Source organism: Ambystoma mexicanum, chromosome 10, assembly GCF_040938575.1.
Source record: "Ambystoma mexicanum isolate Mex_15411 chromosome 10, UKY_AmexF1_1, whole genome shotgun sequence".
Lineage (NCBI taxonomy): Eukaryota > Metazoa > Chordata > Amphibia > Caudata > Ambystomatidae > Ambystoma > Ambystoma mexicanum.
The window spans coordinates 1,309,736,206-1,309,880,384 of record NC_090932.1 but is presented as its reverse complement, the minus strand read 5'-3'; the positions used below and the strand labels follow the sequence as shown (position 1 = coordinate 1,309,880,384).

The 144,179-nt window shown below is 47.0% G+C and overlaps 1 protein-coding gene across 1 annotated transcript; it reads right to left on the bottom strand.

The window, feature by feature from the left end:
* Nucleotides 1-31,799: 31,799 nt before the first annotated feature.
* Nucleotides 31,800-110,060, bottom strand: PLA2G3 (phospholipase A2 group III). The gene is made up of 7 exons (XM_069619341.1): nt 108,646-110,060; nt 104,276-104,408; nt 98,400-98,534; nt 74,433-76,081; nt 69,010-69,139; nt 58,500-58,619; nt 31,800-36,497 (listed from the first exon to the last, which is right to left on the bottom strand). Exons 1-7 carry the CDS (start codon nt 109,388-109,390, stop codon nt 36,218-36,220), a joined length of 3,192 nt encoding a protein of 1,063 aa, XP_069475442.1. The 5' UTR covers nt 109,391-110,060; the 3' UTR covers nt 31,800-36,217.
* Nucleotides 110,061-144,179: the final 34,119 nt, after the last annotated feature.

Genomic DNA, 144,179 nt, shown 5'->3' with positions numbered 1-144,179 from the left:
ATGTCCATCATCAAACCAAGTTCAAAGAAACCCAATAAAGGGGGTGTTAAACATGTCATAGCTGATTGTTTGATATGCATTTTGTATATATGTAACTTATGTACGTAATTCACTCTCTTGCGTCCCTCGAGGTCTAGAGATACACGTCGCGGGGCGTGAGACCGAGTTGGTCAACTGAGACTTTTGCTTTGCAATAAACCCTAGCTTTGGGAATACAACCTCGTGTCTGGCGTATCTATCGTGTGTGGTGACTCGCCTTGTTTCCATAGACGTCAGGGTCCCCTAGGGGCCCCTTTCACATGGACCGGGGGAACAGTATACATGAAAGAACACAAGCGAAGGTCACATGGGTAAGTACAAAAATGATTCAAGTACTAATTGAATCGAATAAATGTGGAGCGGGAAGAGGCTCAGTCAGATAACCAATTTTAACTTCATATTTTAATATTAATCAAAAACATCATAATAGCATAAAAATATTTATGTACATTCACACAATAACATCCTAAAAATTCATTCAATTTTATAACAACGCAAGAATTTATCAAAAATATCAAAAGAGAAGAGTTAAATCTAAAAGCAAGCTATCCATTGCTACTTAATGTGATGCATATCCATATATTTTGTAAACACTGTCATTTAATCATGGTCGAGGTGATGACACAAAAAGTGCTAAGTGCCAAAAGTGCTACCTGCCTGGTTGGCCAGAAGAGGCCTGTTTCACCCTCCGTAGGAGGCGATTATCTGAAGAATTGAAATATGAGTTGGCACGAGTACCTAGACCTCCATCCTTTAAAGAGTTAGTGAGATTAATCATCTAGATAGAATACAGATTACAAGAGCGTAAAACAGAACACAAGGAAACACGCTATAGCACCAGTCAGCTTTCAATACCGACATCAGCTACGGAAGAGTCCATAGGAAGCAAACCCATGCAAATAGGGGCGACAAGAGGTCCACTTACAGACAAAGAAAGACAGCGTTGAAGAAGTAAAGGACTGTGCATTTATTGCGGTTCCTCTAATCACCTTGTTCGTGCATGCCCCTTGGCTCCTCCACGTAAGGCGGGAAACACCAGCTCCTGAACATATTAGGGACTAATGTTCGGGAGAGAATTGCTAATCCCTATCTGAAAAGATCATTGTCTTCCTTGTTGGTCATGCTTATCCGGTTTTTTCTACCCAATGGGTCTCAAGTTAAAATGATAGCCATGGTTGATTCTGGAGCTGCAGGAGTGTTCATGGATAGGTCATGGGCAATAAGGATAGGGATCCCATTCAGCCAAAAGACAAGGTTTGCCTGTCGAAGGAGTTGATGGCCTGCCACTCAGTTGTGGTCCTATCACGGAACACACTAACCAATTGATAATGTCCATACACCATCATGCAGAAAAGATCTCTTTTGACCTGATAACTGCTGCCCACTATCCCATCATTCTGGGCATTCCATGGCTAGAGTAGCATAACCTGTTCAATAACTGGAAAGCTAGGTCCCTGTTTTTGGGTTCAGAACAATGTATGGCTACATGCCTGGAGAAGAATGCATCCAGGAGATCCCTTTTCTTTACAGTGCCCACCATGACAACTCCTTTTGTCATATCAAATTTGGTGCCAGAAAAATACTATCAGTATCAAGATGCCTTTACGGAAGAACAGGAAAAAACCTTGCCTCCTCACAGAATGGACGACTGTGCCATTGGCTTGATTGATACCCAAAGCCACAGTGCCTTTCATTAGGATGTTCATCTTGTCCCAACGTGAAAAGCTCACCTTACGGTCATAGATGAAAATCTAAAAAATTGACTTATCACTGAGTGCAAGCCCTCAGGAGGTACTCTCTTTTTTTTATACCTAAAAAGGGCACGTCAGAATTAAGGCCGTGCATTGATTACCAGGGATTGAACTGAGTAACTTTACCTGATAAATATCGTCTTCCACTCATCCCAGACATCATGGAGGCTGTGCAGTCTGCGTGGATATTTACCAAACTGGATTTAAGAGGAGCTTAGCACCTGTTGCCGATCAAATCAGGGGATGAGCGGAAGACTGCATTTAGAACACCTTTTGGCCATTTCCAGTACCAGGTCATGCCCTTTGGTGTGGAAAATGCACCCGCTATATTCCAACGGTTTATGAAACATAGCTTTGCAGACCTATTATGACATAGGACTGTGATTGGGTAGTTTGATTCGAGGTGAACCTCTTAGGCCTTGCGCCCCTGGTAATATCAAAATTGATCGTGTCATGTCTGTGTGAAAGAGTTTTTCGGAGGAACCACTACCTCTCCTCCGAGGCTTTAGACAAGTTGCAGAAAATTTCACACTGTGACTGCGCCACACATATTATAGGAATGTTGAAAAGTTTGAACCACTGAAATAATGTGCTAACACCAATTGCATGTCATATGTCTCCTGTAGAAGGCCCTTTTTATTTTGACATGTGTTTCTCAAAACAGGGCATATATTTTGGTCATTGAATTACTATTTTTACCACAATGTAATTACAATTCATAAATTTGACAGAGATTTAGGGAGGGGTGAGGGTGGGATTAATGGGAGAAAAATTAAAGAAAAAGAAAACCAGAACCTTGAGTTAGTTGCATGTTCAATCTCACATGCTAATAACATCGCAAGTACATACATTCATGTATTGTTTGATGTATTATGCAGTAATCAGCTGCCCAAAAACATGTCTACCCTTATTACATAGCGTGGTGGTCTACCTGGACAACATTCTCATCTTGTCCAAGACACCCAAGGAACATGACCACCATGTGTGCCAAGTACTTTTTCACGTCACCAACAAAATAGTTTGAAATACAAACCAGAGAAATGTATGCTTGATGCAACATCAGTTCCATATCTGGGTTATATAATTTCTGATCAAGGAGTAACTATGGATCGAAGAAAAGTAAAGGCTATTGTCATGCTTCATCCCTGGAAGCGTTGGCATCAGTGGAGACTGGGGGGTATTGTTCGTTCTAACCGGTTGCAGCCGTCTAGTTTACCCCTAAAATGGACGCCGCAAGGATATAGCCGGTTACTTCCGGATACGCTTTGCGTTGTATCCGTCTAGGACCCTCGCTGCTTGTGCTTCTGCTGCATACTATTTCTCTGTTCCAGTTTTCCCTGTATTACTTTTTGCTTACTCTCTCTTCGTTCTGCTTTCTGTTTGCATTCTGATTGCGTCCTTTCGGATCTATTTCTGCCTACTTCCTCCTTGTTGCTATCTTTCGTTTTGAACTCTTTTGGTTTGCATTGTTTACCGGCTCTGCGGTACTGTTTCTGTCTTATGCTTTATTTGACACAGATACTCTGAAAGGGGCCCCTAGGGGTCCCTAACGTCTATGGAAACAAGGCGAGTCACCACACGCGATAGATACGCCAGACACGAGGTTGTATTCCCAAAGCTATGGTTTATTGCAAAGCAAAAGTCTCAGTTGGCCAACTCGGTCTCACGCCCCGCGACGTGTATCTCTAGACCTCGAGGGGCGCAAGAGAGTGAATTACGTACATCAGTTACATATATACAAAATGCATATCAAACAATCAGCTGTGACATGTTTAACACCCCCCTTTATTGGGTTTCTTTGAACTTGGTGTAATGATGGACATCTCCGACAACTATGACACCTTCAAACATCTATTCTAGTAACAATTTGTAATTTGTGAGTGCGGAGGCATCTTTCAGTTGTTGAACAGAACACAGCGCTTCTGTTCTTGGAAGCAAGCTACATACGGTGGGGAGAGTTGCATTCCAGACCTTGCTATCTATGAGGTGCTATTCGTGTGCTGGGAGCCGACACGCTCTAACGGGGCTCAGTAAAGGGGGGCCATAAGAAAAGCATAATTCAAGCCTTTAGCTGTATTATTCTAACATATTCTAACATATAACGAGACTGGCTGGCAGCTACGAAATGATTAAATGCCCTGCAGCTCTGCTTCAAGGCTACATTCGGGAGGGAGCCGGGCATTCTTCCTGGCGCTGCCTACGTTGTGTTTCAACGAACTTTTGTTATCCTCACGGCCCTGCGGCCTTGTCCTTTTTACGTGCAGACAACAATGTTTTACAGTCGAGCAGTGTAAGCAGAAAATATACTGCGAAGCAATAGGAACAGAAAGCAGTGAGCAATGGTTAGAAAACAAAATGGCGATTCTTGTTACATCAAAATGGCCGTTCATTGGCAAACTCGAAAACCTATATTCTGTCATATCGTGCATGAGACGGTTGGCACACGGCCATCAGAATACCTTTGCGGTCACAAAGTAGAGGTATCCATTTTTCTAGACTGACAAACCCTCCTTTGGCCGTATGCCAAACGTCTCATCTATTTATTGAAACCTCATTTGGTGATGATGAGTCTGAAGTACTTATGTCTGAATTTTTCATGCGATCGTAAACCTCATTGTCTTCATCAATATCTATTGCCATCAACTCTTTTACTTTTTTCATCTCATTTGGTTCTTGGTCAGCTCGACCATGAGGTTGTTTTTTCTTTGTCATCATATGCATACATCCTTCCGTACATCCCTCAGTTACCTCAGCGCAAACTATTGGTAGGCAATGTATGCAACAACAGCACGTTAGGAATATTCCAAACACCACTACTAATATTGAAATCAACTTCCATCCCCAAGAACGTAGTATTCCCCAAAACTAAGATCCTATTCCCCAGCCTCCTTCTTTAGTAGGCAGTTCAGAGCTTAGGACATGCATTTTCTTTATCGCTTCAAAGATCGTAGGGGAATAGTCATCGACATAAACGCAACACGCTGATCCCACTATTTTGCAAATTCCCCCACGATCAACCAGGATTACATCGAGAGCCATTCTATTTTGCAGCGTCATTAACCTGATTCCTGTTTCTTCCAACGTCATGTTAAATAGTATATCTGTTGTTGTGTTTATGGTATTTTTTAGTATTCTGGACAGCTGCCTTATATTATAGGAGTTCACTATCTGCCCTAAGAATGGAATGAATGATTTTGCTACATCAGTTGCTATTAAAACACCCTTGTCAGTCCTTTTGATCCTAGTTCTGGATATTCTGGCCATGTCTGCTGTTTCTAAGAGGAATACTCCTGGGAACAGTAGACCTAGGTAACATGTACCTCCCCAGTTTCTGGGCAACCACGGATATGCTTTCTCTCCACATATAAAATATACTGGATCACCTACATATACTGGTTCTATTTCCCATTTTAATACCACTGTATTCATGCATCCAGTATATGTTCCGACTGAAAAAGAGCCTTTCTTTTTTAGACAAAAAGGGACAGTTCTTGGGCTATAATTTACTGTGTAAGATAGGGGGATTGCATCTTTGTCCCCTTCTGTTCTTACATGAAACGTCATTACAGATGTCTTTTCTGGTGGGGACAATCTATCTCGTCTATTTTGTCGTGTTATCTTTCGTGTACTTTTCCTCGTGGGCTCTGGGGCCATTACTTGTGCTTTATGGAAAATGGAACAACCCACAGGCTTCATTATTATCTCCTCAAACTCATTCATGTTGGTTCTGTCTAATTGACCCGTACTACTCTTATTCCATTTCCCATAAAACATTGCACCTAAAGATGCACTACATGCAGAACTTAATGGTAATGGCTGTACATACCACCCTATTCCTTTCCCAGCATGCTGTGGTAAATGGGCACTTACCCAGCAATTTGTTTTCTTCAGAATTGCATGTGTCATGTTCTTGATTAATACCAACGTATTATTCCCAAACCCTTCCCTGTGTCTTTCTTCCATTGGGGGCAGGGTATAAGTAATCAACTGGACCAGGCTTTCAGTAGTGGATATATTAAATATTGGTAAAAACATTTCTAATGGGTGTATCGCTTCCACATACCATAATATTAGGGCTGTCGATATTGGTGCTACCACGCTCATAAAGCACATTATTATTGTCAGTGCCAGCATACAATTTGTTTTACCATGCGTTTTTCTTAAGCTTACAGTCTTTATAATTGACTCATTCTCAGCAGTGGTGGTGCAGGAGGAGGATGAAGCCGGTCCCAGCATGTTTCTCGTCGTCCTTCTTCTTCCTTATCACAGTTCGTCGTGGATATCTCTCTTCCTCGCGCTTGCTCTGATGTCAATAAGTTCAACAGAATTGTCACAGTTCAGTTCTGCCAGTCCTTAATAGCCTGGATTTGTTTATTCGTTTTTAGGCAAGATCACTTGTCCTTTCTCATACTGCTCTGAGGACCTTTGATCAGTTATCTTATTGCCTTAGTACCATGTGCGCCCAGCTTGTCTGCTCTGGTTCCTGACACACGTACTTTTTATGATCGCACCGAGGAGCCGCGAGTCTTGAATTGTCCGACTTGCACAATTCTCATGCTTCTCTCCTCTATACCTCTAGTTCCTTCTCCATCCGTGAGCTGAACCAGAGGTTGGCATAAACACCAAAAAAGAACTGCGGATCACTTTGTTTTTTGAGGCCACAAGTTGTATCGCCTCACTCCTGGTATCGTGTGATCCGTGAACAGTGCCGGTGCACCTCCAGATTCAGGCTCAAAGTCAGCCTGTGGCGCTACTGCAGTTGCTGGTGTGCGCCGCGCCAATGATGCAGATCCGTTCTTTGGCGTGCTGGCAAGTGCTGGTGGGCGCCAAAGGGGTACACGATTTGTTTCTGCTGGTATTTGCCAGGCAGATTTCGTGTCGGTCAGCAGTGATGTTGATTCTGCTGGGCAACGTTGGGGCACTCCTTGCCCTTCCCCCTCTTCGGCAATCGTCTCTGGCTTTGTTTCGAGTTTCACTTCTCGTTTTGGCAGATTTGGTGGCTGCTTACTGGCAATAGTTTTTTCCGTTTCTGGGACCGCTGTCTCTTTCCGGTCATCTGAGTCAGGCAAGTCTTTCAGTGAAGTTGGAATCTTTTTGGCATGGGTGGCATGGATCCATGACTTCCTTCCATCCACCCGTATTGCCATCTGCGTTGCCAAGAGTACTTGATAGGGCCCGCGCCACCTGGATGCTAACGATGACTTTCTTTCAAAATTCTTTAGCAGCACCCAGTCCCCTGGCTCCAGCGCGTGCCCCGGACCGGTGTATCTCACTGGTAATGCCTCCTGCACCTGCTGATGAATCAAACGCAATTTCTGCATTAAAAGGCCACAATAAGTACTTAGCACAGGATGTTCTACCTCACTAAGTCGTTTTGGCTGTGGTGCGCACCATACATTTGCCGGCCTCCCCATTACGATCTCGTACGGGGAGAGCCCAGTTTTAGCCTGTACAGACGTACGCATGCATAATAGTGCTATTGGTAATGCATCCACCCAACTCAATTTGCTTCCCGCACAAATCTTACTAATCTTTGATTTGAGAATCCCGTTGTGCCTGTCCAAAAGACCGGCTGAACTCGGATGCCTTGAACTATGGAATCTCTTATCAATCTGAAGACCCTCACATATCTGTAACACCACTGCGCCCACAAAATGTGGTCCATTATTGGACCATAGGACACGGGGCAAGCCAAATCTGGAAAAGTATTCCTTAAGCATTACTTTTGCCGTACTCATTGCTGTGCAGTCCTTCAAGGGATATGCCTCCACCCACTTACTGAATGCACAGATCACCACTAAGACGTATTTTAAGTTTTGGCATCCCTCCATCTCTATGAAATCAAAATGGATCACCTCAAATGGCATAAAGGGCGTGCCAAAACTTCCTATTGGAGTCACTGTTCCCTTTCCTACATTGTGTTGCAAACACGTGATACAGTTCTGCACCAACCTCTCTGCATTCTTTTTTTATGTTTACATTCTGCCATACTGTAGAAAGGTGCTGTATTATCTTTTTCGCACAGATGTGAGTAGGGCTGTGGGCCATTGTGACCATTGCAGTCACATAAGAATTTGGCAACATCCAGTTTCTAGTTCCCTTGTCAACCCAACAACCTTCCAGATCTAACTCAGCAGAGCCCTCTGCCCACCCTTGTATTTCATCGGCCGTAGCTTCGGCCTGCATTTCTTTGACAGTGGCAACTCCATTTTCTTTCATACAGGGTACTTCCTCAGTCTGAACCGTCATCGTTTTGGTATTTAAATCAGTGGCAGTTTGTTTTTCGCAATTCTGTCTGCAAACGCGTTCCCCTCTCCTACTTTGCATGTTATCTTTTTGTGTGCCTCGCATTTCACTATTGCTAGGCGCTTTGGAAGCGTGAGTGCAGACAGCAATCGTACAATCAAAGGGCCATGTTGAATTCTGGCGCCATGTGATGTCAAAAACCCTCTCTCAGCCCAGAGTCGACCAAAGTTATGAACCACCCCAAAAGCATACTGGCTATCAGTATATATATTCAGATTCAAATTTTCAGAAATCTCGCAGGTTCTGGTTAATGCTATTATCTCTGCGGCTTGTGCCGAATTGTAGGGAATTCTTTTGCTTTCTACAATGCTCTGTAGGGTAGTGATAGCATATGCAGCAGTTGTCGTGCCATCTGGTAATTTAATACATGAGCCGTCACAAAATAACTCTCCATCTGGCTCTTTCTGTGGGGTATCACTTAAATCAACTCTCCCTTTGGTTTCTTCCTCAGTGACCATTAAGCAATCGTGGGGGGGGGGGTGATTCATCCTCCCCAATTTCTTTTATGGGTAGTGGCATTAATTCTGCAGGATTCAAAGCGCTACACCTCATAATTTGGATATGGGGCGCAAACAAGATAATCTCATATCTTGTCAATCTAGCAGAGGTGAGGTGTTGCATCTGTGTCCTATTTAATAGAACGTCTATGGCATGTGGCACCATCAGAATGAAAGTGTGCCCCAATACCATCCTTTCCGTTTGTTTCACTGACGCAGCAGCCGTCGCGACAGATCGCAAACATCGGGGTAGTGCGCGCATGCTACAGGGTCCAGTGAAGAAAAAAAATAGCCGCATGGCCTATTTCTTCCACCTTGTTCCTGTGTCAAAACCGCCAATGCAAATCCTTCACTTTCACAAACAAACAGTCTAAAAACCTTCTCATAATTCGGCATACCCAAAACTGGAGCCGAGCATAATGCAGTTTTCAATTCATCAAATGCTTTCTGACATTCCTCATCCCACTGTAACGGCATAACCGCATCTTTTCTAGTCAAATTCACCATCGGTTTCACAATTAACGCAAAATTACCAATCCATTGTCGGCAATATGAAGCCATGCCTATTATGGCTCTGACTCCTTTTTGTGTCTTTGAAATAGGCATACAAGAAATACTTTCAATGCGTTCTGGTGTTAGCCTTCTCCCTTCTTTCGAAAGAAGGTAGCCTAAATAGGCCACCTCCTTTCGATTACATTGACATTTCTTCAAACTAGCTTTATAGCCATGTGCCGCTAGGTGTGACAGTAGTAATACAGTGCTTTCTTTACAAATCTCCTCTGTGTCTGCAGCTAACAATAGATCGTCTATGTATTGCAAGAGTACACAACCCACCGGTAATTCTAGCATGTCTAGCTGCTCTTTTAATGCTCTACTGTAAATACTTGGACTTTCCGTGTAACCTTGTGGAATCCGCATGAATGTAAATGATCGTCCTCCTAATGTGAACGCGAACAAATATATGCTGTCCTTGTCCACTGGAATGCTGAAGAACACGTTTTTCAAATCCACTACACTAAAATATTCCGCTGAAATAGGTATCATTGTCAATATTGTTGTGACATCTGGGACTAAAAGGAATTGTGGATCTACTACCTTGTTTAAAGCGCGCAAATCAATTATAAAACGGTATGGTACTTCATTGCCTCCTTTTTTATAAACTGGAAGAATCAGGCTGTTGCATGTACTGCCTGTAATTTCCTCGATTACCCCTAATTTCACCAAATCTGTAGCAATACTCTTCTATCCTTTCTCACCTTCAGCTGAAATTCTGTATTGGGGAATTCGCGGTAGGGTAACACTTCTTTCAAAATGATTTTTACTGGCTCTATCTTTAAGCATCCTACATCATTGTCATGCATTGCCCATATACAGGTTGGCACTTTACTTAGTTCTCCTGGTAAAGTTTCGGACATGAATTCTGACACAGGGGCATCGTGTGGCCAAATTGTTAGGAACACCCTGTCTGCCGTGCAATGTATAACGGAACCTAATTTTTTCAACAAATGTAATCCCAACAAGTTCTCCCCACAATTTTCTGTTAAAAGGAAAGGACAATGTTCAGTAAATGGTCCTATTGTAACTGGCACTGGTTTGGACACTGGGTTTATGACTGGTGTACCTGCGAACCCTACGGAAACATTCTTTTACCCTGACAGTGGTATATCCGGAACCAAGTGGTGGTCTATTGAACACTTCTTCGCTTCTGTATCTACAAGAATGTGGTGCTCCTCATTCCCGACTCTCATTTCTACGTAGGGTCCTCTCTGATTCACGGGAATAGACACTGGCTCCGACCCCTGTCCTGGGCTGTCCTTTTGGGGAAATAACACATCGTCCGATGTGTAATCATTGCTGTTACTGTAATACGTGTTTGGCTGTGTATCGAAAACGTTCCCACTCTTTCCTCTATTTCCCCCACTCTGGTTTCCATACTGTTGGTTTTGCTGTCCCTGACTCTGGTTTGGGGCATTTTGGTTTTGGCCTTGGTTTTGATTACCTCCGTTATTGTGATGCTGCTGCATACTATTCCTATTTGGTCCATTCGCTCTTTGGTGTCCTCTATGCTGTCTCCTCTGACCAGACCCATTTCTATTCTGTAGATGCGGACATTGCGCTCGCCAATGTCCTTCCTCCTTACAATACGCACACTGATTTGGTCCCACTGTACCCCCATGCATATTCAAATTACTCCTTCCTTGTGCATTCCCTCTTCCTACATTATGTCCTACTACTTGCTGTAGTAGTACCTGTGTTCTCAATAGGCATTCTTTCAAGTCTGCCCCCATCTGTTTTAGCAACGATAATTCGTCCACCTTCTTCTTCTGCCCCGGTGATGGTAACTGCTGCGTTTATTATGTGACCCCTTTTTTCCCTTCCGATGTCTCCCGATAAATCCCTACTCCTGTACCCAGGTGTAGTAAACATTTCGGCATAATCATTATCTAATTCATCTTTAAGTTCAAAAAGTCCATATACATGTTCTCTCACTTCTTCTTCCCTCTCCCTACAGCGTGCTAATGCATTCAAATCTAACAATCGCTGCAGTGGAAATTTCCCAATTAACTGTTTCCATTTCTCCACCAAATATTCACCCATGCATTCCAACACTACCTGTCTTTCGTTGCTTCTTCGGAAGTCATATATCGAAGCCAATGTTGTCGTCCCATCATTCCCGTCTATATACATCTCTGCCTGTTGCTGCAATTCCACCTGCCTTTCTTTGCTGATCGCGCTGCGAGTTACCCTCAAGCATCCCCGTTGATCAGTCCCGCCTCTTGCCCCCGCGGTTTCAACTCAACCCCAGGAGGAACGGACGGTACCGAGTCTGTGTCTGAGGCGGGAGGTGCAAATGGGGCAATGGGAACAGGGAGTGTCTGTTGTGGGCCTGGTTGGCTAATAGGAAGTGCTACGTGCACCGTCTGTGGCTGCGGGAGGGCTTGAGCTACCGGAGGGAGAGCTTGGGCTACGGGCAGGATTTGGGCAATAGCTACTGACATGTCTGGCCTCACTTCTGATCTTGGCCTTGTTTTGTATGGGTCAATGGGCCTCATTACAACCTTGGCGGAGGACCATGGTGCTATTAGCACCATGGTCCATGCCACTAAGGTTGCAATTCCCCAATGGTGGATGGCGGAATTACCACCCCATTCCAAGGTGAGTGGGGCGGTAATTCCCCATTCACCAATGGCCCCTTCCCCATTCCCATTTTTGCCCCATAGGGCATAATGGGAATAGGGAAAGGCGATAATTACGGCACCGTAAATTACGGTGCCGTAATTATCGCCAAGGTCCCTTTGCGGCATGGCTTTTAACGCCTGCAAAAAGCAGGCGTTAAACAGCCATCCCGCAAAGGGAACCTTGTAATCAGGCGTTAAGGGTCGCCGCCGTTTACGGCGCCGTAAACCCCTTAACGCCTGAGTCGGAATGAGGCCCAATATGTTTTCTATCAATTCATCTGCTATGTGTAATTCTTTTTGTGGATATATTTTTTCTATATTCAACTGGTCACGCCTACCTGCCCTTCTTAGACTCTCAGTCCACTCCTCCTCTTCTTTTTCTTCCGCTACTTCACCTTTCGATTTATACGTATCTCTCCAGGACTGAAATCCCTTCACTGGCTCCCAGTGGCTGCGAGGATTAAGTTCAAAACCCTCTGCATTGTCCACAAGGCCTTCTGGGGCCAGGGACCTAAATACCTTCAACTCTCTCTTCCTAAATATCTTCCTTCACGAGCCCTTCGCTCATCCGTCTCCAACTCCCTCATGGTCAGCCGCTTCTCGAAGCAACGAGCTGGGGGTAGATCTCTCTCCGCAGCAGGGGCCTCCCTCTGGAACAGCCTTCCTGCCTCCCTGAAACTTGAGGAGAACCATCTCCGGTTCCGGAAGCACCTCAAAACCTTCCTCTTCGCTTCTGCCTTCTCTCTCCCTCTCCCCTGCTAAACCTGCTTAACCCCCCACTGAATTCAGCACTAAACCTGCATCTGGGCCACTCTCAGCAACCTCGGTCCAGGGCCCAGCCACTCTCCACTTGCACTGCCTCCCTGGCTCCCCGTGCACTGTGGGACTGTCACTGTACCCTACAGCCCCCTTCCCAGCACTTGCTCTGCACTTACCTCGCACTTGCCACCAGCTGGCCCTTTTTATTTATTATTTATTAATTATTATTTCTTACGCTACTTACCCTGTACTGCACTTTCCCCCCCACCTCCTCCCCCTGCACTTCCTCCTTTTCCCCTTACCTCTGCACTTGCGCGATCTGAATGACACCTGGCCTAGTAGGATCGTTTGTCTGTCTTCCCCTTGTTTCCCTCCCTCCCTGCCTCGTCGCGCCTTGAAACACTTGTGTATAGGCGCGTTACAAATACCATATCATATCATATCATATCATGCCTGCGCGCATGCTTCGCTCTGCTTTTAAATCGGAGCATTGCTTCCCTTCTCCAGTCTTTAATAGTCTCAAATGCTGCAGGACGCGCTTTCTTTCTTATCAACACCCTTTCCAGGTTATCTATTCTCGCTATCTCAAAACTACCATTAATCGGCCACTGATGGTCTTGTTGCTTTTGGTTTGCCTATGCCAAGTCTCACAGAATATTATCGCACCCACTCCATACTTCACATACATCTCATACGCCGGAGTTCCCCCAGGTGGTACAATTTGGCCATCTTCCAAAGATTGTCTACCACAGCGGAAAAAACCTGCTAGGGTGGACAATACCCCAGGCATGTTTCAACCTTCCCCCTGGTTAATCAACCTTACCTAGGGCGTTTGATTTTGCAAAGTCAACTCTCAACCAATATCAGGATTACTTTGAATCGGGGAATGACTCACCTGATAGATCAAGTCGTCTGTATATGTAACGCTCACCTGACTCCCACGGGGGCGCTGGCCTGGTTCACGCTGCTGTGACCTCGTCTAAGGTGATGCGCAGGGTTCGGAAGACGGACTGGACCGGGCCCCAGATCTGGCTTGTCTGACTCGCAGAAGTATCCTTCTGTAGGTGGGAATAGGGGGTTAACTGTCTGCGGGGTAATGCAATCGGACTCCCACTTACCCCTCTCACCCTCCTCAAAACCCTTCTGTGCTTCCCCGTAGCGTCTCACCTTAGGGTCTGGAAGGACGAGCTCTCCATCCTGCTTCTGCTGCAGGGGCGCGTTGGTATCCAGTTACGTCACTGGATTTTCGGATGGGTGAGAACCAAACTTGCTTGGCTTCCAGGTAAGTTTTTCTATAAGTGGTTCCCCTTGTGTCCATGCATTAATGTTCTAATGCTAGTGTCTTTTCCCCATAGGGGCCGGGGTACCGAATGCCGGGGAACAGGCACCGACCCGAGGTGAGCGGTGAAATCCTTGTGGAAATCAGGTAAGTCTTTAATGAGTGTTTTGGTAATGTCTTTTCATTCACTCATTAACGCTGATGACTTTTTCCCCTTAGGGGCCGGGGTCCAAAAATGCCTGGATGCGGCGCGGACCCGAAGTGAAAAGGGAATGACCCAACAGGTAAGTCTTGACATGGAGTTTTAGCTTCCCTTTTCCCTTCTTTCTCTCACCTTTGTTCTTGTCTTTTTCTCCCTAGGCACGGGGGCGCGACTGCGAATCCGGATGGTCGCTGCTGAACATGGAGGCGCCCTGTAAAGGTGAGTAGAATGCGGCGCTGCAGCGATCAATGCGATATGCTTTTAAAAATAAATGTCTTCCTTTTCAGGATTGTCAGCAAAATGTCTCTGGGATGCAGATTTAGCAGGTGAGGCCTTTTCCTTCTTCTGTTCTCTTGTTCCCTTCCTTTGCAGGTGATTCAGGATGCTGGCAGGTGTGGCAGAAGTCAAGATGCAGGAGCAGACACGGTGAGCGTCCAGCTGCTAGATGCAGAACAACGCGAAGCACGTGTGGCTGATCGGGTGTGGTTTAAATAGCCTTGGAAGAAGTTCCTAGAATGTGTCCTTCCTCCAATCAGGTATGTATCCTTCCCCGACCACGCCCGGGTGGTAAATGAGTCCCACAGGTAAAGTAGTTCCTTTCAGGCCTCAAGGAGGCCGGGGTTCTGCAGCATGGTCTGCATCAGGTAAGTGCACCCAAACACTTTCATAATGAGCCTGGCGCCTATGGTGCCAGGACTGACGTTTTCTATGAGCCTGGTGCCATAGGCGCCAGGACGCTGTCCAAAGGGCGCCAATAAGGGGTTGCTGGGACCTTCCCCGGGGACTTGATGTCTGCTTTCGGGGACGCAGGGCCTGAGCCGGCTCCCCGGGAGCGGGCATCGTGACAGCACTCTCCCCCAAGGCCCCTCCCAAGGTTGTTCCCTCCGGGGGTTTTGGTTTGTTTGGGAAGAGTCGGTGGAATTTCCTGACTAATCTAGGTGCATGTACATGGTCACTGGGTTCCCACGACCTCTCCTGAGGTCCGTACCCCTTCCAAACAATTAGGTAGAAAAGCCTTGACCTAAACATTTTTGAATCTAAAATGTTCTTCACTTCGAATTCGGGTTCCCCAACTATTTGAATAGGTTCTGGAGGTTTGAGTAGTCGGGTTCCGGGTACCACTGGTTTCAGAAGTGACACATGAAAAACAGGGTGAATTCGCATATTAGCTGGTAAATCAAGTTTAACCGCTACTGGGTTAATTATTGCCGTAATAGACTAAGGTCCCAGATATTTTGGGTTAAAAGTTCGAGGCCCCTTGAGCGGTAAATGTCTGGTAGCTAACCACACTTGATCCCCAATCTGATACGGTCAGAGATTAGTATAGATGGGAATCCATGTAGCCGAACAATATTTTCGAGGAATTCTTTGGCTCGGACAGAAGCTGAAGGTAAACCTTTCAAAGGAATGAAGTGGGCCATTTTGGAAAACAAATCCACAATTACCAGAATGGTATTGTATCCCGAACAAGGAGGCAAGTCCGTAATAAAATCAATTGATAGGGTGTGCCAGGGTGCTGGCGGTATGTCTAGGGGTTGAAGGAGACCGGCTGGTCTTTTCTTTTGACCTTTATTTTGGGCGCAAACACCACAGGACACCACAGGACATCACAAAAGATTTAACATCTTTTCGCCAAGAGGGCCACCAGAATTGTCGTTTCACCTTTTCCATTGTCTTGGCAATACCGGGGTGTCCCTCTATTAATGTATCATGATAACATGAAATAACTAGTTCATGTAAATCCTTGTGCGGCAGGAATAAGCGTCCTTGGTAATAAGGTAAACCATTATCTATGGTAAAGTCTGATCCCTTTTGTATCCAATCCTGTAGGACTGTAGGGTCCAGTAGTTGTTTCACTCTGACTTGAATGTCTTCAAGCGTCTGTAACGAAGTCATGCCTAGAATTCTCTGTTCGGGAATTATTGGTACTGGTTCTGAGTTTGTATCAGATTCTCCCATTCCAATTCGGGATAAGGCGTCTGCTTTGCCGTTCTTGCAGCCAGGTCGATAGGTAATCACGAAATCAAATTCAGCGAAAAACAAAGCCCATCGGAGCTGCCGTGATGACTAAGCCTTGGCGGTTTTCAAATACTGTAAATTCCGGTGATCAGTGATCACCGTGATGGTATGTCGAGCGCCAAGCAGGTAATGCCGCCAGGCTTTAAAAGCAGACTTTATGGCTAACAGTTCTTTGTCAGTGATTGCGTAATTAATCTCTGGTGCCGAGAATTTTCTGGACCAAAATGCTACGGGATGCAGTTGGTTGGTTTCAGGATCTCTTTGAGACAGAACTGCTCCCATGGCTAGGCTGGATGCGTCAGTTTCGATGACATACGGGAGATCTGGACGTGGGTGTTTCAATATAGGTGTGGAGGTAAACTTAGCTTTTAAATCCTGGAAGGCCTGCTCGGCTTCTTCAGACCATTCAAAACGTTTATTTTTCCTCAAGAGTGCAGTAATGGGTTGTACTATGCGTGAAAATTCCGGGATAAACCTGCGATAGAAATTGGCAAAGCCGAGCATGCTTTGAACCCCTTTTACAGAGCTAGGTGATGGCCATTTGAGGATGGCATCCACTTTTCTTGAGTCCATTCGGACTCCTTTGGGTGTCAGGATGAAACCGAGAAACTCAACTTCTGTGGTATGGAAAACACATTTCTCCAGTTTAGCAAATAGTTTGTGTTGGCGCAGTTTTTCCAGAACTGCCCTAACGTGTTTTCTGTGATCAGATTCCGAAGAGGAGTACACTAGAATGTCATCGATATAGACGACAACACAAACATCGATGAGTTCCCGAAGGACATCATTCATGAAGAATTGGAAGGCAGCAGGCGCATTGCACAACCCGAAAGGCATTACCTGGTATTTGAATAATCCATATTTTGTACGGAAGGCTGTTTTCCATTCGTCGCCTTCTTTTACTCGCACCAGATGATATGCCCCCCGGAGATCTAACTTGGTGTATATGCAAGCGTCCTTCACCAGGTCAAGGAGTTCAGGAATCAGAGGCAGAGGATAACGGTTTTTAACCGTTATCTGGTTCAATGCGCGGTAATCGATACAAGTTCTAAGGTCGCCTTCTTTTTTAGGCACGAAGAACAAAGCCGAGGATGCCGGGGACTTTGATGGGCGAATAAAACCATTGGCGGGGTATTGATCCAAATATTGTCTCAAATGCAGGTTCTCAGGTTCGGTAAGGGCATAAATCCTGCTACAAGGGGGTTGTGCACCGGGCACCAGATCGATTTGGCAATCGTACGATCGGTGAGGAGGTAACGTGTTGGCCTGTTCCTTTTGGAAGACGTCCTGAAAGTCCTGGTATTCCGGAGGTAATTGCATGGAGGCAGAAGTTACAGATGCTAGATTAATCTTCAGGTTTTCTGGGTAGCATGTTTGTGCACAATCCGGGAAGGTTATTCTCTTAGCTCGCCAATCAATTCGAGGATTATGTGTCTCTAACCAAGGAATTCCAAGAATAACCTGAAACTGTGGAGCCTTGATTACATCAAACACAACTGCCTCCTGATGGCCGTCAGGACCAATAAGAGTCACCCCAGTAGTGGAATGTGTTACCGGTCCATAGGCAATTTCAGTTCCATCGACTGTGGTGATGACATCTTTGGTGGTTTTAGGACGGAGAGGGAGGTTAATCCTAGAGGCCAATTCACGATCCACATAGTTTCCAATAGCCCCACTATCGATGTATGCCTTTATTGCATGCAACCGCTTAGGCTTTTCTGGATCTACGAGAACCATTGGCACAATGAAATGCGAGGTCTGAGAGTTAGTTTTCAAGCTCGGCAAGCGGACCCCTACGCTTGTCGGGCTGAGTCGTTTCCCGAAACAGAGTCTTCATGGTTTTTATCAGCGGCTCCTACCGCTTTTCGGGGCGGTTTTGCCGGGCAATCTCGTAGAAAGTGTCCAGAGTTCCCACAATAAAGACATAATTTTAACTGCCGCCTCCTTTCACGTTCCTTTTGAGTTAAGGGTTCTTTAACCCCTCAAATTTGCATAGGCTCAGAGACATCAACTCCCTTGGGGTTAGCGTGGGTCTTGACCAACACCCGGGTCTCAAACCTGGACCGATCTGTTTTTCTGTCTTGAAGTCTGTGATCCAATTGGACCACTAAGTCTATATATTCTGTGCATTCTTGGGGCGGATTTACAACTTGGGCCAAGACATCTTTAAGTTCTCCGCGTAGACCTCGATAAAATAACGTGACTCTTTTTCCTCTGGACATCCCGTTTCCACAATTAGTCTATTAAAGGTTGCAATATAGGATAGGAGGTCCTGATTTCCCTGTCGCAGGGATAGAAGTTCGTCATCCCGAGCCTGCCCCTGAGAGTGTCGAGCAAATAACCTTTCCATGCTTGCTTGAAATCCTTGGAAATCCATGGAGAATCGGGTCATCTTGAGTAACCAGTGGAACTGACCAATCGGCAGCGCAGCCGCTGAGATATGACAATACAAAGGCTACTTTGGTCTGATCATTAGGGAAGGCCCCAGGTCTGCATAGGAAGTGCAAACGACACTGATTCATGAATACGGCGAATCGTTTGGGGTCCCCAGCAAAGCGTTCAGGTGGGGCCAGCGGCATGTTTCCAGGTAGATTAATCTGCACAGGGTTACTGGGAACCACAGGAGCGGGGTTCCCTCCGGAACAGGGTAGAGGAGTTTGTCCAGCTTGACCTTGCAAAAGCTGTCTGGCCAGGTCATCAGTTCTTTCCTTTGATATTATTAATTCCCTCTTGAGGGCATTAGTCTCTTGACGAGCGGCATGTACTTCGGCCCGTAATTCCCCCAGTAATTGGGCCAACTGATCGGTCTCAGAAGTTTCCATAGCGCCTGGGTGGGAATTTGTAGGACGGCTTCGCGTTCTGTAACGCTCACCTGACTCCCACGGGGGCGCTGGCCTGGTTCACGCTGCTGTGACCTCGTCTAAGGTGATGCGCAGGGTTCGGAAGACGGACTGGACCGGGCCCCAGATCTGGCTTGTCTGACTCGCAGAAGTATCCTTCTGTAGGTGGGAATAGGGGGTTAACTGTCTGTGGGGTAATGCAATCGGCCTCCCACTTACCCCTCTCACCCTCCTCAAAACCCTTCTGTGCTTCCCCGTAGCGTCTCACCTTAGGGTCTGGAAGGACGAGCTCTCCATCCTGCTTCTGATGCAGGGGCGCGTTGGTATCCAGTTACGTCACTGGATTTTCGGATGGGTGAGAACCAAACTTGCTTGGCTTCCAGGTAAGTTTTTCTATAAGTGGTTCCCCTTGTGTCCATGCATTAATGTTCTAATGCTAGTGTCTTTTCCCCATAGGGGCCGGGGTACGGAATGCCGGGGAACAGGCACCGACCCGAGGTGAGCGGTGAAATCCTTGTGGAAATCAGGTAAGTCTTTAATGAGTGTTTTGGTAATGTCTTTTCATTCACTCATTAACGCTGATGTCTTTTTCCCCTTAGGGGCCGGGGTCCGAAAATGCCTGGATGCGGCGCGGACCCGAAATGAAAAGGGAATGACCCAACAGGTAAGTCTTGACATGGAGTTTTAGCTTCCCTTTTCCCTTCTTTCTCTCACCTTTGTTCTTGTCTTTTTCTCCCTAGGCGCGGGGGCGCGACTGCGAAGCCGGATGGTCGCTGCTGAACATGGAGGCGCCCTGTAAAGGTGAGTAGAATGCGGCGCTGCAGCGATCGATGCGATATGCTTTTAAAAATAAATGTCTTCCTTTTCAGGATTGTCGGCGAAATGTCTCTGGGATGCAGATTTAGCAGGTGAGGCCTTTTCCTTCTTCTGTTCTCTTGTTCCCTTCCTTTGCAGGTGATTCAGGATGCTGGCAGGTGTGGCAGAAGTCAAGATGCAGGAGCAGACACGGTGAGCGTCCAGCTGCTAGATGCAGAACAACGCGAAGCACGTGTGGCTGATCGGGTGTGGTTTAAATAGCCTTGGAAGAAGTTCCTAGAATGTGTCCTTCCTCCAATCAGGTATGTATCCTTCCCCGACCACGCCCGGGTGGTAAATGAGTCCCACAGGTAAAGTAGTTCCTTTCAGGCCTCAAGGAGGCCGGGGTTCTGCAGCATGGTCTGCATCAGGTAAGTGCACCCAAACACTTTCATAATGGGCCTGGCGCCTATGGCACCAGGACTGACGTTTTCTATGAGCCTGGCGCCATAGGCGCCAGGACGCTGTCCAAAGGGCCCCTATAAGGGGTTGCTGGGACCTTCCCCGGGGACTTGATGTCCGCTTTCGGGGACGCAGGGCCTGAGCCGGCTCCCCGGGAGCGGGCATCGTGACAGTATACTGATGCACCAAATGACGCCGTGTCTGCGTTTCTTGGCTTCCGCCTCGTTTCGGAACCCTCGCCTCCTTGTTCTCTAGCCAGGCACGTCGATCAGGGATCTGATGTGTGCAGATCTGCAAAGGAGTCTCTCATCACTTCTACAGGGCGCCCCGAACACCTCTTGATCCCGGCTCGATCGTCCCGTCCTCGCCGTTCTCCGCCTTACTCAATTACAACGTTATGCGATGGAACAAATGGGGGAGGGTCCCTATTCGGGTGCCATCTTGAAAGGGGCCCCTCGGGGTCCCTAACGTCTATAGAAACAAGGCGAGTCACCACACACGATAGATACGCCAGACACGAGGTTGTATTCCCAAAGCTAGGGTTTATTGCAAAGCAAAAGTCTCAGTTGGCCAACTCGGTCTCACGCCCCGCGACGTGTATCTCTAGACCTCGAGGGACGCAAGAGAGTGAATTACGTACATCAGTTACATATATACAAAATGCATATCAAACAATCAGCTGTGACATGTTTAACACGCCCCTTTATTGGGTTTCTTTGAACTTGGTGTGATGATGGACATCTCCGACAACTATAATACCTTCAAACATCTATTCTAGTAACAATTTGCAATTTGTGAGTGCGGAGGCATCTTTCAGTTGTTGAACAGAATACAGCGCTTCTGTTCTTGGAAGCGAGCTACATACAGGGGGGAGAGTTGCATTCCAGACCTTGCTATCTATGAGGTGCTATTCGTGTGCTGGGAGCCGACACGCTCTAACGGGGCTCAGTAAAGGGGGGCTGTAAGAAAAGCATAATTCAAGCCTTTAGCTGTATTATTCTAACATATTCTACCATATACCGAGACTGGCTGGCAGCTGCGAAATGATTAAATGCCCTGCAGCTCTGCTTCAAGGCTACATTCAGGAGGGAGCCGGGCATTCTTCCTGGCGCTGCCTACGTTGTGTTTCAACGAACTCTTGTTATCCTCACGGCCCTGCAGCCTTGTCCTTTTTACGTGCAGACAACAATGTTTTACAGTCGAGCAGTGTAAGCAGAAAATATACTGCAAAGCAATAGGAACAGAAAGCAATGAGCAATGGTTAGAAAACAAAATGGCGATTCTTGTTACATCAAAATGGCCGTTCATTGGCAAACTCGAAAACCTATATTCTGTCATATCGTGCATGAGACGGTTGGCCCACGGCCACCAAAATACGTTTGCGGTCACAAAGTAGAGGTATCCATTTTTCTAGACTGACAACTCCTCACTTTCCTTCCTGTATCTGGCTGTATCTGTAGTTCTTATTCTGTTCTTTTGTCATGGTGCCTTACTTGATTCTTAATGTTTTTATTTTACTCTTACCGGGTTTAATTTTTCTTCGGTTTTCTCTTTTTTCTGTCTTTTCCTCTGCTTTAGTTTTGGAGCACATACTTTCGGTTTCCGCTTCTGATCTGTCTGTTCTGGCTTTCGTCTCTCCCTTTCTCTGTAAGACACTCTGCATGCACACCTTGGTGCTCCCGGTCTCATTTTCCAGGTGTCCGTTGATTGTCCATTCCGTGTCAATACTTCCTGTCAGCATTCTCTTGCCATATTCCCTATTTACGGCAGGATCCAGTAAAGGAAGTTCTGGCACCGCTGTGCCCACTTCTGTTAGGAAGCAGGAGGACAATACCTATGCTACCGAGTGCCGGTAGCAGTATCTTTTGGTTGATTCACAGCTGTGGTTGGTTATTGAAGGAAGATTAACCTACCATTTCCATTACCAGAAGGATTACTTCAAGACATCATCTTTTCCAACAACCCAGAACTGTCATCACACACAGGGTTTTTTCTGCCACATCCGGATTTTTCCCTGGATATATTTGGGAGCTTGCTCCTTGGGGTTCACCCTGATCCTGTTTCCTTGCAGGTCACGGTGGCCTCCGAGGGAGCTCGCCCTTGCTTGCACGAGAAAAAGGAAAGGAAACCAAAGAAAACTAAAAGGAACTGAAAGAAGAAGGTATTTGACAACTCCCTACAAGACTCAGGTGAGGAGAGGGAATGGGGAGGTACGACAGACTTTGACAGCTATCCTGCAGATGGTGCCACGTCGTAACATCAAAGAGCTTCAAAGAGTTCCTGGTATGACCAATTTTTACCACAAGTTCATCAACAATTTCTCGAGGCTGGTCCTTCCTTTAACAGCTTTTTTGAAAAGGAACCCCCCTTTTAGATGGTCACCAGAAACCCAGGCAGCCTTTGACAATCTTAAGCATTCCTTCACCTCAGCTTCTCTCTTCTCCTGCCTCAAACACAATATGATCATGAATTCATCTTGGAAGCAGATTCTTCAGATTTTGCTTTTGGGGCAGTCCTCAAGCAGCTTCATGACAGACAGGAACATCCTTTGGTGTATTTCTCTAAAAACGCTTTCCCATGCAGAAAGAAACCATTCTGTTTTAGAGAAGGAGTTATTGTCGATTAAAATATCCTGCCAGGAGTTGGAGACACCTACTTATTGGGGCCAAGAAGCCGAGAGAAATCTGAACAGACCATAAAAATCTCCAGTTGCTACAGAATTATGACTGTGAAAACAGCAGACAGGCACGGTGGGTCCATTTGTTTTCACATTATCGGTTTTGCATCACCTATATTCCAGGAACAAAAAACCATGGCAGCGGACCTATTATCCAGCAATTTACTTTTTCAGGAAAAAGAACTCCCTCCCTATGGGGAGGTGTTTCCACAGGCTACTTTCCTGTGTACCATAGAGTTTTGGGTGAAGCACTTAAAGAAAATGATGCAAGAAAATCCATCTACAGCACCTTTGTTAAACTGACTGGAACACAGAGATGGATTGTATTTCTACAAAAGATCAGTTTACCCTAACCCCAGGGGATCTACGGGCCTCCACAATGTCTTTGTCACATGATTTGGTGGTGGGTGACCATTGAGGACTAAACAACACATTGGAGCTTCTTTCACACCCTTTTTGGTGGCCAGGAATGCGACAAGACGTACAAGAGCATGTAACGTCTGCACCCAGAACAAGACTCCACATAGACTACCAGTAAAGAAACTGCAATAAGCCCAAGTACCAGCAAGACCTTGGCAGTATATTTCTACAGACTTTCACACAGATCTGCCTTCTTCCCAAGGTAACACCGCCATTATGGTAACCATTGATTCATTCACAAAACTCGCTCACTTTTCACCCCTTCCCAAGATACCCACAGCATTGAAAACGAGCATGGTTTTCATTAAAAACATTTTTCGGTAACATGGTTCACCAGAATCCATTACCTCGGACAGGAGAATGCAGTACACTTCATGTTTCTGGTCAGCAGTTTGCAAGCATTTAGGCATCAAAAGAGCACTGTCATCTGGTTACCATCCTGAAACCAACGAGCAAAAGGAGCGCTTAAATCGAACTAAAGAGGAATCGTTGTTTCTCGCATCAAGCCCAGGACAATTGGTCATCTCTTTTACCAGTGGCAGAATTCTCTTATAACAATGCAATACACCCTACCATTAGACACAGTCCCTTCTATCGTACCTATGGGTACCATCCACTATGGTTGCATGAACTCCCATCATGTGTTACTCCTGTTCCCGTGGCAGAAGAGATGGTTCAGGCCCTATGCCAGATACATCAACAGACGTCAGTGGCATTACAGAACTCTTTAAGAAACATCAAGAAATGTGCAGACAAACGCTGATCAGAAACACCAATGTACCAAAAAGGGATTGAGTGTGGCTTTCTGCCAAATACCTACCATGCAGATTGAGCACAGGGAAGTTTGCCCCTATGCATTTTGGCCCTTTTTTCATCTGAAAGACCATTAATCCTGTGGCTTATACATCACGGCTTCCCCCCTCTTGCCATCGCATCCATCCGGTGTTTCATGTGTCATTATTGAAGCCTTTTCTGGGATTGTTACAGAAACCTCCTATAACACCGGTTCTACAGGATGATGTGTATGAAATAGAGAAAATATGTGACATTTTTGGGGCGTTGCAGTATCTGATTCATTGGAAAGGGTATCCTGTGACAGAGAGGTCGTGGGAACCACCTTCTTGATTCAAGCCCCTACTTTTTTGAAGCAGTTCCATCGGAGGTACCGGTGGAAGCCGGGTGAATTGAGCCTTGGAAGAGGGCCTGATGTCATGTTCCGTCACCACCGCTCTCGGGAATGGCAATTACAGGTGTATACATTGCGAGCTATGGCAACGATACACTGGACGTCAGCCCTTCCCAAGATGGCGCCAATGTTCCGCCTAACTCTTCGTGATGATGCAGACTTCCAAGATGGCACGTCTCACCGGCAGGATAAAGACGCCAGTCTCCAGGTAACAGTGTATCGCAATCAGCCTTTCCTCCAAATTGCTATGACACTCATTTCCCTGCCCCGGTTACTGTTTAATTCCCTTGCTTCCTTTTGCCTTCTTGATCCTTTACTCTTTCTCGGCTCTATCCTCTCCTGATCTCCTGCTGGTTCCGTCTTCGCTGGAACTCTTGTCCTCCTTGTCTTCCTCCTTTCCTCAGCTGGAGATTTTCTCCCCTCCCTGAAGGTTTTTTTTCCCTCCATTTAGGCTGCCTTTTCAGGTGACCTCTAGGCTGTTCTGTTTATTTCAGACAGACAGAAGCGTGGCTAGCGGGGCGACAGGCCTTACCTCTTCGAACACAGGCCACGCAAGACCTCAAAGGTAAGCACTGCTTCTGATACGTATATTCCCAATATGATGAAAATGATTTGTAAGGTAGAGGAACAAGCGGCCACCTCACTCCACAATGGTAATAGGGAGAATTTCCTAGTCCAGAGGTTTTGATTCCATCTCCCTATCAGAAAATTATTTTAAAAGGAGCTCTTTGTCTTTTACTGTGTTGATGTCTATATTTCGTATTTTATAACAATGTTTTGCCTCTCTCGCTCTCTCTTTTTTTCTCTTTTTTCTATTTTCTTTTTCTCAAGAACAGTTGTATGTAGCTAAAAGGCTTGATTTTGCAAATCAAATGCTAATAAAAAAATTAAAAATTAAAAGGAGCTCTGTTTCTACAGGTTCTTATATCTGCAACATCTCTTTGTTCTTGATTTGTTTTCATGAAAGTTCACATTCATAAATAGTACATTTTGTAGAACAATCGATTATTTAATAATGCCTTTTGCAAATTGAAAGTTGATCATAGATTTTTCTGTAGGTGATAGTGGAGTAAGTGATCCAAACCCCCTTGAGTTAACAATTTGGGGGAACTGTGATAAAAGATAACCTGATGATCCTAAATACACAACCAAAGAATAACAATTGTAGAACAAATATAAAATAGCCCTTTTACGGTTTTACGAGACAGTATTAGCGTGTCTTGATGAACATCTGGGCATCTTTAATAAAAGCCCTAGGCTTTCCTTTCTTGGAAAAGGTGGGGACAAAAGAGATTAAGACCAATTGTTGTCCTGGCTAGAGCCAGATTATAAAACCATGAAATAAGAGCATTTAAAAGCACTAAAGGAGAATCCTTCAGATAGAACCAAGAATAGGCAGAGCTGCAGAACCTACAAGATAGGCCTTAGAAATAGGAAGCAGTTATGTAACTGCGAGATATGGGATACTTGCCGTTTGGATTGAACATTTCAAGGATTTGCATAAACATACGGAAAAAGACAAAGTTGGATCTCATCGAAGACCTAGCAGATGATGATCGTTTAAAGAAAATTGACTTGTAGGTAACAAAGGCACTGGACAGCACCAACCTCTTACCGACCAATCTAACTGATGTGTAGTACCGCTAAACTGTTTGGGAGGATATTCTACATCAGATTAATATAGTGGATGACAGGAAACAGGATACTACATCATTCTCTGTGAGGATTTCTGTCCGCTTTTAGATCTCCCCAGTGGTGTTTCTTCTTTTAATTCACACACAATTGGGGATTACTTTTATTGGGGGCATGATTGCTGCACAATCTCTGCTCCTAATCAGGTTTTACATTTTTATGTTGTGGATAGAAGCAAAACCAAGAACTATTGTATACTTTCCTTTAAGTACCAGCCGAGGAATGCCAGATTATTTGCTCATGATCCTTAAAGGCAGTAATAGAAATGTATTAATTCACATGAGAATGGGCACTCCCATTGTTGTTCATAGTTGGGAGTTGGTCTGATTTAGAGGAGGTAGACATGTAATGCATGGCTACTTCGAGAGAGGTAGAACGTGTAATGCACTTCAGTTTGTTCTGTCCTTTGCATAATCCTTTTAGGCATTATTTAAGGGGTCTTTTAAATAATAATGGTTTTAGGACTCCTAGGGCTTCATTATGAGTTTGGAGGCAGCCATGCCCTTAATAAGGGCATGGCTGCCTAAAAACTCGGGTCCGGGTCTGGGTTGCCTGAATGGGGAAATACCGGGCCTTTCCAACCTTGGAGGGCCCGGTATTTCCCCATTCAGGGAACCCGGACCGGATACATCCCCATTCCCAATCAAGCCCCCATAGGGCTCGATGGGAATGGGGAGCATGCTAACAACGGGCCCGTTAATGACGGGCATGTTGTAAGCATGCTGGCCCGCTCGCGGGACCCGCTAAGGACGTCTGGTAAAACCAGGCGTCCAGAGCGGCTCCCGCGAGCGGACCTCGTAATGAGGCGGTATGGGGTTAACGGCGCCGGCAGCTTTACCGGCGCTGTTAACCCCATACCGCCAGGGTCGTAATGAGGCCCCTAGACTTGTATTTTTTGTATTTGCTTTTACTAGAGGACTATCGAACACGTTTCTGTTTGGCTAAGTATATATTTGTACTTTTTCATACTATTTATTACTTTTAAATACTATTTATTGTTTACATATGTGGCATTTGATTTATTTAAACGTATTTTTTGTTGTTGAAATTAATAGTGATTATTGTTGTTCTACTTTCATGGAAATTTGAATTCCAACATAAAGTATTGTTTTCTTTCTTTTGGGCAGGGGTACCTGGTTTGTGTTGCTTCATGAATTCATCAAGGTGAAGCATTTGATGATTTCTGTGCACGTTATTAAAGGGTTGAGCGTGAAAGGGCCCCTGTGTATTCCATGTTCCAACATGTGTTGTGTCTCTTCTTCTACAATTCATTATTGGGTTACCTTTTTTACTACCCTCAAATTGGAATTGCATTGCTGGTTTCTTACTAGCATACCTATTGGGTAAGTCTGTGGCTGTTCCCAATATTTCCAGGAAATCCGATAGAACAAAGGCTACCATTGCCAGATCTTGGATTAACCAATTGTGTTAATTTGTGTGTGACAAGATGTTTTGCACAAGCTTTGCTCTTTTGCAGTGTGAGGATCACCTTGGGAACCGGAGGGTTAGTATCAATGTTCATCATGACTGCAATCTCCCGTTTGATCAGAAATGCATACGCTGGGAGACACAATTGCTTTGATATCCTAGTTGCAACCTCATATTATTGTACTTGGACATAAAAATATCCATTGAAGGAATCCTCCTAACTCTTAAAGGGAAGGCACGCCACCTGGGAGCATCAATCGTTTATAGCGCACTCAATAGCAGAGACCAGTCTCTAAGCACAGGACCATAATTCAAATATGTCTTGCTCTTGCTTCCAAGACGAGCGCATTGCTCCTGAGCTATCCTCCTGGCCCAGAGGCACGAGCTCTATGTGAGCAGAGTATGGGTCAGTGCACCCTAACTGGCTGCCTAAACATTCTGAACTCATGCCAAATGAGAATATAGCAACCAGATGTTTTGGGACGGCTCCTGTGCATGCCAGCACTGCCAGAGGGCATGGACCCGATTTGGGATTGTCATGGGTAGCAGCTGCTACCGCTGGCCCACTCCTTGCTACCCCTGCCATTGCCTCTGCTACATCTAGTCCCAGACGGGCCAGGGAGTTAAAAACATGTGCATCTCGGAGGCATGCAGACCCAAAACAGTATGCGCTAAAAAAACAGAATACCTTATGTGAAATGCGATTTGCAAGGATCTTCATATCCTCAAACTTCTTGGATATGGAGCAAAGTCAATCTCTGGACTGAATATCCCCGCTGCTTAGTTTTTGTTGTTCATATGATGGTGGATCAATATTTATTTTCATGGATTAAGTTAACAAAATACACCAAATAAATGACACCATTATTTATGTACTATTTTCTGGGGAAAAGGAAAATGCTTTTCAATGAAAGGGCAAATGAATCTCCTGTTGCCCCAGACATATTTTATTATTTGCTTTCTATTACTCGTTCTTGGGCATTTATAATCTAGAAAATGAAACCAGTGCCAGAATGCCAAAATAACCACAACAAAAAACAAGTACGGGATAAAGTATTCATACCTGACATGGGACAACATGATTGTATGATTTAGTATGGGGCGTATGTCCGAGAAAATAAACGTTTTTTTTTAAGAGTACAACAACTATTCAATAAACATTTTTAAACTTAATGAATTGTGCAAAATATAAAACAGTATTTTCGGGAAACGGTTAAGCTTCCCCTAAGAGTTGGTGAGAGATGGTTCAGAGAATTGAGCGCTCTTCTCAGAGATATGCGCTCATTCTGCAGTCACATGCTGGATGTCATGAAATTGGGTACTAGAGAGAGATTTAATGAGTCAATTATGCCTTGAAAAGAGTTAGTGTTGGCCTCAGGCATTTCGAACACGATGTCCCGGACCACGGGACCCAGGGAGTGAAGCAGGATGCCTCTCAAACGGCGTTCTTCTCTCACACCCGAGGCATCGATGTAAATGTGGAGTTCTTTTAGCCAGCGAGCCCATCTGGGTGCCAGGCTGTTGGTATCAGTCATGTCAAAGTGAGGGACTGCTTGTAGCTGCAGAGATTGAGAGGAATTGTCCTCTCCATTACTGGCTGCTCTCGGAGTGGAGCTGGCTTGGGGGCTCTGTAGGCCGCTGTCAGTATTGTCTGCCGACATGTTGGTGGATATGGCTGGGCTGCGCTGCTCGTGACTGTGTGCGGTGGAGCTGCGCTGCTGTGGCACTCTACTCACTGGAGTGGCGTGTGCTGAGGGTCCACCTCCACTTCCTTCATCAGCACGACCTCGCCGGCTGAACGTAGGGGCTAGCGGTGACCTGGTCTGCATGGGGCGTCATGAACAGCAGGTGGCCCTTAATTACTGGGCTGTGTAGCTTCCTTCCTGGTGCGTGTGTGAGTTGGCGGGAGCTTTCCCTCCACCGCCACTACTGCATGGCGTGGCGCCGACAAAACGAAATGAAAAGCCGCCGTGCCTGAGGCTGCGGCGTTGCTTCGCTGCCCACACGCGACGCTGGAGCTGCCTGCGGGTGGGCGTGGGCGGGTCGATGATGTGCTGCAGAGCCTGAAGCTGCGGCGTTGCTCCGCGGCCCACACGCGACACTGGAACTGCCGGCGGGTGGGTGTGAGTGCGTCGTCCTCGTCGCCAATGTTAAGTTCCGAGGAGGTTCGGAACTTCAAGTAATCTGAAGCATTCAAATAAATCAGATTCACGCAATGAGACGCGGGAGCCGGGGTAATACGATGTGCTTTCTTTTATTGTCGGCGCCGAACTGGCGTCGGAGACGGTAGCCCCGCCTCTTCCCTTTCTCGTGGCTGCGCCACAACCTTTTCCCAAACACAGAGAACGGACACAAACAGTAACGGTGAACAAACGTGTCCATAGAAATAGGACACAACAAATAGGACACAACAGGTTGCAGTACTTGTCATGAAGCACTATTTAAAAGTTTCACTGTGTGTAATATGACAGAAGGTTTGTGAAATGGGGTAAATTTGTAGAACCAGTATTGGCAGAGAAGCCATCCTGACAGTGTGGGGCCGTCTCTTAAAAAAGAGGGGCTTTGGGGTTCGGTCTGGCTGTAACTGTGCAAAGAAAATATGGATGGCATTGGTTACAGTTGAATATGATGTCTATTTAGCTGGCATGTGATGCTGTAATGAAATAAGATGGCAGCACCTCGCCATACGAGACTGCACTGAAATATGGAAGCAGTGGCGCTGGCCTGTGATGGTTCTAGTGGGCATGCCCCTGGCATATCATTACTGCAGTTATAGCATATCAAGGCAGTACCTTAGTCAACATATCTTTGGTGATTCAAATACAGTGTTATCCACTTTACAAATGATTCATTGTTTTATTAACGTATGCATATTTTAGGTAATTTACATTGGTGATGCCACTATCTGTGACGTCATGCAGAGGAGAGGTCGTGTGACTACACGCCCTACGATGAAGTAGATGTCACATGTCCTGTGATGTTATCAGGTGAGTGATATCACTTCCATTATCTCTGGTATTTTGATGAAATGACGTCCCTGCCGAAAGGATGGGAGTCTCTTTTTTTCTGACATAAAACACAGTGTACTAGTTGTGGTAACCCACAACCCTTTTTACCTATACTTGAAAAGTGGGGGCATCAGAGCTGTCAAGATTCATTTTTCAGCCTCTAGATGCAATGAGGTCGCTCTCCTCTTGCAAGCATTGTTTGTGCAACTCTTGGCTAGGTCTTATGATTCTTGCCTGAATATCTGTGTGCCAAGCGCTTGAATCCAGGCACTCAAGTCCAAGTATGCTTCACCACTGCCTCCATGACACACTGGCTGGCTTCAGCTCTTAATTAAAATAGTCCATTATCACAAGGCCATGCGTTATATAAAAGGTGGCCACTGTTGTTAACATGCACTGAAGGAGGAACGGTATGCATAGTGTCTTAGTGTGTTGGCCCATCTAAACTGTATGTACATCTAAACTATGGGTAAGGGTGTGTATGTGTGTATGTACAGCTCCACATTCAACAAGCAGAATCTGTGTACTTGATCGGAATGGGAAGTCAGTACTACGGGTAAGGGGGTGCGTGTGTGTGTGGGTGAGTGTGTGTGTGTGTACAGCTCAACATTCAACGAGCACAGTCAGAGTAATTGAATGGAATGGTAAATCATTACTATGGTAAGGATGTGGGTGTGTGTTCACAACTCAACATTCAACAAGCAGAGTCTGAGTACTTGAGTGGGATGGTAAGTCCGTATTACGGCTAAGGGTGTGCGTGTGGGTGTGGTGTCTGAGTACTTGATTGGAATGGCAAATCATTACTATGGTAAGGATGTGGGTGTGTGTGTACAACTCAACATTCAACACGCAGAGTCTGAGTACTTGAGTGGGATGATAAGTCAGTACTATGGGTAAGGGGTTGTGTGTGTACAGATCCATTTTCAACAGAGTCTGAGTACTTGAAAGGAATTGTACATCAGTAGTATAAGGATGGGTGTGCGCTTGTGTGTGTGCAGACACACCCCTCCTTTTCGACAGACCTGAGAGTTGCATGGTGAATTGGTAATTCTTACCAAGAACACTAAACACAGGGTAAAAAACCATTAAAGATGTTACCATAGAATTTAAAAACTATACGGCTACTTTCAAATCTGGTACGTTGCGTGGAGCAGTCGAGATCGCCGGCTGGGTGACTGTGAAGGTCCTGCTAGTCTCAGAGCAGAGCCAGCGATATCAGTAAAGGTTGATGCATTGACTGGGTTGCACAATGGCCCCTTGCATTGTCTACCACACCCTTACTCTCCATTACCGCATAATAAAACGTCCTGGGTGGGTTGGTGTTGGGAAAGGAAGTTGGGTGGCGGAGGAGAAGGCTGATAAAATCGAAGACATGAAGGGGAAGGAAGTGGGAGGCATGGCTTTTATCAGCTCCACTCCTGGATCCTTCCCCATTATACCGATCCTCAATCAAATGCAGTCCCAGATCCAATTGAAGCAGTACTCTTTGAACACCATTCTTGCATCATAACAAAATCTCTATTTATTTACTTGCAACAGAAAACCACTGACATCACCCCTGCTGGGTACGATCATTTTAACTTCGCCCATCACTTAAGGCCCACATTTACTCTAGCCAAAGAGAGGGAAGAGGCGGTGAAGGGAAGACAGTGAAAAAGATGAAAACACTGGCAGGAGATACCAGTGTTCAGTTTAGAGAAAGAGCGATAAGTAGGGGTACAGAGCAGAGGATGGGGAGTGGAGCACAGGACTGGGAATCATATTGAGATCATGGAGTTCACTCAACAGGGAAAATAACAACGAATCAGAGTCACTTTAGGAAAAGTCAAAAGACAAATATATTGGAGTGTAGATAACAAAGAGAAAAAAAGGTTCGGGGTGCAGGTCAGAGGAAGAAGACACTAGGGTATGGGTCACAGGAAGGAGAGGAAATAAGGATTCTGGCAAGAGACATAGGGGTGCAAGTGGAAGACAAATAACAGAAAGACACCCTTGAACATGCAAAGGAGAATGTGAGCTCTTAGGACCAGATAGAGGGAGACAATGAGGTTCAACTGAGGTGAGAGGGCGGGACAGACCCTGTCTATGGATGATGGAAGAGGCAGAGAGAAATACGAGTACAAGTGAGTCGATATGATGACACTGCGGTAATGGTGGACGAAGAGACAGAGAGAGACCCTAGGGTGCAGACGAGGACAAGGAAGAACGGGGCACTTGGGTAAAGATCAGAGGAAGAAGTACGCACTTGGGTACAGTGGAGGAAGAGGGCATAGATTATGGGGACAGCTGGCACCAGAGGCAAGTGACATGTGAGATACGGAGTCCATGCCTTGGAGGAGAGGGTGAGACCAAAGAAAATGAAGGGCACTGAGATATTGAGGTGGGTTGATGGTGAGAGTGACTCCCACGGCAAAGGACACATAGGTTAAGAACATGAAGTGAGAAACTGTGAAAGAGAAAACAAATCAACTCATGTGAGCGATGTGTAGGGACACGTGATACCAGTGACAGAAGAGGGCTCTGGAGATAAAGAGTCTTGGGGGAACATGGGGAAATACTTCTGGTGTGATGGGCAATTCAAAAGTTTCACATTCTTCTCATCTTCAGTATCTCTTTCTCAGACTTTTGGGCTCATTGTATGAAAGTCATGGACAATCTTGCTGAATCTCTGGATCAGAGAGTTTGCTAGTTAATATACAGGTTTCCCTCATGCTCTGAAAGACATGGACTGGCCATGATTAAGAACAAGGTGAAGAGTGGTATCAAGGATGCAGATGCCTCCATTGGGATAAGGAGCACCTGAAGTACATACAGTATAGGCCAAACAGCCATAGGGAAAGTATACATCTCATGGGTACCACCTGCATCTACACATGAGACATGTGGGGCAGGTGGGGGGCACCCAGTAGAAACATGGGCACTCACAGGAAAGAGACATATCTAGTGATGAGGCAGCTTTAGCTTTATGAGACAGTCACTAAAGACGTACATTAGAGGGATCATGAAGGGAGAAAAAGTACTAGGGTCCTATAAATCAGAGAGTGAGTTACTGAGAGAAGAGTGATGCTCCTTTTAACGATGTGTTGACAGGGGCGTAAAAAACCTTTCAAGGGTTGAAATGCTCAGAGGGAATGATATACACAGGCTGACATGCACAGAAGGAAAGAGATGAACAGGCTGACATGCTCAGAGGGAAAGATACAAACAGGTTGAAATGCTCAGAGGGAAAGATACACCCAGGTTGACATGCTCAGAGGGAAAGATACAAACAGGTTGACATGCTCAGAGGGAAAGATACAAACAGGTTGACATGCTCAGAGGGAAAGATACAAACAGGTTGAAATGATCAGAGGGAAAGATAAACAGAGGCTGACATGCTCAGAGGGAAAGATACACACAGGCTGACATGCTCGCAGGGAAAGATACACGCCGGTTGACATGCTCAGAGGGAATGATAAACACAGGTTGACATGTTCAGATGGAAAGATACAAAAGGTGGAAATGTTCAGAGGAAAAGATACACACAGGCTGACATGCTCACAGGGAAAGATACACACAGGTTGACATGCTCAGAGGGAAAGATACAAACAGGTGGAAATGTTCAAAGGAAAAGATGCACACAGGTTGGCATGCTGAGAGGGAAAGATAGACACAGGCTGACATGCTCAGAGGGAAAGATACACACTGGTTGACATGCTCAGATGGAAAGATACACACAGGTTGACATGCTGAGAGGGAAACATAGACACAGGCTGACATGCTCAGAGCGAATTATACACACATGTTGACATGCTCAGAGGGAAAGATACACACAGGCTGACATGCTGAGAGGGAAAGATACACACAGGGTAACATGCTCAGAGGGAATGATACACACAGGCTGACATGCTCAGAGGGAAAGATACACACAGGTTGACATGCTCAGAGGGAAAGATACGCACAGGTTGACATGCTCATAGGGAAAGATAGACACAGGCTGACATGCTGAGAGGGAAAGATACACACAGGCTGACATGCTCAGAGGGAAAGATAGACACAGGCTGACATGCTCAGAGGGAATGATACACACAGGTTGACATGCTCAGAGGGAAAGATGCACACGAGGAGAAATATAGATGGTTGAAGGGGGATGTATTAATTCAAGCAAAGAGACATACAGGATGGGGTCGCATCTAGGGGGTGCCTGGATCAGGGATAGTGGGAGAGGCTGGAATGGGTAAGGATCCCCATTACATGCACACTCACGTGGACAGAGACATCAACAGGAGAAATGCCCACAGGAACACGAGAGGCACCAACATGTTATTGGAGATGAGATTCGAAGGAGGCTTTTGAGTCATCTCAAGACACGAGAGGCCCAGAAGAGCACCAGATACATTGAGGAAAGATGAACATTGACAGACAAAGAAGAAACTTTTTCAGAGAATTTAAAGCCGCCCCTCAGAAGGGCAATTGACACTGTTAGAAGAGTAATGTCCAGAGGAGAAGGAGCAACCAAGCGGTGATGTGGATGCTCAAGAGAATACAGTTAGGCACGCAGAGAGGAGAGAGACACATCAAGACGTAGCTATTCAGGGGCAGAGTTGCCAGAAACAAAAAAAGAGATCTAGTGATTGGAGAGATCTCCCCAGAGGCACCTGCTGAAGACACTGCTCCATAAGGCTGCAGTGATGAACAACGGCTTTGCTACTTTATTCAATGAGATTTTAATGAGATAAACATCATTTGGAAACTCGCTTTGATTATACATCATCGCAAAAAAAAGGATGTCCTGAAGTGGCCCTTCCGAGGGGTGCCCACAATGGAAAAAAAACACTCACACTTTAAATACAAGCATCCTTTAAAATACATTCACGCGTGCAGTCACCCAATACAAAATAAGACACACATTCCTTGGCTGTCATTGAAGCCTCCTACATACACTAGCGCAGTGTAATGTGAACATGTGACCCCCCCACTTATATATCTGAACCTCTATCACGCTTGATAAATATATAAAATCAATCAATGACACATAATCACACAGACCAGAAAACACACAGACACACAGGTCTGGTCTGGGTGTAGATATGGACCTGATGTAGAAGCATAGAGAGAAAGAGAGAGAAAGAGGGAGAGAAGGAGAGAGAGAGAGAGAGAGAGAGAGAGGGAGAGAGAGAAGAGAGAGAGAGAGAGAGAGAGAGAGAGAGAGAGAGAGAGAGAGAAAGAGAGAAGAGTTTGTGCATTTATGTGATATAGTTAACATAACAGCTGATCAAGCACACACATGGACCTATAGTTTGTATATTGCACCCCGGCCGCTTCTGCTCAGCCCTTGTTTGTGTTTTCCTTGGTCTTATGTGGAAAGGAAATGCCTGAACGAACATAATGTACATGCAGTCCGGAAGGAAAATGCAACTGCCTTTTCCATACCAAGTGATTTAAAAAAGCTAACAAAACAAAACAACAAAAAACTAAAAGGGGGCAATGGGAAGTTTTGCGCCAATTCCAGCACAGTGAATCCAAACCCTCCCAATATATATCAGGTGTCCGTGTATCAGTCAATAAAAGTGGAGAAGTCTAGATCATAAATAAACATATAAATATTCCTATGTACAGCAGTCCATGGTCATTGCATGAGAAATGGGTAGAACTAGGTCTGCACCAGCTCGCAGGCAAAGTTGGCGGCTTCAGTTCGGTCATGTTTGAAGGTGCTCTTGGTGCCTCCAGGGGTTCCTGACTCTCTGTAAGCATTGTTCATAAAGCTTGACGGGTTCCGGTGTCACTCCAGCCTCCATTAGCTCCTGCCGCTTGACTTTCAGCGAGGCACCGGCTTTATCGAGTCTCGCGGACTCTTCAGCCCATGCCTTGTGTGTCGGATGCTGCATGCCCCACCGGTTGCTGCTCTTCTGCAGGAGTCTAAAAGTGCGCTTCAAGTGTCCCGAACCAGCAAGGACGGCTGCGAAGATGGTTTTACACCTGCAAGCAGAGAACATAATCAATGTAACCTCACCCAGAGCCAAACTGGAGCCAATCATTGGTTTAAAGTCGACATTTGGGGGGTGAGGGGTGCATTCAATATAGCTCTAATAGTGAACACCTCCAATTAATGCACTGCCCCATTTTCGAGCAGTGACAAGAGGTATAAAGTGGAGATGAGTTGTGATCTGTGCATTCCATCTCCACCTTGTCAGTGGGTTTAGTTTTATGCCTCCATTACCTTTTCATTCGGGTGTAAAACAAAGGGATTCTTATGTAATCCGCCTTGGTTTTTCACCTGCTAAAGACCATGAGGATTCCATAAGAATCTATTAGTAAATGCTGTCTGCAAAGCGTAATTTGCATTCAGCATTTCGTTTTCCACAAGATGGAACAGAAAATGTAAACAATTAAAGCGAAGCGAGGTTGCCTCTCTTTACTCTTTCCTTCTCTCCTCCGCCTTCTGAAAGTAAAACAATTGCATGCACCGCATTTAAGTACTAACACCGGAAGCCGCTGCATGCAATTTGCATTTGATATACAATGAGGCTAATCTGTCTTCACCAATGGCATCACCAATCTAGGTATTTTTAGATCATTCGAGCACTGCCAATTGATCTACTCTACGTCTTTGCAGTCTATTTTACATGCGAATTCCTTTTTAGACTGAGAAAACGTGGGTCCAGGAGGATTAAAGCCGTTACCTTAGAGACCACAGTCCTTTCTCCTTTTTTATTTATTGTGCTATGTGTGTTGCGTGTGAGTAAGAAAACCTAAAGCACCACCCCCTCCCAAAAAAAGAATAAACGAGCACAAGTGAGTTGTGTGAAGGCAGAGTGGTAGGCAAGGGTGACACAGGGCAAAGAATTCTAACCTTTATGTTCTATCCATTTCATAGATAGGCGGAGCACCACCCCTCCCTAGGAACAGAAGGGGGGGTCTTGCATGGGCAGTTAGAATTCTGCACTGTCCCTTTCTAGTGTGTTCAACTGCCATTCTACTCTTCCATATTGCTTTTGATGACCCATTAAAAGTTCATTGTGCGAGGATATTTATGGTCAACGACTAAGGGTTCAGTGTCTCCTACAATACGATCAATAATCTAGGCCACCATAGTGACATGGAACAGAATGGTGCCTTCACTTCATTACCTGTGGCCCATAAGAAATTCACCCACATCATGGACAGCGAAAAAGCAGAACTTCAAGCATACCTCCACATTAAAAAGCATTACAGTCTTTAAACTTTACTCACAATTGCCACTGACCACCAGTGGACTCCTTTTAAATGACACATGAAATAATACAGAGGATTAAAAAAAAGGCCATAGGCAAGCGCTCTGCCTGATTTTTTATCCTTTGTTCCATTTTCCTCCAAATGTTCCTGGTGAAGTAGAGAACAGAGCAGGAATTATATATATTCTGTGTGTTGTTCTGCTCTGTGGCGGAAACTGGCAGAGCCTCTGCAGGTATCTAATTTTGAGAAAATGAAGATAGAGTTCTCAGAAATAAGGGAACTCCCGTCCCCTGCACACTATCATAGGCCGAGATACGTTACGTGCGACAAACATCACGAAAAGCCAAAGAAAGATGGACAGAACACAAATCAAGTTTAAGGACTGCTAACATAAAATCAGTCGTTTATAGACACTTTCGCTACAACCGACACACCATAGCTCAATTGAGATGTGTCATTCTTGAAGTTGTACATCCCTTACCAAGAGGTGGAGACATGGCCAAGACGATATCTCACAGAGAACTTTATTAGATTCATCTGTTGGACACTATGACCCGTTGGGTATGAATGGACTTTTCTATTTAGGGCCTTACCTTCAATCATTACATAGTGCAATTTTTTGCCAATGATCCTCCTTACATGCTTCTCTCATCTAATACCTTGTTTCACCATACCTCTAGTATGTAGAGCCTACTCCCCTTTAATATTACTATCCATTGGAATTTGAACAAGATTCTGAACCAGTTTGATTGAATTGTATGAAGTCATTCTATCCTATCAGATTGTGCACTCTGAAGAGTCAGTCCATTTAACTGTATGGGGAGGGAGATTTACTATATGAGTACACCGTCCTGTTAGACTGTACACTCTGTGTAGTGAGTTTCCTCGTTGGTTTGAACATCAAGATTTTCCAGACTGCAAAATAAAATGATCAAATGTTCATCCTTTAACATCCAATGATTTTCATGATAGGACCTAAGATCACCTAAGTTATTGTAACGCTCTCCTGATTCCCACGGAGGCGCAGGTCTGGCTTCGAGTGCTGATGCTTCTTCAATGGTGAAGCGCAGGACTCTGAAGATGGACAGGAAGGGCCCTCAACTCTGGCTTCTCCGGCTCGCAGGAATATTCCCCTGTGCGTGAAAAGGGAGTATTACCTACTGACTGAGTTATGCTCAAGCCTCCCACTCTCTTCCAACCCTCCACGATACCCTTCCACGATTCCCCGTGAAGTCTCACCTTAGGGTCTGAAAGGATGAGCTCTCCATCCTGCTTCTGACGCAGGGGCGCGTTGAACCCAGTTACTTCACTGGATTGAGGTTGGATGGGAGTTCAGGTAAGCTTGATTATACTGGTAAGGCTCTGTAAAAGTTCTGTTGCAAGTTCAAAAGTCCAAGCTTAATAATAATGTTCATTGTCTTTTTGCAGCAAGCGCTAATGTTTATGTCCTTTTTTCCCCTTAGGGGCCGGGGTTCGGAATGCCGGAGATATGGCACCGACCCGAAGTGAAACGTGCAGTTCCAGTTCCAGTAAATGGCAGGTTAGTTCTGGATGAGCGCTCGGGAACTGACTTTGCATACGCTCATTCAATGTCTTTGGCCCTCATTAGGACCCAGGCGGTAAGGGGTTTACGCCGGCGTAAACCATGGCGCACCTTACCGCCTGAGTACGGGTTCCCCTAGCGCCATGGTGATTTTAACGCCTGCTTTTAGCAGGCGTTAAAATCCATGGCGCTAAGGGACCTTGTTGTTAATTACGCCACCGTAATTTACGGTGGCGTAATTAACGCCTTCCCCACTCCCATTATGCCCTATGGGGCCAGAAATGGGAATGGGGAAGGGTAAATGGGGATTGGGGACTTACCGCCCCGCCAACCTCGGAATGGGGCGGTAAGTCCGCCAACCCCCATGGCAGAGTTGGCAGCTTAGCGCCATGGACCATGGTGCAAATAGCGCCATGGTCCTCCGCCAAGGTCCTAATGAGGGCCTTTGTCTTTTTTCCCCATAGGGGCCGGGGTCTGGAAAATGCCTGGAAGTGGCAAGACCCGAAATGAAATGAGGTATGTCTTATTCCCTTCCTTCTCTCACCTCTTATTCTTGTCTTTTTCTCTAGGCTCTGGGAAGTGGCTGTGTATCCGGATGATCGCTGCTGAAGATGGAGGAACCCAGGAAAGGTGAGTGAAATGCAGCGCTGCAGCGATCGTAACGAAATGCTTTTAAAAATAATGTCTTCCCTTTCAGGATTGTCGGTGATGTCTCCCTGGTGCAGATTTAGCTGGTAAGGTCTCTTGTCTCCCTTTGCAGGTGACCCAGGATGCTGACAGGCGTGGCTGAAGTCCAGAAGCAGGAGCTGATACGGTGAGCGTCCAGCTGCGAGGAGCAGAACAACGCGAAGCGTGAGTTGCTGATCGGGTGTGGTTTAAATAGCTTCGGAAGAAGTCCCAAGTGTGTATCCTTCCTCCGATCAGTTATGTATCCTTCCCCGACCACACCCGGGTGGAAAGTAGTCCCACAGGTAAAGTAGTTCCATTCAGGCCTCAAGAGGGCCTGGATGTGGCAGCATGGTCTGCATCAGGTAAGTGCACATGAAAACACTTGCACACATGTATAGCTTTATGAGCCTGGCGCCTAAGGCGCCAGGACAGAGGTCCAACATGAGCCTGGCGCCTAAGGCACCAGGACTGCGTCCAAAGGGCCCCAGCTTGGGCCCGCTGGCACTCCCCTGGGGGAAATGATGCCTGCCTCTGGGGTCGCTGAGTCGGACCTGGCTCCTTGGAGGTAGGCTTCATGACAGTACCCCCCCTCAAGGCCCCTCCCAAGGTTCTTCCCTCCGGGGGTTTGGGCTTGTTCAGAAATCTCTGGTGAAACCTTTGTACTAATCGAGGTGCGTGGACATGGTTACTAGGCTCCCACGATCTCTCTTGAGGTCCATATCCCTTCCAGTCAACAAGATAGAAGAGTTTCAACTTTACCACCTTGGAGTCTAAAATGTCTTTAACTTCGAATTCTAATTCCCCTTCAACTTGAACTGGATCTAGAGGCTTGGACAATCGGGTTCCTGGTTGTACTGGCTTCAAAAGTGATGCATGAAAAACTGGATGAATACGCATGTTAGACGGTAGATCCAGTTTAAAGGCCACTGGGTTGATTATAGCTTTGATGGGATAAGGTCCTATGAATCTGGGATTGAAGGTTCGTGGGCCCTTGAGGGGTAAATGTTTTGTTGCTAGCCATACCTGGTCTCCTACTTGGTAAGGAGGAGTTTTACTTCGGTGCAAATCAGCGTTTTCTTTATACTTTTTCTTGGCTTGCTGTAAATGAGTTGCAGCTTCTTTGAAGGCTTGGGTTATTGTGGAATGCAGATGATTTACTGCGGGCATTCCCAGGGTCAGAGGTGGATTTAGGTCAGAGGTCCGAGGATGGTGACCATACAAAGTATAAAAGGGGGTTTGTCCGGTTCCAGAATGCACTGAATTGTTGTATGCATATTTTGCGATCCAAAGGATGTCTTTCCAATTTAACTCGGATTGGTGTAACATGCACCGAAGATATTGCTCGAGAGTCTGATTGGTTCTCTCGGTTTGTCCGTCTGTCTGGGGGTGGTGGCTGGTGGATAACCGCACATCTATTTGTGCTAGTTGGCAACACTTCTTCCAAAAATGTGAGATAAATTGACTTCCACGATCCGAGACTAATATGGGAGGGAAACCATTTATGCGAACTATATTCTCCAGGAATTCCTTGGCCAAGGTGGAAGCTGAAGGCAAACCCTTTAAAGGGATAAAGTGGGCCATTTTGGAGAATAGGTCCACAATTACAAGGATTGTGTTGTAACCAGCACAAGGAGGCAGATCTGTTATAAAGTCCATTGACAGGGTGTGCCATGGCGCCGGTGGAATATCCAAGGGTTGAAGTAGGCCGGCTGGCCTTTTCTTTTGAGCCTTGTTTTGAGCGCAAATTCCACAAGACAGTACAAAAGACTTTATGTCTTTTCTCCAAGAAGGCCACCAGAAGTGGCGTTTGATTTTTTCCTCCGTTTTAGCGATACCAGGATGTCCTTCCATTAATGATTCATGATGATGGGAAATAACAAGTTCTTGCAATTCTTTACTTGGCAGCAACAACCGCTCCTGGAAGTAGGGTAAGTCATCCTCAACGGTGTAATGAGGACCCTTTTGACTCCATTCCAGTAAGGTTGAAGAGTCTAGAAGTTGTTTTGCTTGCGTTTGGATGTCCTCAATAGTTTGCAATGAAGTTAAGCCTAAGATTCTTTGCTCAGGTATGATGGGCACAGGTTCTAAACTCGAATTAGGTTCTTCCATGCCAATCCGGGATAAGGCGTCCGCTTTTCCATTCTTGCAGCCAGGGCGATAGGTAATTACAAAATCAAATTCCGCAAAGAATAGAGCCCATCGGAGTTGTCGTGAAGATTGAGCTTTGGCCGTTTTTAAATACTGTAAGTTTCTGTGGTCCGTAATTACGGTGATGGTGTGTCTTGCCCCGAGAAGGTAGTGACACCAAGCCTTGAAAGCAGATTTGATGGCCAGTAACTCTTTATCGGTGATTGCGTAGTTGATTTCAGGAGGAGAACATTTTCTGGACCAAAAGGCTACTGGGTGTAGTTGGTTAGTTTTTGGGTCTCTTTGCGACAGGACAGCTCCCATGGCCGAACTGGATGCATCGGTTTCCACTATGTACGGGAGATCTGGGTGCGGGTGCTTCAATACAGGTGCAGAGGTGAATTTGGTTTTCAGGTCCTGGAAGGCTTGTTCGGCCTCAAGAGTCCATTCGAAGCGTTTGTTTTTCTTTAGGAGAGCGGTGATGGGTTGGAATGTTCGGGAAAATTCCGGGATGAATCTTCGATAGAAATTGGCAAAGCCGAGCATGCTCTGAATTCCCTTCACCGAGCTTGGAGATGACCATTTGAGGATGGCGTCCACCTTTCGCAAGTCCATTCGGACTCCTTGAGGTGTCAGGATGAATCCGAGAAACTCAACTTCTGTGGTATGAAAAACGCATTTTTTGAGTTTTGCAAATAATCTGTGCTGGCGCAGTTTCTCAAGAACTGCCCTAAAATGTTTTCTGTGCTCAGATTCTGAAGAAGAGTACACCAGGATGTCGTCAATGTAAACCATGACACAGACATCGATAAGTTCCCGAAGAACATCATTCATAAAGTACTGAAAGGCGGCAGGTGCATTGCACAAACCGAAGGGCATCACCTGATATTCGAAGAGCCCAAACTTGGTGCGGAATGCAGTCTTCCATTCGTCGCCTTCTTTTATGCGCACCAGGTGATAAGCTCCTCGGAGATCTAACTTGGTGTACACACAAGCGTCTTTCACCTGGTCGATAAGCTCAGGGATCAAGGGCAGAGGATAACGATTCTTAATCGTTATTTGATTTAGGGCGCAATAGTCTATACACGTTCTAAGGTCGCCTTCTTTTTTCGGCACGAAGAACAGAGCTGAAGAGACAGGAGACTTGGACGGGCGAATAAAACCATTGGCTAGGTACTGATCTAAATACTGACGCAAATGCAGGTTCTCAGGTTCCGTAAGAGCATAAATCCTACTACAAGGTAGTTGTGCATTGGGTACCAGATCGATTTGGCAATCATAAGACCGATGGGGAGGTAACGTGTTAGCCTGTTCTTTCAGAAAAACGTCTTGGAATTCTTGGTATTCTGACGGTAGCTGTACAGGGGTGGAAGTTGCTGAGGCTAGACCAATAGCTGGATTTCTTGGATAACAAGTTGGTTCACAATCAGGAAAACTTATCTTCTTTGCTCGCCAGTCAATTCTGGGATTATGTGTTTCTAACCAAGGAATTCCAAGAATTACTTGAAATTGTGGGGCCTTGATCACATCAAACACGATTGCTTCCCGATGTCCATCCTGACCCACCAGTGTCACTTCAACAGTGGAATGCGTTACAGGCCCTGAGGCTATTTCGGTTCCATCTACTGTAGTAATGACATCTTGGGCTACTTTCGGGCGGAGAGGAAGCTTAATCCTGGAAGCCAATTCACGGTCTATGTAATTTCCAATAGCTCCACTGTCGATGTATGCTTTTATAGCATGCAACTGCTGAGGCTGTTTTGGGTCCACGAGCACCATTGGCATGACAAAATGCGAAGTCAAAGAGTTAGTTTTCAAGCTTGGCAAGCGGACCCCTACGCTTGCCGGGCTAGGTCGTTTCCCGAATCAGGTGTCACTAATTCGTTATCAGTAGCTCCAACCACCTTCTTAAGCGGTTTAACTGGACAATTTCGAAGAAAGTGACCGGAAGTCCCGCAATACAGACAAAGTTGCATTTGCTGCCTTCTCTCTCATTCTTTCTGTGTTAATGGTCCTTTAACACCACCGATTTGCCTAGGTTCAGATACGTCGGTACTCTTGGAGTTAGCGTGGGTTTTGATCGGTGCTCGGTTTTCATACTTGAACCGATCTGCTTTTCTATTTTGAAGTCTGTGATCAAGTTGAACCACCAAGTCAATGTAGTCTGCGCAGACCTGGGGTGGGTTTACTATCTGAGCTAGAACATCCTTAAGCTCTCCGTGCAGGCCTCGATGAAACAATGTGATCCTTTTGCTTTCTGGCCATCCAGTTTCCACAATCAGTCTGTTAAAGGTGGCTATGTAGGACAGAAGATCCTGATTACCTTGTCGTAAGGATAGCAGTTCGTTATCAAGGGCCTGTCCTTGAGAGTGTCGAGCGAACAATCTTTCCATGCTGGCCTGGAAGCCCTGAAAATTCTGGAGAATGGGATCATCCTGATTTACCAATGGAATAGACCAATCGGCAGCACTACCACTGAGGTAAGATAGTATAAAGGCTACCTTAGTCTGGTCGTTAGGGAAGGCTCCGGGTCTGCATAGAAAGTGTAAACGACATTGGTTCATAAAGACGGCATATTTCTTGGGATCCCCGCAAAACGTTCAGGCGGGGCCAAAGGCATGTGTCCAGGTAGATTAATTTGTACCGGGTTACTCAAACCCATTGATGTGGAAATGTCTCCGGAATTAGGTAAAGGAGTGTGCCCTGCCTGGGCCTGTAATAACCTTTTGGCTAGGTCATCTGTTCTTTCCTTGGATAAGATCAGTTCTCTTTTGAGAGCGTTAGTCTCCTGGCGGGCTGAGTGCACCTCTGCCCGTAATTCCCCCAAAAGCTGGGCCAGCTGGTCAGTCTCGGAAGTCTCCATAGCGCCCGGGTGGGAAATTGTGGGTAGGCTTCGCGTTCTGTAACGCTCACCTGATTCCCACGGAGGCGCAGGTCTGGCTTCGAGTGCTGATGCTTCTTCAATGGTGAAGCGCAGGACTCTGAAGATGGACAGGAAGGGCCCTCAACTCTGGCTTCTCCGGCTCGCAGGAATATTCCCCTGTGCGTGAAAAGGGAGTATTACCTACTGACTGAGTTATGCTCAAGCCTCCCACTCTCTTCCAACCCTCCGCGATACCCTTCCACAATTCCCCGTGAAGTCTCACCTTAGGGTCTGAAAGGATGAGCTCTCCATCCTGCTTCTGACGCAGGGGCGCGTTGAACCCAGTTACTTCACTGGATTGAGGTTGGATGGGAGTTCAGGTAAGCTTGATTATACTGGTAAGGCTCTGTAAAAGTTCTGTTGCAAGTTCAAAAGTCCAAGCTTAATAATAATGTTCATTGTCTTTTTGCAGCAAGCGCTAATGTTTATGTCCTTTTTTCCCCTTAGGGGCCGGGGTTCGGAATGCCGGAGATATGGCACCGACCCGAAGTGAAACGTGCAGTTCCAGTTCCAGTAAATGGCAGGTTAGTTCTGGATGAGCGCTCGGGAACTGACTTTGCATACGCTCATTCAATGTCTTTGGCCCTCATTAGGACCCAGGCGGTAAGGGGTTTACGCTGGCGTAAACCATGGCGCACCTTACCGCCTGAGTACGAGTTCCCCTAGCGCCATGGTGATTTTAACGCCTGCTTTTAGCAGGCGTTAAAATCCATGGCGCTAAGGGACCTTGTTGTTAATTACGCCACCGTAATTTACGGTGGCGTAATTAACGCCTTCCCCACTCCCATTATGCCCTATGGGGCCAGAAATGGGAATGGGGAAGGGTAAATGGGGATTGGGGACTTAACGCCCCGCCAACCTCGGAATGGGGCGGTAAGTCCGCCAACCCCCATGGCGGAGTTGGCAGCTTAGCGCCATGGACCATGGTGCAAATAGCGCCATGGTCCTCCGCCAAGGTCCTAATGAGGGCCTTTGTCTTTTTTCCCCATAGGGGCCGGGGTCTGGAAAATGCCTGGAAGTGGCAAGACCCGAAATGAAATGAGGTATGTCTTATTCCCTTCCTTCTCTCACCTCTTATTCTTGTCTTTTTCTCTAGGCTCTGGGAAGTGGCTGTGTATCCGGATGATCGCTGCTGAAGATGGAGGAACCCAGGAAAGGTGAGTGAAATGCAGCGCTGCAGCGATCGTAACGAAATGCTTTTAAAAATAATGTCTTCCCTTTCAGGATTGTCGGTGATGTCTCCCTGGTGCAGATTTAGCTGGTAAGGTCTCTTGTCTCCCTTTGCAGGTGACCCAGGATGCTGACAGGCGTGGCTGAAGTCCAGAAGCAGGAGCTGATACGGTGAGCGTCCAGCTGCGAGGAGCAGAACAACGCGAAGCGTGAGTTGCTGATCGGGTGTGGTTTAAATAGCTTTGGAAGAAGTCCCAAGTGTGTATCCTTCCTCCGATCAGTTATGTATCCTTCCCCGACCACACCCGGGTGGAAAGTAGTCCCACAGGTAAAGTAGTTCCATTCAGGCCTCAAGAGGGCCTGGATGTGGCAGCATGGTCTGCATCAGGTAAGTGCACATGAAAACACTTGCACACATGTATAGCTTTATGAGCCTGGCGCCTAAGGCGCCAGGACAGAGGTCCAACATGAGCCTGGCGCCTAAGGCGCCAGGACTGCGTCCAAAGGGCCCCAGCTTGGGCCCGCTGGCACTCCCCTGGGGGAAATGATGCCTGCCTCTGGGGTCGCTGAGTCGGACCTGGCTCCTTGGAGGTAGGCTTCATGACAGTACCCCCCTCAAGGCCCCTCCCAAGGTTCTTCCCTCCGGGGGTTTGGGCTTGTTCAGAAATCTCTGGTGAAACCTTTGTACTAATCGAGGTGCGTGGACATGGTTACTAGGCTCCCACGATCTCTCTTGAGGTCCATATCCCTTCCAGTCAACAAGATAGAAGAGTTTCAACTTTACCACCTTGGAGTCTAAAATGTCTTTAACTTCGAATTCTAATTCCCCTTCAACTTGAACTGGATCTAGAGGCTTGGACAATCGGGTTCCTGGTTGTACTGGCTTCAAAAGTGATGCATGAAAAACTGGATGAATACGCATGTTGGACGGTAGATCCAGTTTAAAGGCCACTGGGTTGATTATAGCTTTGATGGGATAAGGTCCTATGAATCTGGGATTGAAGGTTCGTGGGCCCTTGAGGGGTAAATGTTTTGTTGCTAGCCATACCTGGTCTCCTACTTGGTAAGGAGGAGTTTTACTTCGGTGCAAATCAGCGTTTTCTTTATACTTTTTCTTGGCTTGCTGTAAATGAGTTGCAGCTTCTTTGAAGGCTTGGGTTATTGTGGAATGCAGATGATTTACTGCGGGCATTCCCAGGGTCAGAGGTGGATTTAGGTCAGAGGTCCGAGGATGGTGACCATACAAAGTATAAAAGGGGGTTTGTCCGGTTCCAGAATGCACTGAATTGTTGTATGCATATTTTGCGATCCAAAGGATGTCTTTCCAATTTAACTCGGATTGGTGTAACATGCACCGAAGATATTGCTCGAGAGTCTGATTGGTTCTCTCGGTTTGTCCGTCTGTCTGGGGGTGGTGGCTGGTGGATAACCGCACATCTATTTGTGCTAGTTGGCAACACTTCTTCCAAAAATGTGAGATAAATTGACTTCCACGATCCGAGACTAATATGGGAGGGAAACCATTTATGCGAACTATATTCTCCAGGAATTCCTTGGCCAAGGTGGAAGCTGAAGGCAAACCCTTTAAAGGGATAAAGTGGGCCATTTTGGAGAATAGGTCCACAATTACAAGGATTGTGTTGTAACCAGCACAAGGAGGCAGATCTGTTATAAAGTCCATTGACAGGGTGTGCCATGGCGCCGGTGGAATATCCAAGGGTTGAAGTAGGCCGGCTGGCCTTTTCTTTTGAGCCTTGTTTTGAGCGCAAATTCCACAAGACAGTACAAAAGACTTTATGTCTTTTCTCCAAGAAGGCCACCAGAAGTGGCGTTTGATTTTTTCCTCCGTTTTAGCGATACCAGGATGTCCTTCCATTAATGATTCATGATGATGGGAAATAACAAGTTCTTGCAATTCTTTACTTGGCAGCAACAACCGCTCCTGGAAGTAGGGTAAGTCATCCTCAACGGTGTAATGAGGACCCTTTTGACTCCATTCCAGTAAGGTTGAAGAGTCTAGAAGTTGTTTTGCTTGCGTTTGGATGTCCTCAATAGTTTGCAATGAAGTTAAGCCTAAGATTCTTTGCTCAGGTATGATGGGCACAGGTTCTAAACTCGAATTAGGTTCTTCCATGCCAATCCGGGATAAGGCGTCCGCTTTTCCATTCTTGCAGCCAGGGCGATAGGTAATTACAAAATCAAATTCCGCAAAGAATAGAGCCCATCGGAGTTGTCGTGAAGATTGAGCTTTGGCCGTTTTTAAATACTGTAAGTTTCTGTGGTCCGTAATTATGGTGATGGTGTGTCTTGCCCCGAGAAGGTAGTGACACCAAGCCTTGAAAGCAGATTTGATGGCCAGTAACTCTTTATCGGTGATTGCGTAGTTGATTTCAGGAGGAGAACATTTTCTGGACCAAAAGGCTACTGGGTGTAGTTGGTTAGTTTTTGGGTCTCTTTGCGACAGGACAGCTCCCATGGCCGAACTGGATGCATCGGTTTCCACTATGTACGGGAGATCTGGGTGCGGGTGCTTCAATACAGGTGCAGAGGTGAATTTGGTTTTCAGGTCCTGGAAGGCTTGTTCGGCCTCAAGAGTCCATTCGAAGCGTTTGTTTTTCTTTAGGAGAGCGGTGATGGGTTGGAATGTTCGGGAAAATTCCGGGATGAATCTTCGATAGAAATTGGCAAAGCCGAGCATGCTCTGAATTCCCTTCACCGAGCTTGGAGATGACCATTTGAGGATGGCGTCCACCTTTCGCAAGTCCATTCGGACTCCTTGAGGTGTCAGGATGAATCCGAGAAACTCAACTTCTGTGGTATGAAAAACGCATTTTTTGAGTTTTGCAAATAATCTGTGCTGGCGCAGTTTCTCAAGAACTGCCCTAAAATGTTTTCTGTGCTCAGATTCTGAAGAAGAGTACACCAGGATGTCGTCAATGTAAACAATGACACAGACATCGATAAGTTCCCGAAGAACATCATTCATAAAGTACTGAAAGGCGGCAGGTGCATTGCACAAACCGAAGGGCATCACCTGATATTCGAAGAGCCCAAACTTGGTGCGGAATGCAGTCTTCCATTCGTCGCCTTCTTTTATGCGCACCAGGTGATAAGCTCCTCGGAGATCTAACTTGGTGTACACACAAGCGTCTTTCACCTGGTCGATAAGCTCAGGGATCAAGGGCAGAGGATAACGATTCTTAATCGTTATTTGATTTAGGGCGCAATAGTTTATACACGTTCTAAGGTCGCCTTCTTTTTTCGGCACGAAGAACAGAGCTGAAGAGACAGGAGACTTGGACGGGCGAATAAAACCATTGGCTAGGTACTGATCTAAATACTGACGCAAATGCAGGTTCTCAGGTTCCGTAAGAGCATAAATCCTACTACAAGGTAGTTGTGCATTGGGTACCAGATCGATTTGGCAATCATAAGACCGATGGGGAGGTAACGTGTTAGCCTGTTCTTTCAGAAAAACGTCTTGGAATTCTTGGTATTCTGACGGTAGCTGTACAGGGGTGGAAGTTGCTGAGGCTAGACCAATAGCTGGATTTCTTGGATAACAAGTTGGTTCACAATCAGGAAAACTTATCTTCTTTGCTCGCCAGTCAATTCTGGGATTATGTGTTTCTAACCAAGGAATTCCAAGAATTACTTGAAATTGTGGGGCCTTGATCACATCAAACACGATTGCTTCCCGATGTCCATCCTGACCCACCAGTGTCACTTCAACAGTGGAATGCGTTACAGGCCCTGAGGCTATTTCGGTTCCATCTACTGTAGTAATGACATCTTGGGCTACTTTCGGGCGGAGAGGAAGCTTAATCCTGGAAGCCAATTCACGGTCTATGTAATTTCCAATAGCTCCACTGTCGATGTATGCTTTTATAGCATGCAACTGCTGAGGCTGTTTTGGGTCCACGAGCACCATTGGCATGACAAAATGCGAAGTCAAAGAGTTAGTTTTCAAGCTTGGCAAGCGGACCCCTACGCTTGCCGGGCTAGGTCGTTTCCCGAATCAGGTGTCACTAATTCGTTATCAGTAGCTCCAACCACCTTCTTAAGCGGTTTAACTGGACAATTTCGAAGAAAGTGACCGGAAGTCCCGCAATACAGACAAAGTTGCATTTGCTGCCTTCTCTCTCATTCTTTCTGTGTTAATGGTCCTTTAACACCACCGATTTGCCTAGGTTCAGATACGTCGGTACTCTTGGAGTTAGCGTGGGTTTTGATCGGTGCTCGGTTTTCATACTTGAACCGATCTGCTTTTCTATTTTGAAGTCTGTGATCAAGTTGAACCACCAAGTCAATGTAGTCTGCGCAGACCTGGGGTGGGTTTACTATCTGAGCTAGAACATCCTTAAGCTCTCCGTGCAGGCCTCGATGAAACAATGTGATCCTTTTGCTTTCTGGCCATCCAGTTTCCACAATCAGTCTGTTAAAGGTGGCTATGTAGGACAGAAGATCCTGATTACCTTGTCGTAAGGATAGCAGTTCGTTATCAAGGGCCTGTCCTTGAGAGTGTCGAGCGAACAATCTTTCCATGCTGGCCTGGAAGCCCTGAAAATTCTGGAGAATGGGATCATCCTGATTTACCAATGGAATAGACCAATCGGCAGCACTACCACTGAGGTAAGATAGTATAAAGGCTACCTTAGTCTGGTCGTTAGGGAAGGCTCCGGGTCTGCATAGAAAGTGTAAACGACATTGGTTCATAAAGACGGCATATTTCTTGGGATCCCCGCAAAACGTTCAGGCGGGGCCAAAGGCATGTGTCCAGGTAGATTAATTTGTACCGGGTTACTCAAACCCATTGATGTGGAAATGTCTCCGGAATTAGGTAAAGGAGTGTGCCCTGCCTGGGCCTGTAATAACCTTTTGGCTAGGTCATCTGTTCTTTCCTTGGATAAGATCAGTTCTCTTTTGAGAGCGTTAGTCTCCTGGCGGGCTGAGTGCACCTCTGCCCGTAATTCCCCCAAAAGCTGGGCCAGCTGGTCAGTCTCGGAAGTCTCCATAGCGCCCGGGTGGGAAATTGTGGGTAGGCTTCGCGTTCTGTAACGCTCACCTGATTCCCACGGAGGCGCAGGTCTGGCTTCGAGTGCTGATGCTTCTTCAATGGTGAAGCGCAGGACTCTGAAGATGGACAGGAAGGGCCCTCAACTCTGGCTTCTCCGGCTCGCAGGAATATTCCCCTGTGCGTGAAAAGGGAGTATTACCTACTGACTGAGTTATGCTCAAGCCTCCCACTCTCTTCCAACCCTCCGCGATACCCTTCCACAATTCCCCGTGAAGTCTCACCTTAGGGTCTGAAAGGATGAGCTCTCCATCCTGCTTCTGACGCAGGGGCGCGTTGAACCCAGTTACTTCACTGGATTGAGGTTGGATGGGAGTTCAGGTAAGCTTGATTATACTGGTAAGGCTCTGTAAAAGTTCTGTTGCAAGTTCAAAAGTCCAAGCTTAATAATAATGTTCATTGTCTTTTTGCAGCAAGCACTAATGTTTATGTCCTTTTTTCCCCTTAGGGGCCGGGGTTCGGAATGCCGGAGATATGGCACCGACCCGAAGTGAAACGTGCAGTTCCAGTTCCAGTAAATGGCAGGTTAGTTCTGGATGAGCGCTCGGGAACTGACTTTGCATACGCTCATTCAATGTCTTTGTCTTTTTTCCCCTTAGGGGCCGGGGTTCGGAATGCCGGAGATATGGCACCGACCCGAAGTGAAACGTGCAGTTCCAGTTCCAGTAAATGGCAGGTTAGTTCTGGATGAGCGCTCGGGAACTGACTTTGCATACGCTCATTCAATGTCTTTGTCTTTTTTCCCCATAGGGGCCGGGGTCCGGAAAATGCCTGGAAGCGGCAAGACCCGAAATGAAATGAGGTAAGTCTTATTCCCTTCCTTCTCTCACCTCTTATTCTTGTCTTTTTCTCTAGGCTCTGGGAAGTGGCTGTGTATCCGGATGATCGCTGCTGAAGATGGAGGAACCCAGGAAAGGTGAGTGAAATGCAGAGCTGCAGCGATCGTAACGAAATGCTTTTAAAAATAATGTCTTCCCTTTCAGGATCGTCGGTGATGTCTCCGTGGTGCAGATTTAGCTGGTAAGGTCTCTTGTCTCCCTTTGCAGGTGACCCAGGATGCTGACAGGCGTGGCTGAAGTCCAGAAGCAGGAGCTGACACAGTGAGCGTCCAGCTGCGAGGAGCAGAACAATGCGAAGCGTGAGTTGCTGATCGGGTGTGGTTTAAATAGCTTTGGAAGAAGTCCCAAGTGTGTATCCTTCCTCCGATCAGGTATGTATCCTTCCCCGACCACACCCGGGTGGAAAGTAGTCCCACAGGTAAAGTAGTTCCATTCAGGCCTCAAGAGGGCCTGGATGTGGCAGCATGGTCTGAATCAGGTAAGTGCACATGAAAACACTTGCACACATGTATAGCTTTATGAGCCTGGCGCCTAAGGCGCCAGGACAGAGGTCCAACATGAGCCTGGCGCCTAAGGCGCCAGGACTGCGTCCAAAGGGCCCCAGCTTGGGCCCGCTGGCACTCCCCTGGGGGAAATGATGCCTGCCTCTGGGGTCGCTGGGTCGGACCTGGCTCCTTGGAGGTAGGCATCATGACAGTTATGTCATGTATCATGAGGCATTAATTAGTTAATAGGTTGGATTAATATGCTTTCCTTATCTACCATATGTATCTATAAACACAGGACTTAAAGTTCCCCTCTTTATGACAGGACTATAGCAAACCTTTGTTTTGCTATGTTTCATCAAATATTATTGTCCAAATAGCAGGTTTTATCATCATGCTAGCCTGATCCTTAACATTCATTAAACCTGTTAGGTTACATGTGTACATATCAGTTCAGGAACCATTCGAATTGAATGGATAAAAAGAGGTGAGATTGCAATTTAGAGAGTTTTTAATTTTCACTAAACACTATCATTCGTGCTTGAATTTAGTGTTCTAAATATTCATGTGTTTAAGTTCTTCATTTCCAAACGGGCCATAAGAGAGCATAACATGATTACGAGTAGGTCCATCACGATCTACTGCATTATGTGTACAAAACAATTGGAATGGGAACAGTGAGCCTTTCAGATTTGCCATTTACACAGCCATTTTGCTATCTACATCAGATCTACATCACGCATCAGTAAACATATGAATCATGACGCAGCACCTACACTGGTGATGTCATGAACGTGACTGCGTGATGACATCACTGATGCTTGTCATGACATTGTGTGATGATGTCATCATGCCCCCAGTGACGTTCCCTACATTAGGCGGCCATTTTGGAGACTGTCCTGAGTAGTGTGCTATACTGACAGGAGGTAATACAAACATCTGTGTATCCAGGACTTTTTTAGGTAAGCCCCTAATTCAATCATCTGCTTGCCACTTATGAACTAGTACCAACATACTAGAGCTTTAATATAGGACCTTGCTGTTATCACTATAGGTAGATACCGGGTCCGCACTAACAAGATCAGGATCAGCAATCCATTTGGGAAACAGTTAAAATACAACTGAAATTGTCCCGGACAACAGAGGATACCTTTGGTAAGTTACTTATCACATAAAATATATCACACATTTCTCTCACTGGATAATGGAATAGAGTAATTTACTACTCTTATTCACAGATACTAAGGGATACCTACACCACATAGTAGAGAGGGCCATTGGTCTTGTCAACGTACTCAATTCAGCGTCACCTCCCAAAAGCAGTATATCTTGTCAATAGAAAATGTTACATAAGGATTTCTCTGTCTCCCAGTGACCTAGGAAGCGGTAAGCATGGATGACATTGATACATTCCCATAAAATACATTATGGAATTTTGAGGTATGAGTTTCTTGCTGTAGATTTGTTGGGATCTAAGAAATAGAGAATGTTTCCATAATTTACTAATACATCAAATGATTCATGTTATCTAGAGCGAAAATCGAATGGTCTAGCAATGACAGAACTTTATTTATACATTCAGTTGGCAGAATGATCTGCACATAACTCAATATAAGCATGTAGCAAAAGAGAAATAATGTTTCATGACAATCAAGTGATAAAATTATTCCAACGAAAGTAGTGATCCTACATCTAATCTCTGCACTGTAATTATCTTACATGGCCATCAAGTGATGAAACTATTAGTTTGAAAGTAATGAGTCTATACTTATGGAATTTTTTGTATGATTAGTTTGTCGAATGATTACCCCTGATGAAGAGAGATCATCCTCGAAACGCGTTGGGACACACTAATAAAGACATTTTTTTATACCTAATTACTACATTTCTACAATTTCCCTTATATGAAATTTGTCACAACATATTCAAAAACTGTTGAAGAATGTATCCATGAATAAGGCATTAAATATTTGGCTGAATTTTCTCGGCCTATGATAAGTGCAGGGGATGGGAGTTCCCTTATTTTCGTAACTCTATCTTCATTTTCTTGACATTTCCCACCCGTGAGTCATGGCCGGCTTTCTCTCCCTGCACCTAAAGATTAGAAACCTTAGCCCTAAGATCTACAGATCTACTTTACAATACATACATCTACCAGGAGTGCAATGTATACATTCTTATGTATCTAATTTTGAAGCAGGGAGAGATGTTTACATTCCATGGATTGGAGCGAGACTCCACAGCAAGTAAGATGGAGAAACCGCTGGGCACACAAGCCCCACCAGGAGGAAGAGAGCAAGCAACGCTGCGAGAGAGAGGGAGAGCTGAGGACCCGCAAGCAAAACTGACAGTTACCATAGAAAGTGCCCCATCCAAAGCACTTTGGCACTTACAACTAAGACCTACAGTTTAGAAGAAATGCTGCACCTGTGGAAAATAAGCCTTAAGGCCCATGATGAATATATTAAAATACATCTTGAAATGTTCCATGATGGGAAATTCAGCCAGAAGCTACGAAGTGAATAAAGTCATAAATCGCATAGTATAATTCACATTTGAATAATTCAAATTTATATAGCGCTACAAACCCTCGGGAATCTCAGTACAGCTTATTATTACCCAAAGTCGGTGGTCTTCATAGTGAATTGAAAACTAACCAGTCTAAAGAAACGCTGCCTGTCGGTAAACTAAGTGATAAGTCCAACGGTGAATCGATATAAGATTCAGTGTAATGAGGAATATATGTTGGGAACACTGAGCCATGAGGTCCACAGCAAACCGAAAGATATTGATACCATGGAACTGCTGGCCTTTGGGAAGGTGTGTTTTAAGCCTCACACTAAGCCTGCCCCTCTAATGAACTGCTGATTGATGGGAATACCATTACAGAGCCTTTGACCCTACTGAACTTCTGGCTGAAGTTTGGGAATCTGAGAGTCTGTAGTTCTAAAGAAATGTTGCCTGGTGGTAAAGTGAATCCTAAGTCCCACAATGCACTGGGAGACTTTTCCTTCTAACAAACTGTTGCATATTGGAACATCGACTCCTCATCCCAACGACAGCTGGCAGATTCCCTCTACTGAATTGACTCCTGAGCACACGTGCACCAAGAACATAAGGCCAGAGCCTAGCCTTTTCTATTGCCAAAGTAATTCCCATCTGATTATAGAACAGTGACAACCTGATCATTGCAACAAAGACCTGTCCTGACTCAAATGCTTTGCTGGTTACCGCTGGGAGAAGGATGGAGATATCCCACTGAAGTACCTGGTTAAAATTCAGAGAGACTTTCCTGTCCACCCTCAGTACCTTGAGCGAGGTTGTGCCAAGCCGTCTTGACTACTGATTGGTTCCAGAATGTGAATATTCCCTTGCCCACAATAAATTGTACCATATCAAGATCCAACTTTGACTTAATCCTCGGCGCCGTCTATGTGCTCCATCTCTCAACGACGGTTGACTTAGGACTTTGCAGCAAATAGCCCTACGCGAGTGTCTTCCTCCAAATCCGTGAAATTCGACGAGAAGAAATGAGTCAATCTAAGCACTTGGACAATTTGAGACTGACAATCTGAGCTTTGCTCACTGCCTCTACCAACCTAAACCCTGCTAGAATAGGAAAAGCAATGCCTATCACCAAAATTGGGATTGTTCAAACATCTGGCCAAGAAGCTGCCAACGTGACCGCTGCATTGTGCATGTTCTGAAAGAGTGCTGCTCTCTGCACGTGCCAACTGGAGAGGAGCTAAGAATGTGCTAGGCCCTGCCACACCTCACAGCCCAAGGAGGAGCAAATATGCGCTGCATGCGTCAGAGGTAACTTCTGGGTTATTTTCTGTATAACCCGCTCCGGTGCTGAGCCCTCCAACAGTGTGCAATTCCCTTCTCTGTCACTACACCAGTTAGTGGAGACCTTTGCATTTAACCCTCTTACCGCATAACATGATCCACACTTTAGAGTGTAGTTGATAGACCCAGAAGAAACATTGTTCCAGAAAGTAAGAATGAAGGAAACACAACTGTAGTGGTGCAAATCCAATTACTTTAGCCAGTGAAAATCCCTCAGCCAGCACAATGCTTATTCTCATGGAAGTTCCTATGTCCGTATGGTGACAGTTTCTGAGAACTTCGAGACACTCAATTTAACCCAAACCCTCACACTGTAGCAGCATCCCCCTTTTTGGGGGCTTGCTGGGGGTGGATTCCTGCACTGTGATAGAATCATTGCAGGCTATATGAATGTTAGGAACGCACCCCTCCCAACAATAGGTTTTATTCCAAACACAGAAATGATTAACAGGTCAATTTCACTTTCTCTGTTCTGTAGGTGCTGGTGCATGGCCGTTTTTAGTTGATGGAGGGGTTTGTCAGATTAATTCCGATAAAGAATGAGACTCCACCAAGCTAACTAGTTACACGTCCACTTCTAAAATATTGGATACTTTTTTCTGTATGAAATCAATAAAAAAAGTGAATAAGGAAAGTATTGACAATTGGATCATTAATGTATTTTAAAAACGTGTATTGGTATCAGGCAATACAAACACTAAGTTTGGAAAAAGTTTTTTTAATGACAGGGAAGAAATATGAATTGGATTGTCGAATTAATATTTAGCACAATAAACAAAGCATTTAAGTACATCAATTAGATGTAATTGTTTTTTGGAAGTGTGGTGCACATTGCACAGAAAACATTTCAAGACAACAGTTACCTTATATAAAATTATCTTCAATAATGATCCCTGTGCTTAGCCATTTCCTACTGTGCCTGCAGTTGTGAGCATTGTGCCGCAATGTGTGTTCTCCAGCCTACTTCCTCCTTCAGAGCACCAGGCTTGCGCTTGATCATGGCCCAATAATGAGCGAAGGGAGCATGGGGAGTCTTTTGTCTATTTCTCTCACTGAAAGCAGATCTGAGTATTCAGTCTGGCGTGTGGGGTTCGGACAGTGCCGGTCTACATGGTCAGGTCCCCCTAAACTTGATTTGTAAGACCCTAACACATAGAGGACTAGATTCTCCAAAGTAAGGAGATGAGCTTGTTCAGGTGATCTTTTTCCCCGCTTTGCGCATTTATGCAAATAAGGGGGCTTTTCTGTACATTTAAGTGCGCATCCTTAATTCACAAATGGGATGCTCTTTCAAATATTCAAAAATGAGGGTCCCAACAAGTGCATTACCAGGGTCATTTCTGGCCCTGTCATGATTTTCTTTTAAGTATGAACCGCGGCTGTCACACAAGCATTTCCAGCCCCCAAACGTGGATGGAGATGCTTTTTTTCTGGGTCATTTCACAGAGGCTGGATTTTAAAGGGCCCGTCTCTGGGAAATGCGCTCCCAGCATCCAGGTGGCTGCTGGGAGCCTATTATTTCACTGGGCGTCACAGTCCAGACAACTACCCACCCCATGAATGCAGAATATGTTTCCACCTAATTATTCATCATCACAATGCACTCACTGAGTGCTCCATCCAATCCACTCCTGAATTCACCAGTGTTCTCTCAGGTGTGCCCTCATTACTTTACCTCTAAGCCTCAATAATAGTAGGAGATGGCTGATTGGTAGAAAGGGGGTTTACGTTCTCCTGTGCCTTTCTCCAATACCTTGCTCTTTTGGCATACAGGACTCAGGGCAGTGATCCAAGTGAGTGGGAACGGTCGGGAGTGGTGTTCCACTACTTTTATTGTTTTCTGTTTACCATTCCTCTACTTTTTACGACTATATTCACCATTTTATAAAGAGGTTTTGTCCATTCGTGTTCCTGTGCAAGTGTAAAAAAGTTGTAATAGGGGCCTTAGCTACTAGTCACTTAGACTATTTCAGTGCCCCGGCCACAAAACCTTTTTACATTTTGCACTATGTTTCTGCCTACCCTCACAGTTCCAATATTTTTTTTTGGTACACTTCTACCACACCCTCAGGGTCTTTTGAACCTACCTCGTCCCATCGTTGCACACCACCCGGGGCTCGAGCACAAAGCAGGATGGTGATACGAAGTCGGACAAGACCTCCTGCACTTCGTTGGGTCGCTTCTTCCTCTGCAAGAATCGGGCCAACCTGAACAAATAGGACAGACACATGAATACAGCTTTAGGAAGAGCGCACCACCAGTCAAGTCCAGAGTAGAGAAATGAGGGCCAACACGGGTCTGTCAGCTAGGGCAGATGGCATGGACCACCAGCGCCCTCTGGTGGTCCAGCACTATGGCATAAAACCAGAAAAGACTGACAGCAAGAAAAGACAACATCTCACTGTATTGGAGGCATAAGGGCGTTGTCTGGTGGACCACGTGCACAATACATAATGCCAGGCAACAGAAAAGTGGCTTACATTCACGAAATACAATTCATGACATTTTGCAACAAACTTAGTAGTAGCTGGGGCTGGGGGTTAATTCTTCGGGAATTGGTGCCATTTAAAGCACACTAGGCTAATAACAACCGCTGTAACTAGAAGGCGCACATTCATTGGCTCAGAAAACTGTGCCCTGCTGATCTGTCATACCGGTTCTCCGGTTCTCCGGGCATTGCCCTATAGCCCCTTAGGCCAGTCCAAGCCTGGGTATGTGGTGCTTTCAGAAAAAAGAACAGGGCAAAGATTGCCAGGACAGGGAACATTCCAGAATATGACAGAGAGCAGTGGAGGTACAACTGGAACTATACAAAACAAAAAACTGCTCTTGGGCTGCAGGGCAGGGACACAGATTCTAACTCAGCAAAATGGTGGGTTCTGTAGCATTAGCAGACAAAAACAACGATAGCAAACAAACCCACTTCTTACGAATGGAACATTTAACCATCATTAGTCCGGATCTATCAGGTTTGCCAGAGCTTTTTTTTAGCGAAAACACAGTTTTGCAGAATTTCTGTGGACAATTTGTATCACTTTATTATCAGCAAAATGCAAGTGGATTCAGCCCCCCCACCCATCTATATACCTGAACCAAACTTACCATCTGTATTTGTGCAGAAAAACATGAGTCCAAATGTTTTGGGCACAAAGTTTATTTCGACCAAAGCGTGGAATGCCATTAGTTCTACTACTAGCCCACCTGTCCCCCCTGAAATGCAGTGCGCGCCAAAGCCTTCTGGTGCATGCCTTTAGGAAAGTCCACTGTGAGCCTGTCTCCACGGTAACACCAGGAAGCGCAGCGCCCATCCCTGCCAAATGAGACTGGCGTATGTGAAGACCAGCTGCCAGACTCGCCACGCTCCGCCCCGGAAACCGACACCACAGCAGTGTGTAACAATGATGGACCACCGGTACTCCAGGTAAGTTCTCAGGTTCTTTATTGTCCTTGTCCTGTACTCCTCCACAAGACACGGGGATGGTAGGGGACACAAGATGACAAGGGAAACACCGGGCTCACCCCCACACCCATCTCCTCTGCTCTCAGCTTCACTCTCTCTCACCAACCGTCACCAGCAGAACACTTCCACTGCAGATAACCTCACACTCACTGCTAATCTGTAAGCAAGATTACTACACTTCTCCTCCCCTAGGAAACACAAAAGTCAGTTACTACACTTCTCCTTCCCTGGGAAAACAAAAAGAATGATAAGGTAAAGTGACCAGCACTAGACTGCCATGGGTTTTCCCCCCAGTGCCAAGGCCTTTTTTGGTGATTTCAGTATTTCACCATGCAAAGCCTTCTAACATTTTCTCCTTCATTAACCCCATAAGTGCCAAGGACGAGCTATCTTGTCCTTGGCACTGGGGAGGTAATCCCAAGGACGAGATACCTCGTCCTTGGCACTTAAAGGGTTAACATCCCAACACAACACACTACCAGAAATTCCGCAACACAGTGGCCGCCTATGTACAGAACCCCTGGTAACTCAAATAATGGGAACCACACAAAAGGAAAGCATTTGCAGGACAACCACGGACCAAGTAGAAAATGCCAACAGCATGCAACCGCAAAAAAATACAACTCACCACTCCCTCGGTCTTCACTTCAAGGCCTCAAAAATAACAAACAGAGCACTTACGCCTGTCCCGAGCTGCCCCTCATGACCTAGGGCTGCCACCCCTAGCCGAACTATTGTTAGCTAACACTAACACAACTACTACCTAACCAGCTTACCCTCCATAGCACAAAACACCTTCCACTCCGGTCTGCCACCCCGAAGTCTCAGAGCTGCCCCTCTGAGCACTAACCAACTGCCCCCAAAGGAAGCAACAACAAATGCCCAACAATAACCGAGGAACCACACACACACCCTGACCACAGTATAAGGAAGAACCACAACCCAATACTGCTACACAACACAACCGTTGGCCATTTCATCTATCTAACATAACCCCAATTCAAAACACGCCAGTAAGACAACCTAAATCATCGAAACATGGAATTAGGAAACAAACTGGCAAAGCAAAATCCAAAACCATAGTAACCAATATCTCAGCTGAACAAAACCAAACACTATGGCGATCAGAAAACTTAACAGACGTAGCGACAGACTGAAGTCAAACACGCTATGACAATACAGCAGCAAACAACTGCCCTGGGGAACTACGCCTATGCCAAAAGAGACCAACCCTGACAAACCTCAGGCACTAATGACGGAACACCTACGCCAAAGGTGACCAACCCTGCAACCTTCGGCACCAAAAACCACAACACTCGGGCCAATAGCGACCTACCCTGACAACCTTAAAGCACTAAAGACCATAACACACAAAACACCATAGCCACCTAACCTGGGACCATACCAGGCAGAATGAAACTTAAGATCAAGAGATCAACACCCCCTGAAATACCAAAACATAGCGACCAACCCTGGCCTAAACCAGGCACTACATAAAAGACATAAGTTCAAAGAGGACAGGCACTCCTGACACTCTAAACACGATACATGGGCACAACAACTCAACCCATGACTACACACAGCGACCACAACGCCACACATACAAGGTGCAAAGATTCTAATGCTGTAACAACAATGTGACTACAGGTGCGCCAAACTGCTGCATGCACCCGTACACCGCACTCACACCCCAAACACTGACATCAAGCATGCACAAATGACATTTTGATAACATTGCATAATAGCATGAAATTTGAATGCAAACATCATGAAAAACACATCACATGTTCAAAGGTGAAAACATTACATCACATGTGAATAAATTGGATGAGGATGATCTCCAGCACAGCCTTCAAATGCCACAGGCAAGAACTCCTGGGCACGACCCAATGTCAAATGTACATGACAGTCAGTGTCCTGTGAGGAAAGTCATATTAATACAATTTGTTCCATAATAAGTTCACACCCCAATCCACACTCCTTGGGGTTAACATTTCCCTGGAACAAAGTTCCACCCCTAAGGTGAACACATCAATGTCACTAGTAATTTGCAGAATGAAACACATTACATTCCCGCAGAATGAATCACATTGCAACCCCTCCCCCCTCTCCTAACCAGGGAGTCGCAAATGGGAACAACACCAAACCCCTATACATAAGGTCCTACTCTCCCGCAAAGGCCACAACAATAGACACCACAGGAGACTAACAACGGCTTCGACACCAAGCTCAAGACCCCCCCCCCGAGACTTAATTAAAGGGCTCTTAACACCTCAAGAACAATTGGGCCACAACACGTAACATGCACTCATCCTCATGCACACGGCCCGATACACTAACCTGATACCTAAGTCCCATGTCCAACGCCGTACACAGGCAAATTGCTCGAATTCCTGCCCAATACGGAACCAGAGAACGCTGCAAATGTTGCTCTGACTGCTGCCTCCCAAGGACTCAGTGGAAGACTCTCAGGCGTGTTATGTTCCAGCGGTAGGCTCCATTCAGGAGAAACCATGCCCTCTCAAATCCGCTGGAAACAAGGATTGAAACACAGGAACAACTATTGCCACAACCCCATCTACTCCCCAACGATAGTCATTAGCCACATCCATCCCGCACTTATGATGTAGCGAATAATCAAACACAGCCCTTCTGGAATGCGACGTCCTAACTTCCCGTTCTCACTTCCTGGAACGTCAGCTGAGCGAAGCACAACAACGGCCACTGCTCACGTGATGGCCGTAAGGCTACGGCCCCAACCGTGACATCACCACAATTTCAGGAATCACTGACCAGCAACCACCTCGGGGCTCCGCCATCCCACTGAGTAGCCTGGGGCTGGCTGGCCGCGCAACATGAAAGTAGGCACTCCAGGGTCTCCGATAGAATGGCTGCACATGGCTGGAATAGGGAAGCTCCTCCTCCTCGGCTCCACCGTCAACACATCCCGCCTCCCTAAGGTGAAGGGCAGGCCCAGGATGAAACGAGCCGACACACTCTTGACAGGCCAGGTCCTCCTCCTCGGCCCCAGCGTCGGCACGCCTCGACTATGGATGCTGGCAGCAGACAACGGCAGGCACCTAGCGGAGAGACCGCAATGCTGGCCGGGTGACATCAAAGGACCGCGCTGGGTGTGCACCCCCAGCGCCGGTACAGCAACAGGACCCAACGTAGCCCATGGGGAGAACGATGCATGATCTCACATGGGACAAGATACGGGGATGGTAGGGGACACAAGGTGACAAGGGAAACACCGGGCTCACCCCCACACCCATCTCCTCTGCTCACAGCTTCACTCTCTCTCTCACCAACCGTCACCAGCAGAACACTTCCACTGCAGATGACCTCACACTCACTGCTAATCTGCAAACCAGATTACTACACAGTGCTCGCAGTGAAAATGGGGGGCCCGAAGGGGAATGTGAAGCGTTTCCCCCTGGGGTGTTTTCGGGCGCTGCAACCTGCGCATAGAGCGCCCTTTAGGAGTATAAAGGGGGGCAGGGAAGGTTCGGGAGCAAGTGACAGTTGGGACAAGCATTTATTCCGGATCGCTGCTCCCGAGCCTTCCATGCACTTGGGGCCTTGTCAGTTAGCAAACTTGAGGTAGGATTTAGATTACTGCTAGATATTGGGAGATGGTTGTGGGCAGACAGAGAATTTTACGCTATATCAAAATACTGTGCTAATATAGCCGGGGGTATTGTAAATAAAGTACTCCCCCATACCTTGGCAGTTTCCGCATTTCGTGCCCGGTATACGGGGCGCTCTTGTGAGGAGGCGGTGGGCTCAATTTGGCCGTCAGGTTGTCGAGCGTTGTTGGTTCCAGGAGAGGGAAGCTTTCTCCACGTGTTTCCTACTCGCAGCGGGGGGAGTGGGGTGTAATAGGGGAGAGTGAGCTTTGAAGAGGGATAGCTGCTTTAGCAGGCTACTCCTCTCGGTTTCTTTCCGACAAGCGCAAAGCAGTGCGGTTCCGTCGCCAAACCACCAGGGGGCAGGGCAGAGCCCTTAAACGGCCACACACGCTTTTCCTTTTATTTCATTCAGTCAGCAGATTAGGCTATTAATCAGCAAGAAATAAGCGTATGGGGTGCAGGAGCTACGTTTTTATAAAAACTATTTTATTTTCAGGACATTGGTTGGGATTTATACAGGTTTCACTTGAGAAGCCTCCCATTTTTACAATACATATACTCGGACAGGCCTCACAGGGGAGTAAATAATACTTTAGGGCTCGGGGGCCAGCTGAGCTTGGGTAGGTAGCAAGGGGCTGCGGCAGCTAACTGCATTATGAAGGGAAACAGGATGGCAGGACAAGGATCTGGTAGGTTGGGTTTGGTGGATGCTCAGGCATTAAGAAAGGCTTTGAATATTATTAGCAGGGCAACCAAAGCCCAGCTGGATCCGGCAGCGGGGGAAGTTACTAGGGAAAAGGGGGCTGGAGAAGGCAGGCCTCAGCACAGATTGGCAACGGATGGGTCCCTTGCCGCAGTGGTGGCTTGTAGCCCTTCAGCAGGCGGGGGGGTTTGGGACAAAGGGGCAAGAAGGAGCAGGATGGAGGTACCCAGGAGAGCGTCCGCGAGTGTGGGCGAGGTTGGCAAATGGTTGGGAGCCAAAGATACAGTGGAGGACTCTAGTGGAGTGGGTTATGCAGTGGGCACAAAGCAGGCAGGGGTGAGGTTAGGGTCGTCTCGGACCAGAGAGAGGTGGCATTGCGGAGGGGCAGAGGGGGGAAATACCTGCAAAATAGTGCAGGCGGGAGAAGGAGGGAGCATCCCCATTGAGTAGTGAGGAAAGGGGAAGGTGTGCAACGAGCTCCCGGCATAATAACATTTCAGGTGGAGGTCATAGTACGGCCCGCGTGGTTGCGGAGGAGGTGGTAGGTGAGGGCTTGAGAACAGCCTCTCCTGAGGAATGCAGAGGACATACTAGAGGTTGCAGCACAGCCCCTAGCATGGAAGAACAAAGGGCGGAGGAGCGAACACCTCGCCCGAGAAGAGAGGAGCAGGCAGAGGTTGGCACAGCCCCGCCGAGAAGACATCAATGGAGCGGTGGGAAGACTCCCCGGGATCATCCAAGGAGGAGCTGCCCGGCCCGAGCATGCGCTCGCAAAAACCATGCAGGAGCCCGGTGAGAAAGGAGAGGAGGAGTGTTGGAGTGGAGGCCAGGTTGCCATGGCTAGGCAACGGCGGGGCAGAAAGAGGTGAGTGGGAATGGGAGTGGTCTGCGGCTTGGCGCAGGTTAGACACGAGGTGGGTGATAGACAGGGAGGGGTTGGGGCATGGGAGACAGGGGGGAAAGGGGTTATGGACCACGGGGGCCGTGGAGAAGGAGAGGAGGGTATCCTCAGTGGAGGGACAAACGGACAAGGTGGTGGAGCCCGTGGCTCCAGAGGTAATACAGGTTCCTAAGGAGAAGGCTGCGGAAGGTACTGGGAAGGACAAAAGGATGCCGTATGTGGGCATTACAGAGCCAGTGGGCGCGCATTCGATGGGGCGACAAAAGATAAGATATGGGGAGGGGAATTTGTGAATGTTTTTAAAACCCTACACAGGGAGGTGAGAGCGAAAGAGGGGTCTAAGGAGGAGGAGAGTTTTGGGGGTTTCGCTTGGGTGAGATACAACGAGGAGTTTAGGGCGAGGATGGCAGAGGATAGTCAGGCTGTGTGGGGTGATATCAACATGGATCTCTGGCTGGAATGGATGGCGCCTATGAGGCCAGCACCAACGTTGCATACAGCGAGCGGTTTACCTGTGCCTTACCGGCTCTTTCATGGTCGCCCCGCCCCGGAGGGGGCAGGGGGAGAAGGCAGGGGTTAGCCCTCAGCAGCGTGTTGGGCCTTCAATAAAGAAGGCTGCATGAAGACGGAGAGCAGGTTTAAGCACGAGTGAGCAGATGCCCCGGACGGCACCCGATTATGCAATGTTTCCAATCAGGGGACCGATGGAGAGGGCAAGGAGCAGGGCAAAGAGTTGGGGGGGGGGCCCGAACACCAGTTAAAGTTGCGATCTGGATGTGTGGCTCAGTTTACTCGGAAGGGGAGGGGGGCCAAGAGTTTGGGGAAAGGTTTCACATAGGTTTTTAAGTAAATTATCAAGGTCCAGGGAAGAGGAGGATGCAGTTAATAGGCCAAGGTTATGTGGACAAAGCATTGTCTAAGGACTGGTCAATTTTTTCAGGTGCATGGTTGCGCATTTTAGCTTGGTGGGTGCAGCAGGGTTTTACTTGCAGTTGGGTTATGCAGGGAGCATTAGTGTGACGATCTCAAGGGAGCGGGCCAGAACAGGAATGCGGAAGATGTCGAGGTTTTCAGATGTCAATGCAGGAATGGGGAGTGCCGTGGCGGTAGGATATAATTGAAGAGCCGGTGAGGGGTGTTGACCTTTATAGGGATGGAGTTGAAGGCGGTGGTAGGGCCCTCACCCTTGCCGCATGACAAGGTGAGCAGACTTGTGGGGTGGCTTGAGAGGGTGATAGTGGAACGGCAAATAATACTGAGAGACATACAGAGGTTAAGGGGGTATCTCAATTTTGAGTGTCCGGTAGTGGCCACGGTTCCCATGTTGGTGGGAGTCAGGGCGCACGCTATGGCGGGAACTCAGTACCCACATCACAAGGTGAAGTCGGAAGGTGCGGTCAGGAAAAATTGTAAGTTTGGCTTAGACTATTGGAAGTATTTTTTGGGGCAAAAAAGGGGTTATATCGGAGTTTTGTGCTTGAGGAAGGAGCAGAAGAAGAGTGGCACTCAAGGAGATAAGAAGAGTGGCACTCAAAGAGATAAGTGCATCGAGAGGCTTTGTGAAGTCGCAGGTTATGTGGATTAGACTGCATGGACGGGGGTGCTCGTTTGGATCCTGGTGCAGAGGGGGGAACAGCAATGAGAAGGCGTGGGATGGACGTGGGGTGCAGGGTGGCCCCTAGTCCAATGGAGGGGGAACAGCAATGAGATGGGACTGCATGGACTGGGGCTGCACGAGGGCCCCTGGTGCAGTGGGGGAAACATGATGATATGGACGTAAGGGCTGGAGGGTTGGACAAGAGAGGACAGAAGGGGAACAAGATAGCAGAGGAAGGAGGTCTAAGGTGGGGAGATGTTCATTTATCAGAATTAGGTGGATAAAGATCTGCGGATCAAAGACAGACCAGAAAGGAAAGGGCTGTGGGGTGCTTCTGGAGGGGTAGCAAGGTTGTGCCCGGTGAGGATGGGATCATCTTGGGGGGAGACATATGGGGGGAAAAGAAGGGTGGGTATTTCAGCATGAGGACGGGTCGGCACAGTCAGCAGTACATATTTTTGGGAGTTAGGAGGAGGGCCTTGGTGGTCTTGGGGGAGAAAGCAGAGTTTTTGGGAACTCATTCTTTCAGGGTTGGGCAGACGCTTTTATTAGAATTTTGTTTTTCCCCCCATTTTCAGGATGGAGCCTTGTATAAGGGTTAGAAAGGACAGAGGGGCTTTCATGTGACAGGCTGGGGCATTACAAGGGGCGATGATATGTAAATTTAATTGTTGCTGATGTGGCAGGTCAGCCTGGCGGCAGGTCTTAGGAAGGAGGAGATTGGTGTGGAGGGGAGTTCACTGGGGTAAGAAGTTGCTGCATGCCGGGGACATGGCCCTTTGGAGGAGGGGTGGGTGAATCACAATGGGGTACTAGCGCGGTAAAGGAAGGGGGTGGTGCTGTTTGCACGAACGGGCTACCCCAGGCATGGGCGTAATTTTAGGGGGAACAGAGGTGTTTGTCCCCCCCCAACTTTCATGGCACACCATTGTGTCCCCATTCATTTGGCTGGGGCACCTTTTCTTCAGATGTAATGTCCCCCAAACATTTTCAGCAAAGTTACTCCACTGACCCCGGGGGTACAAAGAGGGGGAACAGGTATTGAAGAATGAGGGGTGTGGCCGCCCGGAGAAGATGGAAGAAAGCGGGAATGAAAATTGAGAGGGTTTTAAGGAGAGGGAAGTGAGCAAGGGATAGGAAGGGAGGAATTTGAAATGATTTAATTATTGTGGGGTAATGAAAATTGTTTATTTATTTAATTGTTTTGGCAAATTGTTAAAATGATTATGTTGGTCTGTAAGGCCAGGGGCCAGGTTAGTATTTCTTTGTGAGCTTGGGCCTATCACATTAAAGCAACCTTTTCCACTTCTAAGCGAGGGTATTTCTGTGCAGTAAGCCCAAACGGGAACTATTGCGCATGGCCACGTGAGCCAGATGAAAACCGTGCGCCATCCTCAAGATGCCCCACACATGACACGCAGGGAGCAGCAGCGTCACAACAATCAATAATGGCATTTGGATATGGATTTGTGTATTTCCAGACCGAAGCAACCTGGAACTGCGGTGTGAGCATTCAAGAGGTGCATTATTTGGGCTAGGGTCGATTATGTGGGAAAAATAATGCATCCTTCTGAGGGGTGTAGGAAGCAGATTCAGACTCTACACTGAGGGGTACTAGGTCGCTGTTGGCTATTGGCAATGGTTGCTCTGGTGACTTCGAAAGGGAGCACCAGGTGGCCTCAGCTTCGATCAACAAAGTACCACAAAAGCTATAGGGGAGGTTAGAGGTCGACGAGAGGCATAAGGAGCAGCAATAGGTAACTTGTGAAACTCCGGGAAAAGTACACAGGTAAGTCTGGGGCCATCAGTGGTGAGCAAAGCTCAATAGGAGGACTTGAGAGAGAGGGCAGTTCACAGACGGAAGAAGAGGGTGCTCTACTGACTGACAATAAGAACTCGGGTCAGTTCCTGGGCTCATAGAAATGACAGGTGCATATCTGGTGTATATCTGCGGTATATCAGGTGTATATCTGGTGTGTATATCTGGTGTATATATCTGGTGTATATATCTGGTGTATATATCTGGTGTATATATCTGTTGTATATCTGGTGTATATCTGGTGTATATCTGGCAGCACTTCTAGAGGTTGGGATCGAGACCAGTCTGTGGATAAATGTCTGTCTAAGAACCCAAATAGATAGGGAGGGGTCACTCACAGGGTTTACGAAATGGCCAAGGCCCACATGGCCGCCCAAGAAAAGATCAGATATGCGTCTGCAAACCCAAGGAGTAAGATATATCATAAATGAATCATGTGTGTGCTGTGCTGTAATAACCTGGGCGTGGAATGTGCCCCTTCTAACCTTCTTGTGCAGTTGCAGTGATATAGGGTCTTCACATCGAGGTTGTGGAGCAGGAATCTTTCTTCGTTTGGGGCAATCTTATATTCACATTGATCGAGGCGGCGATAACATCCACAGCTCTTGGACATATCTAGAGGAAACACATGAGAGAGAGGGGATATCACCAACACGTAGGGGATCGGGAGGTCACATGCAGCACAAAAAGAGGAGGCACCAGAGGCAGACAGGGGCAGTGTGAGAGAGTGCATTACTGGAAAGAGGCGTTCACAGAAAAGTAGGCTATGATGAGAAGATGCTGCTTGAGAGATGAAGATGGTGTGATGGAAGCCATGGCAGAAGGAAATCCTAGATGGGAGTGATGGTTAATGTGAAACATGAGATGGGCATCTTTACAGAGGGAGAAACATAGAGCACAGTCTGCCATGACACACTTTCAGGTGCCTTAAAAACTAATTTACAAAAGAAAACATGAGCTCAGGACACATAGTTTACATCGCTCACTGTACATAAGTCATTACTGCTCAACCTAGACCCTATCAGTCAGTCTGAGTTCTCATCACTCAACCAGTGTCTCAGTCATGCTTCTCACTCATCTTGATCCCACATCACTTACACTATATCGCCACCACTCAGTTTGAGACCAGCTGAGTCCACCCCTCTCTCTATCCTTCACGCCATGCCTGCATCCTTCATACTGAGCCCACAACAGTCAGGGCATCTTTCCATAACCCAATCTACACCTGCATCACTCATCTTCAGCCCACATCACTCAATCCATGCCGCCATACTTCAACCCAGGCCTCATTGACTCAGCCTTGGACCACTCCACTCATTTCTGGAGTGCTCATTCCATGCACCCACTGTGCTGCTTGTGTTTCACCTGACCGCAAAATATTGAACTTAGCTGTGCACTGTGCTGCATGTTTTTTTCACTTGTCCTGCCAAATATCGAATTTAGCTGTGCACTGTGCTGCTTGTTTTTCACCTGCCCTGCAAAATAGCGAACTTAGCTGTGCCCTGTGCTGCATGTGTTTCACCTTGCCCTGTTGTAATTGAATCTAGCTTTGCCTTGCAACTGCTTGGAGTCTTCATTAGCTAGTGTGCTACCCCCTGTTTTCCCTCTCTTATGTGCCCCCACCACACACCCCTTCTCCGAGTGCATTAGTACCTCAGACTGTTAAGTGTCCCCCCTCTCCGCTGCAGCCAACCATGTCGCTATCTATCTCTACTATCCTCTCCAACTGCTTCACTATCTCCTATCCTTCTCCCATCACTAAAACTGGCCAGAAGAAACTTAAAAAGGACATACTGGGCTCCAACGCAGGCCTTCCGATTGCAGACACCTATGTCACAGCTTCTGCCAGAGAGACTCTCACTGTCATCCTCTTCTTCGTTAACGCACCTGAACTTTGGACTCGCTACATGGTCGGCTTTCTCTCTCCTATCGCCTCTTCCCCATTAATGTTGGCACTCGCTGGGAGGTTCTCCTTGACCTCTTCGCCATTTCCAGAGTCATCATCCATTTTTATCTTAATGGAGCCATCATGGTTCAGGGTGCTCAACCCGACCTTATTCTCTTCGACAGGCTCCTAGCTCGCCTCTCTAACCTCACCTCTCCCTCCGCCAGGCTCCCTTGCCTTCTGTGCCCTCCTCCTCCTCTGCACAGGCCCCCGTGCCTTCTGTGCATTCATCCTCCTCTTTATTAGCACCCCTGCCTTGCCATACTGTCCTGTTTCCCTTGTCGGCCTTAGCTCCTTCACCACCCTCCACTATGCCCTGGCCCTTTTGCCACCCCGGGATGGGACCACTGTCCCCTGTGCCCCCCTGAGGAAGACCCTCAAAGAAATCAAGCTGCTCCACATTGCCACTCTCAACACTCACTCTGCTGTCAAACACTCGTCTGACATCTGCAACCTCCTCGAACTCATGGCTCTTGATGTGCTCGCCATCACTGAGACTTGGTTCAGGAATAGCTCTGTCACAAGCTTTGACACACTCCTCCCTGAAGGCTACAAAATCATCTCTGTGCCCAGGCCTAAGAAGACAGGTGGGGAGTGGCTCTCATCTTCCCAAAATGGATACCTGTGTCCATCATCCCTACTCAGGCCTACTCCTCGTTTGAGTGCCTAGGTTGGAGACTCTCACTCTCCCCAAAATCTTCTCTCATTATGGCCAACTTCTATTGGCCACGAGGTCAGTCCGCCCTTTTCCTCTCAGAATGGGCTGACCTGGCCTCCTCCCTACTATCCTCATCTTCTCACCTCCTCCTGATGGGTGATCTGACTGAGCATCCATCTGGACTCTCCAGACTCCTCATATCCTTTTCTGCAACCTTTGCGACTCTCTCACCCAATCTATCCTACCCTCTGGCTCCACACACACCGTGGGCCATGCCTTCAATGTTCTCATCTCTGCTGACATCCCTCTCTCTATCCCTCTCACTACCTCTTCTCCTGGACTGACCACTCTGTGTATGAGCATGATACAAATAAAATATCATATCATATCACTCTCTTCTCTCAACAGACCTGAAGCTCTCCTCTCCTCTTGCAGCAATCATTCCGGCACACCCACTTGGCTTCAAAGTCATCAGACCCATAAAAATATTGACAGTGGATGCCTTTTCCTCCTCCTACTCTCCTCCACCCACTCCTTCGGCTGACTCCCACCTAGACACAGGCCGTGCTAACTGCAATCTCTCTATCTCCATCACTCTCAACACTCTTGCTCCTGTCATGAAGGTTCAACTGAAGCCTTCCAAAAAGTGCAACTCTTAGTACGACTCCGACCTAGCTGCCCTTAAACGCAAGTGTAGGGCAGCTGAGCGGTAACGGAATGCGTCGGCTGAACCATCTGAGAAACGGGCCTGCTGCCTCCTTCAAAGGCATTAATGACTCTGCATCCGCACCAAGAAACGAGTCTTTCAAGCCTGCATCTCCGCGGCATCAAACAATACGGCCAAACTTTTCAAAGTCTGCAAGGAACTGGCCAATCCCGCAGCAGCCTCTTCTTATGGCACACCCACCCAGGACCTTTATTCGACCCTGGCTGCACGCTTCACCACAAAAACCCAATACATCCTTCCACCCTCTCTTCTGCACCACAGCATACACCAACACCAGAGCCTACCTTGCCCCCATCCACTCACCCTCTCCTCTCTTTCACCCAACACACCGGAGGAGGTCACCAGACAAGTCCGATCTATGAAGGCTTCATCTAAACAGGCAAGCACAACCATTAAAGACAACATTGACTCCCTCACCCCTGCCTTGGCCGATCTCTGCAATCTCTCCGTTTCCACTGGAGTTTTCCCAACTGCCCTTAACCACTCCCTTGTGCACCCTCTGCTCGAAAAACCCTCTGCCGACCCATCCATTCCGGGCAAACTATCGCCCCATCTCCATCACACCTTTCCTGGGTAAACTCCTGGAGATACTTGCTATCTCTCAGCTGACCCCCCACACTGAATCTATTGGTTGCTTCCGCAACTATCAATCTGGCTCTATAGCATCCAGAGGCACAGAAGCTGCTCTTCTGAACACCTGTCAAGACCTGCTCTCAAATCTTGACACTAACACTCCCTCTATCCTCATTCTCCTTGATGTCTCCTCTGCCTTCGACACGGTTAACCACAACATCCTGATTGCACGTCTCTGTGACACCCTGGGAATCAATGATCAGGCACTGGTGTGGTCATTCTCCTTCCTATCCAACTGCCCATCCCAGGTGGAACTCGGAGCCTTTCACTCGTCTATCACTCTCTCAACCTGTGGCGTTCCCCAAGGATCTAGCCTTTGCCTCTGGTTCTTCAATGTCTATATGGCTGCCCTGGCACGTGTGATTGTTTCAGGCTACCCTCAGCAACCTCCTCCTTGCTTATATCTGACTGTCTGTCCGCTATTCAGTCATGGTGTGCTGTAAAAAACCTCTGGCTCAATGCCAGTAATGCTGAGATTGTTTGCATTGGGACCCATGCTCCCACTTTCCCACTTTCACTCTGGCCGGCCTCCCTTGGCCCTGCTCCTGCACCCACCTGTGAGGCAAGAAACCTTGAGGTCCTCTTTGACTCCACTCTCTCCTTCTCCTCTCACATTTTGGATATCTCTAAAAAGTCTATCAGCTACACCTCCTCAAAGGTACTCTACCTTTTCTCACTTACCCCCAGCTGTCTCCAGAGCCATGGTTCTCTCTAGGCTGGACTATTGCAATAGCCACTTCCTCAACCTCCCTTCTTCTGCCCTGCGCCCTGTGCAACTCATCCAGAACAGAATAGGAAGACTTTCCTTGGCCTCAAGCCCAGGGACTGCATCTCTCTGGTGCTGAAATCCCTTCACTGGCTTCCTGTGGCTGCAAGGATCAAGTTCAAGACCCTCTGCATTGTTGACAAGGCTTACTGGGGCCTGGGACATACTGTCCCTCACGAGCCCTCTGCTCATCTACCTCCAACCTTCTGCGAGTGAGCTGGTTCTCCAAGCAGAGATTTGGAGGGAGATCCTTATCCTCACCAGGTGCCCCTCACTCTGGAATAGCTTCCCTGCCACCCTGACCCGGATCTCCTCAAATTCCTGAAACGCCTCAAGACCTTCCTCTTCTCTTCTTCCTTCTCTCTCCCTCTACCCTGCTAACTTAGTTGTCTGTTCTTTGCCTCTCTCCCTCCTACTCCTTACAGCTTGCTGACTTGCCGCCTGGTGTACCTCATAGTCTCACAGGTCCTGGCACCCCTGCCAGTCCTCTTTCGCATTTGCCTCAGGGCCCTACACCCCACCCCCACTCACTGCACTTGACAAATGACCAAGAGAGTGGCTCTCTCTCTACTTACCCAGTCTCAACCACACGGGTGCACTTAGTTCCCCCTTCCTGTGACCTTCTGTGCACTTGAATGTTCTGCATGTACCACGCCTCAAGATTGCCTGTCTGTTCTGCCTTGTCTTCATCCCTTAATTGCACTAGTAAAACTACAGAATCTCTGTCAGGCTTATTTGCTGTATCCAAACTGTTAAATGTATTTTTTACGCACTTACTCTGCCTGTGAGACTATTATCGTCTCATAAATTCAAAATCTTTGAGTGACTGTTGTTTTTTCCCCCATGTTCCCACCCTGTTTGAGCACTTTGAAACACTTGCCTGTGTATAGGCCCTATATAAATAAACAATACCATAACATACCATACCCACCATTCAACTGAAGGCCACGCCACTCATGATGGGCATCCATTACTTACCATAAACCCTACTACTGACCAGATGCACCTATCACTAGATCTGGGGCCGTCTTCCTTCAACCTATGTCCCTGGCACTCAACCTGAGTTCATTTTGCTCAAAGCAGACCCCGGTAGCTTCACACATGCTCATGCCCCTCAGTGTTTTCGCTAATACTTGACTCACTCCATAACAGTAACCTCATACATTCATTAGTACTTACAGTGTTGCTTTGCCTTGGCTTTGTCAGGATGATACTTGTTAGTGTTAGGCTCCTGCGCAGTGATGCGGGGAGGCGTGCCTGTTGATACCCCTTGGAGATGCCCATTCTTTTCACTCAAGGAAACACTGGTTCGGTCAGAACCTGGGAACTCCTGGGGAATCATAGAGGAAACTCCTGCCTCCACAGATCCAATATGCAATCCTTCTTCAGCTGTTGGCAAGCTGGACATCTGCTTTCCTAGAGTTGTTGTTGCAGGGCTAGAAGGCGGCATTATTGAAGTGTCCCCATAATTCTGCCTAGCATGATTTACAATCTGTCCTTGAACTGCATGCATTCCCAATCTGTTGTCTTCACTCGATGGTGATGAAATATCTTCTGCCACAGGAGTGCTCTCCTGGAGACGTTGATCTGTTTTGGCCATGGGCTGTACACTGCTGTACTGGATAACTCTTGGTGGAGTCACACGGTCATTGTAGACCTGTTCATAGTTCATTCTAGAAGTGCTCTGCCTTGGTTGCTCCATGGCCTGGGCTATGGATGTTTGATCAGTGCTGGGCTGTGAAGGGCCAGGTAGGTCTCTTACTGGGTGAACCATCTGGGTGAGCTGGTCTGTTCTCCGATTCCATGTCATTGTCTGAGCTCTGATGCTATTGCCAGTGCTTGTCTGGTCTGTGCTGGGTTGTTCAGTACTGAAAAGGGCAAGGATGCTCTTGGCAGTGTGCAACTGACCTGTAGTGGGTTGTCCAGTAGTGGGACGCATCATGCTGGTGCTGTCCTTATTGGGTTTGCTGCTGCTTGGCTGCCCTTTGTCACACTGGGTCACAGTGCTTTGGTCAGTGCATGGTTGGCCTGTGGTTGACTGACCCATGCCTGTGTGGTCAATGGCAGGATTGATGTTGATTTGAATCAGGTGGGATACAGAATAGTGTTTCTCACTATTGGAAGGTTCAGGTGTTGCATCTTCTACATAGTTCGGGAAGGCATCTGATTTTAGCTCCTCCTTCCCCTCATGAAGTGACATGTCTGTCATCACAGCCACTGAAGAGATATCCCTCTCAGAAGGTGGGGCCTCCATCACTGTATAAATGGACCCATTCAATGCTGTGGGATGTGGGGCAACATTCAACTCAGGCAGGGGGAAATTTACCCCACTGGATGGTGTGAGATCTTCCACCCTGTGCACAGACCCCTCCAATGCCTCAGACACCGGACGGGCATTCACCCCGTCCTCCATCGCTGCATGCACCGGACCCTCCTGCACCGGAGGCGGTGGGACAAAGCCATGACCAGTAACCTTCAGATCCTTCATTTCAATAGCATTACTCCCAGCCATAGAGATGCTTGACACTAGGCCATGCAAGGGCACTGCTGAGGGCACCCCGGCAGAGCTTGCTCTGTTTGCCTGCTCTGCTCGCCCCTGGTGCTTCAAACGCCTTTGCTTCTTCCTCTGCTTGGTGCCTGGCTGGAAAGCCCTATCTTTTGGGTGACCTGAGGGTAAGGCCACTTTACTGGATGGCGATATCCTCCCACTCTCCCTGGTATAGTTTAGTTTGTATATTTCATCCAGGGCATCAGTAAAGGGGTGCGTGTAGTTGTAGATGCCCTGCTTCTGGAGCACGGCGAAAGGGGTGATGCCATATTCTTTACACCTGTGAGTAGGGAAAAGAAGTAGATTTGGTGACTCTAACACTCAACATGTTCCATGTCTATGAAACTATACAAATGGTGAAATGCATAGGCAGAGCTTATTGTAGACTTATGCAAGCTGCAATATATCGCTGAAAGCCTAAGGGCAGTGTAGGGTGAACAAGGGGACTTCTAGGGGCTAACACAACTGGTTCCCAAGAATTTTAGCAGGGCACTGCTGAAGGAATCTCACACTGCTGCTGTCCTAGAAAAGTCTAGCCGGCTCACTTAAATCCCTGACTCCCCCTATGTAGCACACGGGCTGCCTGTGTCCACTGTACCTCCTGGGTATTTCTATTTTTTGTTATTGTGATTTGGCTTTGCATAATTAAACCTTACACAAACATATTGGGTATTTTGCCCATCAAGACAACGCCTGTCGGAACGGGCCTCATTATGAGTGTGTCGGTACGGTAATACCGTGCTCGTATTACCACATACTGGCACATTACTGCACTGCACACTCCAAGTTTGATGGTGGGGTGGCGGGATGTACCTGCAGCTCCGAGCTGCCCCCCCCACCACCAATAATGCTGGTATTACAGGCAATTCCCCCCATGGAGTCCTATGGGACTTGATGAATGGGAATTACCGCTGTTGCCTGCTCCTGTAATATCCCAGAAATTCCAGGATATCAGGCACCGGTAACGGTAGGTCAGTTTTCCGGTATCCCGCCGGAATTATCAGTGGGATACCGGTAAACCTGTAATGAGGGCCACACGCCTCTATCACAGCACACACAGCCACAGACCGAAAGGACAGCACCCCCTTTGTATCGTGACCGCATTCACCTGGCGTTGAGACAGTACCTGGATGCTCAACCTTTCATGGACTGGCCTTCTGTTTCCGTTAGAAAGTGGCATAAGCATGGACTGCTGTTCAGTGACTGGGAAAAAGGAGCGGAGGCATGGTTGCTGGTCAGTTTCTGCGAGATGGGAGTTGAAGCATAGGCTACTGTTCAGTTTGCGTGTCAGGGGAGCAGAAGCATGGGCTGGTGCAGGGCCATCTTAAGCACTTTTGGGGCCCAGGGCATGGGCACCCTTGGTGCCCCCTCCACCAAACCAAAGGGATTGAGGGATCCGAATATCTGGTTGCACGCCCCTATTGTCGCGATCACCACCCATACATATGATATATGATATGATAGGTTATTTATAACATGCTTAATACCCAAAGGTTTCTAAGCGCGGACCCGGGGATCGAACCTGTGTTGCTCCGTGTCGACATAGCTTGATATGCTTGCATCGATCAAATTAAGCATGGCTACTCCCTTTCAGTGCTGTTACCCTTCTCCTTCTTTCTGTAATAAGAATGATAACAAGTAGCATTTCAAGGACAACATTAGCAGTCCACAGCGAGGGGACTTGTTTTCTAGTATAGGTACAGAACACCTTTGTTCAATAGCAGCCATGAGGAAGGTACACTGGCCATAGTATAAATGCCAGACAGAGATCGTATGAAAAAGGTGCCCATAACACAGAAGAGACACAGGACCCAGGTTTTCTGCCTCAAAGAATGCAAAAGTGCTCAAGCATGCACACAGAAGCCCGATTGGAAGCACAGAGAAAGCTACATGTACCATAGAATAGAGAGTGGGTGAGGATTGGAAGGTCCTGAAAGGTGTCCATATTTAGAAAGGCTGAGATTAGAAAAGGGACATGGTTTTCAAGTAGTGTTTCCATTACAGAGCAAAGCAAGGCAAGTGGTCGTGGTGTGCAACATATAAATGCTCACTATTATTGTAGACTAAGTAAGACGATAGCCAGTGAAGCCATGAGTGGGCCTTTTTTGAAGGTCATACCCTGAGAATGAAATCATTCAGGGGGGGACACTTTGAGAGGTTTAGGGACTGGTAATTTTGATAGGTTAGGCAATATGAGATTAAATAGGATTGAGATCACCCATTGTTTGTTTAAAACGAGGTGCTGGGATTTGCACCCATTCCGCAATTTCTGCACTTCACAACTTTATTTTCCAGTTATTGTCCAATTCTTATCATGAAAAAAACAAATCCAATTTTATAGAACTTACTTGGAACGTACACAAATCACATAACTCAAAAGGACCATTTTTTAAAACAAAAGTTATAGAAGCATATTAGGCAAAATGGGGATGCTTCTAGCTTCACTGTCTCCATCATCAAGGGAAGTATACAAGTACAAGCGAACTAACTGATGTGATATTAAACGATTGTATCTGGTAATGTCTTTTTGTATTTTAAAGCTCTTTAAATATGCCCAAAACAAAGGCTTGTGAAATTGTTATTCATAAACGTGCAGATAAACCTATGAATTGTATAAAAAAACAAACTGTTTTGTGTCAAATGAGCAGACCTTAAAATATGTTTGCCAGGGGCCTGCTATATCTGATCCACTTCCTTCTGTCTAGAACCCCTTCCAATCAAATAGCATATATAAAAAATATATTAAAAAAAAGATCAGGTAATGGGTTAAACAATGCCGTCAGCATGTGAGAAGGTAAACCTTTTCACAGACCACAGCGCAATATGGTCAGTGATATAATATGATTTGTCGATGGATCACTATCGTCTGCTGACAAAGCCAGAATATGAGAAGGAACGCCTTAGTTGCACAGTCCGGAATTTAATTAGCTAATCGCATCACAAGACTAACACTTTATGCTCATCATTAGAGGTGGCTGCCTTGCGTTTACAACCACCCATCTGAAGAAACCAATTTCTAGACCTTCACCATATTGATGCTATGTTTGTCTTTATAGCGGCCGCTATTTGGTGCAGGTGCATTGCTGATAATAGCACCTGATGTGCTACAAAACAAAGTTCATATTCATGCAGGTTATCAACCTCAGACATATGAAAAGGCTGAATTTGCCTTGTTGGAACTTGGTTTTGTAATCTTGCATATGAACAAAGATCTCTGCAATGAGTGCTTAACACATTGAGCTATATTCTGAACCATCCCAGCAATCGAATGTATCAATATGCATTTCAACTTTGGCTATTGCACATGATCACTATGATCCCCACAGAAAGGTCAGAATGCTACAGGGGTTGTGCCATAGTGAATGCACAAACAATGTATACCACAGTGAACACAGAAAGCATTCAAGAATAAATTAATCATAGCAGAATGTTACTGTCAACACCAGGCAGGCAATAAGTTTGGCCTCAGCAGCATGCCATAAAATATCATGATGTGTGCCATTTATGTTTGGTGAACAATGGAAACTGACTTCTTTAGATCAGGCAGCCTTGAGGGGCCCCCCTCCAAGGTGGGGGCCCGGGGCAAGTGCCCCTTTTGCCCTCCCATAAAGACATCACTTCAGTTACTGCGAGATAGGAGTGTAAGCATGTACTGGTGTTCAGTTCCTGGGAGATGGTAGCAGACGCATGGACTGCAGTTCAATTCCTGGGAGATGGGAGCAAATCATGCACTCCAGAGAGACAGGGGCCAGGATTGGGGCCCTAATGCACTAGTAGGCTACTGCTGAGAGGACGTGCACACTTCTGAATTCAAGAGGGCACTGCTGAAGCAGCCCCATACTGATCGAGTTCCAAACCTCCTCCTCTCACTGTGCTGGGAAGGAACTCACATTGATCAAGTCCTGGGCCACTTCGGGGAGAAGACTAACACGGATTCCTAAACCACCGAAGGGCGCTGCTGAAAGGAGTCTCACACTGCTCGAGTGCTAGACCACCAAAGTGCACTGCTGAAAGAAGTTTCATACTGCTCGAGTGCTAGACCACCAAAGGGCGCTGCTGAAAGGAGTCTCACACTGGTCGTGTGCCAGACCACCAAAAGAGCACTGCTGGGGGGGGATTCTCACACTGCTCGAGTGTAAGATCACCAAAGGGCACTGCTGAAAATAGTCTCACACAGATTGAGTGCTAGACCACCGAAAGCAGCCCCATACTGATCGAGTTCCCGACCTCCTCCTCCCAGTGTGGTGGGAAGACACTCACATTGATCAAGTCCTGAGCCACTTCGGATAGAAGACTAACACTGATTCCTAAACCACCAAAGGGCGCTCCTGAAGGAGTCTCACACTGCTCGAGTGCTAGACCACCAAAGTGCGCTGCTGGGAGGAGCCTCACGCGGATCGAGTCCTAGATCTCTGATAGCACACTGCTTGGAGTTGCCTCACAGGGATCGAGTCTTAGAGAACTAACAGAGAATTGTTGGGAGCAGTCTGACACTGGTTGTATGCTAGATGCTAAACGGTCACGAATGGGAATGACTCACACTGATAAAATGTCGGGCCACTAACGTGCAGCTGATGGAAGGAGTCTCCCACTGATTGAGTCCTAAACTAGCAGCAGGGCGCTGATGAGAAGCGGCTCACACTGATAAAGTCCCACACATTAAGGCACACTGATGGAAGGAGTCTCACACTGATTGAGTCCTAAACCAGCAACGGGGCACTGCTGAAAAGAGACTCACACTGATAAAGCCCCACACCACTAATGTGCCACTGCTGGGAGAAATCTTACACTGATTGAGCCCTAAACAATCAACAGGTCACTGTTGGGAAGCGACTAACACTGATAAAGTCCTGTGCCACTAACATGCCACTACTGGGAGGAGACTCACGCTGATTGAGCCCCAGATGCTAAAAGGGCACTGCTGGGATGCGACTGAAACTGATACAGTCCCAGACCACAAACACACCTGAAGAGAGGGTCTCTGCAAGGCCCCTTGTGACCCTTATACGTATGACAGCCTGAAGACTAAGAAACGAGAGGTGCCAGTCACTGTTTAGTCAGCCCGCAGGAGGGCCAGTAAATTCTACATATGTGAGCAGATATTCTGTTAGACAACCATTTAAACCCATTTAGAGACACCACGACATAGTAATGTTAGCTGTGAAGCAAACTTGCATCCCTGCACGAAGTTACACAGACACACATGTGCACACACAAAGAACATGCAAACACAGCTCTATAGATAGAGGACAGATACATGGACATACTGGCCCTCATTACGACCCTGGCGGTAAGTGAAAAACGATGCCGGTAAAGGATTACCAGCATCGCTTACCGCTAGGTCCGATTATGACCTGAGAAAGTGCAATTAGCGGCAGCACCAAGCGTGAGGGCATGCGACCTCCCATGCCATAAATACCGGCATGGTGCAAAGTGGGGAATATCACGAGTCAAGCAGACATGCTCTTAACGCACTTGCGAAGGCCATAAAGTACCTTAACGCCATGGTGCTAATACCACCATCGCGGACCAACCGTAAATGGCCATGTCCAGTGTTCACAGCTGCCACAGTTGCACACAATCAGCACAGGTGGAGGCAATACAGACTGGCCAAGTACAAAAGGAGCACACCCCACCCCTTCCCACACCCAGTCACACTCCACAATGATTCCAATATGACTAGCAATGTTGGGGCTGGAGGACCTGATTGCAATGGAAGTGCTACAGCAACAACAACAACAACAACTACAACTACAACAACAGGCAGCACAGAGGAGACGCAGGAGGAGAAGGAAGGCAAGGCAGGGCCAGCAAGCCCCACCAGCACAGCCAGTGCCACCACGCAGGCAGCCCCCAATCCCACGCATCAGAGCCAGTCCATTCAACCTCACCGCTGAGCAGATCCACACCCTGTACCGTTTGGACCGGGACACCATCACCACCATCGTGGACATGATACGCAACGACATCGTCAGCATGATTGAAACACCCACCGCCATCCCCCCCCCTACTGAAGATAGTGTCCGTGCTCCACTTCCTGGCCACAGGCACCTACCAGCACACAGTGGGGCACTTGTATGGCATTTCACAACCATTATTCTCACGTACGCTGAACCAAGTGCTCAATGCCCTCCTCAAGCACACAGACGACCACATTTCCTTACCACGGTCTGCCCAGGAGATCGCAAACACCAAAGTGGGTTTCCATGCACTGGTCGGCATACCTGGTTGCATTGGTGCCATCGACTGCACCCATGTGGAATTGGTGGTGCCACATGCCATGGAGGTAGCGTACCGCAACCGTAAGCTATTCCACTCAATCAACGTACAAATGGTATGTGACTCGAACAGGATCATCACACATTGCTGTGCCCGATTCCCCGGATCAACCCATGATTTAATGGTCCTGCGTAACTCCACAATACCACGCTACATGGAGCGACATGCAGGGCCGAGTTCCTGGCTACTCGGTGAGTCTCATGTCATGGCCATGGAAATGTGAAGTGGGTAGGTGATTGACGTACCAATGCATAATTTACCTGGCTGACATGGGGGGGAGAGATGCATACTTTACCTGGCTGACATGGGGGGGGGAGATGCATACTTTACCTGGCTGACATGGGGGGGGGGAGGATGCATACTTTACCTGGCTGACATGGGGTGGGAAGAGATGCATACTTTACCTGGCTGACATGGGGGGGGAGATGCATACTTTACCTGGCTGACATGGGGGGGAGATGCATACTTTACCTGGCTGACATGGGGGGGGGGGAGATGCATACTTTACCTGGCTGCGAGTACCAGAGGTAATGGAGCCAGCTCATACCCTAAAGTGGCCCAGACTTTAGCTGACACCTGACCACATAATGCCAGATGTAAGCAGCCCTACCATGTGAATGAAGATGTGTCCCAACCATGACACAACCATCTGCATGTGCACTGTACCTAATCAGACCGCATCCACCTCAACGAATTGCACCTACATGCAATGACTTCAGCGAATACACGGCACCAAACACCATCAACTGAAATGCCAGTCCCCCATAACTGCGCACAAAGGAGTCACATGACGGACATAAACATCAATACACCACTACACTGACACAGAGGCCCAAATAAATTACATAACAACATTTGTAGTGCTCAGTGAGGTCATCATGAGGCTGACAGCAATGGTGCCATGATGAGAGCATTGATATCACTGGACATCTGCCAGATCACCAAAACAACCGCTATGGACTAACACATTGGATGGGCACTCACAAGGTACTGGACCCCCCCTGCATACACTGGTCCATAAGAGGAATACACATATAGCGGTCACATAGTGTGGCTCCATTTGTGCATGGAAATGGGGTTCAAAGTAAGAGATGAATGCATGCCATGGTGTCACGTCATGATTTGAAATCTGATGTCATGACTGACACATACATTGTTGCCCACATTCAGGGATGCAGGCTATTCCCTTGAAGAGGTGGCTCCTTACCCCAGTCCGGAACCCACAGAACCGGCACGAGGAGTACTTTAATTGTGCACATACACGAACCCGTGTGGTGATTGAGCAGACATTTGGCCTCTTGAAGGCACGGTTTCGCTGCCTCAGCAGGTCTGGTGGGGCACTCCTGTACCACCATGAGAAGGTGGCAAAGATCGTCATGGCATGTGTAATGCTACACAATATGTGCATCAGACGGAATGTGACCCTGCCCCTGACGCTGAACTGCAACCACCTGACGATGAGGATGAGGAGGGTGGGGATGGGGCAGCACCTCAGGGAGGAAGCGATGCACAGGAGGGACGTGCAATACGTCAGACTCTCATTAACCAATGCTTCTAGCACACATGGACAGTGGGTGTCACATGGAGATGGCACTTGGGGCACTGTGTGTGTCTGGGACATGCACACTGTGGACTGTTCACCAATAAAGCACACGTACACAATGAGCAATGTCCACACATGTGATTTGTGCATAACCAAAAAGTGTATTGAAATTGTGATTTGAATGAACACACCCAATCCCCCCTCCCCCCTCAACTCCCCAACACACCCCATCCCCCCTCCCACCTCAACTCCCCAACACACCCCATCTCCCCTCCCCCTCAACGCCCCAAAACACCCCACCCCTTTTCCCCCTCAACTCCCCACAAAAGTGTGTGGATGCCTGTGGTCAAGTGCATCATGTGGGATTGTTCTACCGGGCGGCCTCTATTGGCACCCCCCTCTCCCGGTACCCGGGGCACCCCTGCCTGTACTCCTCAGGTTCCTGGCCGATCTGCGGACGGGGCTGGATGGGGCAGAACTGGCAGCCGAGGAGGTACTTGGCTGCTCACAAGGACGCATGTCCCTCAAAGTTTGAACAAGCTCCGAGAGCACGTGCCGCACCGTGGCTAATTCTGCACAGATATCCTTGGAGGGGGATTCTATAGCTGCCTTCACAGTTTCTGCACATTGTTGCATTTCCACCCTTGCGCTTTCACATTTGGCCACATGCTGATTCAAGAGTGAGGACAGTTGTTGTTGGCGCGTGATGATTTGTTCCATCGACTCCTGTTTTTTTTGGAATAAGGATAATGCCAGTGGCGTGTCCATTGTGCTGCTCCCCTCCTGCACATCTTCCCCTGGGCATGGAGTGGCTGGCCAAGAGTCATCAGGGGATTGCCCCTGTATGCCATCATCATGCTGGCTGCATGGGGACAGGTAGGGAGAATGAAGGTGGGCAGTGGGGGGACCCACAACAACATCAGCATCCCCTACATCATTGTCCGAGCTAGCTGCGGTGGCAGCAGTCTCGCCAATCGTGCTGCTTCCTGCAGACCCAGTGCGTTCAGTGGGCACCACTTGGTGGATGTTTGTTGCTGGTGGTACCGTGGTGCTTGACTTGGTGCACATCTGTGCCCTGGCCTGTGTTGTGCTCGTAGATTTCGGCTGCTGTGGGGGTTTGCTTTTTTCAGCAGAGGTGGAGAGTTGGTGTGTTGGGACATCGGGCCTGGCCTTCTTGGCAGGTGTGGTGGCAGTGTCTTCTTCAGCACTGTCCGAATGAGAGCCTGTGGTGGACCAAATGAGGGATAGGGTTAGTGATGGGTCTGCGGACATTGAGCTGGCATTGTGATGACTGCATTCATTTTGATTTCTAGATGGTGCACATTGGAGGCAGTGACATACAGGTTGTCTCCCTTTTAGGTGGTAGAAGCATGGAGGCATGTGGGTGCCTACAGAAAGGGTGTGCATACTGCATGTGTACAAGGTGGAGGTCAGAACTGCCTGTAGGCAGTCTTCTGCTAATGTGTCGCGTTAACCCTGTCAGGCATCATTGCACTTCCCAAAAATCTGGACTTCAGTGAGTTTGGCACAGCTGGATTTAAGGCACCTACCTGCGTCACCTGATGTCGGGGCTCCTCTCTCCATTTCTCCGACCCCCTCTATGCTCTCTGGGCCAATGGTTGCGGCACATTTCTCCTCCCACGGCTGCATTTTGATTGGTGACTCTGCTCCTCCACTAGTTGCCATGCCCAGGTTCTGTTTGCAGACAGTATACTCCTTACGTGGAGCCGTAGATCGTCCCACCTTTTCCTGCACTGTCTTGCATTGCGGGGTGTTGTGCCAACTGCACTGACCCTCTGTGCTACTATGGCCCATATGGCCTTCTTTCGTGCTATCGCCGGTCTGGTCATCTCTGTCGAGAATACTACGTCGGTATGTTCTTGTAGTGTTTCAGCCAACATGTTAAGCTCCTCCCTAGAGAAGCGCTCCTGCCGCAGCCAATCTCCACTTTTTTTCACAACTTTAGGCATTGTGAGGATTGATGGATGTAGGTGAAGGTTTGTAGAGGTTGTGGGGGTCAGGTGTCCACTGGTTGAGGAGGATGGCAATGGATTGTGTTTTTGAAGATGGCCGCCGTGCTCTTTCCCGTTCCTGTGCGGTGACGCAACTTCCGGATCCGCTTATATGCGGTCAGCGCTAATAGCGGTTCCCGTTATTTGCGGTCACCGCTATTAGCGGTGATCGCTGATATCGATGGCTAGGGTGGCGGACCTGCTCTTTGCACGGCATACGATGCCGGTAAGTGGCGTTTTTTGGACGTTACCGCCATGGCGGTGATTACATTACTGGCATGGCGCAATGCTTGTGCCCGAGAAGTCGTAATGTGCCGCTTTTAGTGGTATCTGACCAGCACGGACACGTTAATTGCGCCATGCCCGTAATGTCCTTTACTTACCGCCAGGGTCGTAATGAGGGCCAGTCTAAAGTCTTTGTTATTTTCATTCATTAGCCAAATGCAGAAACGCAGAAATGCAAAAGAGCAAGAGTCACACAAAACAAGCTTGCAGCCGCTTATTGCAACTAACCATATGGAACTTCAGGGAAATCTAAGGAACCTGAAATAACCAAATACTACTAACCTCAAGAGAAAGCAATACAATAATAACTATATATGTAGACATAGAGAAACCATAGAACAATTGTAGTGAAAGTGCACGAAGCCACAGGCCTCAGAACAAGGAACGAAGACATGCAGACTCTGCAGCAAAAAGCGATGGGACAGTGCTCGCAGCCAAAGACAAAGGCGGGTGGAACATTCCTGGATCCAGGGGCAAGGAGCCACCTGCAAAATAGCAGAGTAAATCCTCACTAATTGCAGACCAAAAGCTCAGTTTTGCGGTGCTCACCCATGTGATGCGGCCGAGCCGAACAGTAACCATTTACCCATGGTGGGAAGAGAAGCTGTCCCCAGCTAAGCAGACAAGAACTGATACAACAAACATTGCAAGTCACAGGCACTCTCTCAGTCTAGGTGGATATACCAGTGGCAACAATTTGGACACACAATCTTTCTCATCACCTTGAGATGGTACACAGAGTGCTGAGAACAGAGCAGGGTCCCAGGCCTGAGGAGACCTGCTGCAGCCAATCAGCGAGCACAAATCCTAGGGTGGAGGGTAATGGGAAAGGGCCAATGGTAGTCTTGTGTAAGGTAAGAATTGGTGAAGTAACACTGTGTGAGACTACACAACACATATCTGCTTGGTATTAGGTAACCCACCTTTTGGTATAGGTCTCTACTACACAAGTTGGTAGTGTGACTGAGCAGCCAGGCCTACTTAAGAGGGGTAATGTGAGATGTAGTGCTGTAGCAATGAAATTCGTATTTTACAAGTAACCAAGTAACACCTATACTCAAGGTTGCAAGTTTTAAATAGTTATTTATTTATTTAACATCAATTTTTAAATAAGCACTCTTTAAAAAGGGAAAAGTATGTAGCAATCAAATATACTTAAATACTTCTCAGATGAGCACACGTTAGTGGATTCTCTTTGGATGTGCTCTTTACACAATTCCTACACCCAGAGGTGACTTCACAAGGATAGTAATGGCATTTACATATCACTAGTTATACTTTGCAGATTCTGAGGTTGCAGAAAGGAAAGGTTAAAGAAAGGAAAAAGGTTAAACAGGTTCTCAGTATAGGTGAGCGCACTTAAATCTTCCAATGAGATCTAGACACGCCTTTCCCAGCAATAACTGTCTTAAACAAGTTACCACCTATGAGGGACAGAAATATCAAATTCAATGGACTACAAGAGTCTGTAGGGAGACATGCAATTGACTACAAAGTCAATTGGAACAGTCTATGGAGCCGAGGCACTTCTTAGATAAAAGAAAGTCTTGCACAAAGTTAGAGAGTTTTTGTAGAAATCACTTGTAGGGTCACAAGCTGTAATCAACTCTCAAAAGCAGCCATTGCAAATCTCAACTGAGACGAGCACAGCCAAAAAGACAATGAGGTAAGTCCCCAAGTCTAAACAGCACCTTTGGTTTGAAGAAGAGTGGTCCAGCTGGATTCTGTTGTGTTGCAGCGATGCAGACCCTGGGTTCTTGAACCTCAGTCCTGGGGACAAGAGGGAGGACATCTGGAGGGCTCCTGCGGCAGCAATTTGGAAGTCGTCAGCAACTACGGGCTCTTTTCGGATCATCAGCACTTTGCGGTTTTAGCACTCTGTAAACAGCACCACCGCGGATCTCGGATACAGGTTGGGCTTCCTTCACTCCTTGGGTACTGCACTCTGGTGAGGGGCCTCGAGCTTGGGTCGTCCTGCTGCGGAAGGGTCCTTAGGAGACTCCTGGAGCTTCTGGATGGATTTCAGACATTGCACTCGACTACGGATTTCTCGACCCCTGGCACTCAGTTCCTGCAGCAGCAAAGAAGTACAGCCAGTCATGGAAGATGGTCCAGTGGAGTACGTCTGAGGGTTAGTTGGTCCCACTAACCCAAGGGAAGAAGTTGTCCCTTCCGGAGCCTCTCTTGTCCATTGGAAAAAGGAGCTGCAGCACCAGCAGGGCTTCACCGGGCAATTCAAAGGTCCAGGAGGATGCAGCAAGCTTTGTTTACTGTTTCTTCGTCGGGTGTTTGTCCCAGTGGTCGACTCTGCCTCTAGTCCCAAAACCATTGTCTTTTAAGCAGGTTTCTCCCATTCATGCATGTCCTAGGCTGTCAATCAAACAGCAGGGTGGCTGGACTGGTTGCATTCTTGCACTCTAGAGACAAAGGACAGGGGAGTTATGGGAACCTCCCTCACAGCCTGTCTTTTCAGACACACTGGAGCCAGAGGCGGGCTTCAGGGCTGAAGCCCACCAAAGGCAAAATGAACAAAGGGCTCAAACCTGGCTCAACGCTTAGAGTAAAAGCCAAGAAGGACCTCACAAACAGTAAATAGCTAAAAAGAAGACTGGGGTCATTTTGACAAAATAGTCACCCATACTGTTATGCTGCAGCTGAGGATTCAGCCTGTGATAGAAAAGCACAATGGTAGGAAAATTAAACCACTGTCACCAGCCATTTAAAGTAGTGAGGGTAACATAAAAAATGTTACATGAGAAGGTAGGATAAGAGGCTACTAGGTAACCCCCAGCACTCCACATAAGATGGCGTGTGCTAAACCTACAAAGAGAAAAGGTAAGTCAAGTCAATTTCACTTTACTATTCTTGGGAATAGTAGTTCTCACAAGAAAACGTATTTAAACCTTGTGATAAATCTAAAGGATTTATATGTGACACTGCACTGAAGGTGCTGCGTGTCACCATACAAAAAGTAGTTGTCTATGGAGTTTGTCAGACTCATAAACATGGGAAACACATAATCCAAATCAGGTCAAAACGCATAAGAGAGTGAGAAAAAGGCCTCCCCCACTCCAGGGTTAAAATTAAAAAGTCCTTAAGTCCAGCAAAAGAGCTGAGGGTCTCTCAGGTTGAAGGGAATTAGCACAGAAATGAGAATTCTCCCTAAAATAGATAGTTTTTGGGGACGTCTCAGGCAAGACCACCTGACATGGAAGGGCCAGTTAGCTAACACCTATAGGTGCCTTCTATGAGCACAACCACCCCAGCCACCCAATAAAATGGGCTGGTAGGTTTTTGGGGAGTCGCTCTAAGTTGTGAGGACATTTGATAACAAAAACCTGTGACAATGCCTCAGGAGCTGTGATTGCTGGAAATTAATTTTCTTGTATGATCCCTGTCTGTTATGGAAAATAAAGGACAGTTCTAACTTGCCCTTGGCTGAGTCCTCTGTCATTGCCAGGAGAGGGTTTGTTGGGCCTGGGCACTCTGCTGAACGCCGACTGTGTTGCACGAACCTTGGTTCTCTGGCATACCTGTTTACACGCCACTGCTGGGAGGAGTCTCACACTGACTGAGTCCTAGTCTGGACCACCAATGGAGCATGCTTGGGAAGGATCCCCACACTGCTCAAGTTCTAGACCACCAATGGGCACTGCTGCAAGAAAACGCAGCTCAAGTGCTAGATCACCAACGGACACTGCTGAAAGAAAACTCAGCTCAAGTTCTAGACCACCAACAGGCACTGCTGCAAGAAAACTCAGCTCAAGTTCTAGACCACCAACGGGCACTGCTGCAAGAAAACACAGGTTGAGTGCTAGACCACCAATGGGCACTGCTGCAAGAAAACTCAGCTCAAGTGCTAGACCACCAACGGACACTGCTGAAAGAAAACTCAGCTCAAGTTCTAGACCACCAACGGGCACTGCTGCAAGAAAACTCAGCTCAAGTTCTAGACCACCAATGGGCACTGCTGCAAGAAAACACAGGTCGGGTGCTAGACCACCAACGGGCACTGCTGCAAGAAAACTCAGCTCAAGTTCTAGACCACCAACGGGCACTGCTGCAAGAAAACTCAGCTCAAGTGCTAGACCACCAACGGGCACTGCTGCAAGAAAACTCAGCTCAAGTACTAGACCTCCAACAGGCACTGCTGCAAGAAAACACAGGTCGAGTGCTAGACCACCAATGGGCACTGCTGCAAGAAAACTCAGGTCGAGTGCTAGACCACCAACAGGCACTGCTGAAAGAAGTCTCACACTGATCGAGTACTAGACCACCAACAGGCACTGCTGTAAGGATATACTGCCACGTAGAAGTAAGGGAGGTTGCATGAAGGGGGCAAACCGATCATGCAGTATTTAAATATCTCTTGCCATCTTATTCTGATGACATTGCCAAAAACATATGCAACAGTCAGCAGACCTTTAAAACTGACAGTGGCTCCCACAGAATGATCCACAGACATGCATTACATCAAGCTGGATCACCAATAAATACTGGCAATAACAAGGTGTGCAACTACACTAACATTTCAGGAGCAAAGTGGGCGAGCGGGGGAGGGGGGTTAACCCGTGAACTGTTAGCAAAGGGGCTAACTTCAGAGACTGTGGGGGAAGGGCAAACTTACGTGTGTTGGACCAACTACCTTCTCTGCATATTGGAATGAGACTATTCTGGTGAAGCTTCAATATTAAACGCGGTTGACTCTCTCCTTGAAGTCTGAAACAACACACGTAAGGACTGCTGAGAATAAGTACTCCCCCACCACCCCTCCACCCCCCCAAAAAAAAACACCTCGCGGAGAACCCTGCCATGATTTCAATTACCTAAAAATGAATGCATATGAATGCAGTTGCGTGCGAATAATGTAATGCTTTGCGTTAGGAATTGCTGAGCCTTTGTTAACAGTGCTAGCCGTGGACGCCGTTTATCCTATGTGTCCTGTACTGCCTTGCCACGGCTGTCAGCCAGGTCATGTCGACATAAACCAACATTTCTGGGGGTGCGGGGGTTGGGAGGGGGGGCTAAAGCCCAATCTGCTCAATGGTCGCTGGGCCACTGGCAATAACGTGTGACTGCAGAATTCCGAGCCATGCCCGGGAAATAGAGGCTGGAACAAAGTACCTGTGTGAAGTGCACGCAGCTGAGATGGTGACGCAGGCGGCCATCTTTTCTTCCTGCCTGAGGAGGAGGTGCATGTGGAGTTTCTTTCCTGCACTCCTGTTTGCAGGGGTGTGGGGGCAGGGGCAAGGCCTGTGTGGGTGCCTATATTAGATGTACATAATTCTTTTTTAAAAAGCGCTAAACCCTTGACTCATGCAGTCGCCCCCCTCCACTGCACAGTGCGCGCATTGTTCACTGCGTAGGTCTTGAGGTAACGGTTTCCTGGCACCGTTCACCGGGTAGATCTGCCACTCAATGGGCAATTGGGCATCAATGCTGCTCACCTCCCACCCCCAGCAATATTGGGTGCAGACTGGCCGATCAGAGGAGGGCTTGTGGGGTTTAATTTCGGAAAATGTGTTTCAGTGTTGTTGAGGGCGATTCCATAAAGGAATGAGGGCTTTACTGTGAGAAGTCTGAACCTAGCAGCTGGGGAAAGTGGGGGAGGGAGGCACGGGGGTGCTCTCTGAAGCCAAGGCACTTAATTGTGAGCCTGTGACGTCAACACGACTCTACATTCCATTATACTGCGGCAACATCTATACAGGAAAATCTAAATGTATAATGTTTCAATGACCTCACTTGGGCCTCATGGTTGACCGAAACGTATTTATAGAGGTGAACTTGCCACGTAAATAAAACAAAACCACCAGTGGCAAAACCAACAGCTGGGTCTCCTTCAGTAGGTATTGTATAGGTGTTTCCCCAGGTACTGCCTTAGTTGTACTTACTACCTGGCCAAGAGAAGACAACATCTGGCACATGGTGCGAGTACCTGAGCATATGACAGGCAGCGCATGGCAAATGTCTAGCTAATGCATATCCGAGTCAAATCTGTTGGCTTTGCCAATGTTTGTTGCAACAGGAATTCAGAGCAAGGAACAGTTGCAAGCACACACATATTGCATGTAAACATTCTAGACGAGAGAGACACACACTTTATGTACGCTTTTAGTTTGGATTATCGAAATATAGGTTACACATTAAAAGAAATCCCAAAAAAACAAAATATGTGGAAGATAAAATCTATAAATGTGGACATTTGTGGAGTGTTAATGAATGTAAGCAAACAAAAGTCACCCTCCAGAATTCAATCAAGATCAAATGCGGACAATGGGAAACAAGCATTGGCAGAGCCAATACGTCTAGCTTTTGGGCAAGCTGAATCGGTGAGCGGGTGAATATAGTAGATGAGTATGGTTGTATGGGCAAGGGAATATGGTTGTATGGATAAGAGAATGAATACGGTTGAATGGGTGAATATATGGATGACTGGGTGAATATGTTTGCCTGTTAGATGGTTGAGTGGGTAGGCAGATGATGGCTGTGCTGGTGATTGTGATTTAATGGGTCATGGGTTGATGGGTAAGGGAATATGGTTGTATGGGCGTATGGATACGAGGATGAATACGGTTGAATGGGTGAATAGATGGATGACTGGATGAATATGATTGTATAGGTAGATGGGTGAGTGTGTGAAGATGGTTCTGTGGGTGGGCGTCGTCCAGTAAAAAAACAGAACATGTTCCTAGCAAGGGGTGCCGGGGCCTTGGCTGACGGTAATACATCAGGGTCAGTTTCCTTTGGGAGGAGGAGCGCTGCGTCGCCAAAGATCGCCACATTGACCATAACCACAAAGCTCAGAGGCAATTCCAACACCACAACCGCTCACACAACATACACACACCCTGAATGCAAAAGGGCACCGCATCTCAGGCAAAACAATCCTCAATGCTGGCTCATATCAAGAATGATAGAAAACTATCAAGACAACGAAAGACACCAACACATCAAGTACTGTGTGCCACAAGCACAGGGGCGTGGCAAAGCCAGAACTTCAGGCGCATGGGGGCTAGCGCGTCACATGGGAGGGGCTTCCTTCAGAGACTTTGAGGGTGGGGCAAATGTTATCGTATGTGCCACATTCCTGTATTAGCAAAGTTGGATGAAATCCTTCTGCTAATCCGAAAAAATGACACAAACACATCATTGGTCAAACGCAGGATCCATGCTAGACTCTCTATCTATTATAGCATATTGGGCCTCATTTTAAGTATACCGGTCCGGTAAAAACGGAGCGGGTAAGCTACCGGCACCGTTGTTACCGGACTGGCACACTCACAGTTCTGCGGGCGGGTGCCGTCTGTCCGGCCAGGTCTGAACTGGCGTGTGGCACGGCACATGGCCGCAGACTTTGACGGAAGTACCGGCACTGTTGCCGGTGCTTCAGTCAAAGTGCCGGGGCTTCCGTCCTCTGCATTCTCATTGAGTCCTATGGGACGCAAATGGGAATGGGGAGTCATTTTTTCCGGCACCTGGCAATGGGGAATTACCGGGACCGCCGGGGCTGTAATGCCCCAGTTATTCCCCATTGCCAGGCACTGGAAAAAACACGACTCTGGCGGCAGCCGTGCCGTATTTACCAGCACGGCTACTGCCGGGGTCGTAATAAGGGCCATTGTTTTTCCAAATGCATCTCGAAACCACACACCAATGTAAACAATCGGGCAGCTGCTAGTGAGTCATGGTATGATAAAGAGTGTAGACTATGTAAACATACATAAGATACCTGACAGGCGGGAAAATAATGAAGTGACATTAGCCCGACAAGAATACAAGGAGTTTATATTAATGCAAACAATCATTGTTGCTGTTGCCTATCGGGAAAGGTTCCAATCCACACTAGACAACAATGACTCAAAGGGCTTCTGGGAGTCAGGAAACAATGGGTTTGAAGGATCTTGCACTCCAGCAAAAGGTTACATTCATGGTTCCGTCTGGTTTGATGATTTTGGCAGCCTTTTAGAAGAATAAGGCCACTATTTGGGTCCCTTCTCTCAGAAAACATTTCAACGCAATAAAATATCATCCTCATAGAAAAACCCAGAGATCATCCCGCCCCACAAAAAAGGGGATCAGGCAGACATGGCCAATTATCGTCCCATCGCCCTCCTGGACACAACTGGGCAATTTTTTGGTAAAGTCCTCCAAGGCCACCTCGAGGAATGGATGCGATCCAATGAAGTTATCTCTAGAGCCCAGGCCGGTTTACACAGGGTGGTCGGCACAATAGGCCAGGTATTCTGATTATTTTAAATCATTGTCCATGTCCAATGTGTCACCTTAAGAAAAACATCTCTTTACTTGTGTGTTATTGACCTAAAAACGGCTTTGGGTTAGTCCAGAGGAGAGTTTTATGGAGCATTCTAGCAGTCCTCTAAATACCTCACGAATTTCTGGAAGCCATAACGCTCCTCTATACTGACAACACGGCCAAAGGTCGCCATGGTGTGGGAGGCGAAAGAACGAAATCATTCCCAATTGAAAAAGGGGCAAGGCCGGGGTGTATTTTAGCACCTGGTCTGTTCAATCTACTTATTTCTCTGGATGTATTAGACTTGGGGGCTGAGGTCCCCTGTCTGAATTATCATCCTGTGGGGGATGGATCATTTAAATATCAAAATCTCAATGGGGCATAAATAAATAAATTACGCACTTTGTTGAGCTGTGCAATTCCAAAGGCCTGACTATTAACTACAGCCAAACGAAATGCATGGTTTGCTGTGGGGCGAAAACGGAGATTAAGAGCCTCAATGTATGTATTCATGATTCCTCTATTGACGGAGTGTCTTTCTTTGATTACTTGGGCCTTCGACTGGATAGAAAAGGAAGTTGGCAGGATCAATGTGTCAAATCCAATTACATTTTCAAAAAAAAATGCTGGCGGGGTAGCAAAATGTGAAAAAGGGGGCAGATTAATGAAGCCAGCACTTTCTGTCCACAAATCTAAAGGCAGACCAGCGTGCACCTGTGGCGCTGAGATCTGGGAGTTTCCCAAGACTTAGGGCCCGATTCACCGAACGTTTTCCTATGGGATTGCGCCATTGTAAAACATGTCTGTGAACCAGGCCCTAAACCATTGACGGTGAGCGCAAACAAACTTTTAAAGCATTCGTTGGGCTTTCCCTTTTCTGTACCAAACGTTTCCGCTCACTATGATTTAGGATTGTTAGAGATCAAACGAATTGCCACATAAAGGCCGGTTTTATTCCGGCTACCATTGCACACTGAACATTCATTAGTAGTCTATGGAGATGCTTTGCTTGACCTCCTTAAGCAGCCAAGTATACTACAAACTTCTTGGTTCAGGCACATACAAAGTAGTCTGTATGAAATTGGACATGCAGAGTTGTGGGATAATCCTGTGTGCAGGAATAAAGGTTCCAGCGCACTGGTCAAATAAAAATGCATGGGACGGCATAAAGAAAAAACTATGTGTAGCTGTGCTAACAGTAATCAATTGCTTAACTATGTCTATATGAAAAGGAGTCCTGTTTGTGAGCAGTACCGTGTTCATGTACACATTTTGTACATCAGAAGTCTTTTAATTAAATTAAGAATTGACATTTTACTACAGCTGTATTAGCAAAGACCTGGAATCCAGATCGTACTGATTTTTGGAGAACATGCAAAGAAAGTCTGCAAGTTAGACAACACTTTCTTGTTTTATTTTTTTTAATTGTGTCCATGGTTTTACTTGACATTTGTGTACATCTTGTTCATTAAGGGCGGATTTCTTCATGCTGAGTTAGCACAGTAAGGACCTATTACAGTGTTCTCAACTTGCACAGTAAACCCCGTTCCTGTAGACTCAGTTAAAAAGGCATAGGCTAATTCCATCATACCCAGTTAGCACAGGAAGGTCAGATTCCATCAAGCCCAGTTAGTAAGGTCAGATTCCATCATGCCCAGTTACCACAGGATGGTCAGATTCCATCATGCTCACTAGTAGGGAAACTCTAGCGAGGGCTTTGATAAACTCTAGAATAGATTACTGCAGCAGTCTTCTGATCGGCTTACCCAACTGCGAAATGAATAGATTGCAAGTGATGCAAAACAACGCAGTCAGACTTGTGCTGGACCGTAGGAGATCGGATCATATTTCAGAGGCTAGAAGGGATTTACATTGACTCTCTATTAAGGAAAGAATTCTCTTCCGGTTATTGATAATCTCAATTGCATGAAAAATTCTGGCCCTGGCTATTTTACGGATGAGTTGGTGCCTAAGACTAGTAAATACAGCCTAAGATCAAACAACTGCTCTCTGTTAACTACTCCCACCTGCAGGTTATCACAGGTGACAATTGGAGCTTTTTACTCAGCGGCGCCCATTGCTTGGAACGGTTTGCCCATCAAGCTCAGAGAAGAAACCTCTAGCAGAGTATTGAGAAAGGGCTTGAAAACACACCTGTTTAACTAAATGCATCCACTGATTCCTGGATCCCCCTAATCTCTACCTTGTATCACTGGTTCATGGCTATATGTTGTTTCCAGCCCTTAAGCCCTTAGTCAGTGGCCATGCTATATACATTATAAATAAATAAATAAAATGCTAAGGCCAGATTCCATCATGCCCAGTTAGCATAGGAAGGTCAGGTTCCATTATGCACAGTTTGTACTAAGGTCAGATTCCATCATGCCCAGTTAGCACAGGAAGGTCAGATTTCATCATGGCCAGTTAGTACTAAGGTCAGATTCCATCATGCCCAGTTAGCACAGGAAGGTCAGATTCCATCATGCCCAGTTAGCACATGAAGGTCAGATTCCATCATGCCCAGTTAGCACAGGAAGGATAGATTCCATCATGCCCAGTTAGCACATGAAGGTCAGATTCCATCATGCACAGTTAGTACTGAGGTCAGATTCCATTATGCCCAGTTGGCACAGGAAGATTAGATTACATCTAGCTCGGCTAGCATGTTAAGGCCATAGAGGCCCAGCTGTGAGAAGCAAGAGGAAAGCCCCTGCGCTACTCTGGCACATGCCATGAAAGCTTAATTCTCAAAAAAGCATAAACAGCTACTTCAGGCTTTGCAAAGTGGTGGATTTGACTTATTGCCCCTAGACCATGTCCAGTATAGAGGGGGACTTTGGATCGCAATTCTCACCTAAGGTATAGCCCTGCATAGGACATCTTCTTGCCACCGCGGACATTCTGTAGCCACTCCGAGTATGGAGCTGCACATTTGAGGTTCAGTTCTGAATTTGGGAACTATGATGCCTTTTTTTTTGTTTCTGCTTCTCATAAACCAATAGGGGTGGGGCGTACAACCCCTACATGGTGGTGAAATTAAACAAGAAAGGCAAAGAGCGCTTTGGAACAAGCACAAGGCAATGACTGCTTGCTGAGCTTTTGAGATGCAGCTAAGGCAGCACTGCAGCTGTGCAAAACGATTGGAATGCCAGTAGGAGTGTGCAGAGGTGTGAGTCAGGCCCGACTCTGGAAAACGTTGCACTGAAATTCTCAAAAAAAGAATAATAGTGGTGCAGAGTACCTAAGGTGTGAGTACACACATTCACATTGATTAGAAAGCTGCTTTGGGGTTTTCCAGCCATCCATTGAGAACTGGCTGCCCCGTGGCTCTCTGACCTTGAAAGAAACAAAATCACTCCTCGGACTAAGGGCCTAATTCATAGACCTTTTAGCGCGGTGCAAATTCACTTTGTACTGCCAAAATACACTTTGCACCGCTCTGTGAATCAGGGTGTTTGCTGGCAGTGCACAGTGACCAGAACATCCTCAGATGTGAAAAGAGCGATCAAGAAACGATTTAATTTTCAGGAACAGATGGTTAATCTGGCAGCTGTAACCCAAAAGAAAATCTACTGATATTCAGAACAACTAATTTTACCTTTATTCTGAATACCATAATTATTTTAGGGCTAGTCAAAAGGAAAAGGGGGGAGAAGCTGTCCAATCAGCATCTCCCCCTGAAGAGAGTAACAACAAACCAATGCTAAGACCCGTTCAGAGTGCAAAGGTCAATGTGACAGTGGTGAGGTTAAAATGTCAGAGTGCTTCTTGGTATTATATGGATGTCACAGAAAATAAATACTTAGATAGAAAATGGTGAGAAAAACGGCAGGAGAGCGTATGCTGCTTTCGCCATTATCAGCACCAGTGTGCATCCTAGTAGTTTATTGTTCTAGAAGAGGCACTGGGTGCTGGAAAATCTAATTGACAAAATATCGGAAATGGGGAAATGCAGGATGGCAACAGTAGTTAACCTAACACGTTAGCTGAGTCATATTAAGATCAATGTCCAAGTCAGATCCTACCCTCGATAGACACAGGAACAGCCAGCAGGCAGGAAAGGACCTTTCATACTCTCATGGCATCTGTGTGTGTACATTTAATTACATTCCTAATTCTTCTCATAGCATTTTAATGAGGAGATGGGACCATTCCCTCTTTGTGACCAAACCGTCTTTCCCTTCAACATTCTAATGTTAGGTGCCAGGCAGGTGGTACTTACCCTCCCCACCAGTGCCAGCTCTGACATCCTTCTCTTCCTTCCATCGTAAAGCAGGGCATTTCCAGCAGGTTGAAAAAGGTGATGCCAACAAATGTGGAGATGGTGTCATTCAGATTGTAAAGGCAGCGCTTGAACCTGGGGTGGGGAGGGGAGAGAAGATGCAGGATCACACCATGTACAAGGTGAGGTCGAGTACGAGACTAAGTTTATGCATGTGCCCCCCCCCCACGCCTCCCGCCCCACCCCCCTCTTTCTATCTCTCTCTAACACAATATCCTTCCTCTCTCACTGTGTACAGGGAGGGGCTGGCCTACAAGGAGCTCTGGAGATTTCATTGGTGGGCCTCTGCATCATGGTCCTCTGTTGTGTGGTTACCTATTTTATTTCCACATTTTCTTTTGGGAAAGGGCTTGGGCTTGATCACACTGTGCAATACAGGGCCACTTGAAAACAACATTTCCTCTGTCTCCTTTGGTTGCCAGTCCACCCCTGACTCTATATCAGGTTGTGCATCCCACTCGCCCATGTTTTTACTCTCCCACTCCCTCTTCTCCCTATCCTTCTCCCTGATACCGCCCACCCCTCCTTCCTCTCACTCTCTATCAATTTCTTTTCAGGATATACCTAGGGTATCAAACCTGTGGTTTTCCAGATGTTGACTACGACTCTCATGATCCCTCACCATTGACTATGCTGGCTAGGGCACAAGGAGGATCAAAACATATACAATCCATTTGCAAACATCTAAAGGTTTGTCTCTGTCATCTACAATGGATAGAAGTTTGTGGTTGAAAGGAGAGCTCTAGATGTGGAAGAGATCCGCATTAGGGGTTAATGCCACCAAAAGCAAAACATGAGGACACAGCTAAATGTTAACCCATTCCTTCACTTTATAAAGGAAGACATATGGAAACTGCTTCTTGTATGAGTATGTACAAAAATAGATGTCATTAAAATGGTGGTCCTTCCAAGTGTTTTGTATGACCTGAATCATCGCCGTTTGAAAGTACCAAGACATGTAAAATGTGTCCACATGCTCGCCAGATTCCTATGGGAGGAACAAAGCCTCAGATCCCCCAAAATATATTAAAATATTTTATTCGATCCCTTTCTCAGCATCTCTGTCTGTGAGTACCCGGGGATAACTCAGCTGCAACGTGCTCGCCTTGGAAACAAGACGACACGAAACACAGGTTCGATCCCGGGTCCGCCTTAAAAACCTCCAGGTGTTCAGCGCGTTATAAATACGCAACTAAGACATATTCCTGTAAGAGCGCCTTGATGCCCCTGGGCTGTGTGGGCGCTTTAAAAATGCAAATAAAATAAATAACTATTCCACACACCCACTCTCTCTCATTCACTTATCACTCTTTGTCTCTCTCCCCCGGTGCTTTTTCTCTACACTCTTAGAATTGCTTGCACTACCTTCTCCTTCGCTTTCTCCCTATTAACTGAGAGTAGAACAGGTAATTGCATTTACCAAGTCACTCATGTTAAATCACTGTCTAGTAACCATAGCTGGAAACTCGCCTTCAGTTCAGAGCTACATACCAATGCATTGTAGTTATGCAAATTCAAGGGCATGCTTATATTTGTGCTCCATAGGGGAATCAGCGCCTTATCTTATAGGCACATGCTATTTTACACACAGCTTGGTCAGACCAAAACAGACAGCTTTCAAGGATGCAGAAACCACCCCTGTATTTCATCCTCATTGGGGATCATGAGTACAGTAGAGCAAGCATACTGGCTGGTTGAAGCACTGGAGGCATATTGACCAAACAACATCAATATTATGTTGGGATTCAAAAATGGAAGGGAAACAAGTCTTTGTATCATATAAAATGATGGTAGAATAGGTAATTTCATTTAACAAATCACACCCATTACTGCACCACCTAGTGGCCATAGCGGGGAGTTCACCTCTAGTTCAGATCTATATAACGATGCATTGTGGGTAGGCAGATTACATGAAGTGCTTTTATTGTTACTCCATAGGAGAACAGTGCCTTTCTTTGTCCCTGTGCGCCAGTAATGACCCTGGCATTTTGACAGGTGTTGCCATTTCATATGTTGGGGGACTCGGCTTTGCTCCTGTCACACTGGAAGTCACTTCTCGTTTTGCAGTTACTGCAAGTAACCCCTCTGTGTATTCCGACCCCTCACTCCCTCTGATTCTATACTTGACACTATGTCTAATTTAATCTTGCTGCTTGTCCCCCATTCTCTGCAGCACTGAAGTGGAAGAAGCGGAAGTGGGTGGAAAAGCATAGAATTATTACCGCCTGCAATTGCTCAAGCCAGCCTTCCATTGCATAGCTTTTGAGCCGGATATGCCTGTTACTTCTTGTAACTTCTTCTAACTCATAGTCAGGGGATGACCAGCCTCCGCAGGGGGGCGCTAGAGGGACAGCCAGGGTAGCGTCCCTCAACCCTCCGCACCCCTGAGGGAATAATCGCGTCGCCTAAAGAATTTGACCAGTATATGATTGGGTTTAGTCATTTTGTTCAACTGGTTGTGAAAAACAAAACAGTTTGCTTTTCAGTGAGCAAGCACGTTGCGCAAGTTGACTATATCTTAATGTATCATTATATTGACGACATGGTGGCTGTGCCTTCGGCTAGTATACATAAGCACGTTATGTGGAAAGTGGCTGTGTGTCTTGGCTGGTGTTCGGTTGCGTGGAGGTAGCTGCCTTTAGAAGGGGGCAAAAGAAAAGTGCAGCTAATTATAGGATGTACCTTGTATTCCCTGCCCCCATAGATGGACCCACATGCAAATGCAAAGGGGACCCTCATAACACAGCTAAATGCAATACATTTCCCAACCCTCACAATTGATTTATATGCTAGCCACTTCAAGCTGGAAAGGCTCAGGACAGGAAAACATGTAACGGGGGCACTGGGGTCACCCGTAGTTCACTATTAGAAGGAGTGACCAGGTGCGTTGGTAGGTCTGGAAAACATCTGGGGGTACATTAATGTTGGGACTGTTGGGCCTCGGGGCTATCTAGTCTTTTGGTTGTAGCCCCTAACCTTCTAACCGGGGCTACAACCAAAAGACCTGGGGCTATAGCCCCCTCAACCCCCTCTACCCCACACCCCAGCGATGCCTCTAGGAGTGGCCATTTTTAATGGCAGGTAGATGGCCATTTTCATGGCAGGAATTTGTTGTACCAGACGGCACAAGGTTTTCCTCTTGGAGGCATGTACAGCTCTAAAAAGGGAAGGATGTCTGTAGGAAGCCACAGTGAGTACATGTAGGAAGCCATGGTGAGTATATGGGCACAAGGATAAGGTCTGAAGTAGGTGGGGACATTGGGGGTTAAGGGGGGCCACAACCAAACCGTGGTGGAGTTACAAGGCGGTCCTAGCCGGGGAGGAGTTTGCACTGCGGTTTCTGCCACGAGTGATACCCGCTGGCCGAAGGAGCCAGGTTCGGGGTTAGACAGGCACTGACTCCATTATGGACAGTTGAGATCCCTCAACTACTGAATGCGGTGGACCCGGGTTTATTCACTCCATGCAAGGGCATGGGAACTACTGCCTGGAAGTTGCTAACCAGAGGCAGTCGTCCACTATGTCATAACGGGAAGTGACAAGGGTCACCAAAGGACAATAAGTACTAAAAAGGCTGGTGAAAGCCTGGGAACTGGAAGCAGATACCCAAAAGGTGTTGCAGGCCATCACTCAGGCTGAAGGAGGCTGGGACCGCCCCCCATTTTGCTGACTCCAATAAAATGTGATCTGTTTGTTCAAAAAATAATACTGCCACTGCATGTGGTCTGTGGTTCTGGGGTGAGGGGCCAAAGTAGAGGATGGCCCTGCAATATGGATGGCCAGCCCACACAGGGGGTGCTGGAGGGTCAGCCAGCATAGCGGACCACCCCTCTGCCCCCCACCCCGGGGAATTTTATCGCCTCGCCTATCCCGATGTAGGCAGAAGGGTGTGCCTCTGTGCCGGCCAGAACCGGATCAAGCACAGGGTGACGCTTTGAGGTCTGGGGCTGCAGAGACTCGGACTCTTTGCTGCCCCGGACTAACACATGCCCACCCACTCCCTTAGGAATTTGCAGCCAGAGTTTTATTACAGTGCAATCAGCTGGGGTGGGGCTATTGTTTACCAGAGAAGTGTCTGCAGCAGTGATATTGGTTATTTTCTGCATATAACAATGGTGATGTGGATGACTGTGTGCTAACAGTTTTTTGGTTCCCTGGGTTGTGCGGTTTTGTTGATAATTTTCTTTTTCTGTCACAGGTGGAGTTACAGGGCAGTCTTGCTGCGGTTCCTGCCGCGAGTGGTACCCGCTGGCTGCACGAGCCTGGTTCAGGGTTAGATGGGCACTGAGTCCCTTACGGACAGTTGAGACTCCTCGACAACTGAATGCAGTGGACCCACGTTTATTCGATGCATGCAAGGACGTGGGAGCTACTGCCTAGAAGTTGGTAACCAGAGGCGGTCGTCTGCTGTGTCATAACCGTAAGTGACAAGGGTCACCAGAGGACAATAAGGACTCAAAAGTCTGGTGAAAGCCTGGGAATTGCAAAGGGCCCCCCAAAAGGTGTTGTAGGCCATTGCGCTGAAGGAGGCTGGGACCGCTCCACCATTTTGCTGACTCCCAAAACATTTGATCTGTTTGTTCCAAAAATATTGCTGTCCCTGAGGCCTCTTTTGCCAGTGCATATGGTCTGTGGTTCTCGGGTCGGGGGCAAAAGTAGGGGATGGCTCCGCTATGCTTGTTGCCCGCTCCTTGTGGCTATCTCAGGCACTCCTCTCGTCTCTCTCTGCTACCTACTTCTTGGTATTCTCTAAGACTCCCCCACCTTATCACTCCCTTTGACTGTGTGCTTACCACTCCCTTTCCTGCACTCTGGCTATCACTCCCTCTCACACTCGGCCTGTCGCACACTGTGACCAGAAACATTACTCCCATAGAGTCTCTACGTGTCGTTCTCTCCTAAAATACAAGTAACTCCTTAGTGCTATCTGTTTTTTATTCGTTTCTCAGCGTGTCACTCCGATTCTTGGCTTGTTAAGCCATTTATTATTTGCGTGCCCCTCCCTCTTGACCCGCCCCTACATATAGATGCGTCACACTCTCTTTCTGTGCCTCCCTCCGTATCTTTGCTGGTCACTCGATGAAACTCTGCTTCTTGGTATTCTCCGGTACTCTGCCAATCCTGCCTCTCATTCATTTAGACTCTCTGCCTGTCACTCACTCAAACCCATCACCTGCTGCCTGCTGCCTGTTACGGCCCCTTATCTAGCTATCTTTCCCCTGGGCCTTTGTGTGTACCAGCACATTGCTACCTAGAGGGGTGGACTGGCCTATAGGGAACTCTAAAGATTTCCCCGTAGGCCTCTGCACCCTGAGCCTCTTTTGTGGGGTATTTGAAAATGTTCCCATAGGAAAAGGGTTGGTCTTGCTGAAAATATGCAATATGGGGCCACTTTGAAAATTAGTTCCAGGGCTTCTTTTGGTTCCCAGTCCACCCTTGGCTACCAATAGCTCACTGCCTGCTGTCTGCTGCACTTCGGAAAGATAATAAAGACAGGCTTGGATTGGACTATGGGGCAATAAGGCACTGCCCAAAGTGCAGGCCCTACATGGAGGTTAATGCCTGATTTTTTGCTCAAAGTGGGACCGTTTGATGAGTTACTTAACTGTTCATCTAGACATTTTGATCAGTGTTACCGAACAAATATTCTTTCAAATGCACAATTTGCAGCACAGTGTACCACAAATCCCCCTGGGCACTACTCAGTCTGTCACACTTTTGTGAGTGACCGTGTTCCCACAGTTTCAATGGGTCCTGAACCAATTTAATGTCCCAGCCCGACCCACGTTGAAGAGATTGGCACAAGCACCCCTCACCTGTAGTCACAGTCGCAGTGAGAAATGGTGTTAATTCTGTAGTTCCGGACGCCATATTTGAACTCCCAGGACTCCAGTGTCTCGGTGCAGTGGTCATGCTCTTGGCAGCACAGGTCTGTTCCCTGGAAGATTCCTGTGCCAGAACGTTCGTGTTAGACAATGGAGAGCAATCTTACACCTGCACGAATCCCCCATCACCCACTTGGCCAATGAAAAAGTAATGGAGCGGCTCCACCCAGCACAATACAAATGACTGTCCTGTTAACTAATCACACGTGAACCTCTGTGCAATGTAAACTGCCTGCATCTCACAATGACTGGGTAAGTGGGGGCAGGGCTGACCCGAGTGATAGGTTGGATGAAGTCTTGGTGTGAGTGATGAGTTGGAGAATCAGGGCAGGGACCTCTGCCCTAGAGGGAGACGTGCTGGCCAGGTGCACGTCCATGACCACACTGATGACTCAGAGACACAATGCCCAAGACCCCATCCTTCCTTGCCATCTCGTCTCACTGGACCTCTGTCTCAGCTGAGGCATGCCCAAGTGCACCCAAAAACTAGCCCAAACCCTAACAACATGTTGACCAATCAGAATGAAGATTAAGGGTATAACATGTGTTCTTTGTATAGTACACAGGTAGTGCAACTGAACACGCACACAAGTAGTACACTGAATGCAGAGGGCCATAAATTGGGGAAGGGACATTATCACAAGCGTTGATGACCCGTCCTGAGGTTAGTTTGATAGTCTGTAAAACAAATAGACAACATCATCTAGTAAATTAAATGTGGTTATATTTGCAATGTTGAAATAACAAAGTTGTCTTCATGAGTTAAGAATTTAAATTGCAAACTTAGTTAAACAGGAGTGGGTTTAACATGCATTAGGTGTCATGTAAAGGTAGAAGGTTTATCTATAGGAAAGTGAAGGCATGTTTACATGTTTTAGCTTTCTCTCTGGTGTGTTCAACATGGTGTTGCCGTGAAAAAAGGTCCTTCCACAGCGGAAGTGTCTTGTTGAAAGAAAAATTGCCTGGAAATTGCATTTTGGTTTCCCTGTCTGTTTTTGAAGGAAGAATGTTCGTAATGCAGTCAATATGAGTAGTTATTGACTGTGCTCTGAACATTCTTGGTTGAGGAGGTCAATAATGTTCTCCATGTGCTAATAAGTGTTATCAAATAAAGTATCGGATATGAACTCTTGAAACCAAGCCAGAAAATATCTAACAACTTCCTGGATGTAAACATCAGCCAACAAACTGTCAGATGTAAACTCTAATCTAGGAGATCGAACAACCGAAAGGATGCAAACACATGTGTTGGTTATTTAGTAACTGACCACATATAAATAAAACAGTGATATGTAAACACAGACCTTAGATTACCTATCACTGATTGGATGTGAATGTGAACATCCAGTGGCTACTACTGACCAGATGTAAACAGAGAGGAGATATGCAACAATTTAATGATGTAGGGCAAACACTGGTCTGGTAACCACTGTTCGGATCACCCTGTGTTTACACCCTGAAGGATGCCAGCACAGACTCCCTTTTACTGCACTAACTACCCATACATTACAAACACAGATCCAAGTGTGTAAACCCAACTTGCAAATTTCTCAACCTCTGACAAGACATGTTATGTTATTCAATATTTATACTGCACCCTTCTGTGCGCAAGAATCTCAGATTACAAATGGGAATTATTACAAATTAAGGAGGCAATGGAAAGGACGGCCAGATAATTAAGAAGACTGTCCTGTGTTTACATCCTAACATCTGGGAAAAGAACACAGATCTATTTAATAACACCTAACTACAATACAATTCAAAGATCGATCACTGTTTGAAAATACTCTCTAGAAACGAGGTAATCATGATGGGACATAAACACAGACATGGGCTGTCTAAACAATGGACACGATGTAATCAGTGGCCCTTAGTAATCGAAGAGCTGATATATAGCATGCAATCACAGACACCTGGTTATCTGCCACACCTCTGGCTATCTGGGATGTGATAGGATGAGAAAATGACCCAGGATAAGGAAAATCTGCCAATTAACTGATGCACAGACCTTTCTGGACCAGCCTCATCACGAGTTGGGCACTAACCCCGGCGCTATTAGCGCCGGGGCTATTAGCCCTACTGCCAAACCCCCGGCGATATTAGCTTTGGATCACAGGTTTGGCGGAACGGTAAGTCCCCATTGGGCCCATTCGGAAATTTCCCATTCCCGATTGGGCCCAATGGGGAATGTTCGGTGCTATTACCGCCGGCACTATTACTGCTGGCGGTAATAGTGCTGAAAATCGGCAAAATTGTGGCGGATTTGCACCCAGCTCAGATCTGGGGGTAAATCTGCCAAGCCTGTGATTTGGCGGACCCTTAAATGCGGGGGTAATAGCGTTACCACTGCATTTAAGGGTTACCGCCAAACTCGTGATGAGGCAGTAAGTGTCGAAAATATCAGAAGATGTATATAGTGATAACCCCAGCGTTCAGAGGCGGCCAGGGCCCCAGATGGCCTGCCAGCTGAAGCCTTTTGTGTGGGATTCTGAAATGGCTGAACCTAGGAGTTATCCGTATTGACACCCCAGAGCCTTTACCTAGGGTGGTAATAGTAGGAAAAGTCATTTTTTTCTCTCTGTGGGAACACAGATTTTCATTTTGAAAGTAAGGGCAAAAATACCATAGAAAGAAAAAAAGAAACATGGAAGGAACGCCTGGGAAATAGGAAAGGGACTTCATCGCTTTCCTATGTCCATGATCAGGAAGTTGGGCGGGTGGCTGCAGCCGACAGAAGAGAAGGTAATTGAGGTGCGGAGGTGGGAGGGGTAAAGGGTTACTCCTGTTGTTGAAACAGAGGTGGAATGCGGGCATTAGAGGTGGCACAGGAAATCAGCTGATGCTAGGGATGATGGCAGATACCTGAGGGAGAGGAACATGGCTGAGAGAATGCAGATGTTTAATGGCGGATTCCCCCTGCGTTCTCAGCCATCTGATTGGCCTGCTGCTCATCCCTGGGTGTTAATAAATGTTAACTCTGAGGAATGGTTCTGAGCAAAGGGATGCAGGCAGGGACCTTGCTTCAGGAATAGCACTGAAGGGTAGAGTAGGGCAAACAGTGACAGCAGACGTGTTCCAACTGCAAGGAGTAGGAAGCATCACATATGCCTCCAACCACTGATCTTATCATCACGTGTTCAAGAAAGGGTCATGCAATAACACCATCCTACTTCACAAATGAATCCAGAGTAGCGGGTTGAAGTCCAACACAGAGCATTCAGTGAGCAGTTTTAGATGGTTGTCAGTGAAGTCAAGTGGGCGTCCACTAAATGCAAATGTTAGAAGGTGCTAAATCATTCACCTGGTGCCATGGATGCCCTGGGGGCAAGAAAAGGCTGGCAGTGATGGGTAGAGGACCCCCAGAAATGAGAAAGTGCAACGGTCATCATATCTCAGGATCACAACATGCCCAGGATGTGTGGGAAGATAGTCGGGAGCTCAAGTGGGATGCAGTGTCTAAAGCCATAGCAACAGGCAGAACTGGGCTAGAAGGAGACTGCACTACCTCTGCACACCTTGTTGGTGGGGTCTTACTTCAAGCATTGTGTTTGCATCAGAAGGGTACACCGTTAAAATAATTGATCTTTTGTAACACACTTGATACCAGAGACCAGTCTCTAAGCACGGCGCCAGGGTTCATACCTGTGTTGCTCTGTGTTGTCTTGCTTGCCCCTGAGCTATCCACCTGGCTCTGACCTTTGAAGATCCATAGAGGAGAGCTGGAAAACGGCTCCCAGGATGGTGCAGGGGCTGAGCCAGTGATCCCATGTGAGAAGCCACAAGGATGGAAATATGTCTGTCCTTAAGGGGAACAAGAAAAATGGGGGTCTAAGAAGCAGAGTGAAATACTTCAAGGGCATAACTAAGGAACGAGGGAGTTTTTACTGGGGAAATTGGATTCTGGAAAAGGGCTACAATGTGTGTCTTCTGTAGGAGGCTTCAGAGCAACATTGGGATGTGTGCATAGAAAGCACAGTGAAAGCATGGACCTGCCTTCCAACGGCTGTGGTGGGCATACGCATGGAATGCATGAAAGCCCTGGTCAGAGGCAGGAAAGTGACTCTGTGCCTCCCCTCTGAGTCATTGTCTATGTCTTGTGAGATGTTTCATCAACCACCCCCTTTCCTCCCCCACTTTAAGTCTTCAGAATAAGAGCCCTGACTTCTCACCAGAGCCTAATGCATGGAGTGTGCCATTCTGTTGCCCATCTCCCCCTATACCTGGTCTGTACAATAGGTTGAGATACTTTGGCTTGCAAGCAGATACCTTTCCAGGGAAAGACCAGCATTTTTATAGCTTACCCAAATCTGTCAGGTTTCCAGCCGTGTTCCCCGCTCCGCACCAGAGGGTGCCGGGCATGGTCCACCCTCTCTTGGTTCTCTGCCGCACGCTCCTCTCCCGGGGTGATGCTAGGACTCCTTCAGCATCCTGGTCCTGCTGCAAAAGCGCCTCTGAAGCAGGTCGGGGTTCCCTGGAGGCATCTCGTTTGGTTCTCTCGAGCTGGGTCTGTGGGTGACCCCTGGAGGTCATAAGGCAGGACCTTTGGAGCATATGGAAGGAAGTGAGGGTCTGAAGGACTTCAGGGTGTCGTGAACTGGTGAAAGGGTGGTCTGTGGAATTCCCCGACGAAGCCTCACAGAAAGACTGATACACCCATACCAATGTTTCTTCCTCCTGGGTGGAACATTCCAGAAGATGCCTTCCAGGCTTTGTCCAAATGGTTTGGTAGAGAGTGACGCGATCCATGCCAGTGCTTAGGAAGCTGACATAGACCTTCCCTGCCTTGGATTTTACCATGTGACAGGAAGTGACGGAGCTACCCAAGAGGGAAGAAGACCCCTCGAGTGCAAATACCATGAAAAATGCTGAAAAGGACAATAGGAAACGTACTGACACCCAGGGGCTCATTCCTGAGACTGCACCGCAGTGCCTCGAGACTACAACACTGCACCTGAAGGCTGATATGCCCTGAGAGAACAACACTGCACAATGGGAATGTAACACTATGTCCTTGCCATGGCAGTGTACCCTGGGACTAGTGTGCATCAGTGCGTCATGAAACTCCAACACTGTGCCCTCAGACACACACACTGCACCTGGGGACAACAGCAGTACAGCACGTGTCTCAAAACTACCTTGCAACGTCAACTCTGGCTGAGGGCTACCACAGTGACGCCCACTGAAACTTACAGCAATGTCCCCTACCACTACCAGTACAATGCCCCCTGCCACGAAGTGATGTACCCTACTGCTACAATGCGCCCTGCGCTACAATGCCCCCTGCCTCTGTACCACTGACCCCTGCTGCACGTCCCCTTGTTATTAGGCGAATTACCCCACCTAGTGTCTCTGACATGAGAAAACGCCCGCACTAAAGAAGTTCGAATCCCTTGGCAGCACTTCGAAGATGGAGGACTCAGGCATGAAGCGCTATACACATTATTATAACCAAGCCCCGTCCTGCGGGTGTGCTCCCCCCCTATGACAGTCCCTGTAAAGCCAGGGCTCAGAATCAGCGCGCGCGCAGAGGTGAAGCCCACGAGCCAGGACCCTAGCCACCAGTGAAGCAGGGGGTCTGTCTTGGCGCGCCCGAGGCCCGTGGGAATGGCAGCCGAGAAAGAGCCCGAGCGGTGGAATGAATGAATCAGCCAGCGCGTGTTTTAAAGACGCTATGAGAGAATGGGGTGATCCCTGACACCGAATCCACCGCGGCAGCCCAGGGCGCATGGCCAGGCCCGCCTCTGATTGGCGCTACTGTGCGCCCAGCCCTGCCTTGGAACCGCCCCGTGCCCCGTCCACGCCCTTTCTTCCTGAGCCCTGACACCACCCACCGCCTCCCTCACACCTCTCCTCTCCACGCACCTCCTCCTCACCCCACACTGCCGAGGCATTCCCACGGCTTTCCTTCCTCACAAAGGAGACGGCCAGCCGTCTTTGCAGAGAGAGAGTGCTGAGACTGCGAGCAACAGCAGCTAGCTCCGAGAGACTCCCGCTCAGCTCACTAAGTACGTGCGTGGGTGACCGTGATACCCCAGTCATCTCCAATAGCGGGGCACCCAGCCAGGGGTGGATAGATAGGGGGCGACAGCCAGTGTGAAAGTGGCATTGACAGTAACGGGTGAGTGCGTGAGCCAAAACGAGACCAGGGCTCTAGTACTAAAAAAAGTGGGTGAATTCTGATGTGTGCAGTGCGAAGTGACGTCACAGGAATGGAACGTGCATTGAAAGAAATGGTCATATTTCACTTTAGGATGACTTTTCCAACTCAAGAATGCAAAGCACAAATAAACCTTTGCCAAGAGAACAGATTTTCCTAAAACTTTGCTGGCTAAGACTAAGTAGAACATGTGAGCCCCTTTTGGATCTTAGAATGTGCAACAAAACTACAGCTACCTATTGACCTGTGGTCCTGTTGCTAAGTTTCTCAAGGGGTGGGGAGAATTTATTTTTTATTAATTGAAAACACACGGGGGTGGGAGGTGCCCATCCTCTGAAAAAAGTGGACGTACGCTGTGCACCTGTGTGTTCCCTCGACTTCTGCCCTGCACTGGCAGAGTCAGAAGCAGGGGTAATACAGCACTCCAAGAGATGCAGCAGCTAATCGGTGGAGCCAAGAGGCAGTGTCCTTTCCCTCATTATATGATTACCCAAATGACTGACACATAGTATAAGTGTTAGCAATAAAAGACTGTGGGTGTTATTGCACCGAGCATCATTGTAGAAAAATATATTTTGTACAGTATCACAAAATCCACAATAATAAACAGTAAACTTTTGGACACAAGGGCCGGGGTTGTGGCACTGGCCTGTGCCGCCAACTGATTCCTGTGATGTCGTGGGCCTGTATGTTGCCGGTTTTTCCTTTCTTCTCCCTTTTGTTTTCCGGGTGGGTGGGTTCTGGGAAAAGATAAACCTTCTGCGTGCCTTCTGGGCAATGACGCAGGGCCGCCCAAGGCGAGGCAGGGTAACTGATGTTACCATTCGGCAGGCTAGGAGAGGGGCAGCTCCCACCCCCACGCCTGCTCCTCTCCCCCACAAGCATAGAGACACGCAGTCTCTGTCACAAAAAGCAGAGGAAGGGTGAGGTGTGAACAAGCGACTCACCCTTCCTCCAAGCAACAAGGAGCTAAGCACCTAAGGAAAACCAACAGTCACGCAGGGCCCAGGTTCAAAGACCTGCCCCTCCTCAGGGGGCCAGACATGTCGGCTATCCGGCGGGGGCTGGCACACAGCCCCCACTACTATACACATCAAAGACCCAGGGCTCCACTGGGTCTTATAAATAAGAGCAGAATGCTCTAAGAAAACACAATCTGTTTGTGGACCCTGAACGGGCACCCAAACTAACAGGAGGTTCGCTGTTCACTCAGCATCTTCCACACTTTGCTCCTTTAGCAGTCTTTAAAAGTTCACTGCTTACGCAGTGTCTTTTCTCCCCTCTTTTAACATTGCACTGTTCAGAAAACTTTAACTGCAGGCGAGCAGTGAAAACCTCGCTGAAACCGAAGAAACCCCAGGGAGTACGCGTGTAGAAGCAAGGTCCAAGGTCGGCATGAGCGAGCCGGGAGGAAAAACAGACAAAGCACCCAGACGCAGGCGGCTGTGTCATTTTCAGCTTTACGGACCTAAAATTCATGGGTCCCAAGCTAAAATCACGGGAACCTCCAACACCGTCCCAGAAACCAAAATCACCACACTTGCTAGCAGCCATGGAGGCAGCAGAGCACTATGGCTGGGCCTGGGTCAGAGAATATATGTACGGCATACCAAAAGAAGGGGACCCCATACCAACCAGTCAAGAGGACGAGGCGACACCATCAAAGAGAAGGAAGTCTACAGAAGGCATGGGAAAAGGTAACAAAAAACTGTCTAAATTATATGAGAACATGAGCGAGATGCAGCAATTATTGCTAGAAATTAGGGGCAAACAAGCACTTCCCACAGCCGAGTCCAGGCAGGCAAACCCCACCATACCACTAGTACCGGACACCACGGTTACCACCACCCCAGCAGCAGCAGCTACAGCAACACCAGTCCCAGCAACACCGATAATACAGGTGCCAACAGAACCAACAGCAGCCGTCACAGTTTTATCTATGCCAACAACGGCAGCTCCTGACACAACAGGTGCTTTAAAAGCATGGTCACTCCCCAATACAAATACCCCAGGACAGTCAGGAGCGAGCAACAACAACCCACCAGACACAGTAATGATTAGTAGTACCCAATTAGACCTAAAACTTAAATCTTTTCAAACAGAAATATTGATACAACAGGTTTTTAGCATGGAACATTGACATTACAATCAAAGAAGCTATATGGGCGAAAGAGTTCATTGAAATCTTTTCACTTATAGAAGTCCAACGCAAAGGGAAAGATGCTTTTAGGGATCCCAAAAAGATAGAGGAGAAAGCCAAAGCCAGAAACGCCCAGGTAGAACAGAATTGGGACAACTGGCTACAGTCTTTCGCCATCTTGGCAACTATTTATGAAGAAAAATTCCCCAATGATGGCAGAAAATTATGGGCATACGTGGATAAAATCAGAGAAGTTAAAATCTCAGAAAAAGGGAAGACCTGGCCAGCGTGTGATATTAGATTCAGGAGAAGCATGTCAGAGAGGCCGCCGTAGAATGGGACGAGGTCCAGAATGACTTATACATGATGAATGCAGAGCCTCCTTCAGAAGAAGAGACCGTGCAGACAACCCCCAAAAATAGCAAAAATTCACAGGGCACCAGATCCTCCGACAATGAAAACCACAAAAAGGGGAGCAGCCCTTTTGGAAGAATCAGCCATGGGCGGCTACGTCTAACACCCACAGGCATAACAAAAACCATGCGCAAAAAGACAACATCCCATGTAAGAACTTTGGAAAAAACCTGTGCACATGGGGAAAAGGATGCTGGTACAAACACATGTGCACAAACTGCAACAGTGTCCATGCAGCGAGCAACTGCACCAGACTGCCAGCCAAAAATACAAAAGAATAGCGTCAAATGCATCCCGCCAACCATATGTTTGGCTCCGGGCTGCACCCCCATCAATCCAGACAATTTTAGAGAGGCTCTCATGAATTACCCAGACAGAGAAACCAGTGAAGCCATCCGACAGGGTTTCACCAAGGGCTTTGTCATCCCTTTCAAGGGCATCGGGTCGCAGATGGTTCCAAATAACCTGAAGTCGGCCAGGGACAACCCGCAATTATTAGAAAGCAAAATTAAGAAGGAATTACTACTGGGCAGGATTGCGGGACCTTGGGACCACATGCCTCTCAGAGAGTACATAATATCGCCCCTAGGACTGGTCCCCAAAAAAGAACCCTGGAAAATGAGGCTAATTCATCACCTATCCTACCCCAAATGCCAATCGCTAAATGACGGCATTCCGCACACGGAATCCGCAGTATCATACATGCACTTTCAAGAGGTGGTAAGACTCATACAGGAATGTGGTACGAACGCTCTGATGGCCAAACTGGACATTGATTCTGCCTTCAGATTACTGCCAGTCCACCCAGACTCCCAGCAATGGCTAGGCTTTACTTTTAAAAACAAATTCTATGTGGACAGATGCCTTCCCATGGGATGCGCAGTATCTTGTGCCCTATTTGAACAATTCAGCTCCTTTTTTCAATGGGCTTTCCAACGACAGAGACCAGGGACCAGGAGAGTACACTACCTCGATCATTTCATGGTAATGGGGCCAGCAAATTCTCAAGAATGCAGCAGAGCCCTGGCGATGATAGAACAAATGGCCGCAGAGTGGGGCATCCCACTGGCAGCGGGAAAAACGACCAAACCAGCCACCAACATAACTTTCCTGGGTATCGAAATAGACTCCGCAAGGGGCCTATGCAAAATTCCGAAAACAAAAATAGCAGAACTCCTGGAGAACATACAAAGCCTAACAACAAAAGGCAAAGGCACAGTAAAAGAAATTCTGTCATTAGCGGGAAGTCTCAACTTCGCAGCCAGAATTATCCCTCAGGGGAGAGTATGCTCCAGAAGCCTGGAACTAAAAATCAAATCTTACACCAAACCCCACCTACACATCCGACTAGGCACAGAGGTGAAACAAGACCTGGACATTTGGGGGAATTTCCTTAAAGATTTTAAGGGGACATCACTTTGGCATACGCCATTGAACACTTCAACAAAAAGGGTCCTTTTCACTGATGCAACCGGGAGCAGGGGGTTTGGAGCCATACTAGACTCAGAATGGGTGGCAGGATACTGGCCCATAACATGGCAAGCTGTAGGGTGGACAAAAAATATCTTCCTCCTAGAAATATTTCCCATCTGGCTTACTGTACACATCTGGGGCAGGCTGCTAGCGAACACAGAACTCTTGGTCTGGTGCGACAACATGGCCGTGGTAGGCTCCATAAACAGAAGATCCACTAAATGCCCTTTAGTGCTGAAAGTCCTATGAGCCATTACAGCGGTCACACTACAAGAAAACATTGTGATCAAAGCAAAGCACATCGCTGGAGCAGACAATAATATTGCAGATGCTTTATCTCACTTTCAGTGTCCAAGATTCCGGAAGCTAGTGCTGGACGCCCGCGAACAGATGACGCCAATACCAGCAGAATGCTGGACAATAATGGGAATACAAAAATAACGGCATCAACGCCAGTGCCAGAGAGCTCAGGCCGGGATGCCCAACAAGAACCAGGCACCTCAAAAACAGGTGGTAACAAAACGGCATCAACGCTTGCGCCAGAGAGCCCAGGCCGAGATGACCAACAAGAACCAGGCACCTCAAAAACGGGTACCAACAAAATACCGACATCAACGCCAGCGTCAGTGAGCCCAGGCCGGGATGTCCAACATGATACAGGCAACTTTAAAACGGGTGCTAACAACTCGCTGCCCATAGAAAATATGAACCTTAGCTCAGGTTTCTTAATAGAGATGGCAGAGAAAGCCCTGGCAAGCACTACAGCAGCTCAGTACAGTAAGTGTTTGCAAACAGTATTTAGAGCCACAGGGCTAAACCATGTCGAGTTAATAACAATTAAAGACATAGAAACATTCTTAAAATGGGCACATGAGCGGGGCTTTAAGAGAGACTGGGCAAAAAGACACCTAGTAGCAATCTCATATTTTTCAAAAATACGGGGGGACTCAGATCCCACTCAGAACGCCCTCATTTCCTACGCTATGAAAGGATGGGCCAGAGTGGAAGGGCCCCAGGTAGACACCTGCCGCCCCCTTGATTTCAGCAAACTGGTAAAAATAGCAGACCAGTTAGAACCATATGCTGGCACCCATATGAGATCACATTATTCAAAACAGCATTTTTTTTGGCCTACTTCGGGGCTTTCCGGGTGGGTGAGTTCATTGCCTCCAGCACCAAGGCCACAAACGGTTTAGGCGTTATGGAGGTCAGGATCAGACAAGAAAGCATCCACATAGAAATCCAATAGTCTAAAACTGGGGCCAAAAGAACCATTAACATTTGCTTTATTTATGAGGTAACAAACTGCCCGGTATGTATTACCAACCTTTATTACGCACAAAGGCCCAAGGTAGGAGGGAGGTTTTTAATCCACAAGGATGACTCAGCACTAAGCTCCTACCAATTTAAAGGGGTGCTGATGAAAGCAATCAGCAACGCAGGGTGGGACCCCAAGGGCTTTGGCACCCACTCCTTTAGAATAGGTGCTGCCACCTCAGCGTGGCAAGGAGACCTGGCACCACTACAGCTAAAAAAATATAGAAGGATGGAAGTCAGATTGCTACAAAAGATACATCAGACCACAGCTAATATAGCCATCCCCGTTTTTCTCTCCCCCCCCTGCAGAACCAACAGGCGAAGGGAAGACCTCACTCAATTCAGCATGGATTCTCAGCCACTCACTTGTCTTCAGGACAGGCTGATGGGCGGAAGAAACCAAAGAAGGTCCGCCTTTTAGAAACACCATCGCCTTATGATGGGGTTGCAGGGGCCTTCGGTGGGCCGACATCCACGAAACACTAGCAGATTTGGTCGCATACAGAGACCCGCCTGAATTCCTCATAATACATTTAGGGGGCAACGATCTGGTTAACTCAGGAAGGAGAAATTTATTCGAGGAAATCTGCTCCTCCCTTGCGGGCATTTCCGACAACTGGAGGGAAATGGAAATATATTTCTCGGCCATCGTACCCAGAAAGAAATGGCAGGGGGCCCACTGTTACAAATCCGTAGACACTGCTAGAAGAAAACTTAACAGGGGGCTAGAGAAATTCTGTACAGCAAGAGGGCTGGGCTTCATAAAATACCCGTCCATTACCCTGGGTGACCCGGATCTTTTTCACAAGGACGGCACTCATTTATCAAACCAAGGCATGGAACATTTCTTTTGGGAAATTTCTGGAACTATCGCCTCCAGGGGCTGTTATTAGGAGATACTTTCGGGGGAACACGGTCAGCCGGTAACCTGCCTGTGTGTGGCGGCACGGGCCAGAGGGGGTAGCCTCAGAGCCTGGTGCCCAAAAGTATGATATTAATATGATATGTGATTATTGTTATCTGCATAACCGTATCTGTACAATAAAATCCTACAGCCTTTTATTGCCAACACTTGACAAAATGGTGTGAGACAAAATATTTTGGGTGACGGTCGGCCTACAATGATGCATGCATATGGGTTCATCAGTTATGGGCAATGCCGCAGGGCCGCCCAAGGCGAGGCAGGGTAACTGATGTTACCATTCGGCAGGCTAGGAGAGGGGCAGCTCCCACCCCCACGCCTGCTCCTCTTCCCCACAAGCACAGAGACACGCAGTCTCTGTCACACAAAGCAGAGGAAGTATGAGGTGTGAACAAACGACTCACCCTTCCTCCAAGCAACAAGGTGCTAAGCACCTAAGATAAACCAACAGTCACGTAGGGTCCAGGTTCAAAGACCTGCCTCCTCCTCAGGGGGCCAGACACGCCAGCTATCCGGCCGGGGGCTGGCGCACAGCCCCCACTACTATACACATCAAAGACCCAGTGCTCCCCTGGGTCTTATAAATAAGAGATTAATGCTCTAAGAAAACACAATCTGTTTGTGGACCCTGAACGGGGACCCAAACTAACAGGAGGTTCGCTGTTCACTCAGCGTCTTCCACACTTTGCTTCTTTACCACAAACCCCCCCACCCTACAAATAAGGGAGAAGAACAAAGGAAAAGAAGTACAGGGCACTGTACAGTGTCCACAACAAGTCGTGGGACATGAGAAGGTGGCACGGGCCAGAGGGGGTAACCTCAGGACCTGGTGCCCAAACGTATGATATTATTATGATATGTGATTATTGTTATCTGCATAACCATATCTGTACAATAAAATCCTACGGCCTTTTATTGCCAACACTTGATAAAATGTTGTGAGACAAGTTATTTCGGGTGAGGGTCGGCCTACAATGATGCATGCATATGGGTTCATCAGTTATGCGTGCACAGAACAACTCTGGTGCTCCGTCCGTGACAGTGAATTCTCCCTCTCTGGAACCTACTTTTATTCCCCCAGTTTTGCCCTAAACAAGTGTTTGTGGGGGCTTTGTACTTGCCTGGCCCGCTGCCGCTGATGGTGGTTGGCACCCTGGTGCCCCCCTTTGTTGTACAGCTTGCCTTCCTCCCGCCTGTGTTGCCATATGCAAAAATGTAAGTATCGGAGGGAAGCTGTCTGCTTTATTACCTCCTGTTGCACATGCTGTGTGTGACAGCATGTGTTCTGTCTCACTGTCACCTTGCCCCTCAGATTACCTTCCTGTGCTTTCTAGCTGCGGGGGTGCCCCCTCCGCAGCACTGGCCAATAAAAGGCTGTGGATCTTATTGCAAAAACATATTTTGTACATTATCACAAAATCCACAATAATAAACAACTGTACACTTTTGGGAACGAGGTCCAGGGTTGTGCCCCTGGCCCGTGCCGCCACACCTGGATGGGATATCGGCCATCCAGGTTCCCCCCAAATGTACTTATCTACCGCTTTTTGCGGTCAGGCGGTTTACCGTTTCCGAATGGAAACTGCCCATTCCTTTGCCTGGTAAATGTATCCCATTGCTAAGGTTTTTGCCATGACATAGCATTGTGCATGCTGCAGTAACTATATCCCTGGTGCAGTAATTTCCCCCCCCCTATTGAAATTGATACTTGCTATGTCTACAGCTTCGTATGACTTTAAGCAATATATAGATATGTCTTTTGCAACCTGTCTTGGATGTTTGCCCTTCTATTGACATACGGTCTGTTTTGACCTACATATCCAATGTACCCTACTATGTAATGGGAAATGCTGCTCAAAGCGGTTCTGTCACCCGGTTCTGTCTCATACGGGTGTGAGCACCTTCTATTTTATCTATTTTATTAGAATTCCCCTATTCACAGAATTCAAACGGGGGACTTTCGTCTTACTGCGTGCCCTTCAACTTTCCTTTACCCTTTCAGTGCATTTCAGTGCATATGTTATTAAAGCGTTGGGGGTTGGATCTGACCTACCTTGAATTTTTAACTGCTTATACTTGTGATAGCCCTGTGCCCTTTATTAGCTTTAATAGTGCCGTTTTCAGCCATTTACTATATCGCACTGGGTCTGTTCGCGACTGCATTCTTAGCGAGCCTCATCCTAATAACCATATTTTTTCTAGTACCGTTTCCAGCCACTTACTATATTGCGCTGGGTGCTGTTTGCCAATGTTTTCTTGGCGAGACACCATCATACTACCCCGTTTTCTGGGATCGTGCTGTTGCAGCATCTTGGCCCCGGCCGGCTGCCGTTGGTGTTGATGCTGTCATTATTTTTTCACCAGTACCTCCCCGCCTTCTCTTGGAACGTCCGTCGAGTATTTGTCGTTGTCTCGGGACCTTTGATGGACCGTAATCCACTGACTCGAGATACTGTATCTGCCATGTTATAGTCTGCATAATCGTTAATCCTAACTTTTTATTTTTATTGTTCATTTATAATGCGCTTAATACCCAGGATTGGTTTCTGAGCGCAGGCTTTGAATTCGCACCTATGTTGTGCCGCATCGTTTTGTATTCCGGACAACCGTGTTGCCTCTGGGCTCTCCCTCCCTTACCAAAATGAGGTGGTTCCGGGGTTGCTACAACTTTTCCTCCCTGCCACTCTTCTATGCACCAACCTAGTCGTCCCTGGTGCTGCCGCATGCCTCTGTCTGAAACCGGGCCTTGCTTATGACTGCCAGTTTCGGCATATTCTTGCGTGGCCTGTTTCCCACGTGCTTCTATGATATGTTGTTGCCAAATGGCCTCCTGCTCTATGTCGTTGATATTTCCACCCTGCCTCCCTCCCCCGCACTCGTTGCCCTCTGTCCTTTCCTTGACACTACCATAGTCGTCTGGTTTTCCCCCGAACAGAAACTGTATGTGTGTAAATCCTCCCCCACGCCCAGTCTGCCTTAACGAGGATTCTATTTGCAGAGTGTGGGGTTCTTTGGCATGCACATTATCGTCTTTCTTGGCAGGTGTTAGGAAAAGAAACAAATTCAATGAATGTTGTGCATTATGCAATGTTCCGGGTGTGGATTCATTGTAATCACTACCCATTTTGCATTTTCATAACAAAATCTCGTTATCTGCATGGCCCTTTTAATTTGGTATCTGCACCCGCCCTATGCGTCCTATCTCACAGAAAATATTTAAAGCCTTTCTTAATGACACCCCAACATTTTCAGCTATACCGCTGTTTCCCTGCGTTTTCCGCACTAGTCAGGTTGTAAGGCTAATAGTAACATCCCCTATTGTGTTTAAACGTACCTCTGACGATACCTGGCATGGCTGTCTGGTGGTACATGACTCCCTTGTTCGTAAAGAAAAAACGCCATCCTGGGAAACCTTGTTGGGGACCCCTAATTCCATCTGATCGTTCGGCTGTTTGTTCACTCTGTTGTGCCGCCAGTTCTACTCCCCCACCTTTCTTACCTTTCGCTGGGTTGGGCCCCTGTGTAACAATCCTTTTTGTTTCTCTGTTAGAAAGCCCGACTTGTTTGTTAACTTTGCAGTGTGAAAGCTTCCCCCTGAGCTGCTTCCTTAAGTGGCCAGGTTGAGCACATTTATTTTTGCCCTACTGCCATGGGCGCTGATCCTTTCCTAAATTTTATAAATTGGGATAAAGTTTGGCCCTCAATCAATAATAGTTCGTATTCATATAGTGCTCCGATGCCTCAGGCATCTGAGTGCTGCTTGTTATTAGCAATGCTGCGTGGTGCTCATCTATGGCACTCGGAAGGATGAAAGGCTGAGTTAGGCCTTGCCGGGATTCAAAGCTGCATCTCGAGGTGTTTTATGGCTTCCCGTAATACCCCATGTAAATGTTATCTCGTTATCTACTGGCCTCCCTTTACTGGTCCTGAACCAGTCCGTAACCTAATTGTGGTGCTGTGTAGAGACTACCAGTGAGTTGATTTCTCTTTCTCCAGTGGCTCCTTTTTATCCCTGTCATTTCACCCTGGGCTATGCATAGGCTTGTGGGGGCTTTCTAGTGCCCCAGGCTGGCTGGCACTGATGGCCATTAGAACCTTGTTGTGCCCTTTGTTGGCCCTTTGCACCTTCCTGCTTTTCTTGTGCATGCGGGTGTGGCACTTGTAAATGTGCCTCGGCACACTGGTGTGCAACACACCCCTCCCCTGAGCCCGCCTGGACTAGCAACAGTAGCTAGTGGGATGAACAGAACACTGTGTTTTTGGCGGGCTCGGCTTGCACCCCCCATTCGGCCCCTACTATACTTGGCCACTTACCCCCTTAGCTCGCTACTGCCTTGTGACTGTTGGATCTCGGGTTGGTTTTCGTGAGCCTTTGTCGGACTGCCGCCACACCGTTCAGTGCCCGTGTTGTTGTATTTGCCGTATTCGGCGTACACAATAATTTTGTTGCGCTCCGTTCGGAGTGTTGTGTGAACTGGATAACCCTTCTTTCAGTTTCTCCTTGATCTATCTTGTCATTTTAAACTTTTAACATTGTTGTTTGCTTTACACATATATTTGTATATATTTAGATGTATGTTTCCACCACTTTGATTATTAGCTGTTTAGCAGGTCTTTGTAATTGAAATCACTTGCACAGGATCGTGCTTGCATTTGCTTTCTTCACACTCAGCGCAAGTAGAATCAGGAGGAGCGTGCTCCACTGCACGCGTTGTAGGATACCGCAAACTACAGTCCCCTTCAGGATTGTCGTTCCTGGAAGCCAACTTAGCCATTAACCCGGCGCAGAACGCGTCGGCACGGAACGTAAGGGGCAGTCCGCAGCTGGACGCGGTAAGCACAATACCATTGATATCTAGAACTTTTTGAGATCGGTCTGGTGCCATAAGTTCAAAAGTAGCTTTTAAGGCCATATACATGGAAAAAGAACTGTCGCAGGCGAGATCCCCTATCTTGGAGATAGAAACGGCTTGCATCAAACATAGGGAACAGGCAGGAGTGGACTATAGGGGAGGGAGCCAGGATATAGCAGCGGAAAAGAACTCAGATACGCCCATGTGTAGGACACATGAAACGACGGAACAGAGAGGGACACAGGGGAAAATAGCCATTAAGACTGGGACTCAGTCTACAGATCCAGTGGTACCACCTAAGTCGGTATCTCATGTAAAAGATTTGCCCACTGAGAAGACTGGGAGGTCAGTAATGACCTACCCGGCATATACAACAAATATAAACCAATCAGAGGGGGAAGTGCTGAACATGCGGATTATGAACACCTTAGATGAGGGTTCGAGTGAACAGCAACAGCATGACCCAAAGGTTCTAAAAGCATGCCTACTGAACACACGTTCTGTCAGTAAGCACTCAGAGAATATCCATGATCTGATCCTGGAGGAAGATCTGGATATGCTGTTATTGACCGAGACCTGGCTCAAGAAACCAAGTGGACTAGCATGTAACAAAGCCGTGCCAGAAGGATACATTATATACCATCAGAATAGAGACAGTGGGACAGGCAGTGGGGTAGCTATAATAGCAAGGGAGCCATTTTGTTTATTCAAAGAATCACTGGTCTGTACTGGCTGTGAAGCTGTCCACCTTAAATATTCACCCACACCCAAAGAATGTATCAACTTTATCGTGCTATATAGGCCTACCTTCTCCTGTCTCAAATTTTAGCAGGGAAAACACCCAACAGCTGAATTAGCTGAAATCCACCAACTCTTCCTCAATTTTGGTGGGAGATCTTAATAGGTGGCCTGGAAACCCTCTGGACAAAGAAGCAATCCGTCTTAAGAAAATGTTGAAAAACATCGACTACTTAGTCCAGAACAGTGGACCCACTACAATGAAAGGAAACCAGCTGGACTGGATTATTACACAGAACCTTAATATCCAGAACATAACAACCCAGCCGTGTATCTGGTCCGATCATTTCAAAGTTATCTTCGAAATACATCTGCAGGACATATTAAAACCAAGTCACAGCCCCCATATTAGGACACAGAGTAGAAATCTCAAAGGCCTAGGCCCAGATCAACTGGAACCATGCCTACGTAAAATAGCAGATAGTTTCCAAACTGGGGACTCCTGTGACCAATTGTTGAAGCATTATACAAACCAAATACTTGATGTGGTGGAGCAATATGCTCCCCTCAAATCAAAAATGGTCAGGAAGACCAACAATCACCAGAGTTGGTTCAATAGCACACCATACCAGCTCAAGATTGAGAAAAGAAGATTGGAAAGGATCTGGCAAAAGGACCCATCACCAGATAACAAAGAATATTGGAACTGTACCAACTCTAAATACAGAAGGGATATTAGAGAGGCCAAAGCGGATCACTATAACGAGTTGATAAAAGCTGCTCCTAACTCGACAAGTAAGCTCTTTGACATTCTCAACTTGATTGGGAAACCCAAAGCTCTGTCCCCTCCATGTACTCCGATGGAGGACTGCGAACTGGTGAAAAAGACATTTGCAGATAAAATCCATAAAACCAGAGAGTCCATCATCCAGGCTTGAGACACCTTAAAGGAGATACACTTACCTAACCTGCTGAATTGCAGCCTTACGAATTGGAGAACTTCAACGTCCAACCAATCTCTGAGGAATAGATGGTAAAAGTGTTGTCTAGGATGAAACCTTCCTCCTGTGCTGAAAATTTTATTCCTCCCAAAATAATTGTAGAGAACAAGGAACTGTTTGCCCCAGTCCTTACAAAAATAATCAATACCTCCTTCCATGACGGCATGATTCCCCAAGACATTAAAAAGGTCACCATTACATCCCTGCTTAAAAAACCGGGTCTGGATCCTAAGGACCCTGGCAACATGAACCCGATTACTAATACTAATTTTATCCTGAAAATCATGGATAAAATAGCGACGGAACAACTGCAATCCCATGTTGAAGCCAACAACATACTGCACATGCAGCAATCGGGCTTCCGTGTTGCACATAGCACAGAAACTGCGACGCTCGATCTACAATCACAAATGCTATCCGTAGTGGATAAGGCAAGACACCAATGCTAACGCTACTGGATACAAGCGCGGCTTTCCATCTTGTGGATCACCAACTATTACAGCAGGTCTTGGAGAAAACAGCAGGATGCTCCAAAGTGGCACTGGCCTGGTTGGCATCTTTCCTCACAGCTTGAGTAGCTAGAGTACAGTGGGACGAGAGGTTTTTGACTCCTACCCATATAAGTGCAGGGGTTCCACAGGGAGCCAGTATATCCCCTCTCCTTTTTAATCTCTTTATGAAATACTTATGTGTACTCCTAGAATTCATCGGTGTATATTTTACAAACTACGCCGATGATAGACAGCTGGTGCTGGAATTAGAGGGTGATTACCAAACAGATAAGGCTATGATCATGGCACTATATTACATAATTGGTAAGCGGATGGAAGAAAATTGGATGTGTTTAAACAGCAAAAAAAACGAGTTGATGATAGTTTGCTCCCGACAAGCGAGAGACAAGCTAAGAGTAGAATATGAGGAGTTTGTGGTTAAAGACTCATGTATTAAGGTAGTCACCCAAGTGAAAACTCTTGGGATGATGATGGAAGCCACTCTGGGTACAGAGGCTCAGGCTAATTTCCTGCACAAAAACAACACCTATTGCATTCGGCTCTTGAGAGCCATCCGCCCTCTCCTAAGGGAAAAGAACTCAGCCACGATTGCCAGGGCTATTATTCTATTGCACCTGGATTACATCAATTCATTACTACTGGGGGCCTCCAAAAAATGCATTAAGAAATGCCAGATAATGGAAAATAATGTGGTTCGGGTGGTAAAATGGATCAACAGAAGAGATCATGTGACAGAAGGAAGGAGAGCACTTCACTGGCTCAGGATTGAGGATAGAAACATTTTTAAATACATGACACCAGTACACAGATGCCTGTATGTGGTGGCTCCGTTGTATCTCAGATCTAAGTTCATTAGATATACTCCTAACAGGACTCTGAGATCGGAAGCACACAGCAGGCTGCAAGTGCTGCCTGCAAATCGAGCAATGGGTAACGGAAAATCCTTTCCGGTTCAGGCCACCCAGCAGTGGAATAAACTTCCTGTGGATATGAGCCTAGAACCGAATCATAGAATTTTCAGGAGGCACCTCAAGACTCACCTCTTTAAGTAAATCTCCTTATAGACAGAAGTTCTTCTAGTAACTCGGTTGTACATCTACTGTACCCTGGTTTATGTCTCTGCGCCCTGATGTCTGCAGGCGTTTGGCGCACTATAAATGCATAAATAAAATAAATAACAGTACTGTGCTATGTTTTTGTTGTTGTCTTTGCCGTATTCTGCGTATGCAGAATAATTTTTGCTGCTCTCTTTTCTCAGTGCTGTGTGAACTGGTGGTACGTAATTCCCTTGTTCGTAAGGAAAACGCCTTCTCTCGGGTTCTTCATTTGTTTGTCAAAATTTGTCTGGCTGCCTTTCTCCGAGATTTTTGTTCCACTACTTGCCTCGGAACTCTCTGACACAGTTGTTGCTGCTGCTCTAACAAATGTTTTACCCCATGGGCTATCGGGTTCCACTTAAACATTTTTTTTAATCGTTGTTGTTATTCTCCTCCTGCTGACCCTAACATGTCCCTAAATTGATGGGCTCTTTGAAACCCAATTTACACATTGTATAAGCGTGCCAGTGAGGTAGATTGCTGTCCTGAGCATGGCAAAGCTCACAGAAACTAAGGTTTATGAAGTTCCGGTCAATGCAAAAGAAAAGCCTTCTGCGTGCTCAGAACAATTCTGGTGCTCCGCCCGGAGCACCAAGTGACAGTGAATTCTCCCTCTGTGGAGACTACTTTTATTCCCCCCGTTTCGCCTGAGGCCCTAAACAAGTGTTTGTGGTGGTTTTGTACTTCCCCGGCCAGCTGGTGCCGATGGTCGTTGGCACCCTGGTGTCCCACTTTGTTGTGCTGCTTGCCTTCCTCATGGCTGTGTTGCCATATGCAAAAATGTAAGTGGCAGGGGTAAAATGTATGCTTTATTACCTCCTGTTGCACATGCTGTGTGTGACAGCATGTGTTCTGTCTGACTGTCACCTTGCCCCCCAGATTACCTTCCTCTGTTTTCTAGCTGTGGGGCTGCCCGCCTCTGCAGTACTGGCCATAACTCGGGAGAGCGAGAAAGAGAACATTAAGATAATTCTCAAACTGCAAACATTTCAGATTGAGAAGAGAGTGGAGAGACCTGCAGGCAGCCGGAAAGTTATGTTATGTTGCAAAGTGTCACACTGTGCAAAATCACCACTGTAGCAGTCTCAGAGTGCCTGGCTTGTCTGGAAGATCCTGCCTGCGGTCTCCAGACCTGAGTCTACAGAGGAAAAAGGAGCAGGTCATATCTGTGATCTGCGAACCGCAAACAACACCCCAACTGCGCACACTCAGCCCTAAATTCCCGATCGGACCTTATGTGTGCGCGGTGATTCCTATGCAATTGGGGCCTTTCGCCTGCTTTCAAGTGGCGATTTGATCCAGAAGTTTGCGTGTTGATTCCCCTGACATGATGTTGTAACGGAATATATGATACGGCACACTCCAGACCAGGATTCTTTCCACTGGCAAGGGATGCGGCGCACAATAAAAACACTTCAAACTTTATTTATTTCAGATTCTGCTTTATGATGGCACCCAACCTGTCTCACACCCCCCTTAACAAACACTGCGTGTCGTGATTGACCATGAACCAGGCCGGTGTGTAATAATGAACTATTTATTTATTTTTAAATTCAAATGCAAAATCAAACAAATCAAATTTACGGCAGCAATCACCAGTGTGGTGAGAATATAAAGCAAAATGTTATAATACAATCAATTTAACTTTTTGACATTAGATACATAAGCTTTAAATAAGACTGGGAGCAAGATCACTTTTTGTCCCATCAGGAAGTCATTTATTTGGTTCTTATGGTGAAAAAGAAAGAAAATAAATAAAAGGTGTTTTGTGCAATGGTGAACATTTCTTCTTATACTTGTATGCTGTTGTTGTTGTTATCAATTCTATATATATCTTCCGGGGGAAATATGTGTGTAAAAACTACTGAACCTCTTTTTCTTTCTATTATTAGAGAACTAACCTCCTTCTTTTCTAGCCCTGAGACAAGAGGGGAGTCCGGGGAGAACCATTTTCCCATTTAAGAAGGACGAAAGTGGGTGCCGTGCCACACCCTCCAACCCAAAGAGGGAAGGGGTGACCGGTGTGCCCACTCCTTAATGATGTAAGAAAGGGGGTGCCGTGCCACACCCTCTAACCCAATGATGGAAGGGGAGGCTGGAGTGCCCACTCCCTAATGAAGGAAATTGACCCTAATAAAACCCCACTCTGCCCTGCTCTACCCCACCAGAGGCATAAAAGAACAGGGGATGGGCCTGTGGGGTGTATTCAAAGGCCCCAAACTGAAGTCCCTTTCACATGAAAAGCAGGTTTTTCAGCACTGATGCAAAAACGGCTTTGCTTGTGACTGCACATGACAACTAAAGGTCCCTTTCACCTGAAAAGTAGGATTTTCAAACACTGACCCTAAAAACGGCTTGACATGTCTTTCTGCAGTTTAAATGTGAAAAATGTCCCACTACTAACAGAAAAATATCAGGGAAAAGACATGGTGCGTGTTGACAAAAAGTATTGTATATTATGTTTAGCATACAAAATACCAGCAGACATTTGAAAAGTCACTTTGTTTTCCATGGGAAAATATTTGTAGGCCAGAGGCAACCCCTTTTGCTTGTTGTTGGACACATGTCACAAGGAACTTCAACACTGGGAGGATGGCATCCTAGTGTTTACAACTGCAATAAAATGTGTCTTGGTCTGGAAGGTATGGAAAACCAAGTGTTCTTTAGACTGGCTGTCTCTGCAGGACCATTTCGCTTGGCTGATGCATGACCACAATGTAGTCAGTGGGTGCGAAGAGGGGAGCTCTGAAGACAATTCAATTAAGGGAGTCTGAAACTCCAACTTCAAACAGGTAACCCACTTCAAAGACGGTGATCCAAATAAACTCTGATTACACAGTTACAGGTGAGCCCAGTAAAACCATATGGCCCGAAGGCAGGAGAATTGCCATTTGTCCCATATGAAGAATTACTATTAATTTCAAAGGACTATTATCATTTAGGCCTTTTTTTCCAGCAACCATAAAGCATATTTTAGGTACTTCCCAGGCAATTTTAGAGATATTAAATTCATCCACCTGCGAGTTAGGGAGCTGTAATGGCCCTCTAACATGTGTTTCTAGTTTATCTGAAAGTGTTCCAAATGTAAGAGTTGGTGAACGGGCGGAGGGTAAAATTAGGAATATGGGTAATAAATTACATACTCATAACTGTTATGCTTTTGACGGAAACAGCAGAAAATTGCCACATGGACATGCAACATGGTGCGGACCTAGCTGTCGTCTTATTTAATTGCCCATGATTAGCTGAATCAGAAAATATGTATATTATGTCAGTTAGAATCAGTAGAGAGGGGCTGGAGTGGAAGGAGAGAGAAGGGTAACTGTCCAATCCTAGTTGTGAGAACTCTGGCAGGGTACTTCCCCAAGATTGTAAAATTGGTGCTGTCATCGCTGCTACATAAGGTGAAAGATTAAAGAATATCGAGGATTAATACAACATAATAGAAATACGCCAGTCATGAGTCCAAAGGTACAATGTACTATTTATTAACAGGCAGCTGTCTGGCTCTCAACACCCCGCAATGTGTGCAAGCAGACACTGTGAGATGAGAGAGTCCTGGACATTTCAAAAACACAAGTATTTATACAAGTTTTCCACAATCCCGGACACATTGTCCAGCCCCTCTTCATGTAATACATTTACCTAGGGTTCTTGGCCTATCCACATAACTAGGTCATGCTTAAAGATCTTTGAATAGTTTGCTGTTTTCCTTTAAACATTTCAAATGTTTTCCAAATATAAGACACAAAGGTAACATTCCTTATTCCTTATTTTGCTCGCTTATATTTGTCTATCATTTGGTCTTGAGTTTAAAGTAAGCTTAATTTCAAGGAACAAAAGCAAAGATTTCTGCAAGAAGAGCACAACTTCCCCCTATCATGGAACAGATGACAGGAAGACACTGTATGCAACAACAGCAACACAGTAGAATGCCAAGGATCACCGTTAGGACTGAAAAGATCTTCCAGCCCCAAGATCGTAAGAAGTCCCAGAACTATGTGCCAATATCACATTTTCCCTCTGGAACGTGTACTTCAGTACTCAAGGTGTGCAATTTCTTAATTGACTTAAAGATGGTGGGGTAGGAATCGGGTACAAAAACACAACACGCAGATCCCACCATTTTGCACACTCCACCGCGCTCAGCTAGAATGATGTCTAGCACCATCCTATTTTGGAGAGCCACTGATCTAATAGCCTTTTGCTCTAATGTCATGTTATATAGGATGTCAGTGTTTTCATTGATGGTTTTCTCTAAAACAATTGCCAATTTTCTAATATCTTGCGAGTTTATTATCTGTCTCCAAAATGGTACAAAGGATTTAGCAACGTCACCCAGAATCTGTGAGGGAGTGTCACCATCCTCATCCTGCCTGGGATGAGTTCTAGAAACTTCTGCAGTGGTGGCGACATATACACCTGGTAACAGTATTCCTAAATAACAAGTACCCTCCCAGTCTCTTGGCAACCATGGATACGGTTCATTACCGCAAACAAAGTAAACGGGATCTCCTACATACAGAGGTCTATCCTCCCTGATTAGTAGGGCAGTATTCATACATCCCTCAAATGTACCCATTGGCTGGGAACCATCTCTTTGTATGCAATATGGAACAGAGTGTGGACTATGGTTAATGGTATAGGAAACAGGCATGGCATCCCAATTACCTACGGGAGCCATTTTAAAGGTAATCATAGATTGGAAAGGTCTGGAGAGTCTATCAGAAGGCCTAATAGAAGCCACGTTTAGCTTGCTCCTATTTACAAACAGAGAACATCCTAAAGGTGCTAAAACTTGTTTTTCAAACTCGTTGAGATTAGTCCCATCAAAATTCCCAGTGACTCTATTGTTCCACCTGTCAAAGAATAATGTCCTAAGTGAAGCATAACAAGCAGTAGTTAGAGGGAGAGGATGTATATACCAGCCCAATCCTTTCCCCATGTTGTGGCAGATGTGAACATATCCAACAATTGGTCTTATTCAGAATGGAATGTGTGGCATTCGTAATCATCAAGAGGGTGTTGTTATGATAACCCCCTCTGTGTTGGAGGTCTCGAGAACGAAGAGTGTGTGAATGTACATAAGGTGGGGACACAGTGGAGACACTTGCAGTTGGCAATAAAATATCAAGAGGATGTGCACTCTCCAGATACCAAAATACAAGTGCCAATGTAATTACAATACAAGCTGTTATTGTGATCAGTATCCATTTGGTCCTAGCGGACCATGGCCCTCAATGGGTGGACTCATTATCAGCAAAACGATCAGTATCCTTATTAGTACGAGTGGCCCTAAACACAGGCATAGTTTCTCAGTGTCCGTTAAGAAGCCACACTGTTAGGCTCTTTTAGTTCATCCGTGGGTGGCATTTGACCACGTGGTCTATCTTGATTGAAGGTAACTTTGCCGGTCCCTGCCTCTTATCGTATGCAGCAGAGGAATGACGAGGGACTGGCTCAACGTTGGTTTCTTGTGGGTTTCTTGTGGGTGCAGAATCGTAGCTGCACCTTCCTATTCTATTTACATTAATGTAATGTAAGCAGGAACTAAATCTGAATCCTGTTCCGTGGTCGTAGATTGTACCTTAAAACTCCAGGAACAGAATGATCAGGGAACAAAGTGTCATCATTTCCTGAAGAAGATGAAGAAGCAGAACAAGATCGATCGACGGTGAAGAAGAAATTGAAGAAGAAGAAGCAATCTCCCCAGGCCCCACGGGCTCAGGAAGAATTTTCGTGACACCCTCAGTGTTGCTCAAAGCAGGCTTGTTATGAGCATCAGGATCATCAATTCCCTTCTCCTCCCCATTGTCATAGGGCGGAGGAAAAGGAATCCTCTTCACATGTGTCACATGGATTCAGTGTTTCTTTCCGGTCACTCGTTCTGCAGCTTGCAGTTTGCATAGCCAAAAGGATCTCATGGGGTCTCTTCCAACGAGGTGCAAGGCAGGTGGCCCTCTCAACATTTTTCACCAAGACCAACTAGTCACAATAATCAGTCAAAAGCGGATACTCACTATCTTTCAATCTCATAGAGGAAGAGCCCTGTCTTTGACTGTGCGGTCATCCTCATCGATAGTAAGGCTATTGGCAAAGCGTCTGGCCATTTCAGATTGCTGTGTGCACAGACTTTAGCGATTTTATTCTTTAAGATCCCTATGAGCATGTCTGGCCGAGTGGATCCGTTTATCGATCTGTAATCCCGCACATACTTGCAAGATGACAGCAGAGATAAAATGTGGGCCATTATCGGCCCAAAATACTCTTGGCAAGCCAAACCTAGGGAAATATTCCCTAAGCATGGTATTTGCCGTTGACATTGCAGTGGCGTCTTTTAGTGGGAAAGCCTGAACCCATTTGCTAAAAGCACAGATCACAACAAAGACATATTTATAGTTTTGGCAATGTTCCATCTCAATGAAATCAAAATGGATACCTCAAAAGGCATGTAGGGGGGACCAAAACTGCCCTTTGGTGTCAGTGTTCCCTTCTCAATGTTATGGTGCAAACATATCATGCAACTCTGGAGCAACATTTCAGCAGTTTTCTGGATATTAGTGTTATACCAGACATTATCTAATTGTTGACAAATATTTTTAGCACATATGTGTGATGGGCCATGACCCATGGTGACCATAGCAGTGACAGAGGCATTGGGTAGTGTCCATCTTTGCTTCTCATTATCCACCCAACAACCCTCATCTTCTAGACCTGCTGGACCCTCAGACCACTGTTTGATTTCTTCTGGAGTAGCTTCAGCCTGAATTTCTTTAACACTGCTAATCCCGTCGTCCATCATACAAGTATTAGTAACTCAAAATCTGATACCCTATGACAATGGGGAGGAGAAGGGAATTGATTATCCTGATGCTCATAACAAGCCTGCTTTGAGCAACACTGAGGTTGCCATGAAAATTCTTCCTGAGCCCGTGGGGCCTGGGGAGATTGCGTCTTCTTCTTCAATTTCTTCCTCACCGTTGATCGATCTTGTTCTGCTTCTTCATCTTCTTCAGGAAACGATGACGCTTTGTTCCCTGATCATTCTGTTCCTGGAGTTTTAAGGTACAATCTACGACCACGGAACAGGATTCAGATTTAGTTCCTGCTGACATTACATTAATGTAAATAGAATAGGATGGTGCAGCTAGGATTCTGCACCCACAAGAAACCCACAAGAAACCAACATTTCCAGCAACCATTTGCTGAATCGAGCATGTACATTGTTTAGTGCAAATTAATAGCAGTCTGTTTGGCTATTCTGTCAGCAAAAGCGTTTCCTTTTCCTACATCGTCCGTCACTTTCTGATGTGCGGCGCACTTCATTATTGCTAGTTGTATAGGAAGCGCAAGTGCTGATAGCAACTGGACTATCAGAGTGCCATGTTGAATTTTTGTTCCATGTGAGGTCAACAATCCTCTCTAAGCCCATAGTCGGCCAAAATTATGAACCACCCCAAATGCGTATTGGCAATCTGTATATATGTTTACACTAAGCTCTTCATAAATGTCACAAGCTCCGGTTAATGCAATAATCTCTGCAGCTTGTGCTGAGTTATGCGGAATTCGTTTACTCTCCACAACAGTGCTTAATGTGGCTGATTGCTTAAGCAGCGGTAGATGTACCATCCGGTAGTTTAAAACAGGAGCCATCATAGAATAGCTCCCCTGGTGGATTCCTTAAAGGTGTATCAATTAAATCAATTCTGCCCTTTGTTTCTTGTTCTGTAATAAAGAGGCAATCATGTGACATTTCGTCACTGCAATCGTTCTATTGTGGAGAAGGCAATAGTTCAGCCGGATTCAATGAACACCACCTTTTAATTTGAATATGCGGAGCAAATAGAATCAGCTCGTACCTTGTTAGTCGAGCTGATGTGAGATGTTGCATCTGCGTTCTGTTTAATAGAATGTCTACGTAGTGGGGTACCATCACGGTTAAAGAGTGACCTAAAACCATACCCTCACTTTGTTTCACGGATGCAGCAGCTACAGCTGTCAAACATCTCGGCAAAGGGCATGCAACAGGGTCTAACGTGGAGGAAAAATATCTGCACAGCCTATTTTGCCCCCATGTTCCTTTGTCAAAACAGCCAAAGCACATCCATCACATTCATGCACATACAAAACAAAGCCTTTTTTCGTAATTTGGTGTGCCCAAAACCGGTGCTGAACACAACGCAGCCTTAAGCAAATCAAAAGCGTTCTGGCAATCCATGTTCCACGGTAAAGGCAAAGAAATGTCCTTCTCTGTCAGTGCCAACACCGGTTTTATCAACAACAAAAAATTCGGGATCCACTGTCTACAATATGAGCCCATGCCTATTAAAGCTCTGACCCTTTTCTGTGTATTTGGAACAGACATATCAGAGATGCTTTGTATCCGTTCAGGTGTCAGTCTTCTTCCCTCCATCGACAGGAGATAGCCCAAATAGACGACCTCCTGTCGACAATACTGAAACTTCTTCAATGAAGCCTTATGCCCATGTTCTCCTAAATGAATTAGCAGCAACACAGTGACCTCTGTGCAGGCATCTTCAGAATCAGCAGCTAGAAGTAGATCATCAACATATTGCAACAACATGCAAGTGGAAGGAAACTTGAGCGTATCAAGCTGCTCTTTCAACGCTCTACTATGGATATTTGGACTCTCAGTGTACCCTTGCGGCACACAAGTAAATGTGAACGAGCATCCCCCTAGGGTGAACGCGAACAAATATCTGCTATCAACATGCACAGAGATACTAAAAAAAGCGTTTTTCAAATCCACAACACTAAAATGTGTAGCCGTGGCTGGAATCATAGTCAGAATTGTGGTGACATCGGGCACAATCAGAAACTGTGGAGCAACCACCTTATTAATTGTGTGCAAATCAATAATAAAACAAAAAGTAATCGCATTAGCCCCTTTCTTATAGACTGGTAAAATCAGACTATTACACACACTCCCTGCAATTTCTTCAATTACACCTCAGTGTATGAAATCAGAAATAATACTTTTCATAGCCTGTTCACCTTCGACCGAAATCTTATACTGCGGAATACGTGGCAATTTAACACCTGATTTCAACACAATTTTAACTGGCTCAACCTGTGAAATTCCGACATCATTGTCATTAACTGCCCATAAACATGTCGCAACCATATTCAATTCAGTTAGTAAAGGCATAGACAAAAATTGTGGGATGGAAGTTTGTTGGGGCGAAATCATTAAGTACACTCCATCTGGAGAACAGTAAATCACAGCATTTAATTTCTTTAATAAATTCAATCCCAACAAACTTTCGCCACAATTTGTCATCAATAGAAATGGACAAGAATCAGTAAATGGTCCTAGTGAAATTGGTACCAGCCGAGAGACCGGACTAACCACTGGCTACCAGAGAACCCTACAGAAATGTTGTTCTGCCCTGAGAGTGGAATATCTGGAACCCGTGAATGATCAATAGAACACTTCTGTGCTCCTGTATCTATCAAAAAGAGATGTGCCCTATTCCCCACCTTCAATTCAACGTAGGGCCCATTCTGATCGATGGGAATAGGTATCGTTCCAGAGCATGCTTTGGGCTGTCCTAACGGAACAGTATGTCGTCAGATCCAAAATCTTCAGAAAAATAGACATTCGAAGGATTATCCAAAATATTCCCACTACTAACACTCTGTTACTGATTATCTTGTGATGGTGTCTGTTGGTTCTGTGCAAACTGATTTCTACCAGGACCGCCTATCCCAGGACAGCCTCTGAATTGTCTACCCATGGCACCATACACACTATTTGATCTCTGCTGTAGGATCGGGCACTGTGCTCGCCAATGACCCTCCTGTCTACAATATGCACACTGGTTTATGTGTACGGAACCCAGTACGTGCGCCAACCTGTGGTGTAAATTGGCCTCTAGCTATCTGCTGCAATAACACTCTAGTCTTCATGTCTCCTTTCTTCTTTTCCACCTTTTCCATAATACTGAGCCATGTGTAACACTTCAGATTGTGATTTTGCTTGCCACGTACTCTCAGAAGTCATGATCTGTGATTGGATTTCAGGCAACAATCCATGCACAAACGTATCAACAAATAGCCTCTTTCCTGGCTCTGTACTTAAATCTTGACCACTAAAATCCGAAAATACTTGCTCAAATCTGTTAAAATACTCTTGCACATTCTGACCTCCCTTGCCTGCAAGCCATACAATTATCCCATATAATCATTTTTTCAGGAACCAGAGTTTTTAATTTAGTCACTATTCTGTCTGGGAACATCAATATCACCTGTAGCGTTTTTTCACCGGCATTCCTTTCCCCATCTGTTTGTACTAAGGCATCCCATGTATCACCCATTCCTGCCTGATCATCTACAGTTCTAATCTGCTTCCATAAATCAGCAGGAAGGATCACAGGAAACAACAAGTCTATATTACCCAGCGTGAAAACTAAGGAATGCAAGACAGATTTAATTTCTTTATAAAATCCTGTTGGATTGTTCCTAATATCTGGAATTGATTGGCTGATGGTATTCACTTCTTGTCTAGAAAACGGGACATGGACAAACTGTGAGACATAATGTGCTTCAATAGTGGTGGCAGGTGTTCCTGCTGCAGCATTAGCCGGAATCTCTACTTTTGGAACAAATATCGGAGGAACCTCCCTCATCGGCAATTGTAAAGAAGGCAAATCTGAACGTCTATTAAGCAACAAGGCTAAATCAAGTGACAAAGAAGTCAATGCGGTATCGGGCCAAAATGCTCTTTTATAAATAACCATCAAATCTGCGGGACAACATACCTTTTTCTTCATAAATTCATCTTGTTAATACTCAACCATCACCTGTAACACTTTCCTTTGCATTGCAGGAGCATACTGACTAAACGTGTCGTGCACTTCAATGGGAGAAATTGAAACATCCGAAATCCATCTAAGAGCGTCTCTTGTGTAAATGCGCATTTCTTCACTCATTGGTTTCAATGGAGGAAGAAATCGCTTCTGCACATATGAAGCCTTCCGTCCATTATTATCCATCTCATCTTTCTGTAACCGATCTAGCTCCCTTTTAAACTCAAATACCTTCTCTACATGCTCATATACTTTCGCCGCAGTGTCCCTTGAGCGGGCAAAGACATTCAAATCCCTCAACCCCTGTGGGACATTCATTGATATTGATATTGATATTTTATTTCTATCACGCTCATACACAAGTGTTTCAGAGCGCGACAAGGCAAGGGAAGGGGAACGGGGAGAACAAAAACAACGATCTTACTAGGCTCAGTGACATTGAGAATGCGCAAGTGCAGGGTAGAGGGGCAAGGGGGAGAAGTGCATAGAAGGGGGAACAAAAGGCGTGAGAAGGAAAAAACAAAAATAATAATAAAATAATAAATAAAAAGGCAACAAACAATGGGAGTGCAGCCAGCAAGTGCTGGGTTATGGCAGCAGGCCGGGTAGGTCTGAAAGTGCAGGAAAAAAAAGGGGAGGCCTGTATGGGTACAGATACAGACCCTGGTACAAGGGGTGGCCCGGAGGCAGTGCGTAAGGGTGGCAGTATGAGCAGGTACCTGGGCCCAGAGGACAGAGGGTGGCCAGGTGCATGGTGCCGAGGGAGAGTAGAATCAACAGGGGAGAGGAGAGGAGAAGGCAGAAGCAAAGAGGAAGGTTTTGAGGTGCTTCCGGAACCGGAGATGGTTCTCCTCAAGTTTTAGAGTTTCAGGGAGGCTGTTCCAGAGGGAGCCCCCAGCCGAAGCAGAGATCTACCCCAGCTCGTTTCTTTGAGAAACGACTGACCGTGAGGGAGTTAGAGGTAGAAGAGCGGAGTGCTCGAGATGGGAGGTATTTGCAGAGGGATAGCTGAAGGTATTTTGGACCCAGGCCCCAGAAAGCCTTGTGGACAATGCAGAGGGTTTTAAATTTAATCCTTGCGTCCACTGGGAGCCAATGGAGAGATTTCAGAGCTGGAGAGATACGATCCCAGGGCTTGAGGCCAAGTACAAGTCTCGCAGTCCCGTTCTGGATAAGTTTTAAAGGGCGGAGAGTAGAGGCAGGTAGATTAAGAAAAGGGCTGTTACAATAGTCCAACTTAGAGAGAACCAGAGCTTGGGAGACAGTGAGCTTCTGGGGGAATGAGAGGAAAGGAAGAATACCTCTGAAGAGGTGCAGTAGGAAGTTTGACTTTTTTGATACATCAGCGATGTGGGTGGAGAAGGAGAGTGTGGAATCAAAGGTGACACCAAGGTTCTTGGCCTCGCAGGTGGGGATAGGAGGAGGGCCAAGAGAGGCTGGCCAGAGAGCGAGGTGAAAGGAAGGTGATGGTGTGCCAATGAGGAGGATCTCCGTCTTGCTGGCATTAAGACAAAGATCGTTGGCGGCACACCAACCTTGAATGGCAGTTAGGCAATCAGTGATGACAGAGGTGGAGGAGGCTGCCGAGGGAAGCCTGAAAATGAGTTGAGTGTCGTCCATGTAGCACTGGAAGTTTGAGCAGAAAATGGCAATACAGCGGGCGAGAGTTGCCAGGTATTGGTTGAAAAGCCAGGGCGAGAGCTTAGACCCCTGGGGAACACCACAGGTGGAGAGGAAGATAGATGATAGGAAGGACCCAAGTTGGACGTGGGAGGGTCGATCAGAGAGGAAAGAGGTCAGCCAGATGGTTGAGCAGGATGGTATGGTTGACCGTGTCGAAGGCAGAGGAGAGATCAAGTAGAATGAGAACAGAGGGAATGCTAGAGTCAAGGTTGGAAAGCATATCTTCACGGATGTTCAGGAGAGCAGTTTCCGTGCCTCTGCCAGATCTGAAGCCAGACTGATGGTCATGGAGACAGCCAACAGAATCAGAATGAAGGTTTAGCTGAGAGATGGCCAGCTTTTCAAGGAGTTTGCCCAAGAAAGGGGTAATGGAAATTGGGCGATAGTTGGCCGGACAAGAGGGATGCGCTGTGGGTTTCTTGAGAGGATGCACAAGGGAGTGCTTAAGAGGGGAGGGGATGGATCCTGAGGCAAAGGAGTGGTTGCAGAAGTCGGTAAGGGCTGGAGCAAGGGTATCAATGAGAGTTTTAGAGGAACAGGGATGAACCTGTTTTGATGAGGCTTTCATAGATCGGACTTGTCTAGCGACCTCATCAGGGGAGAAGAGAGGAAAGGAAGAGAAGGAGGGTTGGGGAAGTGGCTGGAGAATGGCGAGGAGAGGGAGTGGAGGAGAGTGTGGACAGGATGTCCTAGGTTTTTTAGATAAAGTGTGAGGCCAGGGCATTGCAAAGAGCGTGAGAGGCAAGGGGAGGGGTAGAGACTGCAGCAGGGTTGGCCAGCTCCTTACACATTTTAAAGAGTTCGGCTGAGCTGTTAGATGCCGCAGAGACACAGGCTTGAATGTGGACTCTCTTCTTGTTACGGACAGAGAGACCTTTATTGCCTTTGGAGTAGGCGACAGGCCAGTTTGTCAGAGGATGAGCAGGAATCCCTCCATTTTCTCTCATCCGCCCTACACCTACATTTAAGTGTAGCTAGGTCGGAGTCATACCAGGAATTGCACTTTGCTTTGGACTTCAGGCGGATCCTCATGACAGGGGCAAGAACATCAAGAGCATCAGAAATAGAAGAATAGAGAGAAGACAGAACTGTGTCAGGGTGTGAGTCAGCCAGAGGAAGAAGGTGGAAGCAAAAGCCTCGACTGACACACGCTTCATGGGCTGGATGTCCAGGAAGGTAGGTGGCAGTGTTGGGGTAGGCTTGGCTTGGAGGGAAGAGAGAGAGAGATGAGAGGAGAGGAGGTAGTGGTCACTGCAGGATAGGGGAGTGGAGAGAGGGATAGATAGGGGGAGGCTAGAGGAGATCAAGACATCAAGTGTGAGCCCTGCAGAGTGCATTCATGTCCGTCAAATCACTCCATATATCAACTAAATACGTTCCCATCCGTTCTATCAAAATATTCTGTTTAGGAATACCCCCTTGATCAGAAATCACAACTAAAACAGCCGATTCATCACCCTCTTCTATGTACTTTTTAGCCCACGTATACAATTCTCTCTTTCTGTCTTTAGATACTGTGCCATGAGTCACTATTCTTGGATCAGCTCCTGCCCCTTCAACCACTACAGGTGGAGCAGAACCACCTGGCAGAGAAGGTTCATACAATTCTTGTTCAATAGGTAGCAGAGGCAGTACCGCTGCCGGTGCAGACAGAATTATGTGGACGGCAACTGTTAGCACAGGTGGAGGTTCAGGAGGGGGGACATCAGCGGGAGGAAGAGGAACAACAATGTGAAGAGGATGAACAACAACGGGAGGAGGCACATAAGGAGATGGTGCAGTTGAAACAGTCCTACGTTCATTCAATAATTTATTAATTAATTCATCTGATGTATGAAAATCCTGAGAGGGATATATTGTCATGATCTCTGCTTCCAAAAGATCAGGACTTGCCCGACTCCCTTGGAAGCAGACCCATAACCCCGGTTCCGAGTGCCAGCCAGTCCCAATTGGGACCTTTTGGACCCTGTTCTGGCGCCAGTGGCACCAGGCTCATAAAGATGCCCAGTCCCAGCGCTGGAAGCGCCGGGCTCATAATGCTTGGGTGGACTTACCTGCAGCAGACCATGCTGCTTACTTACCTGCCAGTTGAACCCCTGATCCTCTTCTGTTTGGGACTACTTTTCCTGTTGGGTGGGGCAGGAGCCACTCCCTAGGTTCAGAACACTGGAACTCTTCTGGAAAGCAGGAACTCTTTTCTTACCTAGGCGTGGCTGTGGAAGGAGACACCTAAGCACTACAGGAGGCTATTTAAATCACACCCGATGGATGAATCTTGCTTTGCGTTATTCTGCATTCTCTGCAGCAGAACGCTCATTGTGTCTTCTGCTTCTGATCCTGGGCCTAAGGGAACAAAGGCTTACCATCCTGGAATCCAGTCTTCAGCAGCACCTGTAAAGACAAAGAAAAACAGGTTAGCACTACGGTCTTCAGTGGCAGCGCATCTCTTACCTGGTCCATCGGCTGTCACCAACGCCTCGCGCTGCATTCCGGCATCTGAAAGACAAAGGCTTACCTACTCTTCGCATGCTCCGGAGGTCTTCGCACTGCATTCCGGCATCTGAAAGACAAAAGCTTACCAGCTCTTCGCACGCTCCGGAGGCCTTCGGCGCTGCATCCCGCATCTGAAAGACAAAAGAAGGTGCGTTTAAAGACATTGGGCAACTTTATTACTCACGTGCCATTACTCCTTCCCACGCCGAATCCAGTGGGTATTCCAGCACCCTTCAGCTTCTCTAAAGCTCCGAACTTGTACCTGCAAGATAAAAGGGACAGTTAGTGCGCATCGTGAAGCAGGCTACAAGCGCTTACTTACGTGCTTCCAGGCGCTTCTATTGCTCACGCGGGTTCGATCCTCAACTCTCATCAGCCCGCCATCCGCCATCGCCGGAACCCTGCAAAACAAGAGATATCATTACAAAAGACTTTTAAGACATTTGAAGTGCCCAGAACTTACCGTTCGTGCAGTTAACGACGGACAGCAGTTCTCTGAGGTCAAGAGGCCTGCACCCTTATCCAGTGAAGAAACTGGTTACGGCACCCTGCCCCGAGGCAGATGGAGAGCTCGGCGTTCACTTACCTAAGGTGAGGGTGTTAACCTTTGGGGTTCTACAGGAGAAGAGAAAGGGAAGAGGAGAGAGGCACCCAATAACCCCAGTTCATTAATCCCATATTTCCTATCTGCAGACATCTTACTCTTCGAGTCAGACATACAGTGTACAGAGGTCCAGCCCAAGGAGCCAACCGTGTGTTACACATCACCTTTGAAGATACGGCATTCACCCAGTCACGACCGGCGCCTCTGCGGGAATCAGGTGAGCGTTACATATATCTTTTGCACATCTAGTTGAAAAGCCCTGTCCATACCTCTAATGGATTCTGACTGATTCTGCTGATCATGCAATAATGCTTTCTCAGCATTCGTCATGTGTCTTCGCAGATGCTTTTCTCTACTTTTGAGTTGCTGCATAGCTTTCTTCCTCCAATCTCTAACTGCATCACATGCTGCAGGCCTAGCCTTTTTTCTCAACAATACAGATTCTAAATGCTCTAGGAGGGCAATTTCAAAACTACCATAAACTGGACACTGAAGTTCGGAAACATGCCTGGTCTGTCTGTGCCAAATAGCATTAAATATGATAGCTCCCAGGTCATACTTACAATACATTAAACAAGCCAGCGATGCTTCGGGTGGCGCCAGTTGGCCATGTTTCAAAGAATGTCTTTCCCTGCGGAAAAATACCGCGAAGCAGGATGACAATTTCCAAGGCATAGTTAAATCGCGATCTTACCTGGCTATGTTTGTTTCTGAAGAGACAACACTTGCAACAAATATCAGGATTTTTTAGGAATCGTGGTAAGACTCACCTGATTTCAAATCAATCAAAGGGTTCGATTGGACATCAAATCGTTGTGGCTGGCATTTTCAACAAACAGGCCTCGATACGGGGACCCTCGTCATGATGCCCACTAAACGCTGCTCACCGTCCAGGGATCGGGCATGCAGTACTGTGCCAAATAGCATTAAATATGATAGCTCCCAGGTCATACTTACAATACATTAAATAAGCCAGCGATGCTTTGGGTGGCGCCAGTTGGCCATGTTTCAAAGAATGTCTTTCCCTGCGGAAAAATACCACGAAGCAGGATGACAATTTCCAAGGCATAGTTAAATCGCGATCTTACCTGGCTATGTTTGTTTCTGAAGAGACAACACTTGCAACAAATATCAGGATTTTTTAGGAATCGTGGTAAGACTCACCTGATTTCAAATCAATCAAAGGGTTCGATTGGACATCAAATCGTTGTGTCTGGCATTTTCAACAAACAGGCCTCGATACGTGGACCCTTGTCATGATGCCCACTAAACGCTGCTCACCGTCCAGGGATCAGGCATGCAGTACTGTGGAGGAATCGCGTCTCACTTTGCAGGGTGTCCCGTCACTCTCCAATCCCGGTCCGGTAGCCTTGTCTTCGTCTAGGGATGTGGCATCGATCTTGAGGGTCCCTATTAGGGCGCCATCTGAAAGATTAAAGAATATCGAGGCATAATAGACATACACCAGTCATGAGTCCAAAGGTACAATGTACTATTTATTAACAGGCAGCTGTCTGGCTCTCAACACCCTGCAGTGTGTGCAAGCAGACACTGTGATATGAGAGAATCCTGGACATTTCAAAAACACAAGTATTTATTCAAGTTTTCCACAATCCCGGACACATCGTCCAGCCCCTCTTTGTGTAATACATTTACCTAGGGTTCATGGCCTATCCACATAACTAAGTCATGCTTAAACATCTTTCAATAGTTTGTTGTTTTACTTTAAACATTTCACATGTTTTCCACATATAAGACACAAGGGTAATATTCCTTATTTTGCTCACTTACATTTGTCTATCATTTGTTCTTGAGTTTAAAATCAGCTTAGTTTCAAGGAGCGAAAACAGAGATTTCTGCATGAAGAGCACGTTCAACCATTCATCATTCTACTTTGCTGTTTGAACAGAGAAGGCACTATTGGAACAGATGGTATCTAAATTACTGATTAGTACGGCTTTTGTTGAACTCCAAGGTTTCTCAGTGTAGGACAAACAATCCACTTTAGCAGCTTCAACATTCTTATCTACGTTGACATCATGTAAACAATACAAAGTTAATTTTGCTCTGCTGGAGCCAAAAACACAATTCTAAACATGGGACAGAAAGCAAGAGGCGATCAAAATGGCGGATAACTCAAAATGGCAGCGTAGTTAGCCTGTTTCAGGTTTGTTCAATGCAATTTATAGTGCGATGCGAATGTGCTTAGGCCAATCGTTTACTATCAGGCGGTATTCATGCAAAATATACTTTTACAAAGGGGGACTGCACTAAGAGGAAGGGACAGAGCTGCTGAAATTTACCAGCAAAAGAGTACTGCTACAATTTACAATCTGACAGCTGCAAGGAAACACCAGAGGAGATTGTTGAGTGCATCTGGGTGGAGCTGTCTATTGCTAGGAAGGCCTAAACGCTGACTGTGTCCTGTGGTGGAAAACAGAGGGCATCCTTGAGAGTGTAGTGACCAGACCCCTGCCCTATCTTTCCAGAGGGTCGTAACATGCAGCTGGCTGTCCTGAACCTTAAACAGAGGCTTTCTATGTAAGTAGAACTGAGCCCTGGGAAACCAAAAGGTGGTGGTGTTTGCTTGTCTTAAATCCTTTCTCCTAAGGGGGCGCTGTTGCGCGGCAACCAAGATGGCCGCTTAATTGTCGAGCTCCGGAGTAGCAGAGCGCTCGATCCTGCCTCGATCTGCCCTACGCTGCCTGTGATCCTTCTGGACTACACCCGTTCCTTCGGGAGCTCTGCCGCCGCGGCTGGGTGCAGCCTGGAGCCGCTGCGTGCCCCGAGGACGGGGCTGTGCCTTCCTTTCTGCCGGCGGCTGTGACCTCCCGCTCCCCCCGCCCCGCGGCTCCGGCGGCGTCGGCTCTCCTCTCACTTGAGGCCCGTCGCGGCCGGCCGGGCCTCTCCTCGCTCCTCTAAGAGTCCCGGCCTGAATCGTTGGTGACTGCCGGCCCCTCCTCCATTGCGGCGTGGCCCGCCGGCGCTGACCAGCATCGGGCCCTCGGGTCTGGCCCCGGGGGGGCCCCGTCGACGCCGGAGCACCTGGAAGGTAGGGGGTGTGTGGGGGGGGGCTGTGCCTGACTGCTGCGGCCCCGGATCGGTCACTCGCTCCCCCATTATCCAGTGAGTGATCCCCCTGCACTCGGGCCGGCGTCGCTGCTGGCCGTGGCGGCGCAGACCCCCCCACCCCCGCGTGGGCCCTGCCTCTCTCCCGACAAATCCTGACTCCTATCTGAGGTCCATTGGGTCGCCCTGGACACTGTGACCCACCGGACTGCGGCGCACCCTTTACGGCAATCTTCCCTTAGGCTGCCTGTGTCCTGGAGCTGCGGAGTCGGGGCACATACTACGCTGTTGCCCCCACGGGCTTCTTTGGAGTTCCGAACCTGCCACTGTGTCTTGCGCCGCCTGGGCGGGCTCGGGCCTGCTGCATCCCCTTCGCCAGCAATCTCGGCGACACCTGCCCACCAGCCTTAGAGGGGTCACAGCCTCTCCTTCTCCTCACCCCCTGGACTCTGGGTGAGCCCATTAGTTGCTCCTCGCCTGCATTGTCCCTGTGCACGCATCGGTCCCGGCTACCTGGAGGACGTGCCACGGCA

Excerpts from the sequence above, each read along its gene's own strand:
- PLA2G3 (XM_069619341.1), bottom strand. The coding sequence starts at position 109,390 with ATGCACACTAGTCCCAGGGTACACTGCCATGGCAAGGACATAGTGTTA. Across the intron at positions 98,535-104,275 it reads CACTGCGACTGTGACTACAG|GTTCAAGCGCTGCCTTTACA; the intron begins GTGAGGGGTGCT and ends TCCCCACCCCAG. Across the intron at positions 36,498-58,499 it reads GTGTGCAACGATGGGACGAG|GTGTAAAACCATCTTCGCAG; the intron begins GTAGGTTCAAAA and ends CTCTGCTTGCAG.